Consider the following 122352-nt stretch of genomic DNA (forward strand, 5'->3'; position numbering starts at 1 on the left):
AATCAATTTGAACAAATTGGCCATTCGACAAGACGTATCCTTGCGACACTTAGTTCTGTGTTCTCATTTCAAGATAAAACATTTCATTTGGCAGCCGTGTTGGAAAACACATCACCTTTGGGTGAAATGCATTTCTTTTCCTTTCAAACGTATTGCTTACGTGATCATGCCGATGAGCAAGTACGAAATATCACCCCATGTCCGTGTTTGTCAACATTTTCCATCCTCCGTTTGATCGCCTTGTGCTTTTGTTTCGAAAAGACATTTCCGGTCTAATCTCCCCGTTCACTGACCCTGTGGAAACTTGACCACGTCCGATGGTTCGCTTCACTTTTTCCCGTCGCTCGGGTCAGTCTTGACCTATCTACTTTGACCGTCGCGTCTTTGACACCACTGACGACCACCGGAGCGGAGCCGGGCGGAGCGGGGAGGGATAGAACGGAGGCGTGTACCCGGCCAGACGAGACGTCCGGTGCCCGTTGCGACGGTGCAGGCCGGTTCGGCTGTTGCTCGGCTGTTGGGGCTTCAGGTGTGTACACCTGCAACGTGTTGGTAAGTTTGTCGTTATATTTTGGGACACCGTATTTCGACCGGGAAGTAAAAGTTGATGGCAAAATTCAAGAGAAAGCGGCTCAAAAGATGTCCGAACGAATTTGCGAGTGAACGCTGAGCAAGTTTTGCGATGCTTTGTTTAAGATGATGAGTCGTCCATTTCGACAGTGGCAATTATCGCCATTACGGTGGCTACAAAACGGAAACCAATTCTACCATTTTATCGACTGTGCCGAAATGACTGCGTGCTCTTAACGTTCTAGTGAAGTCCCCACGTGTGTGATTTTGCGTCTTGTCATCAATAATACAGCTAAACAATATTCAAATGACGTACTTGGACGACCAAAAAAAAAAAAAAAAAAGTTTGAGCAGACGAAGATGCTTTACTGGTGTTCCGGGGTTTCAAATTTAGGCACTTGACGACAGCTTAACGAGACGCTCGATGGCACGAGCCAAAAGACGACACTTGATAGCTGCATTTGGCAGCACTGCAACTCTTTTGCATCCTCCCTCCATCATCAAATGAATCTCATTTCACATTTGATCAATTGCACCACCAACTAATGTGGCAGACGTCCCTGTAAAGTCCAAATCTAAATTGGACACCCCAGCAAAGACAACCCTACCAAAGGTGAATGATACATTATTTGCCACACAAACTTAATTAGTGACCAAACTTGCGTTTCCACTTGAGTTAGAACGTAATTGGATTTTTTTTCCCCTCATGCCATGTTAGAAGAATCGGGACTCTGACAGCTGCACAAAGCCGGTCGGCATGGCAAGCGCCGGCCGGCATGGCAAGCGCCGGCCGGCATGGCAAGCGCCGGCCGGCATGGCAAGCGCCGGCCGGCATGGCAAGCGCCGGCCGGCATGGCAAGCACCGGCCGGCATGCCAAGTGCCGCCATGCCACCATGGCAAACGCCACTATGGCAAGCGCCACCATGCCGCCATGGCAAGCTCGGTTGACCCCGACGGAAGCTTTCCGCCTTGAGCCAACGGGAGCTTCCACGCTACTCAGCATCAGTCATCCAGCTTGCCCTGGGGGAGGCCACGCTCGCATTTGACTTTCTTAGCGCATTTTTGGCTTGTCATTGTCATCCAGCGAAGCTATAAAAGCAAGCTTCGAATTGTCATTGTTGCTCAAAGAAAGCACCTTAAAGCAAGCACCTCCCGTTCTTTAGCAGCCATAGGAGCCGACGCTCCGTGGCCCGTTTGCCTTCAATGAAATCATTGTAGAAGGCACACCTCGCTACCTGCGCACATGCGGACAGTGGCCACGGTGTGTACGCTTAAGCAAACACGCGCACACTGACGCGTTTATCCGTTGAACACAGCTTCAGTGTGCCACAGCTGCTTGCGACGACAACACGCTGGCAAAATAAATAGGAGCTGCCAGGAAATTGACAAATGCACTCTCAGTTGATGTAAGGCTGATTTCGGCATGAATCGAAGTTTTGAACGTTCGTTTTTATCTTTACTTTTTTTTTAACGGCTCAACGGTAGCTAACGCTATCAGTGTCATGACAGCCAGTGAGCGATGATGTCGAAAAATGCTTTGCACAATAACGTACTTGTGATGTAGTATGTGAAATAGCAGAGGAAGCCGATTGGTTCCCGACCTCGCGCGCCGCAATTTGCCTTTGAATGAAGCGACCGCCCTTGGCGCTACATTAGTTAGCGTGTTGACTTGATCCCCCCCGAGCCCGGCGCAATCATCACCAGCTCGTGGCGGCATAATTGAACCATAAATCGCAAACCGTCACTGCCGTATTCATTTTTTTTTTCTTTGTGTGCTGACAAAACGAACCAAGATGAGGTTAACGGCAGTCGCAGCCACGTTGAGTCGGTGCCCAAAAAAGAAACCCGGGTGACTTCTGTCGCGAGGAGACACATTTTGGCTGTAGAAAAAACTTGACAGGCGTTTGAGAGCCTTCCAAACGCTTTTAACGGCTGGAACTCCCTGTCCCACCTTCCAAAACACACAGAGGGCTGCCTGCCCGGTTGCCCTCCTGCCCGCTCGCCCGCCGCGAGGTACAGTAGAGCCTTGAAGGGCGTACATTGGAGCTCTGTGTGTTGCTGTTTAACTTCCAGCCTCCCTCCCTCCCTCCCTCCCTCCGTCTCTCACCACCCCGTGCAGAGGCCGATTTGAACTGCCTCCTGTTTTCATTTCACTGCCAAGTGGTCGGAGCCAGTCCATCCTCTGAACAAGCGCGCCTGGCCCCTCCAAAAGTATTGGAGCGCCTTCAGACTTCAGGACACGTGCAGACAGACACCGTTGTCTTCTTTTTAATACGGCAGCGGGCCGGGCCACGTAATGAGCCCCGAGGGCACTCGAAGGAGCCGTCTCTCCTCCGCGCCCAGGAGACTTGTTACGTAAACCACTCCACGACCTGGATGAGCACTTTTTGCCACACTAAAAGCTTCCTCCCAGGTCGACGTTTATGCTAATGGCCGCGGAGTGCCTGCGCGACAGCCAGCGAGCGCCCGAAAACGAAGCTGCGCTCGTGACCTTGGCCCACTTGACTGGAGCGCTCCGCTTTTCCTCTAATAGCCACGCGGCGGCAGCGGCTCAGAATAGCAGCAACGTGAGCCCATTAAGCGACATTTTTAATTGTCACCGTGCTCGGCCTGTGTCCTTGGCACACATCCGTGACTTTATTGACGTGTCAAAGCATTGGATTCGAGTGGCACTCGTGGAAAGAACTTGATTCAAGTACAAGACTTGTTTCACGTTCTACCTTATTACTATCTTGATCCTCTCGCCAAAGAAATAGTTTTGAAAATCTGTCCGTCCGTGCATCATCGGAAGGAACCGTTTTTATCCGATGACGTTGACACGTTTTGTCTGAATTTTGTGTTACTTTTGTACCATACAAACGATAGACTATGGTATTGCACAGTTGTCTCAACTGGTGGCACCAACTGAGAGCTCAGTGGTTGGACCCCACCTTTGTACGTAACCGCGACGCGACGCTTTTGCTATATTCTCCATTTGTCGGTTTCGACCATTTGAAGCAAAACAGCGTTGACCGGTGACGATCATGACTTTACCAAGTGACCCCTCCCTTTTGTGACTAATCCGTCATATTGTCAGCACACGTTAAGAGCGACTCTTTTCAATTCTAATGGTTATCATTTCCCAAAATGCTGCGGTAGTCACTGGAAAAGGCTCATTGAAGTGAAGTGACATCACCCCCTACTGGCTCGGCATGCGTATGACTGTGTTTGGTTGTTTTGAGCGGTCCGTTAAATGTACACTCCCCTCCCTCGGAACGTGAGAGTCTGTCCGTGTTGTCATGGCAGTGACGTGTAAAAGTACACGTGTGCAGGCAGGACTTTCGAATGGGATGAGTCAAAAGAGGAGCCGCGGTGAATCACAACAGTCATGCCGCCGCAGCGCGCAAATGACTCACTCGTACTAACGCGCTTCGTTTACTCTTTCGATGCTAAAGCCAGGGAGCCGTTCATTGATTAGAGGCCAAACATGGTATTGGCGCTATCGGAGCCTGCTTGATTTGTCCGACGTACCCTTTACACAACAGTAAATAATGAGCAGTTACCTGCCGATATCTGGACAACCTTATTTACAAACATCTGTCTGCCAGAAGATCCGGAACAGTAGCAAAGTAGCGAGCAAGTTGGCTTTTGTAAACGAGCTTTTTTTAGCGTACGTTAGCGAGGATGGAAGCTGGAAGAAAATGAGATCAACACTTTCAATCATCTTTCTTGACCATTTCGCCTTCATTGAAATAAAAGAAATGCTCCAGGTGAGCAACCCGGTCATCACCTCGGCATTACTCCGTCCGTACTTCTGAGTGCGGCGCGCTGACCGATTGCACCACTGGAGCTGTATATGCATGTGAGCAAAACATATGCAAAAGACGTGGTCGCTAATTAAACAAGTCAACCTTCAAATGACGGCAGACTGGCCTAGCACGCATGGATGAAGCCAAAATCATGCGCGGGGGCAGTCACTGGAAATTGAACTTTATTCTGACAGCAAATAAGCACACGAGCTAACACCGTCTTGTTAAAAGTTGTGTGCGCTTACCCTTTAAGACGCAGATATGTGAACACAAATGGCGGCGGCGGCGGCGGCAACAAACATGGAGACAGACCATGTCCAATATGATGAGGTCAGCATTTGTTGAGCCACAAATTAGGGGAGCGTCATATTTCATAGATTGGAAAAGCGCTGCCTGCTGCTAATCATCATTTGTGTTTTGTCAACTTGTCATCGCTCGCATAGCCTCCAAACGCCGGCCCCGTTACGGCTTATTTGTCCTTTATTAGTGTCTCAATCTCCATTAGCTGCGTGAGGTCTTTAAAGTGCAGCCCTAAGCCTCCGCTCTGAAGATGAAACGCGAGCTTAGCGCGCTAACTTAGCGCTCCGTTACGTACATATACATACGTACGTGGATATATGGAGCGAGTCATTTGCGTCCTAAAAATAGCGCGCCGCTCAACGAGGAATGTCGGACGTTTGTTGTTTTGATCCGATTCTGTGGCATTGTCAGATGACAATAATGGCCAAAACGGTAGCGCTGACTCGTGTCTTCATCTCCTGCGTGTGCGGTAATGGAAGACACAACAAGAAGTTTCTTTCTGCGTATGAAGTAATCTGTCGTCCTAAAACAATGCCATCCGTGCCATTGACTGGCACGTTCATCACTCATGGAAAGGAAAATGCTTTGAATTCCACGCTAAGCCCGTACTTGTGGCTAATCTGCCGCTCTTGGTTCCCACAAAGTCACCGACTGGATGAATGTGCGCCTTTCTAACGAGCCAGAGAGAGAGCGAGCGAGCGAGAGAGAGCCCTCGTATGGTTTTCCTCGTCTGTAGATTTTCTCGCCATCCGTCTGGAGGTGGCTTTCCTGATGTTTCTCCACATGGGTTACAACTTCACTTTTGTGCTTGTAATGGAAGCAAAAGGTAATTGGGGAAACACGTGCGCACAGCGTGCTCTCACACCCTTGTGTGTTAATAGTGTGTCACATAATTAGCCTAGTTTAACTGCGCTAATAGCTTTATTCTCCAGCTCTTTGGGGTGATGACAGAAAATGGGAAGCGGTTTGTGGCGAGCTGGGGAGGGAGGGAGGGAGGAGGGTGACATACACACACACACACGCTCAAGCAGTGAATGTGAGCGCCGTGTTGTCATGTTATTCTCACAGCTGTGTGTGCGCGTGTGTGAGCTCTCAGCTGTGTTTGTGTGCATAAGTGCAGTTCATTCATCACTGAGTGAGCCACGGCGACTAGCGAGGTGCAGCTCCCGACCGACCCAGCGCAGATCTGCGAGCAGAGTTATGACACTATGCGGCATTGATTTATGTATGACTAGCCATCCCATTTGACCATCCCAAAAAAACCCTGTTGTCATTCCTTTTTGGACTTCTTCATTTCCAGCTCCAGGCTCGGCCGAGTGGAGTGCAGGTCTGCTCTGATTGCAAAGAGAGAGCCTCCCTCCCTCCCTCCCTCCCTCCCTCTCTTCCAGAAAAGGCTCCCCCTGATTTGAATCTTTTGCTCATATTTTTGCTACAAATACACATGTGCAAAAGATGAGATGAGATGAGATTAGGAAGGCACGTTTGCTTTTTCCTCATCTCTGTTCTTGTCGGAACCTATTTTCTCTGCATCCTTCTCCACTTAGGTCATGTGGTCAAATCCAACATGTATGCGTCTATGTAAACATCGGGAACAATTGCCATTCTTCTGCGCTAATCGTTCAATTGCTCCTTGTTTGCCGAGTATCTCGGCAACGCCAATAACAAGTGTCGGCCCGGGGAATGAGGGATGCGCCCGGAGATTAGCGCAAAGGGCAGCAGACGGCGTGCCAGCGCCGACACCGCCGCTAATCCCGGGATACATAGCAATAATACTTTGACCGCAACACACCTGGAGTCAATGCTGAAGCGGCGTTTAGCCCTCGCTCCCTCCCTCCCTACCTCCCTCCCTCCTTTTAGCTCCTTTTATTGGGACGCATTGAGAGCACAAGCTGCCAGTAAAATGGACTTTTACTGTGTCAGCGCGGCCACGGCGGCCACACTGCACTGCCCTGCCCTGCCCTGCCCTGCCGCTGCTAAATGGAGGCTCCCAAGTTCCAGACTTGAGCCAGGCACCTGCCTTCACCACAACTTCCCTGGGAGATCCATTTACACTCATAACGTAAACATTCTGGGAACTGTGAACAAAATCCATCTGATATTCAATACATAATTCCAGTTATCAGTATTGAGCAAAAAAAAGCCCAAATCTGGCCATCTCATCTCTCGTCTCCGCCGACTTCCTGATGTACGAGAATCCCCGCACTCGGTCTCTGATTCATTGCGGCGCGTTGGATTTGATTTATTGACCCGCAATCATCTCAAAACGTCATGTTGTCGTCAAATCCCAGTTAATAGCAGGCCGGCCCGCCCGCGCTTGGCGCCCGCCATGACTGCGACTGCACCTCGGGCTTGGACGGTGGCACGTGTCCTTCACGCCGCCGTGTCTGGAAGGAATGCGTCGCAAAAACACTGGCGTGACTTGGCATCGCCAGGGATGAATAATATGTAAATGGCTTTGAGAATCTTTTAGTCACCAGAGGTGTTTGGACGTCACCGCTTGTGTGGGGTTCTTGCGCAATGGGCCTAGGAATGGGCCCAAGAAATAGAAAATGAACAAGCGTCTAAGTATATCCAGCGTTGGACGGAACCCCTCCCTGTAAAATCTCCTCCCCGCTTCCACTTTGTGGTTCCGAGTCAACGTGCTAACTTTAGCTAAAGGCACAAGAATGTTTGATGAGTGAGAGAACTGGATGCTTTCATTTTTTCTTTTTTGTTGGGGGGGTAAAGCCCAGTGCGCACGCACGAGAAGAAGGGGCGCAGTGGTGGTGAGCCAATTACGAAAGCGAGGCACCATTGCGGGCAGGCGGGCTAATAATATACACTCTCAGTAAATTTCCAACCGTGTGTATTTCTACTACATTGACGACGACCGACGTTTAAAAAGAAAACATTTCAATAGACGCTCACTAGCAGACATCACTAGTTTGCAAAATTTCAGTCAAAACCCTTTACTCTATAAATCGATGGGCTCATTGGTGGAATGTTAAAAAACAACTTGTAGGCGCCTTAAAGCAGGTTCCATGCCATTAGCAAATGTTTTCTCGTGCGTGTGTGGAGTGATCCCGGGGGCCCCTCCGACGGGCACAGCGGATGGGCTCGTGGTTACAAGCATAGTCCAAGTCCTCCTGGCGTATTGTGGGATGCGGTGGCCGCAGGCGCCGTATCGTAAATGTTTTCTTTTTGATTGCACAGCTATGCCGAGTCGTTGGCAAGCGGCGAGTCGGCCGTCCTCCCGGTGTGTCACGTGTTGGCCGTTTGGAGAGTGTTTGAAGAAAACAAAAGATTGATTTGTAAGAACATGAATTTTCCTGACACCAAAAGCAACCTTCCGGCAGCCTCAGCTCAAATTCCGCGGCAGCGTCGGGCGTGTGCGTAGCTTTGCGCCATTAAAGACTACAGAGATGTTCTTCATTGGCTGCAATGGGGCCTCTCATCTGAATAGGTGCTTTTCATGGACGCTGCTTGCCTGCCGCAATGTCTTTTCAGCACGTGTGCGTGCGTGCGTGCGTGCGGTTGTGCTATTTACATAAATAACTCCAAAATGCACAAGCGGGTATGTTTGGGGGAACTTTTTTCCCCCTCCTTTGCCTAGCCAACTTTTCTCATTTATTTGTGGTGATTGTAATGAGCTATACACACTTTCTTTCTTTCTTTCTTTCTTTCTTTCTTTCTTTCTTTCTTTCTTTCTTTCTTTCTTTCTTTCTTTCTTTCTTTCTTTCTTTCTTTCTTTCTTTCTTTCTTTCTTTCTTTCTTTTACCTGGCGAGTCTTTCTAACTGATTCTAATTAGATTACAACTTCATTCTCTCGGTACAATTTGTGTCCCCGCCCCCCAACGATTACTTACAGTGACAACGAAAATCTCCTCGGTCGCACTAAATTGAATTGAGCTCTTTTAATCGTTGCGCAAAGGTTGAACTTGATCCCTTAGTCCCAGTACACTTGTCTTTTTTGATGGGGTCACGTCAGACTTCACACTGAAGCTCTCTGTCGCCCCCCTGTGGTGCATTTCAGTTGCACAGCTATGATTGTTTAGCCTTGGCGGTTGCTGGTGTTGCCTTGTAGGGAACGCTTGCATGCATGCATGCATGCATGCTTGAATATCACATTGACACACAGGGATTCAAATATCACATTCAGCTTCCAAATATGATATGACCATGTCTGTTTTCCCTTTGCGCTGACTCAAAGATATACTACGTACCACACATGCCATTTGAAGGAATACATACGTACATCCATGTAATCGTGATCTTTTTGTTTGCCTCTTTGGCTTAGCGATGAAGCATCCCATCGGCCAATCGGCCTCGCCGAGCTCCGAACCGGACCGCGACCACGGCGGCGAGGACTGCGGCCGAGCGGACGGGCGGCCGTCGCGAGGGCGCGCTCACAGGCCCAAGAGGGAACGGAAAGAGCGCAGCTACACCACGTGCGACCTTTGCAACATCCAACTCAACTCGGCGGCGCAGGCGCAGGTCCACTACGACGGCAAGACGCACAAGAGGAGGCTCAAGCAGAACGGCGACGGAGGCAAGACGGCAAACGGCGCAGGTCAGGCTACCACTGGGGTTTTTGTTCTTAGTTTCTTCCTCCTGATGTATTGAAAATTCACCTAAGGCAGTTTGGTAGTGCAACTTCAAATTTGGTAGCCATGTTAACCAATCGTGAGTAGATCCACCCAAACGTTGGAATACACCAGCGGCCGCCATAAAGCAGTGATCAAGTATTCAAAGGTTCTTGAAAAAGTGAAATGGATTCATTTCATTTGGTAGGCGTCTCGAGAATGGGGCCACCCAAAAATGGCCTTCTTTTGCTTTGACTGCCATTTGATGGGGTAGTGGAGCATCCTATTATATTAAGAGCGGCTGTTTAGCGGATGCTGCTGGCCGGCCGATCGGCTGACCGGCTGATGCAAAGGCGCATGCGTGCACTGCCGCGTAGCCGTGCTGAAGCGATGCCGTGTGCAGATTCTCTCTGACACGCCGTCACAATGGCGCGGCCTTATCTCCACTCACCTTCTGCTGACTCCCCCAGGCTGCAAGCCGCCCTGCTGCGTCCTCCCGCCCTCCCGCCTCAGCTTCACTCTGTGTGTGTGTGTGTGCGCGACTGCTTTGGATAGTTTTAAAGAAGTAAATAGGTGTTTGTGTCAGCCCATATACTCACAGTTTTTTTTTTTGTTTTTGTTTTTATCTGATTCCCTCATTCCACCCCCTAAAAAGAGTATTTTTCTTTCAAATGCGTGGGTGTGTGTTGGATTCCTGCTCTGCTCTGCTCTGCTCTGCTCTGCTCTGCTCTGCTCTGCTCTGCTCTGCTCTGCTTCGCTTCGCTGAGCTGACAGTAGGTCTGGGCCCTTCCTCCTTCTGGCGTCCATGCTGGCTGGACAGGTGCAGAAGCCAGACCGACTAAGACACGTGCGCGACTCAGCTGTCTGTTGTTATGACACAGCCACTAATGCTAAACATTCCTTGACTTCATAGAAAATAAGTCAATGATGTGTTTACGACTTGTGGCAAAAGCGGGATCTCATCTCCAGCAAGGCGTCCTTGCGAGCGTGAATCCCAGTCAAGATGTTTAGCAAGACACGCAAAGGGCTGATTTCTTTATTTCCCCACATATAAAATGGGCCCTGGCGCAATCGCAGAGGATGACAGGCTGATGGGAGAGAGAGGCCTGATTTGACCTCGTAACGTGAACAGGCGCTCGTCTTTGCGCACGTGTAACGTCGTCCAGATCTGCCAAAGCGAGAGGGAGGAGGAGAAAGAATTAGCATTTTTTTTCACGCTCCTCTATATCTCATTTTCCTCTGATGTGTGCACTTTTTTTCCTTTTTGGTTTTGAAATTTGCCGTGCCTGTTAGGCGGGCGAGCGAGCGAGCGAGCGAGCGCGCGCTCGTCATCGCGGCCGCCCGTCTGATGCCATCTCCTCTGCCGCGCCGCTGCTTTAATAAAGCGTGACGGATTGGATTAAAGGCGAGGATTTTCTGCATGAATGCATTTGCGCATCTGTGTTTTATTTTTGTCGCCTTGTGCCATTTTCCAATTCCTCCCCCCCCCCTCTTGACGACATGAAATGACTTCTGTCGTACTCCCCCATCCGCACGGCAAGGCCAGAGGCCAGATTCCAAGCCAGACCTTTTTAGATTGGAGCCAAATGTGCGAAGCAAAGCTGTAAAAAAAATGTTGGTTTTCTTTTCCACTTTTTGCGCTTTCCTTCTCTTCTGCGCTCTGCTCATCATCCCGCTCTGCCTTGCCCTGCCCTGCCCTGCCCTGCCCTGCCCTGCCCTGCCGGGTTCAAACTCTGAAAAAATGTCGGCGGGCATGCGAGCGAGCGAGCGAGGCCAGCGCACAAGGGGATCCGCCGATGCGAGAAACAAGCCACTGTGGGGGAAGGGCACATCCACTGATTTCGAAGCTCTTGAAAGTGTTTAACTTGGAAGCCTGCTGTGCCTTTTACTCTCTTGATGAGGCTCGGACAGATCAAACTAATATTTATGCACTGTCACTATGTCACTTGTTTATGCAAATAAACTCCCATGAGTATCGGCCAAAGAAACACACACACGTACGTCGGAGTTTAGAGCAGATGATTTTCATTGTTATTCATGAATTAATTTATTCGCCGTTGGCAGACGCCAAACGGGGGCTGGAATATGCAGATGCAGGTTTGTTTCTCCGCGGGAATTTTCCGGCCCATCGCCTCCGGTCCGTAATAAAGACAGGCAGGCAGGCAGGCAGGCAGGCAGGCAGGCAGGCAGGGAAGGAAGGAGGAGGCGGCTCCAAGTCCTCTTTGCTGTGCTCCAGGTGTGATAGAATGGCGTCCTTGACACCGGGGTGAGCATGTAGCGCCGTCGCCCCCCCCCCCCCCCCTCGCTGGCTTGTCGACAGTGCAGGCACAGTGCAGTGCAAGCACCCGTGGGGCGACTCTTTGCTTTTGTCTCAGCGCTTACCGCTGACCCCGCAACCAATCTGGACATAACTAACGCACGCCCAAAGCGGATGGTGCGTCACCTCCCCTCACCCACCCTTCACGGGGTCCAGTCGAGTCGCTGGCAAATGTCAACACTCTCCATGGGTGCATTCATGTGGAGGGGAGGAAGGGAGGAAGGAAGGAAGGAAGGAAGGAAGGAAGGAAGGAAAGAAGGAAGGAAGGAAGGAAGGAAGGAAGGAAGGAAGGAAGGAAGGAAGGAAGGAAGGAAGGAAGGAAGATAATTGCGTGTAGAACCTAGCATACAGACGTACATTAGACATTTTATAGACGTTGTATGGAACATCAGCTGCAGTATGATGTAAATAGGATGTTAGAGATGCATTCAAGGTACATACATTAAATATTAGGGAACATATGATTACAGGATGGTAAATGAGCCTTGGATAGCATTTAATATATATACGTGTATATATATATATATATATATATATATATATATATATATATATATATGACACTACATTTAAGGTCAATAAATGAGAAAATATAGTACAAATTTGCTAACAAGGCCATTTAACATGTTGTATAGAAGGTTAAATATGTATATTATATTGTCCATAAAATGTTGCTTTGGTAGATTCACAGTGCATACATGAAATGATATATATGTAAATCCGCTCCATTTGACGCGCAGCTCGTTGTGTCACTCGAGAGCAGGAAAAAAAAGTCAATTATAGTGTAACTTCAACGAGCTCATAAATAAAACCAATGCAAATGCGGTGCGAGGTTTTATCCAGACACGGCGCTAAGAAAATAAGCAAAATGGCCGCGCCACGGCGCAGAGCCGTAAATAGCAAACGACTGCCAAATGGCTGGGAGGATGTTGGCTTCTTGGCACGCTTCACGCCACGCGAGGAGGGTCGCGACAGGAAGTCAGGATGTTAGCGTTGACACGCTAACACACGCTCCGTTTTCGAATAGATGTTGAGCGTTTGCGTTCCAATAGACCGAGGTCACGCTCCTCTAAAGTCTTTCATATTCTTTTTTTATGTATGGAATGTATTGTTGTCACAGCGGTTGCGACATTGCTCCGAGCATCCTTCATGGCTGACATGTTGTTCCCTTGCCTGTTGGCCAAAGGAGAGAGGGAGGGAGGGAGGACACGCATGAGGCCCCGTGGGGGTGAGTCCGGTCCAGAGTCCGGGGCCGTGTGTCAAATCAGCAGTGCCTGCCTGTGAGAACCCCAGGCCCAATTTGTAGCGTATAATTAGCTTTTAATCAGCACCCTCGTTGGGGCGAGCGAGCGAGCGAGCGGGCGGGCGAGCGGCCAAGATTAAGCCCGGCTCTGGCTCTGGCTCTGGCTCTGGCTCTGGCTCTGGCTCTGCTTAAAATAAGGATTCAGAAATTCCCTTTGAAAGCCTGTGACCCGTAGCATCCAATCACACGCACACATTGCAATGTTTATTTGCCCTTTGGTTTCTGGGGAATATGTTGTCATTTTGCACTGATGCTGACCTACGTAGTGTATGTCATTCTTTTGCATGCAAGCTCAATCCTGGTTCACATCATGCCTAATGCAGGACAATTCACCACCATGTAATACATGTACACGTGTATGTGTACATACGTAATATATGCGCTCGTGTGTGTAGATATGCGTGTATATATATATGTATATATATATACACATGTATATGTATATGTAGTATATAGTCTGAAATGTAATATGGTAGATTAGCCGTCGTGGTGGAATTTGCCTGCACTGGTCCCCGGCGCGTTTCTACTCCATAATGAAGTGAAGGTAGATGAAAGGCTTCTTTTAATGGGATTTGCTTGAGCTGGGATGAGGGAGGGAGGGAGGGAGGGAAGCCAACGCGACGGCCACACGTAACTTTCTGCGGCTAATAAATTGCCGTTATTGTCCCGCGGGGTGCATTTGTTCCTGTATTTGGAATTGGAACCATGATGTTCCACCTCGGCCCTGTAGGTGGCAGTAATGCGCATTAAAAACAGTCCGTTTTCACACCCACAACGGCGCAGACTGGTGTAACGCCACCCATCGTCAGTTGAGCGAGTCGTCACGCGTTGGTCACGACCACATGGTTAACAATACTTGGTCCGTTCCATTGCGCCGTGCCCTGTTAAAAGTGATTCCTTCTGTTGTTCTAAAAGTGGATGGAAGATGTCAGGTTTGACAAATGCGTCAAAAAGAAAAAAAAAATGAAAATAAAATGTTCAAAATGTTTTATTTTTAGACCTGCCGAGCCTGATCATGCACCATTTGCATTGTGAATATATTTGCGGGAGTCGGCAGCGTTTGATGGAAGGATGCTTGTTTGAAGCGTCGTGATGTGTGTTCAGCGTGTCTGGACTTTATTATTTTGGAGCATTCCTGAGGTCAGGCGCCCCCCCCCCGCCCCCCTTTCTGTTCGCTACTCGTCTACACACAAGCAGAACGGGATTTGGAAACAAATGAGTGTGAAGAGTCATCTTGTGGCTCATGACCTCCTCCGGGGTTTTGCGCTGCCGCTTATTGTTCTGTCAACAGCATCTGCTGGCTCTGATAACGGGATTAGAGCGGCCTGTCCCATTGGGATTAACTAGCAAAGGGACTCTATGCTTGTCATTTGAACTGGACGTGGAGCCCTTCTCGCCTCATTTCTTTCCCCCTTTTTCCAATTATAAGCTGTCACTCTCTCCTGGAGACAAGGACGGACATTTGGAATAGCAACTCTGCGCTCTCTGAAGTGCCCGAGTAAATCAAGCGCCGCCGATAGATTGGAGGTCACGTCGAGGTGTCCGGCGGTGGGGTGTGTTGGTCGTTGGGAAAAAAACCACACTCGCCTGCTGAAAGCAATGTTAAAGATCAGAAATGGAAGGAAGGATCTCCAAATGTGGATTGATTTTTCTCCCACTGCTTCCCAATCAATCAAACAATGTCGAATGTGTCCGTCTTTTGATGACTGGCCCATCTGCTGGGGAAGCTCATTTTTCTCCCCCCCCCCAAAAATCAACATGGCAGCGAGTTCTCACAGAAGTCTCCTTCGTGGTGTCTAGAGTGTGGCCCATCCGCCGCTGTCACTGGCGCTCTCCTTGATTCCATCTGATGCGAGCGAGTGTCAGCCTGGCTGCTGCCACTGCTGCCGTTAGCTGGCTTCTGTCAAGCTGTTTGTCAGCGCTTGTCTTCACGCCTCTCTCCTCTTCTTTTCAACTGGCTTATTCCATCCATCCGTCCATCCATCCGTCCATCCATCCATCCATCCATCCATCCATCCATCCATCCATCCATCCATCCAATTTGGATCTTCTTTCAATCCCGTCATAGCCATTGTGGGTGGGACGATGGCTGGACTTCCCGTTTCAGTTTTGCTCATCTTGTGTCTCATGTTTGTTTTTTGACTTGGATGGACTTGGGGGGGCTGTTACGGGGGAACCACTTTGGGTTGACACCTGGCGTCTTCTTTCCCTTCTGTTTCCTCTGTTGTCGCATGACCATTTCAATGAGCTCGTTGTCCCCATAGACGGGAATCTCGCATCGATGTCAAAAATGTTCCCGACTCACGTTTGTAGCCAAGTTACGTACGTTTGTTTATCTGCTCGCATGTGTTTGCCGGCGCTGGCTGGCACATTTAGCTCGCTCGGCTAGACTCCTGCCTCCGTCCCTCCCTCCCTCCCTGCCTCCCTCCTAGTCAGAGCGCGGGCTGTCGCCGCTCGTCAACGTTAAAGCCGAGCCGATGCCCTCACGCGCCCCGACAGGCAGGCGGCCTGGCCCGCGGGGGAGCCGGCGTGGGGATGCGTGCGCGACCCAACCCCCCTCCCCCCCACGGCGCTCGGGATAAATCATTTTGTTTACGTAAGGAATGATGAAAGATGTTTAATCATACGACATTTGCAGTCCTTTACGCGCTCCGTCTGTGGTGACCTTTTGAGAAGAAGTCGCCGGCCGCCATCCGTGGCGAGTTTGGTGTCGGGTGGAGGAGGATGCGACGTGCGTGGCGGCCTAGTTCCGCAGCTGCTTGCGCATCTTCCCTTATGGCTCTTGATGTCCGCTGACTGCTTCTCACAGATGTGGTAGGCCCTCATTTCTGCCTTTCCATTGGCCCATTCACACACACACACACACACACACACACACACACATGCACACTCTCTCTCTCTCACTCTCTCTCCATGCCTTTTCTTTCTCTCTCTCTCGCCATGCCTTTAGTGTCCCTCTGGTCGGGTTGTAAGGATTGGACTGAGCGTAGTGGCATACAAAATGTATTTTGCGAGTTGAATTTGGGCTCACCTCCAGAGCCAGTAGTGACTCCGCCTCCACTGGTGACCCCGGTTGACAAAAGTCATTGATGAATGACTGATGTGAGGGAACCCAGCAGCAGCAGCAGCAGCAGCTCTCTCTCTCTTGCGCTCTCTCTCTCTCTCTCTCTCTCTCTCTCTCTCTCTCTCTCTCTCTCTCTCTCTCTCTCTCTCTCTCTCTCTCTCTCTCTCTCTCGCTCTCTCACTTCCTGTCCGCATACCTTTGCTCATATACAAAGGCATTGTGCCAATGCTAAATGTGGAGGTGCGGATGTGACTAATGTCTAGCGTATATTTCCATTCATAGAAGAATCCTCCAGGTTTCTATTTGGAACAGTTGGCTGCACTCGCCCACCACATTGGGGCTCTTATGTAAACAGGCCAAGTCTCTCTGCATCAACGACGCATTATGTCGACCCGGTAAGCTCGCCCGCCAGCCGGGCGGCCCGTGAATCATTTCACTTTTTTACTCATCCAGCAGTAATACATTAGCAGCAGAACAAAGCAGCGCCCCCAAAATGGCTTGATGAGCAACTTATGGGCACTGATGGATTGCCGCAGCTGGAATTCAATGGAATCCAGCTTTGTATTTACAATTCAGAAAAGGCAGAAGATATGCAGTAAGGAACATTTTTGGATGGTCTGCATGAAATGACACTCTCTGTACGGATGGCACGGATCAAGTTCATACACCAGAAGGTGTCAGTAACAAAAGGGAAACAACAGCTTCCGCCAGTGTTGCGTTTAGGTGCCATCTGTCTGGCGTTAGCGTGCGTGCGTGCGTGCGTCCGTCCGTCCGTCCGTCTCGGCTTTACTTTGCCTTGCTGTCGGCAGCCGTCGTCAGTCGTGGTGTCGTTTTGTTAAGTTTGTCTGTCTTTTTCAGGCCGCTCTTTTGAAGTGAAAAGGAACGACGTGTTCCTATTTCATCCCATTTCAACTTGTGTTCACTCTTGACTGTGCCCCGGCGAGCGAGGCGGTCGTCTCCCAAAACCACCAAACTTCTTAGTATACATCCCGCCCGACTCGACAGCTTGACCTTCTCTCGGAACCGAGCGGCCGAATCCGCTGGCTGTTAGCGACCCGAGGTGGCCTTTAGTTGCTCTGCTGAGTTGTTGTTGTTTCTCACAGGCGTCAAACGCTCGCTGGGATGATTGGATTTCCTTTGTACTTGGCTTCTCGGCGGCAGCGACATCACGGACGTCGACGCTTTGCCGCTTTTTATCGAGCCGAGAGGGAAGATGGGCTGCGTGTCCCCGGGGTATCCGACGGGGTGAAGGTAGAAGTCGGCTCATTTTTTACATCGACCTCACGTTGTAATGCGGGAGTCGACATCTTCACTCAGTGGTACTTTTTTGCTGTTGTCAAAAACAAATCGGCTGAAATTCTCGACACCCGTCCGAGGAATCAAAGTCGTACTTTTTCACTCGAATTATTCGGACAAAAATAATGGGAGCGACCGCATTTCATTCTTTGATTTTGACTGAACTGAGGTCTACCGAGGCCATGCGATGCTGATAGGTGACAAATTCCGATTGTTTTTATTGGACGTAGGGAAAAAGGGGAAAAAAAGTGATACAAGATGAAGCGTGAGATGGCACGCATGAAGGAAAAGCAAAGAAGAAGAAAAACGTTTAACCCGGTAATGAAGTTCCTGACCCGATAGCACCCGTGCTGCCCCGACCGTCACGAAGCCATGCCTCTTAAAGAATACAAAATGAAACATTTGGAGACATGTATGCCGCCGTCCAGGTAGTGAGAGGGGGACAGAAGACGCAACAGAGAGCGAGGGGAGTCAGTGAGAGAGCCAGCGAGAGAGAGCGAGAGAGAGAGAGAGAGAGAGAGAGAGAGAGAGAGAGGAGGTCTGGGCTGCTCCGCTCTTCTCATCCCTCTCTTCCGCCTCATTCATTCCTCGCCTCCGTCCAGCCGAGACGAGCAGCGAGCGACAGCGGGAGGGATTTTAACTGAGGATCCGGCCACAAATTCCCGGACACCCGTCGGGGTGGCGGCGGCGGCGGCGGCGGCGTTTGTCATCAAACCCGGGAGGGGACGCTCCGACATCAGGCGGGCGCTTCCGTGCACACCTGTGCTCCCTCCCCCGTGTACACGCGAGTGACACGCCGCTGCCATGCTCATCGGTGAGTCCTCCGCTCTTTGTGATTAAAAAGTCCCTTGAATGGAGCCTCCCACTTGTTTAAATTCACATGCTCGCTCGCTCGCTCGCTCGCACAGCATCCGCCTCAGCCTCAGCACCCAACTTTATCCTCCGTTCACTTGGATCTCGAAAAAAGGATCTCAAATATTTGAATAAAGCTGGCTCAATAAAATGACCGTTCACCCAAAAACACTATTATACTATATTGCTATCTAGGTTTCATAATCATATTCCGCTATAAAGACCAATTCAAGTCGCTCCCCCTTAAAATGATCCTTTTTTTCACATTTGAAACAATGCACTGAATTCTCCTTTTCTAATATTATGAATATGATCATTTTTAATCTTAATATTATTCATCAATTGATCAATTCAATATAGATGACTTATTAGACAATATTTTTCAGGTTTCCATGAGCACACAGTATGTGCTTCAAACAAATATTGGGCTTCAAAATAGAAAATTGTGTTTGAATTCATTTGTAGTTCAATCACATGAGGATAATTGGACGTTGTTAAGATGGAAAATGTTTTTAAAAGAAATTGCATGTGGAAATGTGAAAAATCCTTTCAATGATTTTATTCACAATTCTGACATGGAGATTTGGAATAGTTCTTGCATTTTTATTTATTGACACAAGGTGACCCCTGCGTCACTCTGGCCTATTTTTCTTTGTCTTCTCCCGCGACACAAAGTGGAGTGGTGCCATTTTTCCGGAAGGACGCTCTCGTCTGAACGTGACGAATTCCTACGCAAAGCGGCTGTCCATTTTCAGGGCCGCCGCCGCCGCGCTTGCAAATGGACGCCGTCGTAACGACAAAAGCGCTTGATTTTGCGTCCTTTTTGGCAGAGCTGCCGTGCAAATGCAGATTTTTTTTTGGGGGGGGGGGGACTTAGCCCCGCAGGCAGCCATGAGACTTGACGGGCTGTGGGAGGGCTGATTACAGGCTGGGGAATGGGTGCCATTCTCCATCTTCTCCTTGATCGGGGAGGCTAATCTGCACTAAACTGAGGTCCCTGGCTCAATCAGAGCTAATTATGTGTGCGATGGTTCCACTCACAAGCTGTGAGGGAGCTTAGCGGCAAATAAGTGGTGGACTTAAGAGCCGTAGTAAGCTGACATATTCTTTGACTCGCCGATTAACACGTCTAGACGCCGATTGAAAGCAGTAGCAAACTTTATGGCCTAAAATGGCCGCCACGCAATTAAAATGGTTGCCGCCGCTTTGCATGGGGTTTCAATGGAAAAGACACTTGCAGGCAAGAAGCTGCCGTCGTCGGTCGGGCCGTAGTCTGGCTAGGCGAACAAAGGAACGCTACAACCTAAAACAATTGAATTGACGTTGCGTCGTGCCTCGGTATATCACGTTTGGCTTTTTGTGGCTTCACCGTATCGCAGACTTTGAGGTCAGGATTTGACGGAAATCCTTTTGTCTTTTCACGCGCCTGCCTTCTGCCGTAACTGACGAGCAGTCACCCAACACAGATTGGCCAACGCTTTAGCAAGTCAGCGGCCAGTCAGCGGCCAGTCAGCGGCCAGTCAGCGGCCAGTCAGCGGCCAGTCAGCGGCCAGTCAGCGGCCAGTCAGCGGCCGGTCAGCGGCCGGCCAGCCGGCCGGCCAGCCAGCCAGCCAGCCAGCCGGCCAGCCAGCCAGCCAGCCAGCCAGCCGACGCTACGCTCTTCATTCCGTGACACGTGCTGCGTGTATTGTAACCTTTATACGGCACAACCCACTTTGTGTGACTCATGTGGCACAACCTTTGACCTTCCACTTTTGTCTGATCCTTTTGCGGCACTTGGAGTGTGAGTGTTGTCGTGTTCTTTGTCACAGTAAGAGACACAGCCCTTGAGATTGCACTTTTACTGAGCGCGAGTGGGTGGGTGGGTGGTAGTCTTTTCTTTTCTCTCTTTATGTGACACAGCCCATGACAACACACTTTTTAGTTTTCATTTTGGCTGGGAATGTGACTCGGTGTATGTGTGTGTGTGTGCATAGCAAAAAGCGCACACAATCAGATGCAATAGTGGATGATGGATGAACCTAGCGAGCCTCGGCGTTTGTCGTCGTCGTCGGGCCTGAGGCGTGAAGGTGGCTGCTTGCACAAACATGCAGTTGTATTAGCTCGACAAACAGCTCTGCAGTCAAATTGCTTTTGTCAGCGCGCGTCATCCCCGCAGTGTTTGCGGCAAAATTTAAATGTGCAGCATCATAATCATAAGAAGGAAGCTTGTCATATTTGTTGTCACTCTAACAGCCCTACCTGAAGTGTTGTACGCTAAAACACCTTCTTATCTTGTCCTGATGTATTTGTCAGATTGCTGGAGCTGTTGCTATTGTCAAACGTCCCTGCGATGTCATTTGAAGTTTTTTTGACAAAAGAGACAAAAGAGCCCAGTGGGTGGCGCCAGCTTTTGTGTGTGCGTGCGTGTTTGTGTGTGTGTGCGTGTGCGCGTGTGTGCGTGTGCGTCTCTGTAGATCATGGGGTGTAAATGTCTCTTCTGTAACTATATTCCAAATCATTTTCATTTTATTGGATGTGACTTAAAATGCCTTTTATAACTTTAAAATGTCCCTGTTGAAATATTGTCGACTGTCTCTCTCTCTCTCTCTCGTGATATCTTTGCATCACTTTTTCATCATGTGACCCTGGGTGGTCCGTTCCGCTGAACCCCTTTTTTTTTTTTTTCCCTGAGTGACGTTTATTGGTCCAAAGTGATGTTTTCTTGTGATTGGCGTGTGGGCTGGCTGCTGAAGTGATGGACGGCTTGTAGACGCCGCATGCACGTACGGTGGGGGGGGGGGCTCTGACAACATGAGTAATGGTCTCGCGTCGTACCACCACTTCCCCTCTGGTGCGAAAGACGCCTTTCTTTTCTGATGCACCTCTCATCCCCATCATGTTGCGAAACGACCAGGGCAGCTCAGTTTGTCTCCTTCCGTGTGCATTCCTAAGCCCGCCTTGCTCTCAGGGGAGGTGCGAATGAGATGAGTAAGGCTCAGAGAGGGAAGGGCCTTAAAATGCTCCTCCCGGAGCTACCTCGCAGACGCTGGGAAGGATGATTCCAGACTTTCTGACATCTGATTGCCGTGGTCTGTTCTCGGCCCGTTGATCATCACCGAGGGACTCCTGGAACCCTGACGATTGCGCGGGTACCTCATTTAGTCATGGAAGCTGCTTTTGATTGTCAGTGATGTGAGGTCATTGTCTCCGCCCCGCCGCTGTGGTGCTGCTCTCTCGCTCGCTCGCTCGCTCTCTTTTTGATTAGCAGTGTTGTGTGGAGTGTTGTGAGCCCCCAGCCCGCCGTACTTAAGGCCAGATTAACATTCAATCCTCTTTGTCTCGGAGGCGCAGCCAAGCGAGCTAACGGCGCGTTAGCGCATGTCAGCCAAAGGTCAACAAAGCCTTTTGTTAACGAGCACATCACTGTAGGCTCCAGACAAGTTTTATTTTGCGGCTGACTTTGCCTGAATTCCTTGTACGACTGAGCACAGATTTGACACCAAACCAGATGGATACAAATCAGGTTGATTCAGATTGCTCATTTTTGGGGGAAATCCTGACCAAGCAGATGAGGGAGGCCTCATTTTGTACACACGTTAGAAAGCTCTGCTTGAATCCCTATTTTCTCTTCTGCCTGCCAAGGTCATGAAGCACAAAACATTGGAACTTTCTTTGGTGGAAGTCCGGCAAAGGTGTTCCGTTCCGTTCGTCAGCTCCAATGTCGCTGGATTATTGCCGCGACGACGAGTCAAGCGCCGGAGCCTTCGGCAACTTTGCACGGGGACGCGTCCGTCATCTTTGCCATTCGCCCAGGTTTGGAAGGGCGTACGAAAGAGACGAGCTATTTGTCGCCGCCGTCCCCGAGAGGCCGGCTAAGGAGTTCCGCTCTTCAGCCAGAGGCGACGGATCGCTTTGTCAGCTGACGGCGGCGGGGGAGAAGATGTTAGTTTTATTCTTCGCTGCTGAGGAGGAGCGAGACTTTCCAAGATTTCACTTCCTAATCTGTACTTGCCTGCTTTCTTGCCTCCATTTGTGAGCGTCCGCTTGCTTATCTCTGCCGCTAATCCTCCACTTTCCAATCTTCTCTCCCATCCGTCCATTTTGGCGGATGAGAGAAGCCGTACTTCCACTTGCACCTTACTCTGCATCGCCATGTTAGGATGTCACAATTTAGAGAGTGAAAGCGGTGCACTGCCTCCCCCTCGAAAGCTCTCGAACACGACGCGGGGAGTTCTAATGCCGCGGGGAAAAACAACCAAGGTGACCGGCCGACGCGGCCTTCCTTTGCTCCTTCAGATATGGACTCTTATCAGAAGGCGCGCAGGCAGGCGGGCAGGCGGACAAGGCAGGCAGGGAGGCAGGCAGGCAGGCAGGCAGGCAGACAGACAGGCAGGCAGACAGACAGGCAGGCAGACAGACAGGCAGGCAGCCAGGCAGCCAGGCAGCCAGGCAGCCGTTTGGTGGAGCTGAGACCTAACAGGATCTGTTTGAGCCGGCCAGGGGATGAAGACATGAGCAAGCGTAGCGGTGTGTGTGCGTGTGAGTGGCTCGAGTGTAATAATTGGGAGAAGTCGACCCGTTCAATTCCCAATGCAAAAAAACCCCAACCAAATACATCATCCATCCCCACGACATGCATTTTTTGTTGAACTCTTTTCATCTTGAATTTAGCCTTGAGCATGCCTGACTGTTTGATTTCACTGTAAATTGACGCAAGCTATGAGGAAAAGTATCGCCGGCCGGCTGGCCGGCCACGTAACGGCAGTGTGTCTGTCATCAATTTGGATTCACGTTTCCTTTGTTAAGCGGCACGAGTAACAAAGCTCGCTCGATTTCCATGACGACGACGACGACGACTCGCGCAATGTCAGACGTGTCGCGGCGGCAGTGTTGTTTTTTTATTCCTCCTCACTTCTCTGCGTCATAGCGGCAAGCTGCCGGCCGACCTCCCTCCCGTTTCTTTGCTGAAGGAGTTTATGACTGAAATAAGTCCATTCGCAGATGAAATGATGCTGTCGATCTTAATTGAAAGAGACGCACGCAATGTTCCTGGTGGCACGTCTCTGAAAAGCGTCATGCCACTTTGCCTGCCCCATGTTGTGTCATGTTGTTTTGCCTGAAATGGTGTGACAGTGCTTGAGATTGTTTTGTTTGTTGTTGTGCCTTTTCAAACACAAACGTCCGTTTAATTTGGTCCTCTGACTCGCCCCTGGCAGCCCTTCAATGTGGTTGTATTTGGTTTGGAAGTCTCTGGCCGAACGAACCAACGTAGGCGTCGGTTTCTTCCTCGGCGTTGGCAACGGCTCGCGGGCCGGCCCGTTGTTGCGTCTGGTGCGGTTTGTTTCCCGCGAGTTCAGCGCCCTCGGCCAAGTCACCCGGCGGGGAAGCGGAGCGGTTTGTTTGCGGATGGCTCCGAGCTCATTGTCTCAGCTTGACAGACGGACCGAGCGCTGGCGCTCGGGTTGGCCGATCGCAGCTCGCCTGACGAAACTCATTTGTTTAGATGGAGGCCGTCCGAGGTGAATCTTTTGACCGCAGTAAACATTAGCATGCGCTAGGACGGATGCGTGCAATGCGTCCATTGTGAGGACGTACAAGTGGCGGCATGCATGAATGCATGAGAATATCAAACGAGCATGTGACAGTGTAAGAGTGTTTTGTCATTGGCACGACGGGAACGTGATAAGCACATAAACGTGACGTGAGAATTATTTTCCAGCTGAATCTCTCCGGGTGATGACAATTCTGGCTGAGAATCAATTTTGTATCCACTGGTTTCTCCAGCGCAGCATGTACTTAGCACAAGAGCATTTTGAAACGCTGCTGGAGAGCGAGCGAGCGAGCGAGAGAGAGCATGCGGCTCACACGGCGGGCGTCCTTACGTTATCACATCCAACCTTGAGGTCGGCCGGTTATTACGAGAGCGGCCGGCCAAAAGCGTCTGTCTTTAATTAAAAGTGACGGCGGGGCTAATGTCGTCCATCCATCACGGCTCACTTTCTCGCAGCCAAACGAAACGTCCCCGTTGTGACTCGGACGGCTCGGCCCGTCAGATGCGCAAAGAGCAGCTTGGCTTTCTTGCGCGGACAGAAGCGAGCACTTTAGCGGCCTCCGTCGTTTGACCGTCTCGTGACGTTCCTTTTTTTTTCTCTCATGACGTGACGTTCTTGCTTGTTCTTTCATGTCAGGGTTTCACGGTGTGATGGAGTAAAAAGGTCCTTTTTTGGAATTGTCGTGGCGCCAGCTTCTCTTTCTCATGCTGTCGTAAGGTTGGGAATCACACGTTTGCACATCCAGCAGATGCGGCACGACGCTGGCCGTTCGTTGTGTAACCAAACGCAATGACTCACCAGCGCTCGAGAAGAAGAAGAAGAAGAAGAAATCGGACAGTTTGCTCCGAGGCCCGGACTCGGGCGGACTTTGGACAAAAACGAAACGGATGATGATGTGGTGTGTTGATAGAAGGAGGTTGTTTGTGGCTGCCGGCTGCAGTTAGCCAGCCGGCCGGCCAGCCAGCCAGCCAGCCAGCCAGCATGCAATGAGGAGCAACTTTGCTTCGGGCAGCTATTTGCTGTGTGTCATAGCCTTCCTTCTAGGGACGTGCACGCACAGGCAAGCGTCAGGTAGTGATTTAATAAGCTGCCTGGGGGGGTCGCCTGCTAACCGGCCGGCCGGCTGGGTGGGTGCAGCACTTTATAAAAAGCGTCAAGTGGATTTATTCTTCCCATTTGCATCTTCGTAAACGGGTCACTTATGACTATTTTTATCCATTTTTGTAGGTTGTCTGTGGCTGTGGGACAGGCACCGGTAGCGAGCGAGCGAGCGAGCGAGCGACTTCCAATATCTGTACGATTGTACCTTCCTGTAATGGTGGACTTTGTCCCACCTTTGCTTCTTATTGCGAGCTCACTGATTGCTTTTCTTTGTCTGTGCTGTAAGTTATCACCTCACGACGCAAAGCCCCTTTGACCCGGCCGGGCCGGGCCTGACACCGATGATTGATCCTGCCGCTCGTGTAAATGCTACCGCCGCAGCCCACCGCTGCTGAAATGCGACCAAGCGGAAAATTAGAAATCTCTTCATCCCATTTGAAATCTGATATCCCTCCCTCCCTCACCACCTCCCTCCCGCTTCCACCAACTTGGCTAGCGTCTGTATTGAAAAGATGCATTTAAAGGTGGGTGGGGGTGCGAGGGAGCCACTCTTTGTTGGGGGTGTGCGGCACAAACTCCAATACTGCAAGAAATGGTAGCAAGATTAGCTATGTCTAGAGTACCCATTGTGTTATTTGGCATCACAGGAAAAAAGACACCACCACCTAATACGGACGTCATCTAAACATTTTTCTTTTCTTTTTCTCAGGTACATCAGGACAAGGCGGGCCGCTGGTGGCCTCGCTGCCCGTGGCGGGACGGCCGCTGCAGCAGCAGCCCCAGCTGGACCTGAAGCACCTGCTGCCGTTCCGTCTCAACGGCTCGTCGCCGCTGAGCCTCTTCCCCAACTTCAACTCGGTGAGTGACGTCACATCGGCTGCCGTTTGGTTTCTATTCGTCCGAGAATAGCGCCGCGTGCGACACCAAAATGGTGAAGGTTTTTTTTTGTGCGTGTGTGGGATGGGGGGGGGGGCTTGATGTCATTTTGGCTCCAAAACGGTTCATGCTGACTGAATGATTTCACAGGCCTTGGTGGAGGTCTGGTCTGCGCTCTCTGAGTGCTCTGCCTATGAATAATTCAAGCTGAAAGTTGGCGCGGTGTCCAGGTGTGGCCCGTGTATATTTATTTACGTGCGTGTCGGCTCCCTGAGCTTCCATCTGCAGATAAATGAAACAGAAAGCGCTCTGCAGCCGCAGAAAGCGAGGCGCTGTGTCGCCACATCTCATCTGCGGCCCGACCTCCAACTGGATCAAAAGCAAACGGCCCGAGTGCGCAAAGAGCACCCGAGCGGTCGGCGCAGATGGCCGACGAGGTTGGGTGCGGCTGCGCCGTCCATCCATCCGTGCGTGCGTGCGTCCGTCCGTCCGTCCGTCACGTGCTCCGTTCAGCTGCTTTTCTCCTCTTTGAGACAAAAGAGGCATTTAGAGCAGAGTAGGCTCCGGATGTCTGCCGACACACAATGGGAACGTTCCTAAAACAAAGGCTGCCTGCCCTGACCAAAGTGGAAAGAGAAATTCTCTTTCACCCAAGTCCGCAGTACACACACACACACGCACACACACACAGACTTTTTTTTCTTTAAATCTCATAAACCGAAGGTGATGCTGCGTGTGAGCAAACCTGAACTTCTGGATGTTTCTCTTTTAGATGGACCCTGTGCAGAAGGCGGTGATCAATCACACCTTTGGCGTCCCGCAGCCCCTCAAGAAGAAGCAGATCATCTCCTGCAACATTTGCCACCTGCGCTTTAACTCCACGGTCAGGACGCATTTAATGATTTAACATGCAATGGCTAAACCTCCTTGCCTTGTTTGCTTTTCTGCCTGCAAGCCCAACTTGACTGCACTGCACTGACTGTGTGTGTGTGTGTGTGTGAGTGTGTGTGTGTGTGTGTGTGTTTTGGCACGAGGGATTAGACAGCAGGGAGAGAGCCTCCGTTTATCAGCCACGAGCAGAAACAATCAGCAGGCTCAGCAGGAAGCATTCACACACACACACACACACACACACACGGAGGCAGGGAGTGAGTCAGACACACACGCACACACACACACACACACACACACACACACACATATGGCAGGTCGTTTGATGCATATGCACAAAAGCAAAGTGGCAGACATGAGTGATAGAAATGTTCAGAAGAGCTGCGAGATCCCGCAGGCCCTTCCTTCAACAAGCTATTTATCATTTTCATGCCGTCTGTGCGGCGTTTAGGTGCGCAGAGTCGGCTGGACTCCGGCATAAACCCAAATTTACACTCGGGGTGAGAAAGACGGTCGGTTTACTTGAGCGAGCGTGACGAGCATCACGTGTCCAAAAGCGTCTCGGTAGCTTGGATTGGGACGTTTGGGCTTTATGCAATTTTGAACGTAGAGCCGTTTGTTCTGGCTTCAGGACCTAATCAGCCCGTGGTTATTTATAGCGACAAAGCGTGGCCAGCCAGCCGACCGGCCGACCGGCCGTCCAAAACAATCTCAAAAAGGCACAAATCAATCCAAGTAGCGTTGCTCCGTGTTTTGGCTGCAGACACTCAGCTGCTATGGGAGGATTGCTCTGCTCTGCTCTGCTCTGCTCTGCTCTGCTCTGCCACGTTTGAAGCCTTTTCACAGCACATTATTTCGAGGCATCATGCAAAGCATACGCGATCGATAGGACACCCTACCGAGACTGCCGCCCGCCCGCCACCGTCTTGGTTTTCCGAGACCGACGCCTCACCACTTGGCCGCAACTGTCCTCGCGGCGTCCTCACCATTTTTTTCCAGCTTGCGGCGCAATCTCTCATTGATTTCTTCCGATTGGACCACGCTTTGCTCTCCGATTAAGCGGAGAGCAATCACATCGTGCTTGGGAGCGCGTGTGCGCGGCGCGCACGCCGTGCGGCATTGACGGGCAGCCCTCTCGCTGTGCGCGTTGATAGGCCATAGTTGTTGCGTTTTTCACATGCAATTATACCTCTGGCCTCCCGGCGGGCCGCAGCCGTTATCAGGCGGGAACAGACCGCCCCTCACAATGTGCCGTTTTTTTTGGGACATGGCCTGCCCATCCAGACGTCTTGCTCCCTCTCCCCCGCCAAGACATGACATGGATTAAACTCTCTTTTGGCTCTTTCTCGTTCTGGCTGTGCCGCAGAACCAGGCGGAGGCTCACTACAAGGGCCACAAGCACACGCGCAAGCTCAAAGCCATGGAGGCGCAGAAGAACAGGCAGCGGCGGGCCGGCCAAGCCGCGGCCAGGGAGCGGGACCGGACCCAGATGGCGGACGTCGCAGCCACGCCCCCTGCTGCCGACCCCAGCTCAGAGGAGGGAATAAGTACGTCAAAGCAAACGGAAACGGAGAGGATGGCAAAGTCCGTCAGCGGCTTGTTATGCTCTTCTGAGCGGCGTCGTTGCGTGATTGACTGGCTCCACGTGAAATTGAAACGCCGGCCAGCCGGCCTGTAATGAACGCCGGGCGCCAATAACACACCTGCTCCTCCAAACAGGTCCAATTCACAGACATCATGGGACTCGTCGCTGAAGTGACGTTAGCTGCTAATTGCTAACAGACTCAGCCTTTCTTTGCGTTTGGACGCCAAAACCTTTTGGCGTTCTGCTTTTTGGCTGCTCCGTCAGAGCGACTTGAAAGGAAAGCGGCTGGCTGCCGGCCGGGATTGCACGTGCGGCCAAAATTATTTAGACTTGACACACAATGCATGATTCAAGTCTTCATGTCAGCATTTAAGAGGAGACATCAAAAATGACAAAGTGTTGGCAGGGGCGTGGCGGGGCGGGTCGTGGCGGGCGGGCGGGCGGGCGTTCCCCCCGGAGACTGCATTGATGACGGCAAGCGTCAATCACCGTCCTCTTCAATTGCGCTAATGATGATTTCATCGTCAGCTTTTGAACTCGCGCGTAACGATGCTTGGCATCAACAGGATCAATCCAGCACTTGTGAAACGGCGCGCCGCCTTTTAATTGGACTCTTCAAGCGTGGATTCATTTCCGCCTCGGGCCACATTGATCCCAAGATCCATAAAGGAGCGGCGGGCGGTGGCACTCCTCCCCCGCCAACGGTCTGCTCTCGGCGCTGACACTTTGCCAATCTGGCCGGCGCTCGGAAAGGATTGTGTTTAGCTGGCAGCGGCGACTCTTCCCACGCGCGCTTGTCGCTCGCGCACTCGATCGATACGAGGCTTCGCGGGTCAGCCGGGAGCGAGAGCGTCAATCACGGAGCTTCCGCAACGGAGACTCAAACGATGCCATTTGACGGGGGCGTCCGTGGCCGTCCGTGGGCATGAAAGCGCCTTTGTTGCCGTCTGATTGCCAAGGCTGCCATTTTGTTCATGGCTCAATGGAGTCAAGTGTCTGTGGCTCCTCCAGATTTGGTTGAAAACGTCTCATTAGCTCTTCTCTCAGTACCATTGTCTGGGGATTTGTTCCATTTTTCTTTTTGGAGACTGAAAATTCCTTAAGAGTCGCATTTGCTTAATCCATGGATGGCTCTCACGAGTACAGCTCTGGAGGCTTGAGCAGCTTGAACCAACGCCCTTCGGGCACTAGCATTACGCCCTAATCTGGCTTCATTTTCTGTGGCAGTTCCACTGCTTATCTCCAGCGATGAATTGACTGGCGAAAGAAAAATCAATGGTGGCAAAGGAGCAACAGGTGGGATGAAGCTTTTCAGCTCAAGTCATTGGTCCTGGCTGAAATGTGCAAAGTCCATGAAGGAAACACGTGGAATGCAAGTCAGTCCGCTGACATATCAGACAATATTGGGAACATTTCACTTTCAACTTTGAATTCTGCGTACATCCCCGCAGGTCTTCAGTCAGACTCCCCGGACGTCAAAACAGAGGAGAGCTCGGCCGCGCCGCCGTCGGACGTGGCGGCCGCCGAAGCGCCGCCGCTCTCGCCGACCTTGCGGCTCTCGCCGACCTTGCGGCTCTCGCCGACCTTGCGGCTCTCGCCGACCTTGCGGCTCGCTGACACGGCGGCGGCGTCTGACTCCGCCGCTCGGGAGGCGGCCGAGGGCTCGAGAGGCCGGACGGACTCGTCCGGCGCCGACGGAGAGGCGCGGGCGGACGAGGAGGGCAAGAAGAGCAAAGCGCACCTTCACTGTCCCGTCTGCAAAGTGACCATGAACTCGGCCTCGCAGCTGGAAGCCCACAACAGCGGTACGGCGGACGTAGCTTTTGTCTCTTTTTGTGCCGGCTGGCGTCCTGATGGCCTCCGTGGCGTTGTGCCCCTCCTCCCCCCTAGGTACAAAACACAAGCTGATGCTAGAAGGTCAAAGCGTGCTGCCCCGCCGCCGCGGCAAGATGGCGGCGGCCCGCGCCAGCTATAAGAGCAAGCGGCTGGCGAGCAAAGGCAGCGTGGGCGTCACCAACAAGAGCTTTCAGTGCCAAGTGTGCGAGATCTTTGTCAACTCCGAGACGCAGCTCAGCCAGGTGCGTCGTGGTTTTCAAATGCCAAGCCTCATTTGAAGCCCTAACCACTCAAGTGGTCAAAGACGCAAGCAAATGTGTCCGCTTTTGTGCACACGGTGGTTTAGCGTCCCTCATCGCCATGACGACGATGAGGATGATGTTAGGGCAACAGATGCTGATCGTTTTTTTTGTTTTTTGGCCTTCCTTCAGCACATGAACAGCAGACGGCACAAGGACCGAATGGCCGGAAAACCGCCCAAGCCCAAATTCAGCCCGCACGGCAAGAGCCAGCAGATCAGCTTAGCGGTGAGTACGAGCGACCGGCCAAAAATACAAGGATAGCTATGGCACGTCGTGACCCGAGCCCCCCCCCACACACACACAGAGCATGCGATGGAACGGCTGTGCGGGCACGACTGTGTCGGCCATGAAGAAAGCTTTGGGCAGCTACGGCCTGGCCTCGCTCTCCTCGCAGGTGAGTGCGCCGCCTCAACACAAAAGCTTTGATATATTTATTATGGATGAAGGCAACAGGCAAACATGCTCTTCAACTTAACCATATTTTTTTCTTAGTTCTTATTCATTGATGAGACCTTTTCTCACCTAGAAAACTATGATGGTGTCAATTTAAAGAATCTGATTTTTTTCAAAATTGATATTTCAATTTTGGAAAATACTATTTGACCCACCAGCTTCAACTGTTGGACATTCCTACTCACACGTGATGAGATTTACTGAAATGTCACGTGAGCCACGGCTGCTGTTTTTATTTTGAATAAGCCACAAACAAGGAGCAACTTGTGAACCTTTGCCAAGCACAAAGGTAAGAAAGATGTTGCACCCATTGTTTCCGGCTTAAGGCTGTCGTCATAGAAACAAAGGACGCAGTTCTTATCCATTTGGAGCTCCAAACGATGTCATGGAAACAAGCCACGCAATCCATTCAACAGCACCTTTAGCCTGAAGACACCATTCACTATTTGCCTGGATGAGGCTCACATATGTATGCTTGAACATCAAGTTGGGTGGGCTCACGTGATGTTCATCAGCAAACATGCGCTTGAGCGGGGCGGGGCGGGGCCGGACCCGGGGCCTCATGTTTACCAAGTCAAACATGTCCTCCCTGTGTGTTCACCAGACCAAACTGGCCTTGCAGAAGCAGCTGACCAAGAGCTTGGCCGCAGGCTTCCTGCCCGGCCCCCTGGCGCCGCCCACCCTGTGCACGGTTGCCGCCAACCCGCTGGCGCTACGCCCCCCAATGGGCGCCGCCGCCTTCATACAGACGCCCTTCCTGGGGCCGGCACTTTTCCGGCCCGCTCCGGGTTCTCTGCGGCCCGCCCACGCACCCATCATCTTCTCCCCCTACTAATGCCCTGCCCTGCCCTGCCCTGCCCTGCCCTCCCTTCCCCTCCTCTCCCCTCCCCTCCCTGGTTGGTGTCCCCTCTCTCTGTGTGACCAAACTATGCAGTCAACTTATCTTAAGGGAGAATGGCGGGCCACCCCATCCATCACGCCTTCTTTCTGTTCCGGTGGTCACCGGCGAGGCGAGGCGAGGCGAGGCGAGGCGAGGGAGCGAGGAGCGCATTGATAGCCATTTCATTTTACGCCTCTTACCGTGTGCCGTGTTTTGTAGACCAGTCTAGGTGTACGTTGAAGATAAGCTCCCTTTACTTGAGTGCTTGCTTTTCAAAATGTGAGACAGAGAACCTCAGCAGCTCGGCAAACGAAAAGAAAAGGTTCATTGGAAAATATTTCAGATGGGACCTAATTAGGAGATGAGGCAATTTGAGAAAAATAAAAACAAAATGCGATTTGTATGCGCTAAGCTAACCAGCTACATCAGACACTGTGAGTCACAAGAACTCAAAGTAAGTGGAGTCACTGGAAAAAGAAAATGATAGCGTACGAATATATATATTTTTTTTTTCTCCCCCCTTCCAAACTCACTGTCCCACACTTTGAAAAGCCCCGCTTCACCTGATGTCCTTTTTAAAGACGTTCTAAGACATTCTCGGGTCCACATGGTGATCCCCCTTGTGTCCGTTTGGCGCCATCCAAACCGCCGGAACACTTCACACCTTGACAAACGGGCCACCGACAAAGAGGAGGAGGAAGAAGAGGGTTTGATCGACAGCACGGCTGGCGTGTGGGAGGGAACCCAAAAAAAAAAAAAAAAAGCACAGTGTTACCATGGCAACCACAAAAAAAGCACCTTAAAACTGCTTCGTACACACAAAAAATAAACAATCAGGTGATCACAAGGTTGACATTTAAAAGCAATAGCGACCACTTCCCTCACGCTGCGCTGCAAACGCCTGCCAGTCACGAGGTGACCACAACTCCTGTCGGTGACGTATACATCCTATGCATTTTTCTCTCATTGTGCAATATGTATATTTGTGTGTGTGTGTGTGTGTGTGTGCGTGCATGTGTGCGTGCATGTGTGTGCGTGCGTCCGCGCGCCTGTGTGTGTGCGCCTGTGTGTGTGTGCGCCTGTGTGTGTCATCCGTCGTGACAAAGCCAGTCTCTGCCATCTCCCGCCTCTCCGTAACAAAAGCAGCCGGCCGGCGGCCTCACTATGTCTTCAGTGTAGAAAAACCCCGTAGAGGATGTATAAAGCTTTTATCAGAGTTAATATTGTTACGTGTACCATAGAAGACTAGATCATATTCTTGTTTATTATTGGCTTCTTTTTTTAAGTACTAGGCCTTTTTTTAAAAGTGGCAAAAAAAAAATCAAGTGTCCCAGGCCTTCTCAGGGGTGACCGGGTTGCGACCGGTCCATCCGCGTTCAGGGTATCGCTCGGCCCGTCGTCATGGCGACATCAAGCGGGACGCGACGTGAAGAGAGCTTGTACCCGATGGATTTTGGGGAAATAAAAAAGCTTTTCGAATTTCTTAATGCTTATCGTGGATTTGTGTGTCTGTTTAGTTTAAATTTGGCTTTGAGTCTCGTGCTGCCTTCATTATTAATCTGAATAGTAAGTTTCCCCACACAATCGTAGTGGCGACAAAATCGGCTCAACGCATGGATAGTAGCGAGAAAATGAGAAGAAATAATGTGAAATGCAAATGTTTTGAATTGCAAATTACAAAGAATTTCAATTCATATCTCAAGGCACAACATTACTTTCCTTCATTTCAAAAAATAGCAAAAGAGCACCATTGAAACTCAAATGATAAACATGTACATTTCATTTATTCAAATATACTATAAGCGTGAAATGACCTCAATTTGAAAAGAAAAAAAGGAACATGACAGAAATGGGACATATGAGATGAAATGGCCCTCTCGGGGAACTGCGCAGCGTGTAATAATACAACGCTTCATAAATGTTCCACTTGAGGTTTTCTCTCATCTGGCATTATTAACCTTTGCAGGCAGCGAGCGTGACTGCGGAGCCAGAGTGTCATTTTTCACGACGTTAACATCTGTGACTTCCATGGTCCCCAAAGGCCCCAAAATGGCTCCCGGATGCCATCCTTCATATTTGCTTTTGACAGGTGTGTGTTCTAATTGTTTATATTCATCAATCAATCAATGTGAAATGGTTCAGTTGAATGGCCTATAAAATGCTCATCTCAGCTCGAGGCTATGCTAGTGATATTTGGCCTCTGACATTGAGCAATGTTCTGACACTGGGAATTCCCGTGTAGCTTCAACGAGAGACGCGACCAACGCTGTGTTGAGCTAATACGACACTAGGGCGCCCTCTAGCGGCCATGTAAGGCAACGGCATGCCAACAATCCCTTTCAAGGCGCTGTGCTAACCAAGCGATTGTTTTCATTTATTTGCGGCGTCATATGTTTATCTAATTTAGTTGGCTGCTGCCGTCAGGGACGGTCTTAAATCTCCTTAAACATAAGCTTGTGCATTGATTCGTTCGTCAGCCGTGTGTTGCATGAAGGGACTGTGAAATGAAATACTCGCACTGTAACAACCTTCGATACTGTGCTGTTAAACTAAAGTCGAGCGTTGCCACCACCAGGGATAGCGTGAACATTTCTGATACCATTGTTTTCTTCAACAATTCCTGTTATTTATGGAAAACTGATTGCACAATGACCCTTGTGCGAGGGACCGTTTTCAGACTGTCCCCAAAGGCTACATCCAGATAGCTGATGGATGGATGGATGGATGGATGAATGGATGGATGGATGGATGGATGGATGGATGGATGGATGGATGGATGGATGGATGGATGGATGGATGGATGGATGGATGGATGGATGGATGGATGGCTGGATGGCTGGATGGCTGGCTGCTGATGAAAGCAATCCTTTTTGAAGCTACTCAATACGTTGAGTGTCCAAGAGTCTGGAATTATAGCTTTGCTTGATACGTGAAGACAATATGACGCTTGAGGCAAAAATACTTCAATTGTTTATTGAAGATGCAAACAAATGCGGTTTCAAAGTAAAATAACACACTTCATTTTAAAGGCTGGCTTCATTTAGGCCCTAACAATAACACATTTGAAACAATTGGTCCCTGAAAAAAGCTGCACAATTGAAATGCTATAAACATACATACTGTACATAGCTGTAATGACGGCATCATGGCCTCCATATTTAATGTTGAAAATCCTTTAGCGAGTGTCAAATGATAATCAAATCATCGAATAAAGCGAAGCCGTGGAACAAAGCTCCCCGACGACAGGTGACTCAGTTACCGTACACCGTCAACAGCTTGCGATGGCTCTAAAATACGGAATGGCCATTAAAGTGACATGATTGACAGTGTGATGACACGGTGATGTGAACAACTATTTGCCGCACTTTTCCAATTTTTGTACATATTTACCACACTTAAATGTGATATGATGATGGCCTAATTGCAGGACAGAAATCAACACTCAATGGAAGTGCACAAAGTGCACAAGCAACTTTGCCCTGAATCAGATTAGTTTGACATGGCTAGGCTGAATTTTAAACGATGTAAAAAATAAAAAGAGGGCAAATTTCTCCCCCCGACTCCACGCGTCCGTCCTTCCTTCAGCCGTCCGTGGGCCCGCTGCCCTTGTTCTTGTTGCGGCTGAGCGGGAAGGTGGACTTGCTCTGCGGCTGCGTCATTTTGCTGGCCAGGTACACAAAAGGCTCGACGAGCGTGCGGCGGTCAGCCACCGACAGCTCCCACAGGCGCACCTTCTCGTTCTTGGCCCAGTTCTGCGCCATGTTGGCGTCCACGCGCCGTTCCTCCTGCTTGTCCAGCTTGTTGCCCAGGACCACGATGGTTACCTGCGTATTTTTAAGCCTGCTTTATTAACTTCCGGTTTCCTTGACCAGTCAAACACACGACAAGTCAAACACACTCGGTGATGCAAAAAGTCAAATTGTACCTCCTTTTTATCTCTGTGCCGGTCGATGTCCTTCTTAAGAGCCTCCATGCGCTTGAAGGACTCCTTGCTGTCGATGCTGTAAACCAGCACGAAGCCGTCGGCGAAGCTGTAGTAATGCCGGGGGAATTCCGTGCCGTCGCGGAGTCCTCGGGTGTCGTAAAAGCGCACCTGCTCGCGGGTACCCCGATCGGTCTCGATAGATCCGATGTAGATGTCCTCCAGCGTCTCCATGGTCTCGGAACCTGAGAAATACACGGGCGAGACAGCTCAAGCATGACGTGAGAAGAGACATTTGCATCTCCATCCATCCATCCATCCATCCATGTGATAGAGCGTCTATACAGGATGAATGTGCTGGACTGAGCAATAGGCGGTACACCCTTGAAACGGCTGCCAGATGATTGATCAAAAAGTGATCCGAAGTACCTGCGACATGATTGGCGTATAATAGCTGCTCCAACACGGCCGTTTTACCAACTGCAGCCTGGCCACATACCACCACTTTGCAGCTTTTCCCCATGACGCTCCTCTCTCTGCACCCGGACGAAAAAAACAGATGAAGACGGAATGTTCTTGTTTGCTCGCTCGCTCGCTCGCTCGCTCGATGAACTCGGTATAATCTCAACGGAGTAGTGGGACGACAGCCAATCGCTCATGCCACGAAATCAACAGCTTATATTGAAGCGTGTCTATGAAAGCGAACACGCCAGTGCGTGCGAGATGGGATCAAACATACAAGAAAATATACACTATTTGAACACGCAGTGCTGCGTGTTTACGCTTCCCTCGAAGTCCGGAAGTGAGAGTCATCGTGACGTAAGATGCGAACGCGCATCTGGGTGCGCGTGACAGCACGCGTAACGAATTAACATAGAAAAATTAGGAATACTTATTTTTAAAAGCATAAAACATCAATTTTGTCGCCCACCAAAAATATATTGGCGTTTTATAATTGATTCTGACTCGGAGGATGACTTCCTGTTTATGATGACGCCACGACGACTGCAGCATTTGACCCCGCCCCCTCTACCTTCACGTCAAAATGGCGGCGAAGCGGTGCGATGCTGGGAACATGGACCCCGACATCGAGCTCCTTAGCGACGACGAATTGGAACGGTAGGACGCACTGACAGCGGCCGAAACGAACCACCCGCGAGCTTTTCGAGTTCTGTTTAACACCGGACGCCTCCGAGTGGTGGCATCGTGTCACGGAGCTAGCAAAGCTAGCCGCTATTTGGCTAGATGGAGGCGTCCGTTCATGTTATTTTGTCCTCCACTTACCGACAGCCTCCGTGCGCATGATAGTGGTAGTTACGTGCAGAAGTTGTCAGGTCCTCGTTTATTGTTGTTCTCTTTTTCTTTCGCGAAACGATCATTCTCGAAAGTTCGGAGTGGTCGTGACGTTCAAACAATCAATGACAGGCTTTCCCCAAAAAGTCCTGGCCACAGTTGGTGAGCAGCGTGCTTGGTGGTGTCATATGTTCCTTGACTCCTTTCTAAGTTTAGCCAACCAGTGGGGCTGGCCCGTCCTCGGACTGTGTACTCGGCTGTCCATTCACAGCCTTACACTGTGCTCAACGCAAGTTTCGTTTTCCAGGGAAATTGACTCCGCTTAGTGATTGCACTGCTGCCTGCTCGTGTGGTCAGATACTATACCTGTGTCAAGTAGTCACTGAACATGGCAAAAGCCTCGGCATCATCGGTTCAAGAAGTGTATTTGTGTTCTTACGATTTGTTATTTCAAAATAAAATGTGCCCTTTGTGTCCACCATAGGGAAGCCGATGGCTACAAAGAGCAAGGCAATGCGTTCTACATCCAGAAGGATTACGCAGAAGCCTTCAATTACTACACCAAGGCCATTGGTATTTGATTATGAACTTGCATTATTTCGCTTGCGGAGATTTCACTTTTTGTTCTTTCTCGCAGACATGTGTCCAAAGAACGCCAGTTACTACGGCAACCGAGCGGCCACTCTGATGATGCTGTGTCGGTACCGCGAGGCTTTGGAGGATTCCCAGCAAGCAGTGAGGCTGGATAACTCCTTCATGAAGGTGCATTGAGGAGATCTAATAGGAGTACCTACGTACCTACCCAGTGTGTCGTTTTGTCGCACTAATAAAGCCGCGTGGCTGTCCAGGGGCACTTGCGAGAGGGGAAGTGCCACCTGTCCCTCGGCAACGCCATGGCGGCCTCCCGCTGCTTCCAGAAGGTCCTGGAGCTGGAGGCCGAGAACAGCCAAGCCCAGCAGGAGGTCGGTCGGTCGGTCGGTCGGTTCCGCTGAAGAAGCCAATGGCAGCTTCCCCTCCAATTTCAAAACGAGAAACCTCCCTGTCATGACTTTTTCAGCTCAAGAGCGCCGAGTCCGTCCTGGAATACGAGCGGATGGCAGAGATGGGCTTTGACAAGAGAGACTACCGCATGGTAAGTTTTTCCAGCAGGCCCGTCGAGGGTTCTCGATAACGCCACAGCGTGTCCGTCTCCAGGTGGTCTTCTGCATGGACCGAGCTTTGGAGTCCGCCCCGGCCTGCCATCGGTTCAAGATACTGAAAGCCGAGTGTTTGGCCCTGCTGGGACGCTACCCGGAAGCTCAGTCGGTTGCTAGGTCTGGTGACGCTACACTATGCGCGCTACTCTATTGCGTGGAACGCCGCTGCTTTCGTCGAGCAAAATTGGATCATCGACAAACAAAAATGTTTCATCGTCGGACCATTCCCGTGCGTGCGTGCGTGCGTGCGTGCGTGCGTGCGTGCGTGCGTGCGTGCGTGCGTGCATGCGTGCGTGCGTGTTTTTAACACGCCTCTTCCGTTCTTAGCGACATTTTAAGAATGGACTCCACCAACGCGGATGCGCTGTACGTGCGCGGCCTTTGTCTCTACTACGAGGACTGCATCGACAAGGCGGTCCAGTTCTTCGTACAGGCCCTGCGCATGGCTCCGGATCACGAGAAAGCCCGGCTCGCTTGTCGAGTCAGTATTGGAGTCTTCCCATACCTGTTGTTGTACCTGTTGTTTTTTAAGACGTGTTCTGTTCAGAACGCCAAGGCGCTGAAGGCCAAGAAGGAGGAGGGCAACAAGGCCTTCAAGGAGGGCAGCTTTGACGCCGCCTACGTCCTCTACTCTGAGGCGCTAACAATAGACCCCAACAACATCAAGACCAATGCCAAGCTGTACTGTAACAGAGCCACGGTGGGCTCCAAGGTAGGCACGTGGCTGCTTATGGGGATAAAACGATGCCTAGTAGCGGCTCGCTCGTCTCGTTGGAGTCATTGCAACTGGTGCAATCGGCCCATCACCTCGGCCTCTTGTCTTTTAGCTGAAGAAAGTGGAACAGGCCATCGAAGACTGCACAAAAGCCATTAAGCTGGATGAGACCTACATCAAGGCCTATTTGCGGCGAGCGCAATGGTACCAAACGTGTGCTTTCATTTCACCGCCGCGTCGCATTGCGTGCTATTACATCCGTCGGCTTGTGACCTCGCAGCTACATGGACACGGAGCAGTACGAAGAGGCCGTTCGAGACTACGAGAAGGTTTACCAGACAGAGAAGACAAAAGGTAACGAGCAGAGAGAGTGTTTGGAATCCGTTGAGGGCAGGCTACAACTCACAATATGAAGCATTGTATACGTACGTACACAGCCTGAGCCGCTAACCCCCCCCCTCCATCTTGTAGAGCACAAGCAGCTTTTAAAACACGCACAGCTGGAGCTAAAGAAAAGCAAGCGGAAAGACTACTACAAGGTGCTCGGCGTAGACAAGAACGCAACCGAGGAGGAGATCAAGAAGGCGTACCGCAAACGGGCTCTCTTACATCACCCAGGTGCGTCACTCAAATGACCCCCCCCCCCCCCCCGAATGCTCCCCTGAACGACCGCCGCTTCCTCTCAGATCGGCACAGCGGCGCAAGCGCGGAGGTGCAAAAGGAAGAGGAGAAGAAATTCAAGGAGGTGGGCGAGGCATTCAGCGTGTTGTCGGACCCCAAGAAGAAGTCGCGCTACGACAGCGGACAGGACCTGGAGGAGGAGGGCATGAACATGGGAGGTAAGCGGGTCTCCCGTCCGTCCTCACAGGGTACGGCGGCCCTTTTGCCCAGACTGACGCCTTGTCCCCCCCCACCCCCCACCAGATTTTGACGCCAACAACATTTTCAAGGCATTCTTCGGTGCTCCGGGAGGTTTTAGTTTTGAAGGTAAGTGGTAAGCATAGGTTCAAAAGTAACTGCCTGCCTGGCTGCCTGCCTGGCTGCCTGCCTGCCTCCCTGCATTTCATCCACCCGCCACAAGTCAGCGGTCTAACCTTGTATTTACCTTTCAGCCTCCGGGCCAGGAAATTTCTTCTTCCAGTTCGGTTAAGCGGGCCGCTTTCCCGCCATCCGACACGACCTTAGGACCTGCCGCCGCACGCCGCCCCCTCCGCCCGACCCACCGGCTGTATCTTTGAGCAGATGCGGGTGGATCCTTGTCATCTCCGTCAATGCAGCCACATACAGACACGCTGAAACCAAACTCAAACTAGCCGTACATCCAAGACATTTGAAGTGAACGTCGTGCAGCTACCCTTTTTTTATTATTATTTTTTTTAAAGAGGGTCCATGCGGGAAGTAAAGACTGCTGCCTGCTCTGCATGAAACTGCAACCCCCATTTTCTCATTTGAAGTATCTAACGGGGACGGTCGCTAAACGGCACCCTCGCTAGTGGGAGCTGCGTCGTGTGTATGAAATGACACATTTTATATTTGAAGTTGCCATCCACGGATTGCTGCATTGCACATTTGACTGGAATGTATCATTTTGATTAGTCCCTTTTGTTTTGTTATCCTATTTTGTTTGATATTTATTGTCTCCCCCCCGCTGCAGTGCCAGTCACAGCTTCTTATCCAAGCAACAAAGCACTTGGATACAAGAATTTTCTTCGGCCATTAAAATGCAACACAATGAATAGATGGGAGTGTACTTAGAATGTTGTTTATGAAAAAAATGGGTCCAGAGATACTTTCTGTTGACGTAGATAAGGTGGGAAAAATCGAGGCGTCCTCACCATCACTGTCATTATCATTTTGGTGAAACCCTCCTGTTTATAACAGTGTCAATAAAGTCGAGGCCGAGCCTATTTTTTTTTTACAGGTTATTTCATCCAAATAGGGAAAAGCAATACAAATGCTGTATCAAACACATGATCTGAATTTAATCTTTTTTTTCTCCATACTTTTTCATCAGTATGTGCATTTTTGGGTGCGGGGGGTGGATCGGCGCTGACTCATACTAGGGGAACTAGATAGTTTGCATTTACTTAGTAAGTACAGTAACTTCTAATGCTCAAAAAAGTGGAGAGGCGAATTTAAAATAAGATTTAGAAAGACGATATATGCAATACGTTTATATGTAGTCATAATTATTGTACCTGAAGTTAACTCCAAACTCTCGTAGGCTCAAATGAGGCAAGTGTACCTAATGTGGTGTCGTGAGTGTCGAGTGAGAAAATCTGCGTTTCCACACATTTTCCAGCCAGCCGGGAGGGGGCGCCGTTGCTCTTATTTGTTCCCGCGGTTGCCAGGTTACCGAGCCAGTGAGGCGCTTCTTGCTGCCTTTGTCTTTTTTTCTTTTGGCAAAATTCTATTGGTAAGCAATGTCTGAAACAGAGTCTGAGTGTAAAAGTCCGAAGGCGAAAGGTGTTTTCGCCACTTTAATGGCGGATGGTGACTGGTTGCTGCTCAAGGGAGAGTGTGAAAAAGCAGTCGAAAGCTACAGCACGGTGAGTGAGTGCTTACATGTTAAAGAACTTTTCAAAATTTAGCATAAATAAAAGCCGGTCAAATTCTAAACCAAAACTTTTTCCCGACTGAGTTGCTGGAAACTGCTAGCATTTTCAGCGAGAATTTCAATTGAAATTGAAATTCTTGAACCCTGAAATTCAAATCCGCAATCACCAATTCTCCCCTAAGTGTATATTATATACGATGTAACAGGCTCTGACACTCAAACCTGAAGGCAAAGACTGCTTTGTGGGTCGCTCCAAGTGCTACCTAAAGATGGGTCAATACGAAAAAGCCCTGAGGGACGCCGAAGCTTCACTTCAAGAAGACCACTCCTTTTTTGAGGTATGCGTTTTTGACATCACACTAAACAATTGTGTGGAACAAATGATACAATCATTATTTCTTTATTTAAATGAGGGCTTGTACCAGAAGGCCGAGGCTTTGTACTGCTTGGGGGAATTTGAATTTGCGCTAGTGTTTTACCACCAAGGGCTGAAGCTGCGCCCTCAAGTCCACGAGTTCCAGCTGGGCATTCAGAAAGCGCAGGAAGCCATTGAGAACGCCGTCACTGGTATGTGACCTACACTAAAGATGGGAGTGTGTAATGCGCCTGAGAGCGCTGTCTCAATGCTTTTGTCTACTCAGTTCCTCCTGCCGTCATACAGAAGGTTAAAGCAGACATGCTGCAAAAAGATGCGGAGGTAATCACATCAACTTGCTATCTCTGTACTTATTATGATTTGACACAAACAATCTCACGCAGCAGATGACAGCAGCCAAGAAGCCACACGCCTCTGAGACAGAGAAGAAGAGCAAGAAATACCTGGGGGAGTTTTACGAGGACAGGAAGTATCTGGAGAACTTGTTAAAGGATGAAGGTACGTTTTTTTATTTTCACCATTTAAAAAAAAAAAAAAATTGTTGTTTTTTTATAAATTAAAAGCCAAATGCATATGTCCCCGTTGATCTGCAGCCTTGGTGAAAAGCAAGACGAGAAACGGCAAGCAACTGCAGGACGTCATCCAGGGCTGCCTCACATACCTGGATGACTGCGCCGACTTCTGGAACCAGCAGAAGCCCCCGTGTCTTTCACCCAAAGACCCTCAAAGACAACCAAGCAAGCGGGCCAAAACGCCTGCCCGTGCCCCCACGGAACCCGCACATGTAATACTTAAGAGCCTATAGGACACTGACACATATCATTGAATTAGATTTGTAGTTATTTAGTTTTAAAAAGCACAAGAATAAAAACAGTACGACAGACGAAAGAAGACACAGTATGATGTGGTGTTTGTTACGTTATTTGGCTAGTTTTTCATTTGAAATGAAAATGCTTAGGGTATATTCTAACGCTTAGGGTTAATATTGAAACGACCTCTTGAGGTTATTGAAACGACCTCTTGAGGTTACCTGATGCTCTTCAATGGTAACATTGCACAATGAGCGTATTAGGATGATTGTACCATTGGCATTCGTTATTTTTAAACTTTAACGTCGTCATTGTTTCTTTTAGATTGAGTCAGTTGGAAAAAAAAACCCAATACGGTCTCATTTGACCACAGTTTGATTTGATCCCACTTCCGGTCCGTGAAGGGCGTGCCCGTGGGCCCCGCCCAACGTGCGCGTCCCCGCCGCCGTGCGTGCCTTGAAGAAGAGAAGCGGCGCGTGGACGTCAGCGTGGCGTGCAAGCAGGTTAGCTTGTCGTTGTACTCCAAGAGGAGCGCGTGGTAAGAATCCCCACCGAATGCTGGTAAGTTTGATCGGCGAACATTGTAGAGCTTACGGACGTCTATTTTTCATGGCGATGGGACGTATTTTGGGGAGGAAAAGCTCGCTACGCACAGACGAGGATGATAGCTTACTGAAAATCCGCGTGTTTGGCTTGTTAATTGTTTGTGTGCCATGTTAGCCTCCGCCCTCTTACTTTTTCTCTTAATTTTAAATGCATGATTTCACACGGTTTAAACAAGTTTAATGTTCTCTTCTTTCAAATTAACGGGCTTTTTTTTTTTAGCTTGAAGCACAACGCGAGTTGTTTCACCGCGTCACCCACACAACAGCTGTTGGCATCTTTACGGAAACTAACACGGAAAATGTTCGTTTTTGTGCCCTTTCTGGTGAGACACTTGCGCGTCGTTTTTTTTTGGTCAATGTAGTTTTGAGGAAGCTTTTCCGACTCGTGACACGACACGTTCGCACATCTGGTAAATGAAGCATAAATTGTGAAGAATCCAAATGGTTGCCACTCGTTCGCTAGACGGCGCTGTTCAGTCTGACGCCAGGTGCCTAACATTATCATCGAATAGAGACAAATCAACTGCATTTTGTCTGCTTAGTCTCTGTTAACATTTTTCTGTTTTGTGTAGTAGCACTTGATACTATTACTGTTTACATTAGTCTTTTTACTGCCTGTTAGTTTGGCTGTTAAAAATCTGAAATGAATTCTTTCTTTTGCTGCGTTTAGGGTGCATGTTAATGTAACATAGTGACCCTCTCAAGCCAAAAATGGACCCTGAAAACAACGCTGAAGTTCCCGACATGTTGGAGAATCCGCAACAGGAGGTGGCGGCAGCGGCAGCGGCGGTTGTGACACAGTTGGAAGCGTCTGCAGAGCCTGAGAAGCCAGCAGCTGCCGAGGGGGAGGAGAAGGAGCCGCCTGTGGTGAACAGCGGCGGCGGCGGCAATGCGTCCGGAACCAACACCGCCGCGCCTATCCGAGCTCACTTGCACCGTAATAGCCCCGAAGCTGAGCCACCGGTGCCTGTCGCTCTGCCAGAAGTGTCTGAGCCGGTTCCAGAAGCTGCGCCGCCAACCCAGGAAGCGCCTGCGCCGCCAGAGCAGTCTCAAGAACCGCAGCCTCCAAGCTCAGAGAAGATTCAGGAAGAAGTTGTCAAGGAAGCTCTGACACAAAATGGTGGGGAGAAAACAGAAGCATCCACGGAGAAGCTAGCCGAAGTCTCTGTGCAGAAGGAGGGGAATGAAGCTGAAACGGCACGCCCAGCTGAGCCCAAGAAGGAAGATGAGCTGGAAGTAAGTGCCAAGTCGGCTGAGTCGAGTGAGGCCGTGCCCGATAAGGAGGCGACGGTTCCCTCTGCCGACTCCCTGGCGTTCCCCATCCTGAAACACGAGAAGACCAAAAACGCACTGCGTACCTCTCGCACCCTGGTGGTCATCAGAGGCCTTCCGGGAAGCGGCAAGACCTTCTTGTCCCGAGCGTTGGCCGACGCCTACAAGGACCGCTGCTCCGTTTTCTGCGCCGACGACTACGCCGACAACGGGGACCGCGGCACGGATGTGCACAAGGCCCTCGACGAGGCGGTGGTGGCCTGCTGCGTCGACGCCGCCTCGGCGCTGGTGGTGGTGGACGACACCAACCACACCCAGGAGCGGCTGGCCCGCCTGGGCGAGATGGCTCGGGAGCACGGCATGGTCGCCATCTTCCTGGAGCCGCGCACGGAATGGAGCACCGACATTGCGCGGCTCGCCAAGCTGGCCGGCCGCAAGCCGGCCGCCGTCGCTGCCGTGAAGCGCCAACTGGATGAAGTGCGCCTGCCGCTATTCTTCGGCTGGTTCCTGCTCACCCCCGCGCAGGACCGGCTCAGGGCCGCAGGCAACGACTTTCTGACGGCGCTGGACGGCGTCAAGAAGAACGCTGTTGGCTGTGAGTGAGCCGCCATCCGATGAATGAGCTAAGAATACACTCGGCTTGCTAATTTTTGATGCGTGGGAAAAAAAATTGTTTGGTTACTAAGAATGTAATTGCATGTTTTCCACGTATCGTGCAGCCCTCGTCCCAAAAAAAAAAAACCAAAAAAAAAACCTCTAGCCGTGTTCCACTGGCCCTGACTCATTTTTCCATGTCTTTGCAGTGTCTGTGAATGAAGGGCAAGAAGTTCCTCTAGAGCAATACTTCAAAAGCAAAGGAAGCTTCCACTGCACCACCAAGTTTTGTGACTATGGGAAGGCAGAGGGAGCCAAAGAATATGCCCAGAAACCAGTAAGTCCCCCCCCCCCCCACACACACACACACACACACCCTTGTTGGCGTGCGTACAAATTCATGTAGGATTAAAACTATTTTTGTTTTTTTTGGGGGGGATAGATGGAAGTTACTGGAATGTTACCTCCCCCGTTTGCGTCCTTTGTGGCCAAATATGTCACATATGAGCCAACATTTGCCTGTTTTCTGTATCAACAATGAATTTGGCTCCAGAGCCCCTACTGCTTGCCACCTGTTGAGTTTTTTTTTTCGGGAGTCGACAGTCTGTGAAAGAAACAATGGCAGCACAGCGGTCATGGGCTACTGATGGTTTCCTCCCGCCCCTTTTTCTACTTTCAGGCAGTCTCTGAGTTTTACAGCTCCGTGTTCGATCTGACCGTGAGCGCGCTTTTTGTCACGCCTCGCACCTTCGGCGCCCGCGTCAGCCTCACGGAGGAGCAACTGGTGCTGTGGCCGGCCGACGCCGAAAAGGAGGCGGAGCCCTCCGTCCCTGGCGCCGCCTCCTTGCCGACGGGCAGCCGTGCCCACGTCACCCTGGGTTGCGCGGAGGGCGTGGCGGCGGTCCAAACGGGTCTGGACCTGTTGGAGATCCTGGTGTTACAACGCGTGGAACCCGTCACCGACTTGGAGCTCGGCTCGCTGCGCTTTTACGGCGAGGGGAGGTGGATGCTGGAGCTCAAAGAGCCCATGTGCGCGGCGGCGTGCTTCTCCAGCTTCTACAAGCGCAGGGGCCTATCCCACGAGCAGGGCAAAAAAGATTCCAAGAAGAAGAAGAGCTGCGCCATCTTGTGAACACATGAAGGAAGCGTTGCGTGCGATAACTGACGTATTCCAAAATAGGAGTTCAAGGGCTTCAAATGTAGCTAGCCAGAATTTTTGTGCCTCCCCTCCCCATTTTGCACGACCCAAAATGCCTTCAGTCAAGTTCATATAGCTCACTATGGCTTCAATCTAGTACACTCGAGCTGCTCGCACATCAGTGGCAGACCTTTTTAGACAAACGTCCTAGCTGAAGAGGGAGACGCTTGGCATTTTTCTTTCCACCCCGGCTGCTTGCACTTAAAACAACGCTGTGAATCTGAATCGTTTATGCGACTTTGATCAATGAATTTGCATTTCCACGTAACCTTTGCCTTTTTTTTGTTTTGGAACTCCAACTTTGTCTATGTAGCTCTTTATGAAGCACTATTTTTGCACTTGTTTTGTACACCCAATAAAAATCAATCGTGTGGCTCCAGCAATTCTACTCTTCTGTATTTGAGTACGTGACCAGCAGATGTCACTCCACACTAAGGCGTTAGAAATAACCACTTGAATCCAATACTACGTACTACGTAAACGGTAGAACAATGAGTAGTTGCAGGTTAGGTCTGCCAAACCCCACCCAGGGCAAGGGCAAATATTGAATTAGTCATCGGAGCTCAATAACCCCATCTCACCAGATGTGGGTCAATTGGAAGCTGTCCTTTACAACAACTCTTATGATTGGGTACAGCGTGTAGATAAGCCTGTCGACCAATCATTGTCTATTGTTCCCTCCCGGTTGGTGAGAGTGGCGTGTGGGAGCCACGGGAAGACAGTCATGAAACGTTCAATAGCCCCTGAATTTCCCATTTTCTCTTAGACACGAACGCATTTATATTAAGAAACTATTTGCGATCTGCATTTGAATTTACCCCATGTGTTCTATTTGTCTGGAATTGAGCAAATATTGCAGTTTTGTCCATAAAAGTCCCTTCCACAAACGATGGGATTTTGGGACTTTTTTATTTGTACCCAACAGTCAGTGAATGCATCAGTACAGCACGGTACGGGACGAGCCAATCAGAAGCCAGAGACGACCACGGCAGATGAGAGGCGGAAGACAAAAGTCAGTGCAAGCCGCTTCTCTCTCTCCGGTACCACTTGCTTGGTTCCCACTTAAGACGAAAGCGCACCTGCGGAGGAAACTGACACAATCTTCGCGTTAAAATCTCGCTTGAATCCCATTTGCAGGACTAATCTTAACACAAGGTAGGTTCGTATCTTTTTAGTACTTAAACGCCAAGTTGTTGTTTTTTATCCGCTTTGGGCAAAGATGAAACGAGTCCAACTAGTATGACGTCAGAGACCGTCGTCAAATATCCATTCATTCATTGGAAAATTTGAATTGTAATGTCAACTTTCCTGGGCTTCTCTCTTGAATTTGACCAGTCATTTAAAACGACTTTTAGAATATTCAAACTAAAGAATGGACTGCGATAGCGTTCTTGTTAAATCCCAAATTACAATGACAACACTTGTGATATTTTTTCTCATCAGTTAAATTCCTTTTTCATTTAGTATACTCGTGTTTCTCTCAGTATTGGTCTCGAATCTGGTCATCCATCATGCCTTTTTTAGACAATGGTCGGTATCACACATTGATCATCAGCAGCCCAAATTGTGCAGCTTTCTAATCAAAGCCAGTGATGTATTGAACCAAGGATGGTTGTTGTTCCAGAGCAAACTGTTTCCATCTTTTCCTGCTACAGTGTTGTTAGTGACGCAGCAGTGACTCCAGCAAAGTGATCATCATTCATGTTGAGCTGCTCTCTTAATAACTCCCTTTTTGAACAGTGGGCCTTTCAGTGAAATGAAGGCTGAGCAGATCCTCCGTGGGCTTTGATATCAGCGGCTGACATTTTTGCACTAATGTGCGTGCGTGCACCTTTCAGCGGAGAGGCTCGGGAAACGCAAAGGCCATCTTTAGTTGGAAGATATCCAGCCTCTATGACTCACAATCAAATGACTTGTGCTTGAGCGATATCAAATCAACACTGTAAAGTGTAACCTCACAAGGTGAACGTCCTAAACGCTGTACAATATGCTCACAAAGTATGACTGTATTTTAAGAGAACCGAATCCTCTATCAGTCATGCATGATCAAAGGGGGAGGCAACAGGCTTAAGAGTGCTTGTTACTATTTCCCCCCCCCCCCACACGTTTGACATTTCAGAATGCAACAAAAACCTCCCCTGCACGGTTGAAGCTTTCATTGTGGCAATAGGTATAGAAATAAAGCACGAAGAAGAAGTTAGGTAGAGTGCAGCGGACGGCCTCTACGTCGGCCTTTTTTGAATCATTTGCATTGCGTTATTTGATTTGATTGGAAAATTGCAAGCAAACAAAATGGCGCTTAACCTTTTATTATACTTGCCTGTGCGCGCCCGTGCGCTGTTGCTATTAGAGGACAATAAGGCGAGTGGTAAATAATTGCCCCTTATGTTATCAGTGCGGTAAATGTGTAGCTGATTTGATGTAGTCTGCTTCCTTTGCCAAAGCTGCCTTGTGTTCATCCATCCCGACGTAGCCACCATGTCGGCCAAAGCCATCTCGGAGCAAACGGGCAAAGAGTTCCTCTACAAACACATCTGCACCTCGGCGACCGTCCAGAACCGCTTCCGCTATGCTAACGTCACCCCCGAGACGGACCTGGACCGTCTGGCGCTGGAGCACACCTGGCTGCTCACGGAGGTTGGTTGATTTCTGAAGTGGCCGATTTTTTTCCGAAAGGGCAGAGAGCTCGTTAGCTGACATCACGGAGTGCGGGGTGGAAAGGAAATTCGATACGGTACTGCGTAGGGTGTTGCGCCGTAAAGCCCAAAAGTGTGTCCCGATACTTTTGTTCACGCGTGTCACGTCGTGCTGCTGTAGCATTGCTGGCATGAGTTACTTTAATGGAAGGTCAATTGAATTAGACTTCAGGTATGATGGTGATGCGGAGGGCAGATGAGATGGAAAAGGGAGAGCCAGAGAGAGATGTGGCGCGCAAGCATCGATTGGGAAATTGCATTAACTTTGGCCGTCTGTCGGGGCTCACCCTCCTCCACCTCCTCCTCCTCCTCCTCCTCCTCCTCCTCACTGGCGAGGGCTCAGATTGTAATGGCTGCACTGTCATAAGTCATGGGAGCAAGAGTGGCTCCCTCCCTCTCCTCCAGTGAAGGATAGCACAATCCTGCAGAATAAGCCAGCCAATGTGATGTGTGAGGAACAAGCTTCGTTCGGGTCACAAATATACTGGAGATGAGCATGAAGTTAGTTGATGGGTTCTTTTTTTTTTTTGCATGTCAGCCATCCAGGAAATGACACATTTCCACCTTGCGTCATGCGTTTCTTTTGCGAGGACCATCTGGATTTTGGCAGGGCGTCGTTCCTATTTGCACACTCGGTGTCGGTCTTATTACTCACCCGCACGTGTTTTTATGAAGGGCAACACCCACCTCGTGCTGTTGTAGAATGCCAATCAAGGCATTCTATTGTATCGCAAACGACATTTGGCTTCTTGTGCAGAGGCTGGTGGTGAAGCCGGACCAGCTGATCAAGAGGCGGGGCAAGCTGGGCCTGGTCGGCGTCAACCTGGACTTGAACGGCGTCAGGGAGTGGCTGAAGGCCCGCCTCATGAAGGAGACCACGGTACGTCATCCGCAGAGCGCACTTTGGCCAGTGAGTCATTTGGCTGGTGCTAGCTAGCTAGCTAGCTAGCTATCATTTGGCTGGCCTCTCCTTCAGCCTCCATTTTGTGTCTCTGCCGGGGGGACAAGCCGCATGTTGCTTCCTCCCACCGAGCAGTCTATCGATGCCGTCAAGCGGAACTGCGACGCGCATCATCCGTCGTCACTCTGACGCCGTTTTTCCTCAGAAGACGCTGCTTTGAGCTTCCGTGCGCCATAAAGCAGTCAACAAGAGTGTCTGCGTCCACTGCGTGCATTTCATCCCATATGACGTGATGTGAGCCAGGTGCAAAGCAAGATAGATGAAGCCGCCCCATTGCAGCTTGTTGACTTTGGTCAATCAAGTAAGCATTTGAGTCGCTTCGGAGCTAGTAATATTTACGGACAATAAGCGGTCATACTATTTCAGTCGTATGATGTATTGAACCAATTGATGTATTCTGAGCGCAGTCATAAGAGGGTCTTGTTATTTTCATGTTGAGATCTGTCAGCTCATTAATGTGGTTGATGATGGCTTCCGGAGTTTGCTGCGGCGTACAATTTGAAATAAATTCCCACCTGTATTCCCCACCTTCCTTTATTCGTCACTCGTCAAAATGGCAAGTCCTGCCTCGCTTGCTCGCGTTGCTGTATTTCCTTTCCGGCTGGCTGCTCCCCGCCGGTCCCTTGTGGTAAAAGCGCTGCCTACCCTACCCTACCCTGAGCGCCTGTCAGCCTCTTAACGCAAATGCCAAATGAGCTGCCTTCGCCTGGAGCCAGAAACGACGACATTCCCCCAGCCGCAAATCTGCAGCGCTGCTCTTCGGAGCGGCCTTTGACTTTCTTTGCCGGCAGGAATGGGGACCACAGACAATGGAGCGCTTTGCTCAACTTGCATTGTCACCTGTGTTCATCCTCAGGTGGGAAAAGCCAAAGGCGTTCTCAAGAACTTCCTCATCGAACCCTTTGTCCCTCACAAGCAGGTAAGTCGGCCCTCGCGCCAAACTTGAGTGGACGAGGTTGGCCGGAGCGTCAAGCGGTTCCGTTTTTGCTGGCGCTCCGCGGAGGAACCGTCATTGATGACGCTTGCCGTCCGTCCGTCCGTCCGTCCATCCATCCATCCATCCATCCATCCATCCATCCATCCATCCATCCATCCATCCATCCATCCATCCATCCATCCATCCAGGAGGAGGAGTTCTACGTGTGCATCTACGCCAGCCGCGAGGGCGACCACGTGCTGTTCCACCACCAGGGCGGTGTGGACGTGGGCGACGTGGACGCCAAGGCCAACAAGTTGCTGGTGGGCGTGGACGACAAGATCTGCGAGGGCTCGGTGAGCAAGCGACTGCTGGCCCACGTCCCCAACGACAAGAGGCTGTGAGTTGTTGACCAAAGAGTCTTTTCCAAACACACTTTTATTTTTCACTCAACAATAAATGGAAGCCCGAGAGACTGACAACAGCATTGAGCCTGCGCAACGCTACTCGAGTATTGAAGGCCTCAGCGCTGTGACGGGGGTGGGGTGGGTGCGAGCGAGCGAAAGAGAGAGAGAGAGAGAGAGCGAGCTTTCCATTAGCCAAATGACAGTCTTTCCTTTGCTTCCTTCCTGCCCCCAAGCCTTGTTCCTTCAAGGCTGCGTCCATGTATTCACAGCACGTCCATTTATTTTGATGGCTGTCCCTTCCACCACCACTGGTGCGCCCTCCCCCACCCACTTCTTGTCCGTCTGTCCAGAAGCACTCTCATTCCGGCTGCGTTTCACTGTCTTGGCTGACATTGACGGAGCGCACGCACGCACGCGCGCGCGCACGCAGGCACACTCAAACAAGCAACCCCGGCCAGCCATCTTTTCACTCACATAGTCTTTTTCCATTCCAAGCACACTTGGGAAAGTGAGTCACTCCGGCTGGTTCTGACCGTGACGCCCTGTGACTGCGCATACATACGTCACACACTTTCACCATAATTGAATTTGATAACATTATTTCTAGTGATATGATGATGATGATGTTGTCAGGGTCCTGGCCCAGTTCATTGTGGGCCTTTTCAACCTATATGAGGATCTGTTCTTCACGTACCTGGAGATCAACCCACTAGGTAGGTGTGCTATTCATTTGATATTTGTACGAGAGTCAGCCTGACTTCATTACCTTTTGCAAAACATGACAACATTGTGACACCAGATTTCAAAGCCAAAGGAATGTCATCAATATTTGATGCGCTTGCTATTTGATGTCAGTAATTGGCTGGCGCCGCTTTCAAGTCCTCCACGCATGCTGCCAGCGTAAGAGGCCGCGTCACCTTTTCTGTTCCCCCTCTCGCCGCAGTGGTCACCAAAGATGGCGTCTTCGTGCTGGACATGGCGGCCAAGATCGACGCCACGGCCGACTACATCTGCAAGGCCAAGTGGGGCGATGTGGAGTTCCCGCCGCCTTTTGGCAGGGAGGCCTACCCTGAGGTCATTTCAACCGATGTCACATTACAGACACTCTGTGAATGAAATCAATCTAATGGATTTTTCGAGTAGCTCTCGGCACCGGCAGCTGTCGTGCTGTGGGGCTCGTTGGTCTCAGACGGATTCAGCCGGCGCCGGCGGCAGACGGATGTTCTAATTGGCTCGCTAGAGGGGGACTGCGAGCACCTTTAGTGTTTTCCCTCCCAGGCGCCAGATGTGTGTGCGCGGCCGTGCACGCGCCTGTGTTTCTGCGTCTGCCTGGCAAAATGGAGCACGATTGCAACGATTTTTGCAGGCCACCTTCCCACGCCAATGGTTTTCTTTTTTTCTGTCTCGCAGGAGGCCTACATCGCCGACCTGGACGCCAAGAGCGGCGCCAGCCTCAAACTGACCCTGCTCAACCCGCAGGGGCGGATCTGGACCATGGTGGCGGGGGGCGGAGCCTCTGTCGTGTACAGGTAGCCAATCAAAGGTCTTCGCTCAGACCCAAATTGGTTCATGTGTTCAACGAGCGGCGGGCATCGTCCTCAAGCGCAACTTCCGTAAAAAGGGCTCATTCCCTTCCTCTCTCTGCTCTCACAGCGACACCATCTGCGACCTGGGCGGCGTGGACGAGCTGGCAAACTACGGCGAGTACTCGGGGGCGCCGAGCGAGCAGCAGACCTACGACTACGCCAAGACCATCCTCTCGCTCATGACCAGGGAGAAGCACCCGGACGGTAACGTCCGTCCCTCCGTCGCTCCGTCCCTCCGTCGCTCCGTCCGTCATACTTCCTGTCTTTATTTGCTTTCCCAGGCAAAGTCTTGATCATCGGCGGGAGCATCGCCAACTTCACCAACGTGGCGGCGACGTTCAAGGTAAGAACGCAGGCGTGTCCCGCTAAATCGCAACTCGCTAACGTTATGGCACGGCGTCAGGGAATCGTTCGAGCCATCCGAGACTACCAGGTGCCGCTCAAGGAGCACCAAGTGGCCATTTTCGTCAGGCGCGGGGGCCCAAATTACCAGGAGGGTCTCCGGGTGATGGGAGAAGTTGGTGAGATTCCCATTTGAGTCCAAATAGACACAAATGTCATTTGATTGCCCGCCTGACTGACTGACTGCCTGCCTGCCTGCCTGCCTGCCTGACAGGGAAGACCACCGGGATCCCCATCCACGTCTTTGGCACCGAAACCCACATGACTGCCATCGTAGGCATGGCGCTGGGTCACCGGCCTATCCCCAACCAGCCTCCCGTCGCCGCCCACACTGCCAATTTCCTGCTCAACTCCAGCGGCAGCACGTCGGTATGACGCCGCGCCGCAGCGCTTTGTCCTCGTCCTGTGGCTCTTTTGTCTGAGAGCTCGCTTTTCACTGTGGAAATGCGAAAATGAAACAAAGTTGTGTCGCTGATGTTCACAAAGAAACGACTGGTCAACGTGGAAAACAGCCAGTCACGTCAACATGACATTCATGTCGAGTTTCCGCTTTCAGACCCCGGCGTCCACTCGCACCGCCTCCTTCTCGGACAACAGAGGTAAAGCCGAGGGCTCGCCGGCAAAGAATACCAAAAGTGCCGCTCCTGTAGGTGAGAAAATGCACTCTCGCCGCTTGCTTCATATACGAGTGAACGTTCGCGGCATGTGGGTTGTCGGCATTTCATCAGGCCTTTTAGCTCCCTCTTCAGGCATTTGAAGCACTTTGCAGTCTTCACTCACTGGAACGTGAAAGACAATCCGACCCAAGTCCGTCCGTCCGTCCCCATTGTTTTCTTTTGGGTCACGAGGGAGCCGGAGCCTTTGCCAGCTCATGGGGGGGGGGGGAGACACACAGAGCATTCATTGGCACGGATGCGCACTTTCCCATTCATTCGGGTATGGAGACCATAAACATTTGTACCTTGCAGTCAAGGCGAGCACGCTGTTCAGCAAGCACACCAAGTCCATGGTGTGGGGCATGCAGACGCGGGCCGTGCAGGGCATGCTGGACTTTGACTACGTCTGCTCCAGAGACGAGCCCTCCGTGGCGGCCATGGTCTACCCCTTCACGTGAGCGCCGCGCCGCGCCGCGCCGCGCCCAGCCATTTGCAGGTGATGGAGCAGTTCTCAGAGAGCCCCGCCCGTCTTCTCTTCCAGCGGAGACCACAAGCAGAAGTTCTACTGGGGTCATAAAGAGATCCTCCTCCCGGTGTACAAAAACATGGCCGACGCCATGAAGAAGCACCCGGACGTGGACGTGCTCATCAGCTTCGCGTCCTTGCGTTCAGCCTTTGACAGCACCATGGAGACCATGCAGTACCCGCAGGTAATGCATTCCATCTGCCCTCCACGTAAACCAATGACTTCATGCACATTTTTCTTTTTTTCTTTCAGATTCACACCATCGCCATCATAGCAGAGGGAATCCCCGAAGCGCACACCAGGAAGATCATTCGGAGAGCCGACGAGAAGGGCATCACCATCATCGGACCGGCGACTGTGAGTCCCGCTGTCTTCTCTTTTCAACTTGGGATTTCGTCATTAATAAAGGATACGCCGATTGAAAGTGCAGTTTTCCTTCACTTCTCCCTCCCTCCCTCCCTCGCGCAGGTGGGCGGCATCAAACCGGGCTGCTTCAAGATCGGCAACACCGGGGGCATGCTGGACAACATCCTGGCCTCCAAGCTGTACCGGCCGGGCAGCGTGGCGTACGTCTCGCGCTCGGGCGGCATGTCCAACGAGCTCAACAACATCATTTCGCGCACCACCGATGGCGTGTTTGAAGGCGTGGCCATTGGCGGGGACAGGTAAGTCAAAGTCTACCCTATTGGATATTTTACGACGTGAAAATGGCATTGATGGACGTGCCCATAGCGGCAAGCTGCATTTTCCTGTCCGGAAACATTTCCGTGAAATGTACTGACTGCGGACGGTTCCACAGATACCCGGGCTCCGTCTTCACCGATCACGTTCTGCGCTACCAGGACACCCCCGGAGTCAAGATGATCGTCGTGCTGGGCGAGGTGAGCTGTCCGACGGCCCGACTCTGGGGAAACGTCATCCGAGGAGCGTCCGGATTGGCCGACGGCCCGGCTCTGGGCGAATGTAATCCGAGGAGCGTCCTGATTGGCCGCTGTGCCCTAGATCGGCGGCACCGAGGAGTACAAGATCTGCCAGGGCATCCGGGAAGGCAGGATCACCAAGCCCGTGGTGTGCTGGTGCATCGGAACTTGCGCTACCATGTTCGCCTCGGAGGTAAAAGCTACACTGCCGACGATCGATTTGAATGATTTGAATTTGTGTCGTCGTGGTGTTTTCCTTCTACGCCTACCTCAGGTCCAGTTCGGCCACGCGGGGGCGTGCGCTAATCAAGCTTCGGAGACGGCGGTGGCCAAGAACAAAGCTCTGAAGGAGGCCGGTGCCTTCGTGCCCAAGAGCTTTGATGAGCTGGGAGAGATCATTAAGTCAGTAGAAGTGACTTTTCATTCGGGTTTATTTTAGCGGTACAAAAAAAATGGCTGCCCCACAAAACGCAGGAGCCCTGTCACGGCGGTGCGTTTGACCTACGAAAAAACGTAGCTCTCGCCCAACATGTACTGGAAGTGACTTATGAGTCTTTCAAGAAAAATGATGCCGTTTTTGAGGGTCTGCTAAACCCGGCTGGGCGAGTTATTGTCCATCAAGTCAATATTCCATCCGCGCAGGTCTGTATATGACGACCTGGTGGGCAAAGGAGTCATCCAGCCAGCACCGGAGCTGCCCCCTCCCACAGTCCCCATGGATTACTCCTGGGCACGAGTGAGTCATCTTTCTATTCTATCTCTTGGCTCACGTTGAATGCTTTTCACACACAATGGGGTTGCTTGCTCCCCAGGAGCTGGGTCTCATCCGCAAACCGGCGTCCTTTATGACCAGCATTTGCGACGAGAGGGGGCAGGAACTCATCTACGCCGGCATGCCCATCACGGAGGTCTTCAAGTCGGAAATTGGCCTGGGGGGCACTCTGGGGCTTCTATGGTTCCAGAGGAGGTCTGCATTCTCACCCAACCCTTGAGATGATCTCCGGCGGGTGATCCCATCAATCCATCCATCCATCCATCCATCCGCTGGCTCTCTTTTCTCCAGGCTACCCAGATACGCCTGCCAGTTCATCGAGATGTGTCTCATGGTGACGGCCGATCACGGTCCGGCCGTATCCGGCGCCCATAACACCATCGTGTGCGCCCGAGCCGGCAAAGATCTGATCTCCAGCCTCACCTCTGGCCTGCTCACCATCGTAAGACGTGCTCTGCTCTGCTCTGCTCTGCTCGCTAGCTAAGTGCTTTCTCCAATCATTCTCTGGCTCCTTTCTTTGACAGGGCGACCGCTTCGGAGGCGCCTTGGATGCCGCGGCCAAACAGTTCAGCAAGGCCTTCGACAGCGGCCTGCTGCCCATGGAGTTTGTCAACAAAATGAAGAAGGACGGCAAGCTCATCATGGGCATCGGCCACAGGGTCAAGTCTGTAAGTCAAAGGCGGCGGGCCGGGCGGCGCCTTGCGTCCACGAGGCTTGCGCCTTGCGTCCACGAGGCTTGCGCCTTGCGTCCACGAGGCTTGCGCCTTGCGTCCACGAGGCTTGCGCCTTGCGTCCACGAGGCTTGCGCCTTGCGTCCACGAGGCTTGCGCCTTGCGTCCACGAGGCTTGCGCCTTGCGTCCACGAGGCTTGCGCCTTGCGTCCACGAGGCTTGCGCCGCTTCCTTCCTCTGTCATATTTTGCGTGATCTATGTATCTCAGATTAACAATCCTGACATGCGAGTCCAGATCTTGAAGGACTTTGTGAAGCAGCACTTCCCCTCCACACAGCTGCTGGATTACGCTCTGGACGTGGAGAAGATCACCACTTCAAAAGTAAGAAGCCCTTTTCGCAATTTGACCCTCGTTGACTTCCTGTGCGTTTGTGTCAGAAACCCAACTTGATCCTGAATGTGGACGGCTTCATCGGTGTGGCCTTTGTGGACCTGCTCAGAACCTGCGGCGGATTTACCAGGTAGTCAATGACCTCCACCGAGGTGGCCAAAGATCGCAACAGCAAATTTTAGATCACCCTGCCGTTCCCCAATGTTTCCCCCCCTCAAATCAAGTCGTTTATTTTGGCAGGGATGAAGCGGACGAGTTTGTAGAAATCGGAGCGCTGAACGGCATCTTCGTTTTGGGTCGCAGCATGGGATTCATCGGTGCGCAAAGTCAAGTTGAAAGTGTGACTTCTGACAAACATGATTGATAACAAAAGCCTCTTTTTAGGACACTACCTGGATCAGAAGAGGCTAAGGCAGGGCTTGTATCGTCACCCTTGGGATGACATCTCCTACGTGCTGCCGGAGCACATGTCCATGTAGGACATGTGAAGGTTTAGCATATCTTTGAACTAGTTTGAGATTAGACACTGTGAAGACATACCCAGTCCTGACTGGTGACAAAGTTTAACACCTCATGTTGTCTGTCACGCCTCTGTGCAGCTCCATTCCATGTGGCATTTTATGATGGTCATTTTCATCTCGAGCTTGTTACACAGGGTGACCGAGTAGTGCAATAATATTGTGATCACACACTGTAGATATAGTCGCTTTTTTTTTTAATTTTCATTTTTAATGTTTACTGTAGATGGGTTCATCCAAAAGAAAACAGCCAAGTAAAACTACTTGTCCACGCCTTGGCTGTTTGTTGCAAAAGGGACCATTTATCGGCAAATGTCATCCCCAGGTAAAATAAGTGCACCCAAATAATGGAGTACGAATGACTGTAGTACAAGGATATCGATTTAGGATCGTTTAATAACAGCACTGTTATTGCAATGCTTCTGTGGCGTGCCTCTATACTGACGGTACTGTTTGCCCATATATGTGTTATTAAAGTTGACTGCGTGATAAGTGGTTTTCTTGATTGCGTGTGCTTTATATTGGACATTTCGACGAAAGCGGAGTAGAAGGTGCTCAGTGACGTCACGCACTTGGAATGCCTGGGATATCGCGATATGTACAAGCGGTAGTGTCACAACGGTGAATATGATGAACCTAGATGAGTTGAAATCTGCTGCAGAATGAATGAATGAATGAATGAAGCCGATATCAATATGAGCTTCCGGGTGTCACTGTCGAGCCGGAAGTGGCCCGCTGACGCCTTTCTCGCACTGCGCAGGTCGCTTTCTGTCAGGCTCAGAGTCAGCCGCTAGCAGCTAGCTCGTTGACTCAAGCCGAGTCGCCCGGGCTGCTTTTGGTGGGCGCTCGCTTTGCGTTGATGCTGGCGAATGGTGGGAAGCGGACTGACGAGCTATCGTCCCCAATGTACAGTTCGCGAGCGTGCCACGGGAGGGAACAATTATATGGTGGTGAAACTCAATGGCTACATAAACAAGTCTGCGTTGTTCTTAGCTAGTTTGGTAGCATTTCCGCGGCGGCGGCGGCGGCTGCGGCGGCCGACCGGCCGACTTCCGCAAATGGAGGCGTGAGTGCTTGCTTCAATGTGGCGCTCGGTTGGACCTGTAGTCCCTTGATTCTACGAGTTGGCTTCCTTTTTTTCTTTTCTTTTTCTTTGAACCCGTCTTCTGGCCACCGGAGAGCAGAATGGCAGCGGCGGCTCCCAACCCGGAGGACTCGCCCCGGAGTAGCGGCAATAGTGGCGGTGGTAGCAGTAGCGTTTGCGGCACGCCGAGCTCCCTGGCCGCGGATGGCGACGCGGAGGAGGCCGAGGACTTTGCGTCGTCCTCCCACTGCTCGGAGTTGTCGCGGCGGCAGAACGAGCAGCGCAAGCAAGGCTTGTTCTGCGACGTCACGCTCGCCTTCAGCAGCAGCGGCGCGGCGGCCGGCGGCGTCCAGACGTGCGAGTTCGCGGCCCATCGCTCGGTGTTGGCCGCCGCCACCTACTACTTCACGCCGCTTCTGAGCGGACAGTTCTCCGAGTCGGTGTCGGGCCGGGTGGACATGAAGGAGTGGAGCTCGGAGACCGGGCCCGACGCAGAGACGGTGGAGAGCGTCATCCAGTACATGTACACCGGGGAGATTCGCGTCAGCACCTGCAACGTGCATGAAGTCCTGGAGCTAGCTGACAGGTACCGAGCGCTTCTCTCTTACAATCAGCTTTATTGACCAAGTTTGTGCATGCCAAGCAGAGAATTCGATCTCAGTAACTAAGTGACTGACGTTAGTGCGTTTAGGCTAGTGGCTCTCAAACCTTTGACCTCTCTCTCTCTCTCTCTCTCTCTCTCTCTCTCTCTCTCTCTCCCCCTCCCTCCCTCCCCTTTATACCCAGGTTCTTACTGGTGCAGCTGAAGGACTTCTGCGGAGAGTTCCTGAAGAAGAAGCTGAGCCTGACCAACTGCGTGGCCGTGCACAGCCTGGCGCACATGTACACCTTGGACCAGCTGGCCCTGCGAGCGGCCGACATGATCCGCCGCAACTTCCACAAGGTGATCCAGGACGAGGAGTTCTACACGCTGCCCTTCCACCTGGTGCGCAACTGGCTGTCGGACGACCAGATTACGGTGGACTCGGAGGAGGTGCTCTTCGAAGCCGTGCTCAAGTGGGTGCAGAAGATGCCCGAAGAGCGCGGCGGCTACTTTGAGGAGCTCTTCCGGCTGCTCAGACTGCCCCAGATCAAGCCCACTTACCTGACGCGGGTGGTCAAGAACGAGCGCATGGTGGCGTCCAACGAGGCGTGCCTGCGCCTGGTGTCGGAGGCGCTGGAGGGTTACGCCATCCGCTTTGAGAACGTCAACTTGGCCGACCTGGAGCTGTGGTCCTCCTTCGTGGCGTCCTTCCAGCCGCGCTTCGGCCAGAACATGGACGTCATCATGGTGGTGGGCGGCGTGTCGGAGGGCGGCGACTACTTGAGCGAGTGCGTGGGCTACTTTGTCTACGAGGACCGCTGGGTCAACCTCCCGCACATCCACAACCACCTGGACGGCCACGCCATCGCCGCCACCGACTCGCACGTGTACGTGGCCGGCTCCATGGAGCCGGGCTTCGCCAAGACGGTGGAGCGCTACAACCCCAACTACAACACCTGGGAGCAGGTGAGCAACCTGACCACCCGCAAGCACTCCTTCGGCCTGACCCGCATCAAGGACATCCTCTACAGCATCGGCGGCCACGGCAACTTCAGCCCGGGCTTCAAGGACGTCAGCGTGTACGAGCCCGAGCAGGACAAGTGGCACAACCTGGAGTCGGCGCCCAAGATCCTGCGCGACGTCAAGGCGGTGAGCGTGGAGGACCGCTACGTTTACGTGACGGCGCGCACGCCCGTCGACACGGACAAAGACGACGGGCTGAAGACGGTGACCACCCGCTACGACACCGACAGCCACCAGTGGCAGGACGTGGACTCGCTGCCGCTGGTGGACAACTACTGCGTCTTCCAGATGGCCGTGGCCGCCACCAACTTCTACCACACGGCCTCCTGCTGCCCCAAGAGCTACGACATGCGGGACGAGGTGGCCCGCCAGAAGATCGGCGCCCGCGTCCCCGACGAGATCCTGGAGAGCCTGCCGCCCGAGGTGACCAGCATCGAGGGCGCCGCCATCTGCCACTTTGACGACGACGTCTTCATCATCGGCGGCTGGAAGAACAGCGACGACGTGGACAAGCAGTACCGCAAGGAGGCCTACCGCTACTGCGCCGAGCGCAGGCGCTGGATGCTGCTGCCGCCCATGCCGCAACCGCGGTGCCGCGCCACCGCCTGCCACGTGCGCGTGCCCTACCGCTTCCTGTACGGCTGCCAGCGCTACCCCATGCCGCAGAACCTGGCGCGCCAGCGGGACCGCATGCAGCAGATGCAGCAGCTGCACCGCCGCACGCTCACCCTGCGCCGGCAGCTGCAGTCGCAGATCGAGTGCTGAACGGCCGGGCCGGGCCGGGCCGAGCCGAGCCGGGCCGGGCCGGGCCGGGCCGAGCCGGGCCGGGCCGAGCCCAGCCGAGCCAGGCTCTTCGGATCGCTTCATTTCTTTGAAAGGTCGGCATCTGCATTCCGGTGACAGCTTTTATTCTTTAGCTAAGACTGGACGGGACGGGGGAAAGAATATTCAATGCATTCCATTGGAGTGACCAATTGGTGGCAAGTGTCGTATCTACACATTTGATTTGTGGATTCATTCCAACGACTACTTCTTACCGAGCGTCAGTACCCAGTCTGGCACCTTTCCTGACTTCCATTAGCCTCAGTTGATCCATATGTGGATGAGAGAAAGAGGTGCCGCACGTGTTAGGACCAGGCATAAAAAAAAGAAAGAAAAGTGTGGTCAGATGATTGACAGCTTAGAATTTTTTGCAGTACACTTCCTTTTAATTTGGTGAAACAAGCGTAAAACAACATGTGGAATTTGAGACGGATTCCTTATTTTTTGTTTGTTGCCACAGCGTAAACGCCGAAACTGGTGCCGCTCTGGAAATGAGGCTTCCTAAACGGCTGCTTTTGAAGTTCTCTCGTGTGCTCGTCCGCACGGTAGAGTCCCAATCCATGACCGCGCCACCCATTTATTTCGTTTGTTCGTAACGTGCTGCTGCAGTGGAACGCGCCTCGCTCTCACCAAAGCGAACGCAGTGTTCTGTTGTCGTCAGCCACTTTTGGGGAAGCCGTGAGTCGTATGAACGGATGCACTGAATGTATGTTAATAAGTGTGGCGACAATGAAATCCTATCCTGATGAGATGATGTTTGTCTGTCTGTATATAAATAACAAAGCTGTTTCTATACGTATATATTTGACATTCCTCCGTGGCTTGTTCTCAGATGGAGGCTGGGTTCCATTTGTTAACACTGTGACAATCTCTGTTCATGTCAACACTTTGAGTGCCATAACCGCTTTTGTGCAGCCTCCACGATAGCAGACGCGCGAACGAGACATTGTTTAATTTCCTGTCTTAGACAAGCTTGGCATTTGGTCTGCATTTCTTGTTATATTTCCTTCAAGATGCAATGAAGGCATTCTACTTGTCTGACAAATGTCTTACAAAGCCAGTCATTCCTTTTGCGCCAAAAGAGTATTTTTGTCCCCATTCATTTGTTAGTCTTAAAGGGTTCTGGAGACGTTGCTGCACTTTGATTTTGCTTTCTAAAGTATGGTTCCAGTTTCAATAAAATACAGCAAACAAGGTTTTGTTATGTCAGTCATGGAGAACAAACTCAGACATCCTATAAATGTAATTAGGACTCAGTGGCGGTTTTTGGTTTCACAAACAAACGTATATGTATGTATGTGTGTGTATGTGTATATATATATATATATATATGTGTGTGTGTGTGTGTGTGTGTGTGTGTGTGTGTGTGTGTGTGTGTGTGTATATATATATATATATATATATATATATATATATATATATATATATATATATATATATATATATATATATATATATATATATATATATATATATATATATATATATATATATATATATATATATATATATATATATATATATATATATATATATATATATACATACATACATATAAAAAAACAGGAAAGAAAGGAACGTTCAACTTGTTTCCCGTAGGAGCGAGAGGAGTTGCACACAGGGTGTTACGCAAGTAGCCGTGCCACCTTCAATGGCTGTTCACCAGCTCGTAAATCCTCCAACTCTGCCTTATCGTCACACATCTCGCAACACAAAACGTAAGACAGCCCGTGAATCTTCGTAGCAGTTTTTGTTTATGTGCTACAGCAGCAAGTGTTATACTCGCAGCAGTAAACTGGTGTATGAGTTTTCATGATTCCGACTCTATATCTGAAATGCCAAAGGCAACACGTCAAGTCTCCCGATCCCCGAAACGTAACGGCCCGGCACTTCCGCACCGACCGCACGCTTTTCTTCCAACTCAACCGTGTCGTTCGTCTCACACACACAGATTTGTGAGCATGGCAAGTTGAGCTAAAATGCTTTACGTGGTGCCTGGAATGAATGTGACTCAATGGACTCGTTGTAGTCGTAAAATAATGAATGTGACTCAATGTACCCAGTGTAGTCGTAAGATAATAAATGTGACTCAATGTACTCAATGTAGTCGTGAGCTAGCCTCATGCTATCGGAAGGCTAAACCGCGATTGAACTCTTTCACGTTTGGACCTAGCGACTGCATTGTGATAGTTAAAAAAAGTTAACAATGACATTTTCTGTTTGTATCGCTTTATCCCGCCAAGGAATATGGCGATGCCTCCAATCATGGCCGATTGATTTTGCTCTTCAGATCCCCGAACTGTCCAACCCCTCTGTGTGCACGAGGGACCCTCAGAGAGTCCAGGAGATCCTCCAGTCCATGCTGCAGGCGGGTTCAAACACCTTACAGGTCAGACAGCACCACGGGACACAACATTAGGTACACCACTCACCACTTGGCAAATCCAATTAGTACCACAACAACCAAAATAATGACTGTTGTTAAATGACTACAAAATGGTTTATGAAGTGGCTTTTCTCCCTCGGTATTCCTCACGTGTGTTTTCTAATAGGTGATCTCAGACTTTGACATGACTCTCACGAGATTTGCGTTCAATGGCAAAAGATGTCCCACCTGTCACAGTAAGTGTGCATGTCAGGAATAAATGGAAGTAAAAGCAGATGAACGAATGGTTTTGCGTACTTGTGTGCAGATATTCTCGACAACAGCAAACTTATCTCTCAAGAATGCAAAGCAGAGGTGGGTCGAAAGTTCACAGACGCGTCATTGAAAACATGAGCTTGCCTTGTAATGTGACGCCCCGCTGCTGCATTTGTGTACTTTTTAAAGCCATGATGACGGATTCAAGTTTTGTGACTCTTTCTTCCTCTGCATTTTCTCAAACCACAAAATACACATTTTGTCGCCTGTCATGGCTGAAATACAATCAGCACTGTGAATAGCGAAACCCATCAATTTGATGGTTTTTTTAATCTTCGTAAATGTGTAACGGGATGTTAAACAGTGTTTCTGTATGACCTCAGTTGAAGCATCTGTTGAACACGTACTACCCCATCGAGATCGACTCGTCGCGCTCCATTGCTGAGAAGCTGCCGCTCATGGTGGAGTGGTGAGTTGCTCGCACGCTCACCAACAAAACGCCGGCCGTCGACCTGCCGAAAAAGCGCTCACGCGTCGTCCGCGTGCTTGCCATCAAAAGGTGGACCAAAGCGCACGAGCTGCTGGTACAGCAGAAAATCAGGAAGGATCAGCTGGCCGCCGTGGTGCAAGAGTCCGACGCCAAGCTCAGGTCAGTGGCGCTCCGCTATCGTATGTTGCTATAAATGAAGACAAGACTTTGGGATCATCATAATTGTGAATGCGGGTCACTTTTGCAGGGAGGGCTACCCGCTGTTCTTTTCGCACCTGCACCAACACAGCATCCCACTGCTCATCTTCTCGGCCGGCATCGGAGACATCCTGGAGGAGGTCATCCGCCAGGCGGGGGTCTTCTACCCCAACGTCAACGTCTTCTCCAATTACATGGACTTTGACCAGGCTGTGAGTATGGGCTGGAGCGCGTGAGCATTTTCTGTTTTGGACATGATTGGATTGAAATTTGAGACTTGAGATGAAACCCCATGTGGCTTCCTCCCTCCCTCCCTCCCGTCAGGGGGTGCTGAAGGCGTTCAAGGGCGAGCTGATCCACATCTACAACAAGCGGGAGGGCGCCCTGCTCAACACGGGTCACTTCCAGGAGCTGCGAGCCCGACCCAATGTGCTCCTGCTGGGAGACTCCCTGGGCGACCTAAGCATGGCCGACGGTGTGCACGACATGGAGAACATCCTCAAGATTGGCTTCCTCAACGACAAGGTGACACCAAATCATAAATATTCCACAAATCAGTCATGCGGGCTTCATTTTGATGCTGCTGCTGCTGCTGTTGTTCAGGTGGAGGAGAGGAAGCAATCGTACCTGGACTCTTACGACATTGTGCTGGTGAAAGACGAGACCCTGGACGTGGCCAACGCTGTGCTGCTCTACCTCACTGGAAACAAGTGACCCCCCTCCCCCCACACACCTTTTTGATTTAAGGACTTGCTTGACACTCCCAGGCAGAGGCGCAACGACCAACATTCTGGGGGGCAGGCGCGCCCCCGCCCGCCTCCCCCTTTTTACCGGTTGAATTAGCATTCCTATCTAATGTCATCACTGCTGACCTCTACGGCAGATGTCTTGATGTCTGTCCCCTTCAGCACTTGCCTGTATCCTATGTGGTCTAATAAGCAATAATAGCTTTGAATGAATTCGACATCTTGCTCATTTTTACATTCAACTCATGTTTGGAAATGAAGCACTTGGTGTCAAGGGAAGGGGATGTTCCTGCACTTGCAACTAACATTAGACCAACCTGTCACCTTTCCCTTTCACCTTTCAAATTTGCCGCATGGCTCTTAATAGACTCGGAGCAGGAACGCAGCCACGGACCTATCAGTATAATTACTGTACACTTGTATCTTTGCGTCTGCGATTTCTACCAAAGTTGACAAATGCTCCTCTTTGGGGACTTCATGAAAATAGTGCTAATTCACACTAGAGTTGTAGCCAAAATATATATGATGTATAACAAGGCTTTTTTGGGGCGGGGTAAAAATGACTATGTATAGTAAGGCTTTTTTTAATTTGTAAAAAATAACCGTGTATATATAGTGAGGCTTTTTTATTTCTTTAAAGAAAAAAAAAAAGACCAAGCATAGTAAGGAGTCTTTTTTTTTTTTTTTTTTTTTTTTAAACACTTTCTCTCACAAAATGATTCTCTCTGCTCTCAGGACTTTTCATGAAGTACCACAGCCAGGATAAAATAGAATGATAGAACATAAGCATGTAATGCATCTGCCTTGCAGTTGGAGGTTTTGAGTCCGGAGTTGCCATGTTCTCTGATGTTAACCCCTATCCACATTGAGCGTCGTACAAATGCGAATGTGGCGTTCTCGTCAGGTTCCGTTCAAGGTGGCTAGAGGTTTGCCTGCACTTTTCTTGTTGGGAGGGAAATGTCAACGTATTCCTCGTGACAAAAAAAAAAAAAAAAAAAAAAGACTAAAACGGTTGGCGAACGATTTGCAACCTTGACCGAACCCTAACGGAAATGCAACATTCCCTATCTTGTCATTCAGATCGCTGAGTTGTACCTAATGATGCGTCCTTCCAACATTTCAAATAGCGGCTCGTGGACGTCACAGTATGCAGATGGCTCGGGCAGGCCTCTCATTTTACAACTCGTCCTTCTCGTCGGTTTGTAGCGTCACCTCCTGCGCGATGATCTTCCCGTTCTTGTCGGTGTCCTGACTGTCGAACATGTTCCGGATGATGTCGTCGCGCGGCACGCCGGGCCTCAGGCGGCCGTTGCCCTGCCGCACCTGCATCGTGATGAAGTCCGAGAACTACCGGGAGGAGGAAGGGAGTTGATGTCACAAGATTGGGTCGCGGATGAGCGACGTAGTACGTATGTTGACCATTTTGCAGAGTCTCGAAATGTTGCTTTCTTGGGCTGCGGGGGTTACCTCCTGCAGGGGCACCTGGCCGTCGCCGTCCAGGTCCATGGCGGCAAAGAGGGGCTCGGGGACATCCTGCAGCCACACGAACACGAAGCCGTCGGGGACGCCTTTCTGCAGCTCCACCAACTCCAGCTGGAAAAATAACACGGCGCTGCCCGGGACCACGCCGGCTGCCGGAAACAAGACGCATCATTAGGTACTACACCTCAACCTGGCCGGGTACTTGCAGAGTGAAAATATCTTCCTACCTCCCTTTTCCCCGTGAGCCCATTGAGGCGGGACCACCACTTCCCTGGCCTCGCCCACACACATGCCCATCAAACCCTGCTCCAGACCCGGGATCACCTCACTGGCCCCCAGCGTGGTGACGGACGGCGAGTCCTGCTGCTCCCTAAGCATAAGTGCGCACACATACAGATACAATCAAGATAGCTACCTCGTCTTCTTTCTTTTTTAATGCAAGAAAGTCTACTCTGGGTGTGTAAGGAAACCTTGATGCCATGCCGGCATTCGTGCTGTTGCCGTGAAAACGTAAAGAGTAGCGGAGAGAGTCCATGCAGGCGGTGAAGAGCGAGCGAGCGAGCAGGTGGCGCTCACGAGGAGTACAGCAGCGTGCCGTCCATCAGTGAGCAGTTGTAGTGGTAACGCAGCCAGTCGTTCTTCTGGCTGCCGGGCCCGCACTCCGCGGGCCGGCGCACTACTTTCACCTCCACCGCGTCGTCGGGGTTGTGGAAGTCCAGCACGTGGATGTGGAACACCAGCACGGCCGAGCCGGGGATCAGATCAGCTGAGGGAGGCGTTGGGTGCAAAACAAAAACAAAAAAAACAAGCCAGACAAGCACCTCAACTCCTCGTGCCTCTGAAAACGTTCCAATGATCTCTCCTCTCTGCGGCAACTTACAGACGCCTTGTCCTCCGTACGCCAGGTGAGGCGGCACCACCACCTTCCTCTTCTCGCCCATACACAGACCCCGCAGGGCTCGGTCCATACCGGCGATGACGTACCCTCGGCCCACGTAAGTGTTGTATGTGCTGTTCCTCCGGTAGCTGACACGCACAAACACGATAAGAGATTTGCTGCAATCGATGTTGAGCTGTCGGCCTCAGAAGAAAGATGGGCGTTCACCTGGAGTCAAAGGCGGTGCCGTCCTGGAAGGTGCCGTTGTAATGGTAACGGATGAAGTCCCCGACGGCGCTCCGCCGCTCGCAGCCTTCCGGGACCTCCAAGACCTCAACCGCGACGTCGTCTTTGGGGTTGAATACGTCCACCATGAGGACTTCAAACAGCAGCGTGGCCTGCGGGGGTACGCCGCTTCCTGTCGGAGGACACGCCTCGTTTCGAAGATGCAAACGCGCGGACAGAACAAAACGGCCAGCGTTCCGTACCGTGTCCTTTCTCTCCGTACGCCAGGAACGGCGGGACGATGATGGTGCGTCTTTCTCCCACGCACATTCCCAGCAGGCCCTCCTCCATGCCCTCGATCAGATCACCTTGCCCCAAGTACGTGTCATAGGTCGCGTTCTTCGTGTGGCTGCGACACGTGCGCACGCATTGTTGTTTGCTTAGGGTCGCATTCTTCGTGCGGCTGCAACGCGTGCACGTGCGCGTGCATCGTTGTTTAGAAACACACACCTGGACAGGAAGGTCTGCCCGGAGAGCAGGGTGCCGTTGTAATGGTAACGCACAAAGTCGGAGGCGGCGGCGGCGCGCACGCATGGCTCGGGTTTGCCGAGCGTGTGGATTTGGACTTTGTCCTCGGAGTTCCAAATGTCTAGCAGCAGCACGTCGTACACCAAGACAGAATTTGGCGGGATCACGCTGCCTGCCAGATACACATTTGTAAAAGATATAAAGGACTTACAGTGCAGTGCAGTGCAGAGCAGAGCAGAGAAGAAATGGAGGGAATAAACGTCAAAATGAGCACTCAAGTAACGTTACGACTTCAACAAGTACTTTATTACTTGCCGCCAGCACTGCACGAGAATTACCTGATCCCACGCTCCCGTAGGCCAGGTGCGGCGGCACAGTGATCCTGCGGCGCTCGTTGACACAGGTGCCCAGCAGGCCTCGGTCCATTCCCTGGATGAGACGGCCCACACCCACCTGACTGATGAACGCCTTACCTCGGATATGACTGAACGCAAGCACAAAGGTGGGTGGTTGGATGGATGGATGGATGGATGGATGGATGGATGGATGGATGGATGGATGGATGGATGGATGGATGGATGGATGGATGGATTGGATGGATGGATGGATGGATGGATGAATAGTGAAATTAAAATCAATAAAGTTTATGGAATACAGGGCCTGCAACTTGATACACAATCAATACATTACCGCGGGAACTTTAAATCAATGATTCCAAGTTAGCGTTTAAGAGTCAAGCAAACGCGCATGCGCAGCGCACACCTCAGTGGTTAAACGCGAACCAATCAAACGTGGGGGAAATGAATTCACCTGGAGTCAAACATCGTTTCGTTCGACTGAAAGCTTCCGTTGAAGTGGTAGCGAACGAAATCCTCCATTCGAACCTCACGGGGGCAACGTTTGGGCATGTGGTAGCGGTCCACCACGACATCCAGTGGCGGAGGCTCGGCGTGACATTGCGAGGTGACGACGTGGAAGCAAAGCAGCAGAAGAAACATTCCGACTTTTGGCTTTGAGGAGGAAGCCCAGTGTGCTGATCAGCAGAACTGCATCAGCAGAACATCTTCCAAACGAAAGAGAAAATGAAAAAAGCGAGTTCCGATAGTGAGTTTCGAAATAACAAAATGACTGTCAAATGTGGACGGCGACGTTCGTGATATGACTCAAATCAGACGAATTGAGCCGACTGCAATTGCCCCCATACGCAGTTTGAACGACACTAAATGGAGTGTTCCAGGGTTATTACCGATCGACTGAACGAGCCTTGGTTTTATTTTGAAGGGTGCAGATTTAACGTCCGTTTTCCTTCCCTCTTGTCTGACTTGTCAAACTTGACTTATCTTCGTCGTGGCTGCTGGCGAAAAGAAAAGAAAAGAAAAGAAAAGGGGGAGAGGGGAGTGACCCATAAAGGAAAACTACAAACCACCCCAAGGTAACACGTGTGCATTTTGACGATCAAAAAAGAGCTTTTCCAATTGGGCAGTTAGTAACGGTCCCCCTTGTAAAACGCCCTTCTTGAGGTGGCTTAGACGTGTTCTGTCTCACTTCTTGCATTATCAGCCTGCAAGCTTGTTAGCACAAATAGTACGAGAAAGTTGCGGAAGCTTTCACTGCTGGCAACGCTGGGCTATGTGTGTCACGCTCAAACGTTTGTCAAGACAATAGCGATGGCCCCAACTTCAGGCACACCTGAACAAAAACACCAAAGTTGTATGAAAAGTTGAAATCAGTGTCGTGTCCAATTTTCACATTATAATTTTACAATGCTGATTTCTTGGATTGTACGTCGGCACTGCGTCACACTGCTTGCTGTTACCACTCTTACCTTTACTGTCATTCATTTCTATTTTGGAGCGGAAGAAAAGAAACTGAAAGTAATGTGTAATATTGTGTTGTTGAATGTTCTGCCAGCAGATGGCAGAGACGAGCAGGATTGCGAGCAGGACTGTGCGAGTGAGCAGCCTGCCGGCAGACAGCTCATTGAGTAATTAGCCGGCCACTTCCAGCGATCCGGAAACGGCGGAGGGGAAATAGAGTCTGTTCGAGTGGACGCAACGAACCCCAACTGTGCCCTGGTCCAGTTTAAAGACAGACCTCCACCAAGACGGCAAAGTCGTGTACGTTCTACAACGGGCGAACCAGCAAAAATAATGGAGCTCTTGAATATATGCTTGGTGACGGTAATAGAAGTAAAGAAAAATTCTGTCAACATTGTCTAGTTCAAGTCATAAAGCGAGGCTATTAAGGGACCCGGAAACTGTTTAAAATGATTTAAAAAAAAAAAACAACAACCCAAAACAAAACACAATGTATCTCCTTGAAATAACACTGGCATTGTCTCCTAGTGGCTCAGACTCAACCATGACCCACTGCAAAGTCAACTTCAGCCTGCCTGGTCACAACAAGCACGCCACCAAGCATCAAGGTCACCTACCTGGGATACAAAAGGTGGGTGTTATCCCTTTGTAAAAATACATCATAATCATCATATGATTTGCTCTGAATGATTGATTGCCAGGAGCGTCAAGGGCATCATGCGGAAATCCTATTTTGCCTGCCTGCTGGTAGTTGGACTATGGACTGTATACATTTGTGGCTTGAATCTAAAAGTGAAGAAATGAGTTCATGCTTTCTTTTCATTGCATGTTTTTGCACTTGAAAATTCCTCCGTGTCGTAAAGTTAAGCCAATTGTGAAGGACAATTAAATGTTCTGCCTGTAATTAATATCTTTGTTGTTGCAAATGTTAAAAAGAAGTTAATCAACTCAGTCAGTGATCTGATTTTATGATGCAAAATATTGGAATCGGCATCAGCCTAGGCCTTAGTTAAAGCCGGTCTTGATCGAATCGGACCAATTAAAAAAACAAAACAGACGTTTTTCAAATTTCTTGTTATGCTTTTTTTTAAATTTTTTTTTTATTAGTCCTGGAAAACATGTAAGGCATATGGTAACATTACACACTGAAGCGTTACAAGCTGTAGCGGCCCACTCGGAGCCTACCCGGAGTCGAGCACAGAAAGAAGCAGCATCGATTCAAAAAGGGTTTTTTAAAAAAAAAAAAAATCAAATTTGAAAACAACAACAAAAGTGGTTTTGATTGGCGTCGTGTTTTTTTGTTTAGGGGTGCGGTGGATACCAAGTTACACAAGACGCGCATAAATGGTCACGTTTGAGGAAAGCCCGTGTTTCAATGGTGAGCGTTTGGATGTGGGGACGAGGGCCGGCGCATTCCTAGACTTAGGTGGCTGCCCGTGCCGGAGGCTTCGCTTGGCAACTTGACACGTGACTTATTCTTTCTCACGCTACATGAACACTAAACTAAGCTGTATATACACAACATTGTTACATTTTTTGGAACTAAACATGCATCCTAGTACTGTACATTATCAGCCAATAACGTCAACCGAGGCCAGGCCGCCTCACCTCAGTGGCTGGCTGGCTGGCTGGCAGGAGGGAGTGGAAAAGACACATGGAATTTGGGAACATTTCCACAGACGGGGCGGGACGGGGACGAGACAGATTGTGGTGTAAATCGAGCTAAAACTGTTGGAAGGACCTGAGAAACCACATGAAAAGAAAAGCGGTATCTGCGTCAGAAGCCCCCAAAAAAAGACAAGGCATGCGATTGGACGCTTGTTGTCTCAGTGCATTTTTTATCCTCTCTTTCCTCGCCACACGTGAGATCCAATCCAGAACCGCAACGCTGGCTCAGAAACTTTCCTCCCGTTGCATAAGTGTCTGGAAACACCGCGAAAGCATTTAAAGATGTCGCAGGAAGTGGCGAGCGGATCCACTTAACACGCCGTTTACCTCGGAGCTGTACCACATCCAGTGCTTAGGTCCCAGCGGGCTGAGTGTTAGCATTCCTAGTGCCAGCCACATATTCCGTTTTAAAAAACAATTGTCCTGCCTGGACACTTCTGATGCTAGTGCTAGCATCGCGGCTAACATTTGAGTCCAGTGCAGTTTTTATCATTATATATATACTGTATTTTTATATAATATTTATGTATTTGTTTGAAAAATGAATGAATGTTTTCAAATATCTATTTGGGTACAATTTCATACTTTTGAATGGCAATATTGTTTGAGTTGTTGCGACTTTCTGCCTCTGGCTTGTTTTTTGATGACACCTGTTGGAATACAATGGTGTATTAGCCTAAAGTGTTTGTCTCTAGGGCGGCTCTGGCTCTGTGGGGCACTGGGTGGCCCGTCCGCCTCACAGTTAGGAGGGTGTGGGTTCGATTCCGTCTCCGACCCTCCCTGTGTGGGGTTTGCATGTTGTCCCTGGTTCCGCGTAGGTTTTCTCCGGGTACTCCGGTTTCCTCTCACATCCCAAAAAGATGCTTGGTAGGCCGCCGATTGAGCACTCCAAATTGTCCCTAGGTGTGAGTGCGAGTGCGAATGGTTGTTTGTCTCTGTGTGCCCTGCGATTGGCTGGCAACCGGTTCAGGGTTTCCCCCGCCGACTGCCCGGTGACGGCTGTAGGCCGATAGGCTCCAGCACACCCGCGACCCCCGTGGGGACTAAGTGGTACAGAAAATGGACGGATGTTTGTCATTATAGCGGTTCTTTGCGAATGTCGTTTTTTTTTTTTTTTTTGTCTCGGTACTCTGTTAAGAAAACCACTGCGCTAATGTATTCGACTAACAGTGGTCCCCAACCACCGGGCCGCGGACCGGTACCAGTCCGTGGGTCACTTGGTACTAGGCCGCCAAGCCGCACAGAAAAAAAACATTTTTATATATGTATATTTTTTTTATCGACGAGCAATTAGTTAAGGTCAAGACGCTCGTCCCAGTCACGTGACATGTTTCCCCAGTTGAGCCCGCAAAGCTAGCAAAAATGAGTAAGAATTTATTTTGAAAAATATACAAAATTTGGGCGATTCTCTCCCAATTACATCCGTCGGTGCACCTGTGCCTCTTGATACAGGTTAATTCAGGTCAAGACGCTCGTCCCGGTCACGTGACATGTCACCCATGCCGATCCCGCGAAGCAAGCAAAAATGAGCAAGAAACAGAGATGTTTGGAAAGCTTCTTCGGAAAGGAGAACAAGCCCAATGAAGAGACGGAAGAAGAAGAGGCTACGACTTCTAAGAAAAGGAAAGCTGAATTTTAAAGGACATGGTGACTCTGTCGTACCAAGCCCACTCTGGATAATATGTGGCGACAGGCTAGCTAACGAGGCAATGAAGCATTCAAAACTGTTTCGGCACATGGAGACCAAGCATCCTGCATCAGAAGACAAACCTTTGGAATTTTTGGAAAGAAAAAAACGTGAACAACAGCACACTTCGGGTGTGATTGTCTCCGATTACGCCTAGATGACACCGGCGGCTCGTTCTGAGAAACAAGCTCAGTGCTCCCGCTAATTCAACGTAATGGTGAGTTTTATTTTCTATTACTTTTTATGCCAGTCGTATCATTTTATTTCACCGAGTTGATATACGTGTTTATTATAAATGTGGTATTTGTTTCTATAAATGTATTATTTATTTATTTATTTATTTATTTATTTATATAAAGGCCGGTCCGCGAGAATATTTCTGACACGTAACGGGTCCGTGGCGCAAAAAAGGTTGGGGACCACTGTTCTACTAAACTGAGGATACAAGAATAATGGCATTTAAGTGGCCTGAGACGTTTGGGCACAGTATTATAAATTGAGACATAAAGTTTCCCCTTTCCAGACACTAGCTAGTTTCTCTTTTTCAACATCTCACTCGCCGCCACACAAGCTGATGCAATTAAGAAAGCGGGGAAGTAACTCGTACGTCACGTATGCTTGGCATTGAAGTGTAAAAATGAACGGCGTCCAGCTCCTTTTCACTGCGACGTGATTGTAAACACGTGGACGGACGGGGTCACGGCGGACCGCATACGGGAGCTGGTAGAGCACAGTGAAAAGGATCTTTCTGTCCAGTTAGTTAAGGGACGCGTTGAGGTAAACTGTGTGCAAGGAAGGAGGAGGAGGAGGAGGCACAGTGCGGGCCCACAAGCTAGCTCGAGCGACAAACTGACAATCAAAAGCTTGGGGGCGGGGCCAATCAAAATAACAACAACCCTCTCTCGGTGCACATATTTGGGATATTTGTCAGACGCTCTGTCAATTTTGATGAGCATGAAAACCCACCCAAAACCACACTTATCGTCAGCATGTGTATATATTTTTTTTCTATGCGCTGTAAATATTCAAAGCATTGACAAGCGGAATATACATTGTCATTTGGCACACGTGGTTCGGACACAAAAGACACAGCTTGATAATAAAAAGGCTCCCTACGTTGGGGAGTGTTTTTTTTTTGTTGGTTTTTAGCGGGAGCGTCGGTTTCGTCACACATGGCACTTGGAACAGAAGCACCATGCACAGGTTCACAAAGGTCGCCCAACAGATTAGAACAAAACGCACACACACAAAACAATCATAATCTCAAGCGGAGGTGGACAGAATGCACGGGTCCACACTCTGCTCGCACTCCAGCCCACTGGGGGGCGCCACACGCAATCTGGCGAGTGGATGGGGCTGGGGTGCGAGCGCCTTGCTTGTAAGTGCATTAGGATTAGCAAACAGAGTGCAAAACATACAAAACAGCACTTTGTCCTCGTGGTTCGGGCCTTGAATGAGGGGGGCGGGCCTGGGTTGAGGATATCGATGGATTCGGAGGTTAGGTCATGGAAAATGATGACCCGAGGACAAATGCATACGCACGCGCACACATACAATGGCACACAGCACATGAGGGAGAGCCCTCATGCTTAACACAACATATTTTTTTCTAATACATGTTTTTTTTTTTTTTTTACATTTATGAACAAATTCACCAGTTGCCATCTCGGGGGCGCCTACACACACACACACGCAGGCAGGCAGGCAGGCAGGCAGGCAGAAGGACGGCAAGAGTTAAAACTGAAAAATACAACTGCCGGTTTCAGGAGGGAAAAGGCACAACAACCATAACAAAAAAAAAGGAACTCGAAAGCAAACAGGAAAGGTAAAATACTTCTTTGGATCGCGTAGAATTGTTTAATCGCGTCAAAGTAATCGAGTCAAACTTACATCAACTATGGCAAGTTAAATCCTCTCAGTCAATACGACCCGATACTGGCATAGAAATGGTAGTTCGGGAAATTCAGGAAAAAAAAAAAATCACCCATCTTTCGCAGAGCAAAAAATCGATTGATTGATTTTTAACATTCAAGGGAAATGTATTAAAAAGCCCTCGTTGGGGCCTTCTAAAAAAACATTTAGTTTAACAGGATACATTGTTTTCTCCAGAATTTGGTGAGATGCTATGTGAAACTCCCACATGGCTATTTAGTAATAAGATCAAGATTCCAAACTTGTGACTGATTGACTTGGATTGTGATTCGATTTTGATAGCCCCAAAACATGCATTTCAACCTGGATAGCGTTTTTGTCAAATTTAATGGCTTCTTCAGTATGTTCAAGATTTAAACGAAGCGCATATACAATGTTCTTTTTACGACGAGCCCTTATTATTAATGTGACAGTGAGCTCGAAGTAGCCAAACGACCACTAGGCGGCAGCATGCCCTCTATTTAGCCACAACTTGCGCCTAGAAAAATTGTCAATACTAGCTAGGCTTTATCGTAGAATTCTTTTTTTTTTTTAAATACTTGAATTGGAAGCGAGGCATGGTGTTACATTGTTGGCACGCATGGAGGGGGGGAATGTGTGGGGAAGGATAGTGGCATTCTCTTGACAAGCCCGGCCCGGCCCGGCCCGGCGCCTGTTGCTATGCCGACCACGGAGAAGGAACGGGAAGAAGAGAGGGATAGAGGCTTGTACTGGAACACCCCCGCCCGTCCTTTTGCTTGGGTTGGAGTGACGGGCAGGACTTTCTGAAAAGGAGCGAGAAGGAGGCTTTGGCGTGACAGTGCTTCTTTCAGCCTGTGGTCGTCAGCAGTTGGGGGGGGGAGAGAGAGAGAGAGAGACCCCCCGCGCCCCTCTTCTTCCCACTGCCCAATTCATTTTATACACAGAGAGGCTCTTTATGAGGGACTATTATTAACTGTGGAGCGCTTTCAAATTAGCAGTGGATACTTGTTGATGCTGTCTTGAGCGTCAGCCAATCAGAGAGCTCGCTGACTCATCTGAGTGACATAACTGGAGGAAGGATGGGTGGGTGCGGTCGGTTCGTCTTGCTCGTCTTTGTGCCTGCTGTGGGCGAGCGAGGTTGATGACAGTAAGAAGGGGGTGGGTGTGTGTGGGGGGGGGGGGGCAGGTAACAACAATTTAGCCCACTGGTGGCCATAGTGGGGGGAGGGTGGGTGCAGAAAAAAAATCAGTCCGATTTTTATGGCCAAGCAGGAGTAAAAGAGATGTTGATGGGAATGAGATTGGTGTCATCTCCCCACCCTCCTCCCACCGCAAACGGATCAATCTGCACCCCCCTTCACTTCTCCTCCTTCTTGGCCTCCTCCTTCTTCTCCTCCTCTTCCTTCTTGGCCTCCTCTTTCTTCTTCTCCTCCTTCTTGCCATCATCCTTCTTCTTGTCATCTTTCTTCTTGTCCTCCTTCTTCTTGTCCTCTTTCTTCTTGTCTACCGCCGCCGGCGCCTCCTCCTTCTTCTCCTCCTCGGGCATGGGCTCCGTGATGAGGACCACCTTGCCGATGTTGTTCCTCTCTTGCATCTTTCGCATGGCGTCGCCCACCTGCAGAGGGAAAGGAAGGTTTTTTTTTTTTAAAAAAACATGGCATTGGCTATCACGCCGATGCTATGTCATTAGGAGTCACGCTTGAGATTCATAAGCCAACAGGAAAGAGGTCAAAGTTGCGCTCGCATCGTGCGCGATGTCACTCGTTGCGCACGGACACCGCCTCTTGGCGCTTCCTCTCGTTATTGGTGGCGCGAGGCGAGTGGACCACCTATCGACCGGCGCCACGGCAACGGGGGCCATCTCCTAGCAACCTAAAGCTCTGATGACTTCCACACACCATGGGAAATGGAGGGAGAGCGGGAGGAGGGGATGGAGAACTACCGGCGGCGCTCGGAGAACAATCCTTCTCGGGATGTGATTGAAGCGCCTTTCCAAATATTAGCTACGCCATCAAAACAGAGCATTATTATCAGACGTTGGGGTGCACCAAATGCGTTGCCGTTTGGATTATTGGAAAGTAACTGATAAGAGGCTTTGATTCAAGGCGTTGTCTTGTGAAGAACTTGACCACCTTTTTTTTCTCCCCCTCTCATCCTCATCCCTGTCTCTTGCTTCTGGGACTCCGCCCTAAGCCAGACGCGTGCGTGCAGACGACAGAATGTTGCCATGACAACTAGAGAGGCGGGAGGAGAAGCAGGGAATAGGAGGAAAAATGGAGGGAGGGAGTCTGTGATAGATGGAGAGGCAGAGAAATGGCCGAGGAGAAGAATGGATGAACAGTAGGAGCGTGTGGAGGATCTGAATGCTGATCAACTGTCACAGGCCTGTTTTGTCACGCGCTCATAATCTGCTTTTGGGCAGCTTTGGCAACATGGTCAGTCTGCCTGCCTGCCTGCCTGCCTGCCACCGTCTGGCCCACCCGGTCTGAGGCATTGGCCTTTTTGTGGACCTCTCCCAACCACCATTTGATGGACCCCCGCTAGCGAGCTACTCTTAACTGTACCGGAGAACTTCACGGGGACGTGAATCGCACTCGTGCCGGCCGGCCGGTTCACTTCACCTGCTCCAGGTGCCAGGTGGAGTCGATGCGGGGCTTGACCTTGCCCTGCTTGTAGAGGTCCAGGACGGTGTGGAGCGCCTGGCCGATCAGCTCCGTCTCGCCGTCCAGGTAGCCCAGGTGGAAGCCACACACAGACTTGTTGCTCTGGATCAGGTTGAGTGTGTGGATGGAGAACTGGTGGTACCAATTCTTGGCCACGGCCAGCAAGTTCTTCTTCTGGCCCGCCAGCATGTTAGCGGCACCTGGAAAAGAAACGTTTGCTCCCGTCACAAATTCTTCCAAGTTTGCAGTACATAGAACGTGCTCCATTGTTTGCTTCTGCATAGTTTCGATAAGACGGAAAAGAGAGGGTTCCAGGATGAATGGGTGAGGGTGGGAGGCCGCATGCAAAGATTCTTCTGCTCCGTGGAGAAGCCCGAGCCCTGTTCTCCGTGCGTGCCGTCCTTGCCTGCCCGCTCGCCCACCCCCACAGGGATGGCCATAGAGGCTCTTTTGTGTTGATCCCAAAGAAATCACCTTGCTTGCTCGCAAATAAAAGTACGATGACATTTTGCCCAACTATTTTGCATTGGCTTTACTGACCATAGGTGATAAGTTTGCCCATTGGTTTAAGCAGGTTGTAGGCTTTGTGGGTGTCTGATCCTCCAAGAGGGTCCAATACGATGTCCAGTCCTGTGCGGGTGACAAAATAAAGCGCTTCTTATGGCGGTCAAAATCGGAGTGTGACCAGCGTGCTGTATTTAAAGGGAATAGAAAGAGTTGTACGCTTTGGCCTGATTGTTGTCGGAGCAGGTGTTTCTCCGCCGCCATCTCACCTTTGGGGCTGATCTTGCGCACCTCCTCCACATAGTCCTTGGTACGGTAGTCGATGGGATGCGTGACGCCGGCCTGAGCGATGGCCTCGTGCTTGCTGGCCGACGCCGTGCCGAACACGGTGACGTCCTTCACTGTTTTGCACAGCTGTGTGGCGGCCGTGCCCACGCCGCCTTGCCAACAGAAAGGCGCCAATTAGCGTAGCGTAGCGTAGCGGTCAAGACGGCATTCAACCAGGCTCATTTCAAGGAGACAAGCAACAGAGTGTGTTATAATTGTCGAGCCTTTCTTGTATTACTACTGACTGAGAATATCTGTCCTTTAACAGCCGAGCAGCATATGACATTTAAGACTAACAGAATCAACCCCATTTGCGTGATTCATTGTTTTGAACAAGCTAGCCCCATTTTGTTTTGCGCTCGCAGGTATGCAAAGATCCTATCGAGACACAATCACATTAGCCAGCCTGACACGGCACACAGTGAGACGGCCGAAGGATGCATGGCTTGCTTTTGTTTTGGGCCTCATTCAAGGAATCCCGCGTGTCTGCCGCAAAAAAACCATGTGGCACATTTGAAGAGGATAGCTGCGTTTTGTTTGAAAGCCGCGTTTGCTTGCCCAGAAGTAATAGGTTACTGATAAGCGCGAGCCGGACTGGAAAGGGCTTGAAGTGAAAGGCATCCATCCGTAAAGGTCATTCGTACCCGACCCCGTCGAGCTTGGCTCATCTTCGTATCTGATGGCACAAAACCTTTGAAAGAGCAGACCGTTTTGACAGTGGTGTGTGTGGTTGTTGAAAGGGAATACTGGATATCAGCGTCTTATTGCAAATGATACTTTTTGGGGGGGCTGTTCTCCCAACGGGACCGACCTAGTGTCTTATTGCAAACGATACTCTTTTGGGGGGGCTGTTCTCCTAACGGTACTAACCTAGCGTGCATGAATTGCGCTCTAAAAATACGTTTCACGATGATATCGTGGCATTACCACCACAGAGGTGGGAGAGAAAAAGTGGCGTACGAGAGCGGCATAGTGGCTCTGCTCTCGTTCTCTGTGGTGCAAGCAACCAAAAAGGAGAAAAAGTGTTGCCAGGGAAACGCGTGTCAAATGAGCGAGCCAAAGGAGACATTTTGTTTCATGTGTAGCCACAAATGTTGTTAGATGACAAATGACTGTCAGTGTACAGTACGTGGCCATTGTTTGGACGAACTACGAAGGGCAATTTAATACACAAAGAATGATCCAAGCCATCATTTTTGATTCATTTCGGAATTTAGGATCAATAACGTCTGATACTACAAGTACTGTACGGTGGAGCGTTACAAAGAATTCCTCCTATCTTAACCGCTGCGTAAACAGTCGCTCCACGTTGGCGCGAAACAAAACGTGACCTTCCGCGCAGACTTTAAATCAGCGCCGGGACGACAGCTGAACAAAACAAGCGCATGTCGAGCCATCAGATAACTTTGTACAACGTAAACAAGCTTCCAGACAGCGGAAGACCCAGAAGGTACCTGTCCGCTGTGCCCCCCACAGCCCCCCCCCCCTTTTTTTCCCTCACAAGACCCGCCCGGGACGCTTGCCAGGGGCCTCCTCGTGCACTTTTAACTGCCTCGGTGCACACATCACAGTTTCGTTTGGGCAAGCATGTAAAGTAACGTAAGGTTCGAGTAAGTCCACCTGCGTTTTTCTCCTAGCTACCTAGCTACCCCCAAGCCTAAATCAAACAAGCCAGAGCCTCAAAATGTCGCCCTAACTCAAGCCGAGAGCCACCGCTAAGTGTGAGACGACAGCCTAAGCGAATTCCTGCCGCTAATCGCATTGGTTCTCTTCAAATCAAATTGAAACGTTTACATTTGTTGTCGTCCACGCATTGAGTGTGTTTTCCCCTTCGTCACAGCAGGCTTTTTTGTCCCTCCAGCACTCTGACAAAAACACAGAGGAATCCACCAGGACAGGACAGGACAGGACAGGACAGCGTTGTTATAGTCGCAGCCCGACAACAGTCCACGTCGCTATCAAATTCTTGTCGCTAGACGACATGCGACACCTCGGCATCTTCCTGATAAAAAAAACCCCACAATGCCTTCATTTATATTCCCATATTTAACGATAGATGACATGATTTTTATCCGTGTGCTTTTAAGAGAAATAGGTACTACATTGATCCAGAAATGTAGCGTACACATTTCCGCATCTTAAAGTTGATTCGCGATATCGACGCCTCGCTGAAAATGTTTGCGAGCTGAGCCGTAACAGACGACTTTGGCCGTGTCACTTCCTCTACATCTAGTTCCATTTTGACTTGAGGAACTTACACAAGCAGCCATTTTCTGGCTGCAGCCTACCAAAGAATGCAAAAAGCCAAAAAAAGAAAACATCTCTCAACGAGCAACACGGGCCGTGCGACAACTTCGACAAAGCCTTTTATTTCTTCTCGTGCGGTTCGGATGGCACCATGATGAGAGCTTGTTTGTCAACGTGCACCCTTTGCACAGCTCTTACTCTGCATTATGTAACCTTGGTATTTTTGTGGGCTGCGCCGGCAAAGCTTGGAGAGCAAATGAGCCATCCTCCTCTCTCTCGCTCTGTGAAAATTGTCAGCAGGCAGGCAGGCAGCATGTGGAAGGAGCTAGTTTGAGTGTGCGAAGGCGGGCGGCCCGTAGATTTCCCGAGGAAGGAATGTCACGCCGGTAATTCATACTATCTTGTTTGTAAAACAGCGTGACTATTTATGGAGAGAACGTGCCTGCCGACCCGCCCTAAGAAACACACGTCGAAATCTCTTTCTTATGCGACTGCTATGCGCAAAAACGCGTCCAAATGACAGAAACGGTTGGAAACTCCGACCATGTAATCAGGAAATGTTGGTAACGCCACCGACTAGTGGCCTGGCATGCATACTGTTACTTTTCAATTTGCGGAAAAAGCCGTGACAGTTGAAATGACTAAAAGACACTCGCAGGTGTCCTTAACACGCGTCAGAGACACCTGCAAAATGTGGTGGTGGTGGTGGGGGGGGGGGCTTGCTTGGTGCACGAATGAGAGCGCCAGCATGACAGGAGCGTTAGTTCAGAGGTCGCCCTGGTTTCCCTTGGCTTATCCATGCCAGACTTCACCCCCAACGACTCCCCGCTTTGCTTGCCGGTCACAGCGAATTAGCCCAGCGTTGCAGAAAGTCGCACCGAGGCTTTTTACCGAAGCCCTCGGGTGCCTTGTCCACGTGAGCCACATTGTTATTTGCTAAAGAACGGATGACAAATACGGGTAGCGTACAATAGATAAATGGTGGAAAATGAGTTGATTTATGACCAAAAACAAATGTGTCATTCTTCATTCCCATCAGCCAAACAAAAGCTAATACGCCTCAAGCCTGCACACGATTTAAACATCCAAACAAAGACTCTGATTCATGATGGCCTTCCTAAAATATAAAAGGAATGGAAAGGCTACAAAACCTCGTGTTGAATGACAAAAAACTTTCATTGTACTTAATCATGACATAGTTTTCATTTCGACATCTCAATTCCTCTTAGCTGATGAGCGCGCGCCATTCCTCACAGATGACAAACAATAGATCTGTGAGGACTGTTTTGTACTACCTGATCACATGTGCTGCTGCACCATTTGTGTTCAATTCATTGCTTCAAGGCTCATAGCAGCAGCAGCAGCAGCGGCAGCAGCAGCAGCACCACCACCACCACCACCACCAGGTTAACACTGTCACTTCGAATGTCTCTTTTACTGTAGCACGATACTAAGGCCAACTACCGGAGACTTTCCCTGCGCGTTTTTACAAACTTGGCCGACAGACCTGATTCCAAGTATCATCCGCTGGCGCGCCGCGTGCATTGTAGCAGCTGCAAGGAAGGCTTCCGACTCGGCGACTGGCGCCGGAACTAGAAAGCTTTACAGCCGGTGTAGATTGATAACATGTGCGAGTGTTGGTCGACGATCAAAAAAAGTGGTGTAACGTCATCATTGGACTGTATGCAGGAATGCGTAGTGTGGGTGGGTGTGGCTGGCGCTGTAGCGGATGCCAGGCCAAAGGGTTCGCTAACGCCGAGCTCCGGTTCAGGGAGAGGTCAGAGAGGAAAGGACGGTCACGGCGGACGGCTCTCGCAAATGTCAGCGGACCCGACTGCACCCAAATTCCCTCCGGGGGCTGACACAAGAGGGTTAGTGAGCATACGTTACGCCAACTACGGATATGGCGAAGGTCGTGCCGGGGGGAGCGGAGTGGAGGAGGATGCAGATGTGCGCGACGGCAGGGAAGAAAGGCACGGCGGGAGGAAATACAACAAGCTATTGTTTGGGCGGCGGCGGCACGAGGGCCACGACAGAGGCAGCTGTTGACACGAGATGCTTTCGCGGGTCATGTGACCAGGACGGGCTTAGACCGTTTTCCTTGTTAAAGAGCAACAGGTTGTACAAAGAACTTAAGCATCCCTTCTACTAAGCCGCTCCAAACACTGTATTTTTGCCACAACCTTTAGAATTACAATAATAAACCAAAACCACGCTGGTACTGTAAACATTTAGAGAGGTAGTCTTTCTGACTTGTTTCATAGTGAGCTAGCATTTGCACTTGCAGAAGGTGGCCGTAGCCATCCACTTAGCGAGTAGCTGCTAAGTTTCCTACCTGCATTGTTAGCATGCTTTCGCTTACAGCATGATGCATGAAGTAATCAAACCAGAACATTTGTGTCACATCTTGGAGTTCTGCAGTCTCCACAAAAGCTAAATCACAGTTTTTTCGTGTGTATTGAATGGTTATGGAACATCTCGCAGAACAGTACTCCGATTATAAATCTCAATGTCGGGACGGGTGGGCCTTCACTTTTGTGACCTCAATGATGCATTGTGAGTCTGCGTGTGTCACCACAACTTCATTATTTTGCATCCTGCCACCACCCAAGTTGATAGGGCAGGCAGGAATGCAGAGTCGCACAGACATGCCGTCGCTGTTTATTTGGCAGCTTTCACTTTCAGGCAGTTAGCGGATGGCGCTAAACAAGTAGCCCTCATCGCGCAGACAGATGATACCAAATGAAATGTTGCAAATATTTTTGCCCAATAATTATTGCTACCGTACCCACACGGCCGCACGCATTAATTCAATTAATGATCAGAAAACTAGGTAGGGTGTAATTCTCTCAGTGATGGATCAAGGAAAAAAAAAACGGCCTCCGTCGGCCGGCGGTGCAGCCTGTCACCGCCGATACCTTTAATCTCTCTGATCAGAGAACATCAGGAACAGTTTTTGACAGGTTCAGCTGGTGAGCCCTCCCACTGCCTCGCAACCGGAGGCACCGTGAGAGTCCACTGCTATGTGGATCCCACACGCTGCCATAAGTGCAAGACTAGTAGCGCACTTAGAGACGTAAAACCACTACAAAAAAATCAAAACATTGCCTTTAGTCACATAAGTCTAAAACGCATGTGATTTTGAGAGAAAGAAGAAAAAAAAAATAGTCCTAACAGTTAAAACAGTAAACATTGCCAAATAAAAAACATCAACTTGTTTGCTATGCTAATGCTACCTAGTATGTATGTAGCATGCTATGCTGTGTATCGCCAGTGCTGCTATTTTGTTGAAGCTAGTTTTAAAGACGAGGTGGGGCATTAGTGAAGTGATGCTATGTTCAAATCTTGCTAGCAGTATTAACACTCCCTTCACTTGTGAAATTGAGATTCCACTGGCTGATGTACTATTTGTCATGACAGCTGGCGTCCCAGCCCGCCTTGAGACACGATCCCGTCGCCCAATGTCCCTGCATGGGAAAAGCCCATTTCCACACCATTGTCGTCAAACCCTTCGAATGGCCGTATGGCTTTCCCAGGGACGCGAGCGAGCCGTCGGCCGCATGCGAACATTTGGCCTCGGCCCGTCTCCCAGGAAAGCACGCCGGCCGCATTGCTTTCTACTTTAAAGTGAATACACCTGGGCAGCAGCGAAGCAGCTCGGATTTCATTCCCGGTCTCGCTTTTCATTCCACGTACGCCCACACGTTGTCCCTAAAGCTTCTGGATCATGTTCTTGCTCCGGCTCCCTGAGCACAGTCAGAGGAAAATTCTACAGATGGGCTAAGTAATGTCTTTTTCTGCTCTCCAGCTGCCCGGTGCAAAATTGAATGTTCTCATTGGACTTGCTGCTTTCTGCCCCAAAACAGGTGTGAGCACTTCCGCTAGCCCCAAAAGCAGCTTTCTCCCAGCCTTAAAGCTCCACCAGGGGCGATCCTAATGGAACACATGGAATTTGGTGGATTCCAATATTTGCGTCAACAAGGTGCTGATGTGGCAATCCCACGGCTTGACTCAATGGAGGCACAGTAGAACTAGCTGTTTGGCTAGTTTGCTGCCAAAAACTGACGTCCATAGAAAACCCAACCTACCCTCTTCAAAAAAAAAAAAAAAAAAAAAAGGTTAGCGATGGGGAGCAGAGCAGCAATGCCATCTTTTTGGAAAATCAATAAAATAGTATAAAAAAGTATTATTGATTATGTACAAATATTGTCACAAGACTGCCATCACATGCCGGCAGGGCTCATAAATGTCAACGTATTTAGTCGCGGTTGGCTTTCAAAACTTGTTTCGGAAACGCTTCGTCTCAGCCTCGTGCTTCGCTGTTACGCTTTTTACTTGTTTGTATCTCTCAGGAAAACACAACAACCTTTTTTTTTTTTTTGCTATTTTCCAGCTAAACTTATCAAAATGGCTATAAGATGGCAAAAGTCATTGACAGTGTTGTGAATGTTCCGTAATTGTAACTGAAGTCCTTCGACGTTGCATCTTTTGCGTACCTGCAGCCGAGTGGACGAGGACGCTCTGGTTGGGCCGCAGGTGACCAAAGTCAAACAGCATCATGTAAGCGGTGATGTAGTTGACCGGTACGGCGGCGGCCTCCTCGAAGCTCATCCCCTCCGGCATGAGGAAGGTGTGGTCGGCCGCCACCACCACCACCTCCTGCCACAGGCCGAAGCGATTCAGCACCATCACCTTGTCGCCCACCTGGGAAACCATGACAGGTACGTGAATGGTTTGGAGCAAAAGTATTCGCTTGGGCAAACCCTTGAGTTTTAACCAGGCCCGCCCACCCGCAATTCGTCCGCTCCGCTTTCCGTTCCGATTGATTTATTTGCCTGGGTTCACTTGGAATCAGCGCGATTGGCAGGACGGCTTCCAAGCGTTAGCGCCGGCCGCTGACATGGCAGCCTGTTTTGACTATTAAGAACAGACTTTATGGACGCGGCGTGGAGGTGACACGCTCTTTATTGATGAAGTTGGAAGCAGCGTGACCAAGATTGACAGGGAGCCACGGTTCCGTTTTCGACCTGAAAAAGCAAAGATGGCTCTGGGCACATTTTTTTGTTTCGAACAGCCTTTTTGACAGGGTCTGGATCCTGTCCCCTGTGGGTGTTGTGTTTTTTTTTATTTTTTCTTAAATCAGCTGCCTAGCCTTGAAGGCCTTGCTTGGTCGGCGCAAAGAATGAAAAACAAAGACTGCTCTTGATTGTTGTTTTGCGGTGAGATGAAGAAAACAAGGGAAAGAAAGTAAACAAAGTAGCACCGAATGGTGAAACGTCCAGCAGAATAGTCATGGATCTTTTTGAGGACCACCCTAACTGAACTCGGGCACAACAACATGTGACAAGACGGAAGTCAAAGCAATTGAATTTGGCCCATCCTGAGATTGGCAAGTTCATAGAGCTTTTCCTTTTTAGTTGTCGTCAAAGCAGGATTCTCCAGTGAGTGCGCAAGCAGCCTTTGCTGTAAACTTCCCCGCCGCGCCGCCACGACAACGTCCGATCAGGAAGAGGACGCAGGAAACGCAGACAACTGCGGCTTTCTGGCCTTCTTCCTGTTTTCTTCTTAATTTTATAAAAGACTCTCTCACTTTTTCTCTTCCCTTCTTTCTCTTTCACTTCCCGACCCCAGAACAACTTTCGATCGTTTTCCTTCCCCCTTCAGGTCCCTCCTCCCGTCTTTGGATTTCTTCATCCCAGACTGTCTCCTTCTCAAAGACTTTGTCGTCCCCGTCAAGCAGACAGGACGACAGGACCCCCCCCCCCCCGCAACGCCCGGCCCCCTCTAAGGGTCCGGAGGGAGCCGTGCGCCTTTCTGTCGATGGGCTTCAATAAGAGACAGTTCTCCTCTTTCTTCCTTCTCCTTACAAATAATGCTTTTTCCTTTCTTTGTTTGCCGTCAGGCCTGCCGCTTCACTTAGTAGAACAATGTTACACAGCGGTCGTTGTGTTGACGGCATTTACGGGAGAACGACATGACTCACGCGGCCATTTCAGCGCTTTTCTTCTTCCGTGCCCACGTACAGCACGTGAGGAGCACTCAAAAGTGAGACAGCCTTGTGACACTTGCTTGCAACACACATTTCTGGGCATCCAGCACAGTCACTGTCGAGGTCAAAAAAGTTTGCCGCATACGCATTCATCAAATGGTGATTCAATTTGAGATGGTACACAGGTCAGCGGCTTGTTGGCTGATGTGCTCAGCAGAAAAGCATAGGAGCAAGATTTTAAATGTATTTAGCAATGTTTTTCTGCACTTTTTTAATGGAACCATTTTTGGGTCAAACCAGTGTAAGAGGCTGATTTTTAAAACATTTTTATTTAAACTTTTCCCGCAAGGCATGCGCAGATATTGTCTAGATTTTTCACCAGGGCGCATGTGCTTGAAATCATGAGTGAATCTTGTTGCAGTGCTGCATCCTAAGATGTAACATACACAATGAGGTGCCACGCCCTGTTTGCATGCAGCCGCTACGTGCAACGCCGCGCTGCGCCGCGCCACGCCGCGCCACGCCGCTCCTTTGCTTTTGACTGATTTGATTATGCAAATATAACAGCGTTACACTTCAGTTATTTTCAGCTTATGCAAAGTAAATACGACTGGGACGGCGTATGGACAAAGATGAGCGGGGTATTGGAAGTGACAAGGGGGAGGAAGATGGAGAGGTCTTTGTAGAAAAGAATGGGGATTTTAGATAAAAGGGAGGGCTGGAGGAAATACCACAATGACAATGCGAGCCAGGGCTAATTGAGAACATATGGGTCAGATTCGACCGAAACTCGCAAAGGGCTCGCGCGGCGTGTGGATGGAAAAAAAAAAAAAAAAGGAGAATAAAAAGTGCTGATGCGCTGCGTCACGAGAGTTTCGATGTGATTTGTTATTCCCCCCACCCCTCGCCCCTTCCTCCTCTTTCCTTGCTTACTCATTGTCACACTATTCCCCCCCAAAAAGGCTCCTTCTTAGCTCATTCTGGATGCCTTCTTTCTAAACTCTAATCAATGGGACCGTTTTTATTTCAAGGTGCTGCTGCACTTGGTGAAATATATAAAGACAAACAAAGAGTTAAGAGAGAGTGCTGCTGCATTCATCACCTTCTCTAAAGTAAAGAGGAATTTCATTTTCAACTCCTTCTTATACATCAATGCGAGTGGCGCTTTGAGCATTTTCTTTTTTTCTTTCACTTCTTCTTTTACTCTAGCAGGCAACCAGCCCACACTGGACTCTTCCACATAACCTCAGCGTGAGGCCGTACGCCACTCACTAATTATTAAGCTGTATTTCCATCAAATAAAGTCCATTGAATTCACTTTGGAAGCGTAAGTTCCAAGGGGGATAGCGATATCGGCGTCATCGCGTGCCAACGCAGTGAAGGCATTGAGGGAAAAAATTCCTCTGACTAAGTGAAAACTCTTCTGCAGTGTCATTTGTGTGGTTATTTTTATTTATTTGTTAGTCGTTCACCTCCTGGAAGTTTGAGGTTGGGAGTCCGTTTATTACACATGTGTTTGCACGTGTGGCCTTACAAAGGCTGTTGCTTTCTGTTACGCTTTCACAACATGTTTTCAATTGCATCCTGCCTCAAATTCTCGCTGTCAGAAAGTCTTTCTAAGATGTGGTTAGCGTTGTGAAAGTTCCTATGGGGACCCAAAATCAAAGCCAGTACTCTCCACAAACTCAAAGAAACAAAAACCAAAAACCCCCCAAAAGCCGCTCAGACCAGACTGACTTTTGCTTTTTTGTTTTTTGTCCCCCCCCTCGGGTGGTCAGCAACATTTGCTCCGCCAAAGTGCCAAAAGATCGCATAGATCTCGTTCCATTAGCTAGATTGCCTTTTAATTCTATAAGCAAGGGCATAGGCGATGACAAGCCGTGGTGTTTGCGTGTTGACCTTTAAATCCAATCTACATGACTGACAATGTGGAAAGAGCACACACTCAAAAGGTTGCGAGTCCTACCGCGGCGTGCGGCTGACCCGTCACCAATTGTAATGCAATTAGTCACCTGTGTCGCCCCCATCCATCATGTTTGATTAGCCCACCATGCCCAATTGGCTTAAAACGTCATCCGGGGATAGACATTTGTGTTATGTTATGTGAAAAAAACAAAACAGAACAAACGAACGAACGAACAAAACGAGTGACTCACTGACAGCTTAAAGGTGGCCTGTTTACGTTTTGCTTTATCTGGCCAAAAATGATGATGATGACAACGACGACTTATCATTATTCGTGTCTTTTTACAGTGCGAGTGACACCTGTTGCCATTGCAAATGCATGTCATCTTCCCAAAATAAGAGTCACATAAATATAACTCAAATGTGGTCAACAACACCAACAAAAGTTAAAGTCGCAGAGCTGGTGGAGTTAAACATGCATATGCTACTTTTAAGGCCCAAACTCACAAGAACGTCACTCTACAAGGTGACGAACAAATTGCACTTAACCTGTAGCTAACAGAACCGCTTTCTGTTGTTGTTGTATTTTTTTAAACGGGCCTCTTATTGAGGTTGATCATGCACAATAACATGTTTCATAGACCGCAAATGGTAATACATTCAAATAAGCATTTGCTTATAAATACAAAATGACAGAAGATGCACAGTAAAGCCATTATGTCCAGTACAGTACCGTACAGTGTCTTATTAGCATACCGGGCAGCCACATGGGTTAACCACGCCCCAGTTGTTCCTCATCAGCTAGCTCTCCAAATAAATAGGCCAATGTACTGTGACGGCTCAACACAAACGATGCTTTTCAACCCATTCGCACACCGAAAGAAGGCAGTGGTACAACATGGATGTAAGTCAATGTCAAACGCTGCCTTCTTCTATGTTTGTGGGGGAAACGCGTGTTTGGCAAATTTGGTTGGAATAATGACGTGTTGGTGAATACAGCGCGGGTGAGCTTGGGTTCTGCTCTGTCTGCTGCGCCTCGCCAGTCTCGGCGCGCAAGCTCTTCGAACAAAAGGCGTCGACAACAACGCGAGCTCCTCCACGGCTGTCAAGTCAGACTGAACCATGGCACTCGGCCTTCAGCGTTTACAAAATAAAACGCCGTCTCGACTTCTTTGAGGCCATTGGACGCCAAACGCCTACCAAAGTGTGCTTTGATGCTATCGCGTGTTGCAACACGTCAAATTGCGCCTAACATCGCTACGCTTTGGCCTAAAACGTGTCGTTTATCATTTGATTTGCTTGACACATGGGCACTATTTTGAAGGGAGCGCGACTCAACTTCCGTTTATCTACCGGAAATCCCTTGTTAACTTGACCTGGCTTTATTTCACGCCTTGGCGCACCTCGCCAAAACGCAATGAAAAAACAACAACAATGTAGATAACACAAATTCAACTTAAACAAAAACGTGTTAATTTAACCCATGCATTTGGCAACTACATTACTTTAACAAGCTAGCGTCGCGTTCGTTGGAAGTTCTGCGAAAGCAAAGTGACACGGATCGTGACAGTGACAAGAGACGTGGGTGGGACGCCCATTCCCCCATTACCCCCAGTCTATTGTTGCCAAATTGGAACCATAATTTCGAGGAGCATTTGAATTCCACGCCAATTTCTCAACTCTCTCACCGAAGCTTCACTTTTGCACCATGTGAAACAACAAGTGTCTCTTTATGCACGATATGCACTTAACGCACCATAAATGTATATATTTTTGGAACAAAAATGTCTTGTTTTTTAGTTTTTTTACTAGGATTCTATCGACAACGTTGCACGGAGTCAATGTATCATTTACTCAAATTATGATCATGTCCTGCAGCGAGCGGCCGGACACGCCCATGAAAAAATCTACAGCATGCACTGTCACGCTGTATTTGATCCACTTGCACGGTCAATTGAAGTATTTGTAAAGGTGGAATTGATGCATTTTGTGCTTACTTTTCTGTCCGTCACCTCCTCCCCGACAGCTTCCACCACCCCGGAGCACTCCATGCCCGGGCTTACTGGCGGGGACGGCAGCCGGTCGTAAAGCCCCTGACGCGCCATCAGGTCGGCGAAGTTGAGCCCGCACGCCTTGACTCGCACCTGAACCTCGGCCGCCTTGAGGGACGGCTTGCCCTTCTTGACTTGCAGCTTGACTTTGTCGTAGCCCCCATAGCCGGTGAGCACCAGGGCGCGATAGGTGAACGCCTCTTCTTCGGGGACCTGTTCGGTGGTTGCCGGGAGAGCTGCGTCCGCTGCAGCCGACGGCGCGTCGGCCGCTGGCTCCGACTCCGTCTTGGGCTCCTCGGTAGCCTTGGAGTCCTGCTTCTGGTCTACTGCATTCTGCTGCTGCTGCTGCTGCTGCACAGGTGCGTCTTCTCCGGACATGTTTGCAAAGATGCTTCGAAAAAGTAGAACACAGTGACTTGTTTTCTTATTTGTTCTATAAAAGAGATGCCTGGACGTGAAGTGGTCTTGCGAAATAAGATAGGTAGGGTCGCACAAAGTCTTTTTTTTTTTTTTTTGCAGCGGTCACTTGGGGGGGAAAAATCGACACAGTGTGCTAACCGGTGAAGAGAGAGACTCGAGTGGTGGCTGTCAACGTCGGGCTCAAGCAGTGAGAGTGAGTGGGACGAGATGGAGGCAGACTGGAAAACACGGAAAGCTGATGAAATTTGCGGATTCCTGCGTGCATGATTGGGTGGATTTGGGTTTGCGATGGGTAGGGCTTGAACGTCAGTCTGCAAAGCATTGTAACAGGCTCGTGGCTTGCAAAAAAATTAAATAAAAAGCCAGTTAAGGACACATTCTGTTGAGATGCCACATTTCTTATATAATAATTAACATCTTGTAAGAAAGAATTACTGAACAGTCATTGTTTTTGTAAGGATAGAATTAGCAACTATAGTACCAAAACGACCTGAAAGACCCCGAAAAGCGTTTAGTTTTTCAACACATCAATCATGTATGAAAATAATTGTTCACAACGTCTAAGGACTTTTGTTTGTGTTAGCAGTATTTTTTGTGTGTCAAATTTATGACATTTTTACTCCACTGGGACTAGAATACAATACAAGGCGACATGTTCGTTGCTGTGATTCACCTTTGCAAGGGCCATAATTAGACAATGGCAAATGGATGGAGCGTTTCTTTTCGTTTCTCTGCAACACTTTTGATTGGCTTGTATCAGAACATTTTACGATCAAATCCTGAAGTCCTTCTCCTTCTTGCTTTCCAGAGGCGAGGCGGAGACACCTTGTGGCCGCAAAGTGCCGCTCATCACTTCTTGTGGAGGTAAACGTCAGCAGTCCCAATCGATATCCCACAAAGGCTGTGAGCTGAAAAGGAATCAGGATGATTGATTGATTGATTGATTGATTGATTGATTGGTGGTCTTTCAGAATTGGCTTTATTGGCCAAGTTTGTGCATGGCAAACAAGGAATTTGACTCCTGTTGATCTCAGCCTCCGTACAACATTTAAGTGTCAAGTCAGTCAAGCATATCACGGTGCTTTTGCCTTCAGAAAGAGGGGAGAGAATCACGGTGACCGTCCTAATCTATTCTTCTGAGGGGATTTTGTAAATTTTAGCTGAGGTTCCCACCGGTGCTTATCCTCTTATTGGTATTTTCTGGCAGTCTGGAAATTTGATGGTACTTTGCTGCCTCCCACTGATCAAACGTGGTACTATGGCAGACATTTTTAAAAATCGTTTATATCGCTAATCCGTTGAAATACATTGATCAAGCTGTCATAATTCGGTGAATGATATATTGATGAGTTTGTGCAGCTGTGACTCTCACTGATGTACGCTGTCAATTGACCAACGCAGTTCAATTATGGCCACAGGAGGGCAGTGTGGCTCTTCAAAAAGGATGCCAAACTTGCACAGTACGTGGTAGTTCTACTTTCCTGGGCTCATTCATTGATTGCTCGAAACCAATCATTCAGCTCCTAGCCTAACTAAAGGCAAGACGAGCTATAAACACACACAAAGCAGTCATCCCGAACCGCTCTGTTTAACGGCCCACTTCATAAAACATACGCCAAGTTTTATAGCTCCATTACTGGCAAGTGTTCAACATACATAATGTGCGCATATTTCTGGGAGGGCTGCAAAGGGGGATTAGTGTTATAGATTTTGTTTCATTTTCTCAAACGAGGTCAGTGAGTCAGTGTTGGCTCAGTTGGGATTATTATTATTATTATTTTTTTTTTTTAAACAAAACGCGATTTATTCCAATTGACTGCCAGGAATGACGTTCATATTTTTAAACAGTATTTTCAATAACCACAGTAATGATAATTTAAAGTTGAGGTTCTTCTGCAATGGAGGATGATGAGGTCAAAATCAACATTCGAACCCTTCTCTTCCGCGTGCGCACCCGGTGGGCGCGGCCTTTCACCTCAAGAGCGCGCGCAACTCCGCCTGTGCGCGTGCACCTTTCCTGCCCTGCCTTGCCTTGCCTTGCCTTGCTTTGCTTTGCTTTGCTTTGCTTTGGTTTGCTCTGCTTTGCTCTACTCTGCTCTGCTTTTCTTTGCTTCTCTAATTGGTGGCCAGTCTGGCCACCGGGCACTTTAAGCGGCAAGTCTGTCAAGCGCACCAGAAGAGCAGCCTTAGCGCGCCGGCTGAGGTGGTGCCGGCCGGTCGGCCGGCCGGAGCGACGCGCTGCTCGGTGGATGTAGTCTTTGCTCTTTTGTTTGTTTGGTGTTGACGGATGTTGGCGAACACCGAGTGCACCTGGGACTGGCATGGAGAGTCAGGGCAGCCGCTGTAAGATTGTGGTGGTGGGCGACGCGCAGTGTGGCAAGACAGCGTTGCTGCACGTTTTCGCCAAAGACTGCTACCCGGAGGTGAGAACCAAAGCTGCTTTCTACTTCGCCCTTTCTTATTTGATCAATCAATGACGACATCTTATCCGGACCTGATCGGACGCGCAACTAAGTAGTAAAGTAACGCTCGTTATCATTTTTAAAGGTTTTGGGTCCAGGGGGCACTTGTAGACGTGTATGTGTGTGTGTGCGTGTCTAAAAAGAAAACTGGCAGTTTGATTGATTTGTGTTAAAGATAGATATCGTAGTGGTTCATTTAGTCCCTGAAACAAATGTGATTTTTGTTTGTTTTCAGACATATGCGCCTACCGTGTTTGAGAACTACACAGCCAGCTTCGAGATCGACAAGCACCGCATTGAGCTGAACATGTGGGACACGTCAGGTGGGTGGGTGAGTGAGTGAGTGAGTGAGTGAGTGAGTGAGTGAGTGAGTGAGTGAGTGAGTGAGTGAGTGAGTGAGTGAGTGAGTGAGTGAGTGAGTGGCTTTTCTGGCATCTGCTGTCCCTCTTCGAAGCTGTTTATGATTTGATGCTTGTGGTCTTTGCCATGGTAGCAGCCTGCTGTCTCTTTGTTTGTTTTGCCCTCCTCTCACGTCTTCCCATGCTCCGGAGGCCAACTCGAGCTTATGTCCACATCAGTATCTTCTTCTGCGCTTCTTGGCCATCTGTCCCCTGAAAATAGAATTCAAAGCAAAATGGCAGACTACCTGTATTTTCCACCAATGACTTTCACATTTCTGGCTAAAATGGCTTTGGACAACTGGCCAGCGTTTAGTTTCAAAGCTCTGGACGGTTCATGGGAAGCAGAGATGCCCAGGCGCGAGGGGGACCGTTAACTGTAAACATTCTCAACTCAAAGCTTTCTTGAGATCCTGAGACGTTGCCTCACGGTCGGCCCGGGAAAGAATGTTGTCGTTTTTGCATTGGCCCCTGAGACCAAATCTCCTTGAGCCTGCCTGCCACTCGGCAGCACCGCGTCTCCCCCCGGGGGCCGTAACTTAACGTGGGAGGGGCTCCTTATCACTCTGGCTAATGACTCGGTGGGAATGTTGTGCTTCTGTGCGCCTTTAAAAGCCCAAAACACCTTCGCTGCCGCCGCCCCTGGTCTTTAATCTTTGCCTCCACAAATATGTGGCCTGTCCACATAAGCGATCCACTTACTGATTCTTACTTTAAAAAGTAACTTTATCCCTGATAGCTTGATCGGGTGTCAAAATGTGACTCGGACGAAAAGTGTTTTTCTGGAACCTTTTTGATTTCCATCCATGTGTATTTGCACTCCCCTTCAAAAATCAATAGGCCACTTGCTTCGATATAGATCCCAAAACGTTTGAAGAGGATTGGATTGTTAATAGCAGACACCCCCGGGCTCCCGTTGTGATCACAAAGCCTTTAGCGATCGTCTGCTTTTCCTCCCTTTCGTGATCTCACATGTCATTAAAGTGCACCCGTCATCGGCCATCGATTGGCTACGTAGCGTTGATTCCTCTTCTCGGATGAGGGCGGGCCAAGCGTTCGGAGGTGTTTATGGAATGAACTTGCGAGCGGTTTTGTGGCATCTTGGTGCTTTTGTGTGTGGACTCTGGTTATTGAAAACCCCCCAACTTCTTTATGGTTACTTTGAAAAGATATTGTGCTTTGGAGGTATTCACTTGTGGTCACCCCCCTGGCCCTCACCTTCTCCGGTCCCGTAGGAAATAAGACACATTTTAGCACATACAGCGCAGCGCGGTGCTCTCTCAACACGCGTCGTGACTGACAACGCTTTCACTTTCGAGCCGATGGCGCCGTGCGAAGGAATCCGTCAGTGATGCTAAACGGAGGTGCCTAGGGCCGGCCCTGCTCAAGGGGAGTACTGATGGTACGCATGCACAGCGTCCACTTTCAAACTTCCCCCTTGCCCTTTGTTATCCATCCGCCTTCTCTCGTTGCAGTAACGAGATTTCCCAGCTATCTGCTCCCGCCGTCACTCGGGTTTACTGCCCACTCGCTCCTGTTCCCGCCGCCCGTGCAAGTGCTTTTGAAGCGGCTAATTTAAGGTAAAACCTTCACCTTCAATCCGCTCGAAAACATCAAAGCGTCTGTCAGTCACGGCAGGGATCCCGAATGCTTCGTTTCACTTGAACATTTTCAAATGGAAGCCCACTTTGTCTGGCACCCTTTTAGCTCCTGTGGATATGTGCCGTGCTTGTAATTGTTTGAATTGCATGTAAGAACGCAACCTACAGGACTGTCTGGAGGCTTTTCGAAAGATTCTTATGAAATTGTGCAGTTAGCGTTGTTTGCTTCGCTTAATGCTGACAAACGATGCAAAACACAATCAGAATGCTAACAGGTAGCATCAATAAATGCGCTTTTACAAGCGACAGATATTTGAGCGCAAACACTGCAGCAACACATTTGACAAATAATATGATGCACACGTAAGCAATAAACGATTACAAAACAATTCATTCCTCCAGACAGGAACAAACCCCCATTCGTGGTCTCAGTGGTGTAGGCGTCACGCCATCCCAGCTCCCCCCCTTCACCCTCCACCTTTCATCCTTCAGCCTCACCTCGCTCACCCCGTGCCACAGCTGCCATCATTTATGGATGACGTTATTTATAAACGAGACCGGATAGACAGACGCTCGCTTCCCCCGCTCACCTGCCGCTTGTGCGGAAGTGAAATTGCTCTGGGAATGTAGCATGGCAACCCCCGAGGGCATCGACGGATTGATAGCGCTGTGATGCGTTGAAAGCAGCCCTTTTAAGCGTCGGCGCGCCCCCACCCTCGTACACACCCGTGATGAAGTAAGTCATTTTAAGGGCAAATCAGAATCAAAGAAAGATTCCTTGATAGCCAATTAAGGCATCATTGCGTTCAGTCATGTCAATGTGCAAACATCTTCTAGCGGGGGTTTTGTTCTGTAGAGTGTAAATGATTCATGTTATTCATTTGAAATCAAATCATTTGACGATTGACATATTGTAGGGCTGCGATATCTATCGAATTTATTGATGAATCGTTTTTTTGGGGTAACACTGATTTTTATTTCACTCCCTCTCCCCCATAGCATCTTACGTATGTTGAGGCTTTATCATATCGGATCTGAGTAGAAGGGACATATGTACTAACCCTAACTCTAGTCGCCCAAATAAAAAGCCCCTGACTCCATTTAAGTATTTTGTGTTGCTGCCTGCTGTTTCTTAGCTTTGATTTAACGACACTCTGCTGTTTCTCGGAGCTCAAGGAAATACACAAGTGGATGAAAACATGCTACCCGCACGCCTCAATAAATGCAGTGGTGGTGTTTTGTTTTTTTTCCTTCAATATCCCGCAGCGTGTCCAAGGGGTGGGTGTACCGCTCCAGATCAGTGTCGAAAAGATCAGGCTAAAGATCACCGCCGCCGTAAGATTTTTACGTTTGTACCAGTCTCGTAGCAACCTGCGTCTACGCTCCCTCCCGTCGCACAGTTCATGCGGCAAAAAAAAGCCCAGGACGAGATGCGAGGCTTGCGTAACGAGGCTCGGTGGGCTTGAGAGGCTGCAGGCGAACGGACAAACTTCCATCTCGCCTCATGCCGGCCGGCGGGAGGTTGACAGTCATGCTTGTGTGTGATGCCCCCCCCCCCCCCCCCCCCCCCCCCCCCCAATGTCCAGTCTTTGATGGGTAGCTTGGAGCAGCGGCAAGTTAATGGCAACTTAACCCAATGTCGCCAGCAGTGTGTGACCACCATGGCAGACAACTCAGCTTTTTGAATTGTTTTCATTTCTCTTTTTGCCGCCCATGTCACTCACTGGGCAAGGCCTTTTAAAGCCACACGCACTCAGTCACAGATACGACAGTATAGGGTGAGGATAGGAAGTGGACCAAAATGCTACCGACACGCACCTCCCATATTGCGTTAATCATGCAAAATGACGCAGTTACTTAATAGGATGATTAGTCGAATTTGCGATTCCAAAAATATTCATTAGCCACTCATCTTAGGACTACTTCACATTCTTTATTCCTTTATTCCAGTAATGAAAAGTCTACTTGCCAATCCCCTTCAAATCTTCTTCTCTCTTACTATTTAATGGCTGCTAATCACTTATAAGTTCTTGGCCTCCAACAGTCTTCACTTCCCCTCAAAGAAGATGCCCGGCCGCCCGCACGCCCGGCCGGGGGTCGCTACCATACTCAGCCCCCCCGGCACCAAAGGTCGAAGCAGCCGCAGGAGCAACGCGGGCCAACGCTAACCCAGCCACGTATCTTGTCTGTCCTTGCCTTGTTCCCATTTCACCCGATGTTTATTTTTCTTGACCTGGTTCCTCCAGATTTACTTAACCTTTTGTCCGTCAACAATGGCGAAGCGCTGGCACTTCTTTATTTGATCTGTCCGGCCGTAACCAGCGGTCTGGGCTTGACCCCGACAACCGTCTTTTTCTTTTATCTTCTGGCAGCAGGCTGCTGTGAGGTGATAAGCTGATTTTTTATTTATTTTTTTTAACTCTTAACAAGCTTGCCTCACAGTCTCAATGCCTCTTCCCCTTTCAAAACCACTTTATTGATATCTTGAAAGATGCACTCGCATGCTTTGTAGAAAATGTGGACAGAGTTGTTGAATCCAACATTATGCTACAGCTTGATCTGGCACTTTTTCTTCTTGTTGAATCGTCAACAATAACAGCTCTGGAAAATTCGATTTCCACTTCATTGATTTTTTTTTTTTTTTTTTTGGATTTTTTTTTTTAAACACAAACGTTTTTTACACTACTTTTTTTTTTTTCTTTTGTTAACTTAGTATTATATTATTTATTTAATATATTACATTATGTACTTTTTTTATGTACTTCTTTATTTTCTTCCCAAGAGATCCGGTGATTGGCTTTTATTTGTTCCAGCCCGCCATGCGTCCCCCCCCCCCCCCCCCTGTCTGACATTGCCAGAAGTGCTGAGGCGGCTCCCCGGTCACCCATAGGGGAAATGGCGTGCGTGGTTTTCCTCGCCGAGACGAAGGTCCTTCGTGACCGTGACCTGCCAATCATTTTGATGTCTAAGGCTGATGCATCCATCCCGACGGCCTCGTTAACAGCCTCTGAATTTAAACATTTAAACAGCTTTCTAAAGCTGCCGCCTGCTTCATTTGCATGATTTTGCCTAATTCCCTGCTTGCTTTGTCATCATTGCTTTGCCGCCTCGCCTCCTTCACATGCAGACCGACGTCTACGATGTCCTTGCCTGGTCCTACTGAACGGCAACAAACGCTGGAAACGATCTCTGTTTGACACAGTCGCTTCGTTCCAAGCAAGTGTGTGCTACACAAAGGATGCGTTGTTATTCTCAACATATTTAGTTGGGTTTTAATTGCTGCCGAAAAGCAGCGTTTCCCTACGCGCGACAAACTCATCTCCGCTAGCCCTGAGGCGGAAAAGCGTCCGTGTTTAGGTTGCAGCCTGCGAGCGCGTTCCAGGCTGTTTGCTGCATCGTTCTCTGCGGGGAGCCATAGCGGGTCATCCTCGGGGGGAATTCGCCGCTCCCAATGACATCGCCGCATGCTCGCCATTGTTGTCGTCGTCTTCTATCGCTAACAAAAGAGAGCGCAGGGATGCTAAAAACAGGCTCATCTTTGTGCACCTGCGACTGAGGTATGCTTTAACGAGTCCAATAGTGAGCAGCGGGCGTGTGCTGTGCTCTCACAATATTAATGCCGTTGCTGTCCAAAAAGCAAGAGTCTGCATCGCCACCAGGTTCCTTCACCGGACCGGCTTCTTGGAGCGAGGCAGGCGCTTGACACATCCAAGAGAGAGCAGGGGAGGTGAAAGAATTCGTAGTTGCTAAATACTACGTTGAGGAAGTACAAGTCGTACTTCGGTAAAGCACCGATTCTACTCCTGTGCAAAAGTATTCTCTATCTAGTGCTTGTAATTGACAAAACCTGGCTTCCGACTTGATGGAGGTGCCAGAATGACCGCAAGTGGAAGACAAGTGTTGGCACTTCTGAGAGGTGGGCAGGATTTCGAGGCGGTTTGAGCAATGCCTCGAAAGGCTTCGACCCTTCAGTTTGACATTTGCGCCGCTGCCACCGCCGCTGCCACCGCCGCTGCTCTTGAGATGATGGGCAACAAAAGCTGGGCGGCTTCACTTTGAGAAACCACTCGTCATTCCTACTTTGACTAGAGGAGCCCGCCCTCGTACCTCTTTCTCACCATCCGTGACTTTTTTGTATGTCCGCAGGCTCGTCCTATTACGACAACGTGAGGCCGTTGGCGTACCCCGACTCCGACGCCGTCCTCGTATGCTTCGACATCAGCCGTCCCGAGACTCTGGACAGCGTCATTAAAAAGGTCGGCGAGCGGCTTGTTTTCTCAAATCAAATCTCCAAACGTCTGGCTCGGTAGCGTAGTGACGAATTGAAGCTTCGCCACTCGTTTTTTTTTTTTTTTTCCCCTCATCACTTGACCTTCAATCATGTCTTGAGAATGAAAGAGGAGAGGCTGCGCACACACTTAATAAGCCTGGAAAAAAGGGGCGGGGCAGAAGGATGCTATGAGTTTCCATTTCGTGGGCCTTCTCCGTGCAGGCTTGCTAGATAAAAACCAGGACATCCTCAAATATCTGGACAAGCCTCAGTGGAGCCTCTCAACAAGGCCAAAGAGATTCACAGCCAAGCTTTCCCATCAATCCCCGCTACACAAGGGGAGAGAGGGGTAAAGGGGGTTGCCGTGACCCTTGACCTTTCGCCGTCGCCCTGTTAATCTCATTACAGGGGCGCATTCAAAACCTGTTGCGACAAGGGCCGTCCCAAATGAAACTTTAGACTTGCGTTGACAAGCGAGGCCGCAGCAGAGGAGCAAGGGTTAAACAATCAAAGCCTTTGATTGGTGCTTGTTTTCAGGGACGGGGCGCGGCTTGAGAGCTCAGTGTTTTTTTTTTAGGATCACAAAGACTGCCGATGGTCACATGGCATGCAAAATATTCCAGGCTGACCTGTGTCCTTGAACATTTGTGTGGCACACATTGAGATAGCTGTTGTTATAGTTGAGCTGCATGAGACACATTGTGGACACGCTCACACACATGCTGATCACAATTTTTTTTGATGTTGTTTGAGGAAAATATTGATGGATTGACTGCCGTTTTGATCAAATTGCCAATTACTTATCTGACAGATGGCATTTGCATTCAAGCTAATTTGCTCTTCCTGTGCACTCGGATGACGCGCAAACCTCTGTCGAGGACAGATGTGCTACCAAACGGAACAGGCTTTTCTTTTCTGGCTCGCTTTAATGCATAATACTACCAGATAGTCTGAGATACAGAAATATTTTGTCTTACACTATTTGTGGTTCTCTATTCACCATTGTTTTTTGTTGTTGTCTTTTTGGTCTTTGTTGTTGTTTGCGTCCTCAGTGGCAGGGGGAGACACAGGAGTTTTGTCCCAACGCCAAAGTGGTGTTGGTGGGCTGCAAGCTGGACATGAGGACGGACGTCAACACGCTGAGGGAACTCTCCAAGCAGCGCCTCATCCCAGTCACGCACGAGCAGGTAACAATCATATTTCCTGCTTGCTTTGGACTTCTTTTGTAACCTCGCCCCCTAGTGGTTTGTCACACGCGCGCAGATTACCGGACACAAAAGGCAAACTGGACGTCGTTGTTCACGTCCACCTTTTGTTTTGTCTGCTCGCAGGGCAGCGCCATCGCCCGGCAGATGGGTGCCGCGGCCTACGCTGAGTGCACGGCCAAAGTGTCGGAGAACAGCGTGCGGGACGTGTTCCACGTCACTACGCTGGCGTCGGTGCGCCGGCCGCGCAAGCCGCCGCAGCTCAAGCGCAGCGCCTCCCGCCGGGGGCTCAAGCGCGCGTCGCAGCTGGCCCTCCTGCCGCCACCGCTGCCCGGCCGGACTGAGCCCGCGGACCAAGCGCCCGCCCTGAGGAAGGACCGGGCCAAGAGCTGCGTGCTCATGTAGAACCCTTACGTGTACAGAAATGTATCCCAGAGGACGCCTATTTATTATTTGGGTTGCACTGCAGGAGATGAAAAAATGAAATTGCACTGTGAGAACTTTGCTTATTTTGTATGTCATTTTGTGTTGAAAATCAGGCCTTAAGGAACAAACGACACACGGGGAGGCTGCCATCCGTGGCCCAAGTTTGGCGAGCGAAGCGGACGAGCATGTCCGGGACCATGATGATGATGATGATGACTAGAAAAAACAAACGTGCAAGGATTGGAGCCATGAGGCAAGTGGGTGGTTTGCGTCTGAGCTGTGCACACGCACGTAGCTACCGCAAGTGCTTTGAATTGAGAAAATCTACACATTTGCTTATGTTTGCAACACTAACTGTCTTTCGGGTTATTTTGTGCTACTCTTCTTCACCCGCGTTGCAAAATAAAGCGCCAGCTTGACTGCAGATGGCCAATTTAATTGCTGGCTGCTCTCGACTTTATTAGTGCGCCACATATGCGGATGATGTCATTAACGCTAAAAGCACAGACCAATGAATGACTGGAAATGAAATGTGCACTCCTATACTGCTCTTCTAATCTGCAAATAATTGAGCGTGGCAGTAGATCTTGAACTTTTTATACCAGGTGTCACTTCAAAAATACTTATCCCTCTAAGTACCACCGTCATGACCAAGTTGTTTTTTTAAATAACATCCAAGGAAAAAAAATCACACAGCAGCGGGTGTTTCCTTTCGCAGTGCATTAAATGTAACGACCGTTCCCTTGTTGGCACTTCTCAGCGTTGATTGCATTAGACTCCTTTGACTGCCTCCACTGTATGGATAAATCAACCGACGCACTTTTTTTGGAAGCGCTTCTAATTTCAATATATGAGAGATAGACTTGATGCAGGACATTGCTTTGTTGATTTTGGGAGAGGTTAATTGCTAGTATTCCCGATGCCAGTGTTTTTCCAGGTAGAAGCAAGCGCAAACACGCACGTCCACATTTTTCCCGGAAGGGCTAGCAAACAGGTTGCGGGATAAGAGAGGAGAAGCGGCGGCGCGTTTTGCCAGTTATACTGACTCTCCCGCGTTTCTAAAGTAGGGGCGTGAGAGCGATAGCCGACATTTGATTTAGTTTTAGAACGTAGCCTTAGTCGAATAAAAAGCTAACTAAGCGCACAATGTCAGCATGTTGCATGAACAACAGCATGGCATAATTTTACCGGTTAACCTCTGAGCATTCTGCAGGGGGTCCGCATCGCTTGATGTTTTGTTTTTTAATGCAATTTAACCACGACTACCTTTTTAGGAGTTAAAACTAACGACTTGACGTAACGTGACTTGTTCTAGCTCATAAGAACAATGCATAATTACTGTAATTGGTACTTGTGTCGACAACTAAGCCAATGATGTGGCTTTGCCACTCCCGCGTGCTGTTATCGTGTATTGCGCCACTTGATGATTACGGTCGTGTTCTCCGGTCGGATGGATGCCAGTCTCTGCGGAGGAGGAGATCATAAAAGTGTAATAAAAGTGCGCTCTGCTCTCTTGTGCTTTGTCAGCTTGACTAATAGGATGCGGGATTTCCCACTTGGTCTTCCTGCACTCCAAAGCAAACGGCTGCACGGAGAAACCGAGCGCACGTACGCAGACTGCGTGAACGTGATTTCTCTTCCCCATGTTTCCATCTCGGGTTCTGAATGAGTCATTGACGTCATGGTAACGGTGGCGGGCGGCGACTGTGCTTCAGAATACTAATGTGGTCACTGAGAGCTGCTGTCACTTACCTGCCACCACGATGAAAGAGGGGCCAGACCGAAAGGATAGGGGCCGAGCGGTTAGCACTCTCGACTCGGGAGTTCTGAAGTTTGGTATTGGAACCTCAGCTCCGGGGCCTTGAACGAGGGAAAGAGCCCACCCAAAATAGATGAACGTACATTTAGGATAGGAACGAAGCAGATCTCATTCTAGCAACAGCAAGTGCAGCTGGTGTCTTCTCTGTATCCGGTGCCGTGATGACATCCAAATAAATCCGTGCGGGCCTCCGGTCGGGCCAGCGGCCATGCTCGGGCTCTGGCGCCCTGTCTCCGCTTTGTCTTTTGCAGGCACACGCACACACACACGCTCATTTGTCGAACGTCTGACATTGCCAATTTCCACCGCCTGGTTCCATCCATCCTTCCACTCCTCCCAGGAGACCTGGGAAAGCCAGTAAAGACAGACCGGCGAGATGTTGCATCCGAGAAATATAATAGAAGAGGTAGACTTTCTTTTTTGATTGATTTATTCATTTTTGTTTGACAGGGACAGTGCAAGGTATGTGAAGCGTCTTGCCCAAGGACATGACGACAGCAGGCTTTGAGTGTGTGAGGCTGAACAAAACATTCCAAGTCATTCAATGTTACCTGATGAATCAATTGAGAACAATTTCTCATTTACAATGACGACCCACAGAGACGACAACACGTGACTCGGACAGAGCTGGGTTTGAATCGAACCGGACATATACCATCCCAAACTGCTGCCTGTCATTAGTTTCCTTTCTGATGGCACTGCTTGTGCATTTCTATGTAAATGTTCTGCTCTGAGCTGCCGAGGATGCTTTCATCCTGCTGAATAAAATCATGACTTGGCAGAGAAAAGTAGAAATTCTGACCGTAAAATTATTATTTTAATGCTTGAACATTGTACAGTATAAATAGTAAATTTCATCATGACAGTATTAACACTAAGCTAGGTGAGAACCTCTGCCATTTTCCACCCTCAATGCCATTTTTCACGATGGATTCACTTACTCGTGCCAAAGTGTGAAACACCGCCACCCAGAGGGCAAAAAGCGATATTGCGGTCCTCAAAGGTGAACGACAGCAGTCCTCCCGCCCTTCCACCAAGTCCCAGCGAGCCGAAAAATTGAGAACCTCACCAGCACTGCTGAGTGACCTCCCATGCCTCACACGTCTGCCTAAAAAACACCTAACCCGCTGGACTCCCACTCGTTCCCAAGCAGAGAGAACTCATTACGGGTGAGGATTACATCGATCACTGTGAGGCGAAGATGCCCAGTGGAGTGAGAGCTTGCCTGCCTGGCCCAGGCAATTTGTGCCAACAATGGAGCTCATCTCACACGCACGCACGCACGCACACTCTCACTTATGGTCCTTTTCATGTCTGTTTTTGGAATGCAACTTGACATGCCTGCATCGTTCCTGCGCCCCCCGCCTGGGTGTGTATACATACTTCACTTACAAAATGTACGGTCTGAAAACAATGAATTTCGCTTTAGTTCCGGGTGAAACAAGCGGACTAAAAGACTTTTCTGGTCTGAATAAACCCTGAGATAAGATAGCCTTAACTAGATAACAAAAATAATATTAAGGTATATACATACGGACAAGGGAGAAAAGAAAAAGCGCTGAGACGGAAGTCGAACCCGCAACATCATGCGTAAGAGGTAGACATACTAACCAGTGCGCCATTAAGACAACACACAACAAATGTACGTGTACTAAAGAGAAGTCCTTATGACGTCTGCTCCGTCGTGGTCACGTGACGCGGACATGACACTACTTTTAACTTTGCCGTTTTAGATAAGCGGGTTTTACGCGGAAATGACGTCAGTAGGCGGGGCTTCCGCCCAAATTCAAATCCGTGGCCGCGATGGCTGCGAATGGACGCGAGCGAGATAGCGGATACAAACACGACGATTAGCAACAGAAATGTCTTTATTTTCTGCTTGCAACTGGACCGTCTAGAGCGTACACGGTAAATACAACTCATTGTTTTTAAAAAGAAGTACTTTTGTAGCCCCGAAAAGCGAGTGAGTGTGGCGGGCGTCGAGCTCGGCGTCTGCTGCCAGCCACAAACGCCGAATTTCGACGATTCTTCCTGGTCAACGGTTATAAATGCTTGCGTTGATTTAAAAAGAAAAACTTTATTTAACTCTACTTTTAACTTTGCCGTTTTAGATAAGCGGGTATTACGCGGAAATTACGTCAGTAGGCGTGGCTTCCGCCAAAATTCAAATCCGTGGCCGCGGATGGCTGCGAATGGACGCGAGCGAGATAGCGGATACAAACACGACGATAGCAACAGAAATATCTTTATTTTCTGCTCGCAACTGGACCGTCTAGAGCGTATACGGTAAATACAACTCATTGTTTTTAAAAAGAAGTACTTTTGTAGCCCCGAAAAGCGAGTGAGTGTGGCGGGCGTCGAGCTCGGCGTCTGCTGCCAGCCACAAACGCCGAATTTCGACGATTCTTCCTGGTCAACGGTTATAAATGATTGCGTTGATTTAAAAAGAAAAACTTTATTTAACTCTACTTTTAACTTTGCCGCTTTAGATAAGCGGGTATTACGCGGAAATGACGTCAGTAGGCGTGGCTTCCGCCAAAATTCAAATCCGTGGCCGCGGATGGCTGCGAATGGACGCGAGCGAGATAGCGGATACAAACACGACGATTAGCAACAGAAATATCTTTATTTTCTGCTCGCAACTGGACCGTCTAGAGCGTATACGGTAAATACAACTCATTGTTTTTAAAAAGAAGTACTTTTGTAGCCCCGAAAAGCGAGTGAGTGTGGCGGGCGTCGAGCTCGGCGTCTGCTGCCAGCCACAAACGCCGAATTTCGACGATTCTTCCTGGTCAACGGTTATAAATGATTGCGTTGATTTAAAAAGAAAAACTTTATTTAACTCTACTTTTAACTTTGCCGTTTTAGATAAGCGGGTATTACGCGGAAATGAAGCCAGTAGGCGTGGCTTCCGCCAAAATTCAAATCCGTGGCCGCGGATGGCTGCGAATGGACGCGAGCGAGATAGCGGATACAAACACGACGATTAGCAACAGAAATATCTTTATTTTCTGCTCTCAACTGGACCGCCTAGAGCGTATACGGTAAATACAACTCATTGTGTTTAAAAATAAGTACTATTGTAGTCTCGAAAAAGCGAGTGAGTGGGGGGCCCGTCGTCGAATTCGGCGTCTGCTGTCAGCCATAGACGCCGAATTTCGACGATTCTCCCTGGTCAACGGTTGTAAATTATTGCGTTGATTAAAAATAAAACTTTATTTAATTCTACTTTTAACTTTGCCGTTTTAGATAAACGGGTATTACGTCGCAGTAATGTGCCGTCGAAATGAATAGGGGAAACTCCCGCCAAGATTCAAATCCGTGGGCGCGAAATGGCCGTTAGCGCGACAGCGGATACAAACACGACGTAGTCGCGTTGCCTTATATCTTTGAATGTCTTGAGGGTAAATGTTAATGTTTAATTTAATTCCTTTAGGTTACATGGTGTTTGTTGGCTGTATGTTTTCCACTGTAAGAAGAATGAATATACACATCAGGTGGAGGCTCGCATCATTGACCAGGCGCTACAATGGTGAGTAGCCCTTCCTTCCTCCATTTATGTTAAACACCTCCTATTTCATGTCTATCAGTAATTGATTTAACACATAACTGTAAGTAAATTGTGTGTGGGCACTGTCAATTTAATATGTGTGATTATACTGCCTAATCTGTCACTGAGTATATTGTTGCAAAGTAATGTAAGAAATAATCCAAAATTGTAATTCAGAATAGTTTTCAAAAGACGACCATTAGAATTATATACAAATGTGATAACCCTGAACAGAAGTAATTTCTTAAATCACAAATTCTTCTATTCAAAGATTTGGTCAGACTGCTCAAATGATGCCTAACAGTAATTAATGTAACACATAACCATAAGTAAATTGAGTGTGGGCACTCTTAAATTAACAAGTGATTATATTGCCTAATCTCTTACCGAGTATGTTGTTGCAAAGTAATATAAGAAAAGATCCAAAGTAGTAATCTAGTGTTTAATATGTCCTATCAGGGCTCAAGTCAAAATATGGCACCATCATGTGGTGAAATTTGGAATTGCATCACATCCAATTTTGCCTGGGAACAAACAGATTAAATAAGTCGTAGTCTTAAATAAGCCACCCCTTCTCAAACAAGTAAACTCTGCCCATTTTGCGCAGTAGATGTTCTGTTAATACCTAGTATTTAAACAAAGTCATAATTTAAAATACTTTCAACATTCATTCATCCATTAAACCACCGTTAGTCCACTCGCTCTTATTACCAACTCCTATCAATTTAACTAAGCGTTTAATACGTCCTATTAGGTCTCAAGTCAAGATTTGGCACCATACTTTTTTGAAATTTGCAATTGCAGCAAATCCAATTTTGCCAGGGAAGAAAAATAGTCTTACATGTTGCCATTAAATAAATTAAATAAATCTTGCTTGTTCCCACTCCTTTTGAAAAAAGTAGTTTAAAACGAGGGCCCCTCCCTCAACTTTTAACCCGAACGAGCCCTAAGCCCGCACGTCACATTGTTGCATCTGCGAATGTTGCTTGAAGCCAAATGTTAAAGTTTTCTTTCATTCCATTAGGTTTCACGGTGTTGGTCGGCTGTACGTTTTCCACCGTCAGAAGAATGAAAATACAAGTCAGTTGGAGGCTCGCATCATTGACCAGTCGCTACAATGGTGAGTACCCATTTCTTCCTCCATTTATGTTAAACACCTCCTATTTTATGTTTAACAGTAATTGATTTAACACATAACCATAAGTAAATTGAGTGTGGGCACGCTCAAGTTAACATATGCGATTATACTGCCTAATCTCTCACCGAGTATATTGTTGCAAAGTAATATAAGAAAAGATCCAAAGTTGTAATTCAGAATAGTTTTCAAAAGAAGGCCATTAGAATTATATACAAATGTGATTACCCTAAACTTAAAAACAAACTATTTGTTAAATCACAAAGTCTTCAATTCAAAGATTTGGTTAGATTATCACACTCCTCAAAGTGAAGCAAAAGTGTTTACCTAAAAAATATTCAAAAGCATATTCAAACTATGTCTAATTCAGAACATTCATGTTGCCCCCCTCGGTATTATTATCATTTTTTATCACTTCAACTAAGTGTTTAATATGTCCTATCAGGTCTCAAGTCAAAATTTGGCCCCATCATGTGGTGTAATTTGGAATTGCAGCACATCCAATTTTGCCTGGGAATAAACAGATTAAATAAGTCTTACTTCTTGCCAATCCTTCCCAATTTTGTCAGGGAACAAAAATAGATTAAATAAACTAAATAAGTTTTACTTCTTCCCATTAAATGAGTTTAATACGTCCTATCAGGTCTCAAGTCAAGATTTGGCACCGTACTTTGTTGAAATTTGCAATTGCAGCAAATCCTATTTTGCCTGGGAACCAAAATAGATGAAACAAATAAATTAAGCCATTAAATAAATTAAATAAGTCTTGCTTGTTCGCACTCCTTTTCGAAAAAGTAGTTTAAAACGAGGGCCCTTCCCTCAACCTTTAACCCTAACGAGCCCTGACCCCGCACGTCACATTGTGTTGTATATGCGAATGTTGGTTGAGGCCAAATGTTAAAGTTTTCTTTCATTCCTTTAGGTTCCTCGGTGTTGGTTGGCTGTACGTTTCCCACCGTCAGAAGAATGAATATACAAATCAGTTGGAGGCTCGCATCATTGACCAGGAGCCACAATGGTGAGTACCCATTTCTTCCTCCATTTATGTTAAACACCTCCTATTTCATGTTTAACAGTAGTTGATTTAACACTTAACCATAAGTAAATTGAGTGTGGGCACTCTCAAGTTAACATATGCGATTATACTGCCTAATCTGTCACCGAGTATATTGTTGCAAAGTAATATGAGAAAAGATCCAAAGTTGTAATTCAGAATAGTTTTCAAAAGACGACCATTAGAATTATATACAAATCTGATTACCCTGAACAGAAGTAATTTCTTAAATCACAAATTCTTCTATTCAAAGATTTGGTCAGACTGCTGCCTAACAGTAATTAATGTAACACATAACCATAAGTAAATTGAGTGTGGGCACTCTTAAATTAACATATGTGATTATACTGCCTAATCTCTTACCGAGTATGTTGTTGCAAAGTAATATAAGAAAAGATCCAAAGTAGTAATCCAGTGTTTAATATCTCCTATCAGGGCTCAAGTCAAAATTTGGCACCATCATGTGGTGAAATTTGGAATTGCATCACATCCAATTTTGCCTGGGAACAAACAGATTAAATAAGTCGTAGTCTTAAATAAGACACCCCTTCTCAAACAAGTAAACTCTGCCCATTTTGCGCAGTAGATGTTCTGTTAATACCTAGTATTTAAACAAAGTCATAATTTAAATTACTTTCAACATTCATTCATCCATTCAACCACCGCTAGTCCACTCGCTCTTATTACCAACTCCTGTCAATGTAACTAAGCGTTTAATACGTCCTATCAGGTCTCAAGTCAAGATTTGGCACTGTACTTTGTTGAAATTGGCAATTGCAGCAAATCCAATTTTGCCAGGGAAGAAAAATAGTCTTACATATTGCCATTAAATAAATTAAATAAGTCTTGCTTGTTCCCACTCCTTTTGAAAAAAGTAGTTTAAAACGAGGGCCCCTCCCTCAACCTTTAACCCGAACGAGCCCTAAGCCCGCACGTCACATTGTGTTGCATCTGCGAATGTTGCTTGAAGCCAAATGTTAAAGTTTTCTTCCATTCCTTTAGGTTCCATGGTGTTGGTTGTTTTCCACTGTAAGAAGGATAAAAGTCCAACGGTTTGATGTTGGCGAAGACGTCTCCGGTGAGTCCTTCCTTCCTTTTTATTCATGGGAAGTCACAGACAACAATAGATAAAGTAACACATTGTTAGAGGTAACTACATTTGTCTTAAATTGGATAGATTACTTCTTCCCACACCATTTCAAACAAGTACACTGGCCATATTGTGTTTATACCTAGTATTTATACAGTCATAATTTAAATGAACAAATAAGATTCATTCACTCACCCACTCACTCATTCATTCATTCAGAAGATCCAAAGTTGTGTGTGCTGTGTAATTGAGAATAGATCTCATGTTACTCCACTTGCTCATATGACCAACTTCTATCAAATTAGCTATTAATACGTCCCATCAGGTCTCAAGTCAATATTTGGGACCGTAATTTGTCGAAATTTGCAATTGCAGCAAATCCAATTTTGCCTCGGAAACAAACATATATTAAACAAACTAAATAAGTCTTCTTCCCATTTAAATAAATGAAATAAGTCTTTTCTTCCTAGTCCTTTTTAAACAAGTAAACTGGCCATTTTTTGCAGTCGTGTTTGTGTTCATACTTAATATTTATCCAAAATCATAATTGAAATGACTTCATTCATTTTTGAAAATTGGAATTCCACCAAATCCATTTTTCCCATTAAACAAGTTTTACTTCTTCCGTTTAAATAAATGAAATAAGTCTTACTTCCCACTCTTTTTCAAACAAGTAAACTGCCCATTTTGTGTACTATATTTTCTGTTTATACCTAGTATTTATACAAAATCATAATGAAAATGATTTAATTAACAATTAAGTTAATGAACTTATTCAAAAGAGTTTTTAATATGTCCTATTAAGTATAATGAGATTTGTCACCATCCTTAGGTATAATTTGGATTTGCAGCAAATCAAACAGACAAACGCATTGGCCAAGTTATTTTATAAGAGCATGTGGGGTGATGTGATGTCTTTTGTGGGATGATGTTTTGCATTTGTGATGTCATACTCTGTTTTTTATGATGTCATATTTTTGGTTCGTTAGGTGCTAGAGGCTAGGTGCTAGAGGCTAGGTGCTAGAGGCTAAGGTCTAGGTGCTAAGGTCTAGGTGCTAAGGTCTAGGTGCTAAGGTCTAGGTGCTAAGGTCTAGGTGCTAAGGTCTAGGTGCTAAGGTCTAGGTGCTAGAGGCTAGAGGTTAGGTGCTAGAAGCTAGGTGCTAGTGGGTAATGTGGTTAGGTGCTAAGGTCTAATGTGGTTTGGTGCTAAGGTCTAACGTGGTTTGGTGATAAGGTCTACTGTGGTTTGGTGTTAAGGTCTAATGTGGTTTGGTGCTAAGGTCTAATGTGGTTTGGTGCTGAGGTCTAATGTGGTTGGGTGCTAAGGTCTAATTGTGCTAGGTGCTTAAGGTCTAATTGTTCTAGGTGCTAATGGTCTATGTGCTATGTGCTCATGGTTTAATGTGCTATGTGCTCATGGCCTAATGTGCTATGTGCTCATGGCCTAATGTGCTATGTGTTCATGGTTGAATGTGCTATATGCTCATGGCCTAATGTGCTATGTGCTCATGGTTTAATGTGCTATGTGCTCATGGCCTAATGTGCTATGTGCTCATGGCCTAATGTGCTATGTGCTCATGGTTTAATGTGCTATGTGCTCATGGCCTAATGTGCTATGTGCTCATGGTTTGATGTGCTATGTGCTCATGGCCTAATGTGCTATGTGCTCATGGTCTAATGTGCTATGGTCTAATGTACTATGTGCTAATGGTTTAATGTGCTATGTGTTAATGGTTTAATGGGCTAATGTGCTAATGGTCTAATGTGCTAATGGTCTAATGTGCTAATGGTCTAATGTGCTAATGGTCTAATGTGCTAATGGTTTAATGTGCTAATGGTCTAATGTGCTAATGGTCTAATGTGCTAATGGTCTAATGTGCTAATGGTCTAATGTGCTAATGGTCTAATGTGCTAATGGTCTAATGTGCTAATGGTCTAATGTGCTAATGGTCTAATGTGCTAATGGTCTAATGTGCTAATGGTCTAATGTGCTAATGGTCTAATGTGCTAATGGTCTAATGTGCTAATGGTCTAATGTGCTAATGGGCTATTGGTGTAATGTGCTATTGGTCTAATGGTCTAATGTGCTAATGGTCTAATGTGCTAATGTGCTATTGGTCTAATGTGCTATTGGTCTAATGTGCTATTGGTCTAATGTGCTATTGGTCTAATGTGCTATTGGTCTAATGTGCTATTGATCTAATGTGCTATTGGTCTAATGTGCTATTGGTGTAATGTGCTATTGGTGTAATGTGCTATTGGTGTAATGTGCTATTGGTGTAATGTGCTATTGGTGTAATGTGCTATTGGTGTAATGTGCTATTGGTTTAATGTGCTATGTGCTAATGGATTAATGTGCTATGTGCTAATGGTTTAATGTGCTATGTGCTATTGGTTTTATGTGCTAATGGTTTAATGTGCTATGTGCTAATGGTTTAATGTGCTATGTGCTAATGGTTTAATGTGCTATGTGCTAATGGTTTAATGTGCTATGTGCTAATGGTTTAATGTGCTATGTGCTAATGGTTTAATGTGCTATGTGCTATTGGTTTTATGTGCTATTGGTTTAATGTGCTATGTGCTATTGGTTTAATGTGCTTAGGGTTTAATGTGCTTAGTGCTTAGGGTTTAATGTGCTTAGTGCTTAGGGTTTAATGTGCTTAGTGCTTAGGGTTTAATGTGCTTAGTGCTTAGGGTTTAATGTGATTAGGTCTTTATGTGCTTTGTGCTTAAGGTTTTATGTGCTTTGTGCTTAAGGTTTTATGTGCTTTGTTAAGGTTTTATGTGCTTTGTGCTTAAGGTTTTATGTGCTTTGTGCTTAAGGTTTTATGTGCTGGTTAGGGTTCTTGTTGCTCTTGCTGTGCTTAGGGTTAGGCTTGCTCTTGCTGTGCTTAAGGTTGTTGTTAGGGTTTGTTGTTAGGGTTAGGTGTCTTGTTAGGTTTCTTGTTAGGTTTCTTGTTAGGTTTCTTGTTAGGTTTCTTGTTAGGGTTGCTGTGCTGAGGCTTAGGGTTAGGCTTGCTCTTGCTGTGGTTAGGGTTAGGGTTAGGGTTAGGGTTTGTGTTAGGCTCAGGCTGGCTTTTGCTGTGCTGAGGCTTAGGGTTAGGCTTGCTCTTGCTGTGGTTAGGGTTAGGGTTAGGGTTAGGGTTTGTGTTAGGCTCAGGCTGGCTTTTGCTGTGCTGAGGCTTAGGGTTAGGCTTGCTCTTGCTGTGGTTAGGGTTAGGGTTAGGGTTAGGGTTTGTGTTAGGCTCAGGCTGGCTTTTGCTGTGCTGAGGCTTAGGGTTAGGCTTGCTCTTGCTGTGGTTAGGGTTAGGGTTAGGGTTAGGGTTTGTGTTAGGCTCAGGCTGGCTTTTGCTGTGCTGAGGCTTAGGGTTAGGCTTGCTCTTGCTGTGGTTAGGGTTAGGGTTAGGGTTAGGGTTTGTGTTAGGCTCAGGCTGGCTTTTGCTGTGCTGAGGCTTAGGGTTAGGCTTGCTCTTGCTGTGGTTAGGGTTAGGGTTAGGGTTTGTGTTAGGCTCAGGCTGGCTTTTGCTGTGCTGAGGCTTAGGGTTAGGCTTGCTCTTGCTGTGGTTAGGGTTAGGGTTAGGGTTTGTGTTAGGCTCAGGCTGGCTTTTGCTGTGCTGAGGCTTAGGGTTAGGCTTGCTCTTGCTGTGGTTAGGGTTAGGGTTAGGGTTTGTGTTAGGCTCAGGCTGGCTTTTGCTGTGCTGAGGCTTAGGGTTAGGCTTGCTCTTGCTGTGGTTAGGGTTAGGGTTAGGGTTTGTGTTAGGCTCAGGCTGGCTTTTGCTGTGCTGAGGCTTAGGGTTAGGCTTGCTCTTGCTGTGGTTAGGGTTAGGGTTAGGGTTTGTGTTAGGCTCAGGCTGGCTTTTGCTGTGCTGAGGCTTAGGGTTAGGCTTGCTCTTGCTGTGGTTAGGGTTAGGGTTAGGGTTTGTGTTAGGCTCAGGCTGGCTTTTGCTGTGCTGAGGCTTAGGGTTAGGCTTGCTCTTGCTGTGGTTAGGGTTAGGGTTAGGGTTTGTGTTAGGCTCAGGCTGGCTTTTGCTGTGCTGAGGCTTAGGGTTAGGCTTGCTCTTGCTGTGGTTAGGGTTAGGGTTAGGGTTTGTGTTAGGCTCAGGCTGGCTTTTGCTGTGCTGAGGCTTAGGGTTAGGCTTGCTCTTGCTGTGGTTAGGGTTAGGGTTAGGGTTTGTGTTAGGCTCAGGCTGGCTTTTGCTGTGCTGAGGCTTAGGGTTAGGCTTGCTCTTGCTGTGGTTAGGGTTAGGGTTAGGGTTAGGGTTTGTGTTAGGCTCAGGCTGGCTTTTGCTGTGCTGAGGCTTAGGGTTAGGCTTGCTCTTGCTGTGGTTAGGGTTAGGGTTAGGGTTAGGGTTTGTGTTAGGCTCAGGCTGGCTTTTGCTGTGCTGAGGCTTAGGGTTAGGCTTGCTCTTGCTGTGGTTAGGGTTAGGGTTAGGGTTAGGGTTTGTGTTAGGCTCAGGCTGGCTTTTGCTGTGCTGAGGCTTAGGGTTAGGCTTGCTCTTGCTGTGGTTAGGGTTAGGGTTAGGGTTAGGGTTTGTGTTAGGCTCAGGCTGGCTTTTGCTGTGCTGAGGCTTAGGGTTAGGCTTGCTCTTGCTGTGGTTAGGGTTAGGGTTAGGGTTAGGGTTTGTGTTAGGCTCAGGCTGGCTTTTGCTGTGCTGAGGCTTAGGGTTAGGCTTGCTCTTGCTGTGGTTAGGGTTAGGGTTAGGGTTAGGGTTTGTGTTAGGCTCAGGCTGGCTTTTGCTGTGCTGAGGCTTAGGGTTAGGCTTGCTCTTGCTGTGGTTAGGGTTAGGGTTAGGGTTAGGGTTTGTGTTAGGCTCAGGCTGGCTTTTGCTGTGCTGAGGCTTAGGGTTAGGCTTGCTCTTGCTGTGGTTAGGGTTAGGGTTAGGGTTAGGGTTTGTGTTAGGCTCAGGCTGGCTTTTGCTGTGCTGAGGCTTAGGGTTAGGCTTGCTCTTGCTGTGGTTAGGGTTAGGGTTAGGGTTAGGGTTTGTGTTAGGCTCAGGCTGGCTTTTGCTGTGCTGAGGCTTAGGGTTAGGCTTGCTCTTGCTGTGGTTAGGGTTAGGGTTAGGGTTAGGGTTTGTGTTAGGCTCAGGCTGGCTTTTGCTGTGCTGAGGCTTAGGGTTAGGCTTGCTCTTGCTGTGGTTAGGGTTAGGGTTAGGGTTAGGGTTTGTGTTAGGCTCAGGCTGGCTTTTGCTGTGCTGAGGCTTAGGGTTAGGCTTGCTCTTGCTGTGGTTAGGGTTAGGGTTAGGGTTAGGGTTTGTGTTAGGCTCAGGCTGGCTTTTGCTGTGCTGAGGCTTAGGGTTAGGCTTGCTCTTGCTGTGGTTAGGGTTAGGGTTAGGGTTAGGGTTTGTGTTAGGCTCAGGCTGGCTTTTGCTGTGCTGAGGCTTAGGGTTAGGCTTGCTCTTGCTGTGGTTAGGGTTAGGGTTAGGGTTAGGGTTTGTGTTAGGCTCAGGCTGGCTTTTGCTGTGCTGAGGCTTAGGGTTAGGCTTGCTCTTGCTGTGGTTAGGGTTAGGGTTAGGGTTAGGGTTTGTGTTAGGCTCAGGCTGGCTTTTGCTGTGCTGAGGCTTAGGGTTAGGCTTGCTCTTGCTGTGGTTAGGGTTAGGGTTAGGGTTAGGGTTTGTGTTAGGCTCAGGCTGGCTTTTGCTGTGCTGAGGCTTAGGGTTAGGCTTGCTCTTGCTGTGGTTAGGGTTAGGGTTAGGGTTAGGGTTTGTGTTAGGCTCAGGCTGGCTTTTGCTGTGCTGAGGCTTAGGGTTAGGCTTGCTCTTGCTGTGGTTAGGGTTAGGGTTAGGGTTAGGGTTTGTGTTAGGCTCAGGCTGGCTTTTGCTGTGCTGAGGCTTAGGGTTAGGCTTGCTCTTGCTGTGGTTAGGGTTAGGGTTAGGGTTAGGGTTTGTGTTAGGCTCAGGCTGGCTTTTGCTGTGCTGAGGCTTAGGGTTAGGCTTGCTCTTGCTGTGGTTAGGGTTAGGGTTAGGGTTAGGGTTTGTGTTAGGCTCAGGCTGGCTTTTGCTGTGCTGAGGCTTAGGGTTAGGCTTGCTCTTGCTGTGGTTAGGGTTAGGGTTAGGGTTAGGGTTTGTGTTAGGCTCAGGCTGGCTTTTGCTGTGCTGAGGCTTAGGGTTAGGCTTGCTCTTGCTGTGGTTAGGGTTAGGGTTAGGGTTAGGGTTTGTGTTAGGCTCAGGCTGGCTTTTGCTGTGCTGAGGCTTAGGGTTAGGCTTGCTCTTGCTGTGGTTAGGGTTAGGGTTAGGGTTAGGGTTTGTGTTAGGCTCAGGCTGGCTTTTGCTGTGCTGAGGCTTAGGGTTAGGCTTGCTCTTGCTGTGGTTAGGGTTAGGGTTAGGGTTAGGGTTTGTGTTAGGCTCAGGCTGGCTTTTGCTGTGCTGAGGCTTAGGGTTAGGCTTGCTCTTGCTGTGGTTAGGGTTAGGGTTAGGGTTAGGGTTTGTGTTAGGCTCAGGCTGGCTTTTGCTGTGCTGAGGCTTAGGGTTAGGCTTGCTCTTGCTGTGGTTAGGGTTAGGGTTAGGGTTAGGGTTTGTGTTAGGCTCAGGCTGGCTTTTGCTGTGCTGAGGCTTAGGGTTAGGCTTGCTCTTGCTGTGGTTAGGGTTAGGGTTAGGGTTAGGGTTTGTGTTAGGCTCAGGCTGGCTTTTGCTGTGCTGAGGCTTAGGGTTAGGCTTGCTCTTGCTGTGGTTAGGGTTAGGGTTAGGGTTAGGGTTTGTGTTAGGCTCAGGCTGGCTTTTGCTGTGCTGAGGCTTAGGGTTAGGCTTGCTCTTGCTGTGGTTAGGGTTAGGGTTAGGGTTAGGGTTTGTGTTAGGCTCAGGCTGGCTTTTGCTGTGCTGAGGCTTAGGGTTAGGCTTGCTCTTGCTGTGGTTAGGGTTAGGGTTAGGGTTAGGGTTTGTGTTAGGCTCAGGCTGGCTTTTGCTGTGCTGAGGCTTAGGGTTAGGCTTGCTCTTGCTGTGGTTAGGGTTAGGGTTAGGGTTAGGGTTTGTGTTAGGCTCAGGCTGGCTTTTGCTGTGCTGAGGCTTAGGGTTAGGCTTGCTCTTGCTGTGGTTAGGGTTAGGGTTAGGGTTAGGGTTTGTGTTAGGCTCAGGCTGGCTTTTGCTGTGCTGAGGCTTAGGGTTAGGCTTGCTCTTGCTGTGGTTAGGGTTAGGGTTAGGGTTAGGGTTTGTGTTAGGCTCAGGCTGGCTTTTGCTGTGCTGAGGCTTAGGGTTAGGCTTGCTCTTGCTGTGGTTAGGGTTAGGGTTAGGGTTAGGGTTTGTGTTAGGCTCAGGCTGGCTTTTGCTGTGCTGAGGCTTAGGGTTAGGCTTGCTCTTGCTGTGGTTAGGGTTAGGGTTAGGGTTAGGGTTTGTGTTAGGCTCAGGCTGGCTTTTGCTGTGCTGAGGCTTAGGGTTAGGCTTGCTCTTGCTGTGGTTAGGGTTAGGGTTAGGGTTAGGGTTTGTGTTAGGCTCAGGCTGGCTTTTGCTGTGCTGAGGCTTAGGGTTAGGCTTGCTCTTGCTGTGGTTAGGGTTAGGGTTAGGGTTAGGGTTTGTGTTAGGCTCAGGCTGGCTTTTGCTGTGCTGAGGCTTAGGGTTAGGCTTGCTCTTGCTGTGGTTAGGGTTAGGGTTAGGGTTAGGGTTTGTGTTAGGCTCAGGCTGGCTTTTGCTGTGCTGAGGCTTAGGGTTAGGCTTGCTCTTGCTGTGGTTAGGGTTAGGGTTAGGGTTAGGGTTTGTGTTAGGCTCAGGCTGGCTTTTGCTGTGCTGAGGCTTAGGGTTAGGCTTGCTCTTGCTGTGGTTAGGGTTAGGGTTAGGGTTAGGGTTTGTGTTAGGCTCAGGCTGGCTTTTGCTGTGCTGAGGCTTAGGGTTAGGCTTGCTCTTGCTGTGGTTAGGGTTAGGGTTAGGGTTAGGGTTTGTGTTAGGCTCAGGCTGGCTTTTGCTGTGCTGAGGCTTAGGGTTAGGCTTGCTCTTGCTGTGGTTAGGGTTAGGGTTAGGGTTAGGGTTTGTGTTAGGCTCAGGCTGGCTTTTGCTGTGCTGAGGCTTAGGGTTAGGCTTGCTCTTGCTGTGGTTAGGGTTAGGGTTAGGGTTAGGGTTTGTGTTAGGCTCAGGCTGGCTTTTGCTGTGCTGAGGCTTAGGGTTAGGCTTGCTCTTGCTGTGGTTAGGGTTAGGGTTAGGGTTAGGGTTTGTGTTAGGCTCAGGCTGGCTTTTGCTGTGCTGAGGCTTAGGGTTAGGCTTGCTCTTGCTGTGGTTAGGGTTAGGGTTAGGGTTAGGGTTTGTGTTAGGCTCAGGCTGGCTTTTGCTGTGCTGAGGCTTAGGGTTAGGCTTGCTCTTGCTGTGGTTAGGGTTAGGGTTAGGGTTAGGGTTTGTGTTAGGCTCAGGCTGGCTTTTGCTGTGCTGAGGCTTAGGGTTAGGCTTGCTCTTGCTGTGGTTAGGGTTAGGGTTAGGGTTAGGGTTTGTGTTAGGCTCAGGCTGGCTTTTGCTGTGCTGAGGCTTAGGGTTAGGCTTGCTCTTGCTGTGGTTAGGGTTAGGGTTAGGGTTAGGGTTTGTGTTAGGCTCAGGCTGGCTTTTGCTGTGCTGAGGCTTAGGGTTAGGCTTGCTCTTGCTGTGGTTAGGGTTAGGGTTAGGGTTAGGGTTTGTGTTAGGCTCAGGCTGGCTTTTGCTGTGCTGAGGCTTAGGGTTAGGCTTGCTCTTGCTGTGGTTAGGGTTAGGGTTAGGGTTAGGGTTTGTGTTAGGCTCAGGCTGGCTTTTGCTGTGCTGAGGCTTAGGGTTAGGCTTGCTCTTGCTGTGGTTAGGGTTAGGGTTAGGGTTAGGGTTTGTGTTAGGCTCAGGCTGGCTTTTGCTGTGCTGAGGCTTAGGGTTAGGCTTGCTCTTGCTGTGGTTAGGGTTAGGGTTAGGGTTAGGGTTTGTGTTAGGCTCAGGCTGGCTTTTGCTGTGCTGAGGCTTAGGGTTAGGCTTGCTCTTGCTGTGGTTAGGGTTAGGGTTAGGGTTAGGGTTTGTGTTAGGCTCAGGCTGGCTTTTGCTGTGCTGAGGCTTAGGGTTAGGCTTGCTCTTGCTGTGGTTAGGGTTAGGGTTAGGGTTAGGGTTTGTGTTAGGCTCAGGCTGGCTTTTGCTGTGCTGAGGCTTAGGGTTAGGCTTGCTCTTGCTGTGGTTAGGGTTAGGGTTAGGGTTAGGGTTTGTGTTAGGCTCAGGCTGGCTTTTGCTGTGCTGAGGCTTAGGGTTAGGCTTGCTCTTGCTGTGGTTAGGGTTAGGGTTAGGGTTAGGGTTTGTGTTAGGCTCAGGCTGGCTTTTGCTGTGCTGAGGCTTAGGGTTAGGCTTGCTCTTGCTGTGGTTAGGGTTAGGGTTAGGGTTAGGGTTTGTGTTAGGCTCAGGCTGGCTTTTGCTGTGCTGAGGCTTAGGGTTAGGCTTGCTCTTGCTGTGGTTAGGGTTAGGGTTAGGGTTAGGGTTTGTGTTAGGCTCAGGCTGGCTTTTGCTGTGCTGAGGCTTAGGGTTAGGCTTGCTCTTGCTGTGGTTAGGGTTAGGGTTAGGGTTAGGGTTTGTGTTAGGCTCAGGCTGGCTTTTGCTGTGCTGAGGCTTAGGGTTAGGCTTGCTCTTGCTGTGGTTAGGGTTAGGGTTAGGGTTAGGGTTTGTGTTAGGCTCAGGCTGGCTTTTGCTGTGCTGAGGCTTAGGGTTAGGCTTGCTCTTGCTGTGGTTAGGGTTAGGGTTAGGGTTAGGGTTTGTGTTAGGCTCAGGCTGGCTTTTGCTGTGCTGAGGCTTAGGGTTAGGCTTGCTCTTGCTGTGGTTAGGGTTAGGGTTAGGGTTAGGGTTTGTGTTAGGCTCAGGCTGGCTTTTGCTGTGCTGAGGCTTAGGGTTAGGCTTGCTCTTGCTGTGGTTAGGGTTAGGGTTAGGGTTAGGGTTTGTGTTAGGCTCAGGCTGGCTTTTGCTGTGCTGAGGCTTAGGGTTAGGCTTGCTCTTGCTGTGGTTAGGGTTAGGGTTAGGGTTAGGGTTTGTGTTAGGCTCAGGCTGGCTTTTGCTGTGCTGAGGCTTAGGGTTAGGCTTGCTCTTGCTGTGGTTAGGGTTAGGGTTAGGGTTAGGGTTTGTGTTAGGCTCAGGCTGGCTTTTGCTGTGCTGAGGCTTAGGGTTAGGCTTGCTCTTGCTGTGGTTAGGGTTAGGGTTAGGGTTAGGGTTTGTGTTAGGCTCAGGCTGGCTTTTGCTGTGCTGAGGCTTAGGGTTAGGCTTGCTCTTGCTGTGGTTAGGGTTAGGGTTAGGGTTAGGGTTTGTGTTAGGCTCAGGCTGGCTTTTGCTGTGCTGAGGCTTAGGGTTAGGCTTGCTCTTGCTGTGGTTAGGGTTAGGGTTAGGGTTAGGGTTTGTGTTAGGCTCAGGCTGGCTTTTGCTGTGCTGAGGCTTAGGGTTAGGCTTGCTCTTGCTGTGGTTAGGGTTAGGGTTAGGGTTAGGGTTTGTGTTAGGCTCAGGCTGGCTTTTGCTGTGCTGAGGCTTAGGGTTAGGCTTGCTCTTGCTGTGGTTAGGGTTAGGGTTAGGGTTAGGGTTTGTGTTAGGCTCAGGCTGGCTTTTGCTGTGCTGAGGCTTAGGGTTAGGCTTGCTCTTGCTGTGGTTAGGGTTAGGGTTAGGGTTAGGGTTTGTGTTAGGCTCAGGCTGGCTTTTGCTGTGCTGAGGCTTAGGGTTAGGCTTGCTCTTGCTGTGGTTAGGGTTAGGGTTAGGGTTAGGGTTTGTGTTAGGCTCAGGCTGGCTTTTGCTGTGCTGAGGCTTAGGGTTAGGCTTGCTCTTGCTGTGGTTAGGGTTAGGGTTAGGGTTAGGGTTTGTGTTAGGCTCAGGCTGGCTTTTGCTGTGCTGAGGCTTAGGGTTAGGCTTGCTCTTGCTGTGGTTAGGGTTAGGGTTAGGGTTAGGGTTTGTGTTAGGCTCAGGCTGGCTTTTGCTGTGCTGAGGCTTAGGGTTAGGCTTGCTCTTGCTGTGGTTAGGGTTAGGGTTAGGGTTAGGGTTTGTGTTAGGCTCAGGCTGGCTTTTGCTGTGCTGAGGCTTAGGGTTAGGCTTGCTCTTGCTGTGGTTAGGGTTAGGGTTAGGGTTAGGGTTTGTGTTAGGCTCAGGCTGGCTTTTGCTGTGCTGAGGCTTAGGGTTAGGCTTGCTCTTGCTGTGGTTAGGGTTAGGGTTAGGGTTAGGGTTTGTGTTAGGCTCAGGCTGGCTTTTGCTGTGCTGAGGCTTAGGGTTAGGCTTGCTCTTGCTGTGGTTAGGGTTAGGGTTAGGGTTAGGGTTTGTGTTAGGCTCAGGCTGGCTTTTGCTGTGCTGAGGCTTAGGGTTAGGCTTGCTCTTGCTGTGGTTAGGGTTAGGGTTAGGGTTAGGGTTTGTGTTAGGCTCAGGCTGGCTTTTGCTGTGCTGAGGCTTAGGGTTAGGCTTGCTCTTGCTGTGGTTAGGGTTAGGGTTAGGGTTAGGGTTTGTGTTAGGCTCAGGCTGGCTTTTGCTGTGCTGAGGCTTAGGGTTAGGCTTGCTCTTGCTGTGGTTAGGGTTAGGGTTAGGGTTAGGGTTTGTGTTAGGCTCAGGCTGGCTTTTGCTGTGCTGAGGCTTAGGGTTAGGCTTGCTCTTGCTGTGGTTAGGGTTAGGGTTAGGGTTAGGGTTTGTGTTAGGCTCAGGCTGGCTTTTGCTGTGCTGAGGCTTAGGGTTAGGCTTGCTCTTGCTGTGGTTAGGGTTAGGGTTAGGGTTAGGGTTTGTGTTAGGCTCAGGCTGGCTTTTGCTGTGCTGAGGCTTAGGGTTAGGCTTGCTCTTGCTGTGGTTAGGGTTAGGGTTAGGGTTAGGGTTTGTGTTAGGCTCAGGCTGGCTTTTGCTGTGCTGAGGCTTAGGGTTAGGCTTGCTCTTGCTGTGGTTAGGGTTAGGGTTAGGGTTAGGGTTTGTGTTAGGCTCAGGCTGGCTTTTGCTGTGCTGAGGCTTAGGGTTAGGCTTGCTCTTGCTGTGGTTAGGGTTAGGGTTAGGGTTAGGGTTTGTGTTAGGCTCAGGCTGGCTTTTGCTGTGCTGAGGCTTAGGGTTAGGCTTGCTCTTGCTGTGGTTAGGGTTAGGGTTAGGGTTAGGGT

The 122352-nt window shown here is 49.3% G+C and overlaps 11 protein-coding genes and 1 long non-coding RNA gene across 45 annotated transcripts; 9 read left to right on the forward strand and 3 right to left on the reverse strand.

Moving 5' to 3' along the window:
• The first annotated feature begins 268 nt into the window (after positions 1-268).
• Positions 269-33681, forward strand: znf385c (zinc finger protein 385C). Of its 5 annotated transcripts, none has more exons than XM_088357454.1 (10): positions 269-552; positions 8936-9208; positions 25398-25546; positions 26337-26447; positions 27822-28002; positions 29492-29845; positions 29931-30118; positions 30308-30403; positions 30483-30572; positions 33478-33681. In XM_088357454.1, the coding sequence occupies exons 2-10, from the start codon at positions 8938-8940 to the stop codon at positions 33523-33525; spliced, it is 1488 nt and encodes a 495-aa protein (XP_088213580.1). In that variant the 5' UTR covers positions 269-552; positions 8936-8937; the 3' UTR covers positions 33526-33681. The 5 variants fall into 5 exon arrangements, with proteins under 5 accessions (XP_088213580.1, XP_088213579.1, XP_088213581.1 ...); XM_088357453.1 differs by lacking the exon at positions 33478-33681 and adding an exon at positions 31236-32998 and having other exon boundaries at positions 27828-28002; XM_088357455.1 differs by lacking the exon at positions 33478-33681 and adding an exon at positions 30790-31229.
• Positions 33682-34469: 788 nt separating this feature from the next.
• On the reverse strand, positions 34470-36915 carry nkiras2 (NFKB inhibitor interacting Ras-like 2). Of its 2 annotated transcripts, none has more exons than XM_088357463.1 (4): positions 36718-36915; positions 35863-35969; positions 35437-35678; positions 34470-35335 (listed from the first exon to the last, which is right to left on the reverse strand). In XM_088357463.1, exons 1-4 carry the CDS (start codon positions 36810-36812, stop codon positions 35093-35095), a joined length of 687 nt encoding a protein of 228 aa, XP_088213589.1. In that variant the 5' UTR covers positions 36813-36915; the 3' UTR covers positions 34470-35092. The 2 variants fall into 2 exon arrangements, with proteins under 2 accessions (XP_088213589.1, XP_088213590.1); XM_088357464.1 differs by lacking the exon at positions 36718-36915 and adding an exon at positions 36173-36301.
• Positions 36396-40544, forward strand: dnajc7 (DnaJ (Hsp40) homolog, subfamily C, member 7). Its single transcript, XM_088357458.1, has 14 exons — positions 36396-36552; positions 37211-37299; positions 37364-37488; positions 37575-37688; positions 37784-37858; positions 37921-38039; positions 38250-38403; positions 38470-38634; positions 38750-38841; positions 38918-38991; positions 39109-39255; positions 39324-39476; positions 39562-39624; positions 39750-40544. The coding sequence occupies exons 1-14, from the start codon at positions 36479-36481 to the stop codon at positions 39785-39787; spliced, it is 1482 nt and encodes a 493-aa protein (XP_088213584.1). The 5' UTR covers positions 36396-36478; the 3' UTR covers positions 39788-40544.
• A 136-nt stretch (positions 40545-40680) lies between these two features.
• On the forward strand, positions 40681-42453 carry odad4 (outer dynein arm docking complex subunit 4). 4 transcript variants are annotated; one of them, XM_088357461.1, is made up of 6 exons: positions 40681-41186; positions 41401-41532; positions 41608-41761; positions 41836-41891; positions 41954-42068; positions 42164-42453. In XM_088357461.1, the coding sequence occupies exons 1-6, from the start codon at positions 41061-41063 to the stop codon at positions 42373-42375; spliced, it is 795 nt and encodes a 264-aa protein (XP_088213587.1). In that variant the 5' UTR covers positions 40681-41060; the 3' UTR covers positions 42376-42453. The 4 variants fall into 4 exon arrangements, with proteins under 4 accessions (XP_088213587.1, XP_088213588.1, XP_088213585.1 ...); XM_088357462.1 differs by having other exon boundaries at positions 41623-41761; XM_088357459.1 differs by having other exon boundaries at positions 41401-41761.
• Positions 42454-42788: 335 nt separating this feature from the next.
• On the forward strand, positions 42789-46431 carry cnp (2'',3''-cyclic nucleotide 3'' phosphodiesterase). Its single transcript, XM_088357326.1, has 4 exons — positions 42789-42940; positions 43655-44851; positions 45060-45187; positions 45530-46431. Exons 2-4 carry the CDS (start codon positions 43696-43698, stop codon positions 45980-45982), a joined length of 1737 nt encoding a protein of 578 aa, XP_088213452.1. The 5' UTR covers positions 42789-42940; positions 43655-43695; the 3' UTR covers positions 45983-46431.
• Positions 46432-47026: 595 nt separating this feature from the next.
• On the forward strand, positions 47027-57963 carry aclya (ATP citrate lyase a). 3 transcript variants are annotated; one of them, XM_088357323.1, is made up of 28 exons: positions 47027-47203; positions 48474-48685; positions 49502-49624; positions 50562-50624; positions 50831-51021; positions 51662-51741; positions 51972-52102; positions 52439-52557; positions 52682-52818; positions 52896-52957; positions 53018-53135; positions 53231-53385; positions 53573-53666; positions 53985-54126; positions 54214-54382; positions 54451-54555; positions 54667-54863; positions 54998-55079; positions 55201-55311; positions 55393-55520; positions 55761-55854; positions 55931-56085; positions 56182-56332; positions 56415-56558; positions 56831-56944; positions 57001-57083; positions 57194-57270; positions 57338-57963. In XM_088357323.1, exons 2-28 carry the CDS (start codon positions 48527-48529, stop codon positions 57430-57432), a joined length of 3279 nt encoding a protein of 1092 aa, XP_088213449.1. In that variant the 5' UTR covers positions 47027-47203; positions 48474-48526; the 3' UTR covers positions 57433-57963. The 3 variants fall into 3 exon arrangements, with proteins under 3 accessions (XP_088213449.1, XP_088213446.1, XP_088213448.1); XM_088357320.1 differs by having other exon boundaries at positions 48493-48685; XM_088357322.1 differs by having other exon boundaries at positions 48522-48685.
• Positions 57964-58077: 114 nt separating this feature from the next.
• klhl11 (kelch-like family member 11) lies at positions 58078-62177 on the forward strand. Of its 2 annotated transcripts, XM_088357325.1 has the most exons (3): positions 58078-59141; positions 59342-60104; positions 60170-60769. In XM_088357325.1, the coding sequence occupies exons 1-3, from the start codon at positions 58657-58659 to the stop codon at positions 60620-60622; spliced, it is 1701 nt and encodes a 566-aa protein (XP_088213451.1). In that variant the 5' UTR covers positions 58078-58656; the 3' UTR covers positions 60623-60769. The 2 variants fall into 2 exon arrangements, with proteins under 2 accessions (XP_088213451.1, XP_088213450.1); XM_088357324.1 differs by having other exon boundaries at positions 58079-59141; positions 59342-62177.
• Positions 62178-62562: 385 nt separating this feature from the next.
• Positions 62563-65271, forward strand: LOC148384718 (7-methylguanosine phosphate-specific 5'-nucleotidase-like). Of its 6 annotated transcripts, none has more exons than XM_088356595.1 (9): positions 62563-62701; positions 63274-63372; positions 63536-63605; positions 63677-63723; positions 64008-64093; positions 64184-64273; positions 64362-64524; positions 64637-64837; positions 64916-65271. In XM_088356595.1, exons 2-9 carry the CDS (start codon positions 63343-63345, stop codon positions 65024-65026), a joined length of 798 nt encoding a protein of 265 aa, XP_088212721.1. In that variant the 5' UTR covers positions 62563-62701; positions 63274-63342; the 3' UTR covers positions 65027-65271. The 6 variants fall into 6 exon arrangements, with proteins under 6 accessions (XP_088212721.1, XP_088212720.1, XP_088212722.1 ...); XM_088356594.1 differs by having other exon boundaries at positions 62586-62701; positions 63227-63372; XM_088356596.1 differs by lacking the exon at positions 62563-62701 and adding an exon at positions 62789-62947 and having other exon boundaries at positions 63274-63402.
• Positions 65272-65737: 466 nt separating this feature from the next.
• On the reverse strand, positions 65738-69558 carry LOC148384719 (peptidyl-prolyl cis-trans isomerase FKBP10-like). The gene is made up of 11 exons (XM_088356591.1): positions 69417-69558; positions 68981-69233; positions 68509-68654; positions 68153-68342; positions 67906-68051; positions 67646-67835; positions 67421-67566; positions 67117-67306; positions 66768-66910; positions 66526-66689; positions 65738-66405 (listed from the first exon to the last, which is right to left on the reverse strand). The coding sequence occupies exons 2-11, from the start codon at positions 69166-69168 to the stop codon at positions 66235-66237; spliced, it is 1674 nt and encodes a 557-aa protein (XP_088212717.1). The 5' UTR covers positions 69169-69233; positions 69417-69558; the 3' UTR covers positions 65738-66234.
• LOC148384720 (rho-related GTP-binding protein RhoN-like) lies at positions 68989-104317 on the forward strand. Of its 14 annotated transcripts, XM_088356612.1 has the most exons (13): positions 68989-69602; positions 70085-70287; positions 70516-70618; positions 73108-73559; positions 85479-85697; positions 90897-91280; positions 91441-91534; positions 92150-92205; positions 94039-94126; positions 99949-100058; positions 101125-101259; positions 101404-101511; positions 101817-103214. In XM_088356612.1, the coding sequence occupies exons 9-13, from the start codon at positions 94111-94113 to the stop codon at positions 102120-102122; spliced, it is 675 nt and encodes a 224-aa protein (XP_088212738.1). In that variant the 5' UTR covers positions 68989-69602; positions 70085-70287; positions 70516-70618; positions 73108-73559; positions 85479-85697; positions 90897-91280; positions 91441-91534; positions 92150-92205; positions 94039-94110; the 3' UTR covers positions 102123-103214. The 14 variants fall into 14 exon arrangements, with proteins under 14 accessions (XP_088212738.1, XP_088212739.1, XP_088212736.1 ...); XM_088356613.1 differs by lacking the exon at positions 73108-73559; XM_088356610.1 differs by lacking the exons at positions 68989-69602; positions 70085-70287; positions 70516-70618 and having other exon boundaries at positions 73103-73559; positions 90897-90978; positions 91079-91280.
• Positions 73017-91539, reverse strand: LOC148384721 (NADPH-dependent quinone oxidoreductase VAT1-like). The gene is made up of 6 exons (XM_088356592.1): positions 90868-91539; positions 85473-85680; positions 78672-78842; positions 78439-78528; positions 77857-78098; positions 73017-76850 (listed from the first exon to the last, which is right to left on the reverse strand). Exons 1-6 carry the CDS (start codon positions 91297-91299, stop codon positions 76593-76595), a joined length of 1401 nt encoding a protein of 466 aa, XP_088212718.1. The 5' UTR covers positions 91300-91539; the 3' UTR covers positions 73017-76592.
• Positions 104318-105295: 978 nt separating the features above from the next.
• On the forward strand, positions 105296-112203 carry LOC148384722 (uncharacterized). 5 transcript variants are annotated; one of them, XR_015853538.1, is made up of 6 exons: positions 106022-106187; positions 106959-107054; positions 108097-108192; positions 109130-109225; positions 110264-111383; positions 111426-112203. It is a non-coding gene; the product is annotated as an uncharacterized LOC148384722 (long non-coding RNA). The 5 variants fall into 5 exon arrangements; XR_015853537.1 differs by having other exon boundaries at positions 111440-112203; XR_015853536.1 differs by lacking the exon at positions 106022-106187 and adding an exon at positions 105296-105430 and having other exon boundaries at positions 110264-112203.
• Positions 112204-122352: the final 10149 nt, after the last annotated feature.

This window comes from Syngnathus floridae, chromosome 17 (assembly GCF_059516105.1).
Source record: "Syngnathus floridae isolate MCC-2025c chromosome 17, RoL_Sflo_1.0, whole genome shotgun sequence".
Classification (NCBI taxonomy): domain Eukaryota; kingdom Metazoa; phylum Chordata; class Actinopteri; order Syngnathiformes; family Syngnathidae; genus Syngnathus; species Syngnathus floridae.

Excerpts from the sequence above, each read along its gene's own strand:
- znf385c (XM_088357452.1), top strand. The coding sequence starts at position 8,938 with ATGAAGCATCCCATCGGCCAATCGGCCTCGCCGAGCTCCGAACCGGAC. Across the intron at positions 28,003-29,491 it reads CAGCTCAGAGGAGGGAATAA|GTCTTCAGTCAGACTCCCCG; the intron begins GTACGTCAAAGC and ends ACATCCCCGCAG. Across the intron at positions 30,119-30,307 it reads CCGAGACGCAGCTCAGCCAG|CACATGAACAGCAGACGGCA; the intron begins GTGCGTCGTGGT and ends GCCTTCCTTCAG.
- dnajc7 (XM_088357458.1), top strand. The coding sequence starts at position 36,479 with ATGGCGGCGAAGCGGTGCGATGCTGGGAACATGGACCCCGACATCGAG. Across the intron at positions 37,689-37,783 it reads ACAGCCAAGCCCAGCAGGAG|CTCAAGAGCGCCGAGTCCGT; the intron begins GTCGGTCGGTCG and ends TGACTTTTTCAG. Across the intron at positions 38,040-38,249 it reads GAAGCTCAGTCGGTTGCTAG|CGACATTTTAAGAATGGACT; the intron begins GTCTGGTGACGC and ends TTCCGTTCTTAG.
- nkiras2 (XM_088357463.1), bottom strand. The coding sequence starts at position 36,812 with ATGATCGTTTCGCGAAAGAAAAAGAGAACAACAATAAACGAGGACCTG. Across the intron at positions 35,679-35,862 it reads ATACGCCAATCATGTCGCAG|GTTCCGAGACCATGGAGACG; the intron begins GTACTTCGGATC and ends TGTATTTCTCAG. Across the intron at positions 35,336-35,436 it reads GGCACAGAGATAAAAAGGAG|GTAACCATCGTGGTCCTGGG; the intron begins GTACAATTTGAC and ends AAAAATACGCAG.
- odad4 (XM_088357459.1), top strand. The coding sequence starts at position 41,061 with ATGTCTGAAACAGAGTCTGAGTGTAAAAGTCCGAAGGCGAAAGGTGTT. Across the intron at positions 41,187-41,400 it reads CAGTCGAAAGCTACAGCACG|GCTCTGACACTCAAACCTGA; the intron begins GTGAGTGAGTGC and ends ACGATGTAACAG. Across the intron at positions 42,069-42,163 it reads GAACTTGTTAAAGGATGAAG|CCTTGGTGAAAAGCAAGACG; the intron begins GTACGTTTTTTT and ends GTTGATCTGCAG.
- cnp (XM_088357326.1), top strand. The coding sequence starts at position 43,696 with ATGGACCCTGAAAACAACGCTGAAGTTCCCGACATGTTGGAGAATCCG. Across the intron at positions 44,852-45,059 it reads CAAGAAGAACGCTGTTGGCT|TGTCTGTGAATGAAGGGCAA; the intron begins GTGAGTGAGCCG and ends ATGTCTTTGCAG. Across the intron at positions 45,188-45,529 it reads AAGAATATGCCCAGAAACCA|GCAGTCTCTGAGTTTTACAG; the intron begins GTAAGTCCCCCC and ends TTCTACTTTCAG.
- aclya (XM_088357323.1), top strand. The coding sequence starts at position 48,527 with ATGTCGGCCAAAGCCATCTCGGAGCAAACGGGCAAAGAGTTCCTCTAC. Across the intron at positions 54,383-54,450 it reads AGACCATGCAGTACCCGCAG|ATTCACACCATCGCCATCAT; the intron begins GTAATGCATTCC and ends TTTTTCTTTCAG. Across the intron at positions 55,312-55,392 it reads CTACCATGTTCGCCTCGGAG|GTCCAGTTCGGCCACGCGGG; the intron begins GTAAAAGCTACA and ends CGCCTACCTCAG.
- klhl11 (XM_088357324.1), top strand. The coding sequence starts at position 58,657 with ATGGCAGCGGCGGCTCCCAACCCGGAGGACTCGCCCCGGAGTAGCGGC. Across the intron at positions 59,142-59,341 it reads GTCCTGGAGCTAGCTGACAG|GTTCTTACTGGTGCAGCTGA; the intron begins GTACCGAGCGCT and ends CTTTATACCCAG.
- LOC148384718 (XM_088356593.1), top strand. The coding sequence starts at position 62,819 with ATGCCAAAGGCAACACGTCAAGTCTCCCGATCCCCGAAACGTAACGGC. Across the intron at positions 62,948-63,273 it reads CACACAGATTTGTGAGCATG|ATCCCCGAACTGTCCAACCC; the intron begins GCAAGTTGAGCT and ends TTTGCTCTTCAG. Across the intron at positions 64,094-64,183 it reads CTGCCGCTCATGGTGGAGTG|GTGGACCAAAGCGCACGAGC; the intron begins GTGAGTTGCTCG and ends TGCCATCAAAAG.
- LOC148384719 (XM_088356591.1), bottom strand. The coding sequence starts at position 69,168 with ATGTTTCTTCTGCTGCTTTGCTTCCACGTCGTCACCTCGCAATGTCAC. Across the intron at positions 68,655-68,980 it reads GAAACGATGTTTGACTCCAG|TCATATCCGAGGTAAGGCGT; the intron begins GTGAATTCATTT and ends GCTTGCGTTCAG. Across the intron at positions 67,567-67,645 it reads GGCACCGCCTTTGACTCCAG|CTACCGGAGGAACAGCACAT; the intron begins GTGAACGCCCAT and ends TGTGCGTGTCAG.
- LOC148384721 (XM_088356592.1), bottom strand. The coding sequence starts at position 91,299 with ATGTCCGGAGAAGACGCACCTGTGCAGCAGCAGCAGCAGCAGCAGAAT. Across the intron at positions 78,843-85,472 it reads CCTCGTCCACTCGGCTGCAG|GCGGCGTGGGCACGGCCGCC; the intron begins GTACGCAAAAGA and ends TCTGTTGGCAAG. Across the intron at positions 78,529-78,671 it reads GCGCAAGATCAGCCCCAAAG|GACTGGACATCGTATTGGAC; the intron begins GTGAGATGGCGG and ends TCACCCGCACAG.
- LOC148384720 (XM_088356600.1), top strand. The coding sequence starts at position 93,663 with ATGGAGAGTCAGGGCAGCCGCTGTAAGATTGTGGTGGTGGGCGACGCG. Across the intron at positions 93,765-94,038 it reads CCAAAGACTGCTACCCGGAG|ACATATGCGCCTACCGTGTT; the intron begins GTGAGAACCAAA and ends GTTTGTTTTCAG. Across the intron at positions 101,260-101,403 it reads TCCCAGTCACGCACGAGCAG|GGCAGCGCCATCGCCCGGCA; the intron begins GTAACAATCATA and ends GTCTGCTCGCAG.